General features: G+C 35.6%; 2 protein-coding genes across 3 annotated transcripts; both read left to right on the top strand.

Annotated features, from left to right (window-relative positions):
• Window positions 1–25,696: 25,696 nt before the first annotated feature.
• LOC120633878 (rho GTPase-activating protein 7) lies at window positions 25,697–110,771 on the top strand. The gene is made up of 20 exons (XM_039904258.1): window positions 25,697–26,300; window positions 33,222–33,293; window positions 66,251–66,399; window positions 88,672–88,785; window positions 90,732–90,874; window positions 100,132–100,747; window positions 100,858–101,003; window positions 102,112–102,252; window positions 102,672–102,781; window positions 103,657–103,824; window positions 104,220–104,332; window positions 104,449–104,701; window positions 104,847–104,950; window positions 105,039–105,166; window positions 105,922–106,081; window positions 106,549–106,643; window positions 107,646–107,783; window positions 108,344–108,484; window positions 109,225–109,401; window positions 109,661–110,771. Exons 1-20 carry the CDS (start codon window positions 26,264–26,266, stop codon window positions 109,773–109,775), a joined length of 3,120 nt encoding a protein of 1,039 aa, XP_039760192.1. The 5' UTR covers window positions 25,697–26,263; the 3' UTR covers window positions 109,776–110,771.
• A 6,163-nt stretch (window positions 110,772–116,934) lies between these two features.
• LOC120633685 (putative glutathione-specific gamma-glutamylcyclotransferase 2) lies at window positions 116,935–142,560 on the top strand. 2 transcript variants are annotated; one of them, XM_039903997.1, is made up of 3 exons: window positions 116,935–117,383; window positions 123,653–123,688; window positions 139,700–142,560. In XM_039903997.1, exons 1-3 carry the CDS (start codon window positions 117,162–117,164, stop codon window positions 140,249–140,251), a joined length of 810 nt encoding a protein of 269 aa, XP_039759931.1. In that variant the 5' UTR covers window positions 116,935–117,161; the 3' UTR covers window positions 140,252–142,560. The 2 variants fall into 2 exon arrangements, with proteins under 2 accessions (XP_039759931.1, XP_039759932.1); XM_039903998.1 differs by lacking the exon at window positions 123,653–123,688.
• Window positions 142,561–144,179: the final 1,619 nt, after the last annotated feature.

Genomic DNA, 144,179 nt, shown 5'->3' with positions numbered 1-144,179 from the left:
GGATCAATTGTGAATAGCAAAGTGAATAAAAATTCAAGTTTTTAAAAAAATATTTTAAATTGCAAAGTTTTTTGAAAATCTCTAAATATACTTGTTTATTTATTACTTTTGTAATAAATAAATTGTTGATAATTTTTCTGACCATTGCGACACTCTACAATATTCAATGACAAGGTTATATTGACATGTGCTGATCTAACCTTCAATTTTCTACTCTCAATTTTTCTATTTAACAAATAATTTTCATTTATAAAATGCGAAAGTCATATTAATGAATTTTAAATAGAATATAAAATGAAATATTGAATATTAAATGAAATCGCGGAGTCTCAGGAACATTTTACTCTTTCATTAATAAATAATAATAAAAGTTTTACTTCAATCGCGCGTAAAGGTTACACGCACACTTTTATAATACCAGGTTTCTTTATGATATCCATATTAATATAATCGAGTAAGAAAAATTATAAAAAGAACCGACTGCGCAATTGTATTAGGAGCTTTTTGTAACAGAGATCATTCGGGGAAATACTACCGCTATTGGTGGTGGTGGTGTGGTGTCCCCACACGCCTCTGAAAACATTATGGAGAACTCTCAGCAGTGGCGTGCACTTCATACATGCACAAAAGCACTGCATACCCAAATTATCTTATAAAACCCGTATTGGAGGGGACTTTTTCCATTTTATGCCATGTACCTGCTTTATGCATACCCTGATCACAAACCCTGTGCACGCCACTGACTCTCAGGCATGCAGGTTTCCTCACGATGTTTTCCTTCAACGTTGAAGCAAGTGATATTTTAATTGATTACAACGCACATAACTTAGAAAAGTTATAGGGTCGTGCTGGGATTAGAACTCGGCTCGCGTATGAGCCGGAGTCCTAACCACTGAACTATCACCGCAACTGTATACGTTTATTAAATTAAAAGCAAGTTTAACGAGCTGGCTAGTTTTCGCTTAGTTTCATACGCCGTCGTAGATTTTCTGCTACGTGTGCTCCGACCGCACGCGAAGTGAGTGTTTATCTTCCTGATAATATCATATTATTTTAATATGCATCTATAACAAGAGTGCTTTAGTCACTTACATGACAAGCCTACAAATTCTTGGTTTAATTTCCGGCTAAGTTCAGAATTTTAGAAAATAGGCTTTAAAATTGTGGTGGTCTGAAGATCACCATACTAGATATCGACACTACAACCTACATCGCGCTATCGAAGTTTTCACACATGAGACGTTCATTATAACTTTTATTGAATATAGTTTACTGTTAACTTTTTCAGACTATAGAATCGTTATCCAAATAAATATGGAAGTTCTTGAAACCTTAATGCTGATTATAATTGTCTAACGTAAATACATGATTCCGACAAATAAAAAAAATATAAATTAATAGCAACCGAAAAATTTATTGATAAAACCGAATCGTTTAGCTTCTTATTTTTGTCGCATTGTGATACGAAAATTAAGCCTTAAACATTGTTTATAGTGTCAACCGGTAATCAGAGACAGTACCTTTACTCTTTTTCAAGTGTTCCTAACCCATAGGGTAAAACAGGCACCTATTGGTAAAACTGCGCTGTCCGTCCGTCTGCCCGTGTGTCTGTCACCAGGCTGTATTTCATGAACCGTGGTAGTTAGATAGTTAAAATGTTCACTCAAACAAAATGATATATTTCTGTTGCCGCTATACTAAAAACAGAATAAAATAAATATCCAATAGGGGTTCATATAGATCATACATGATTTTTTTGCCTGTATTTTATACTAGCTGTTGCCCGCTACTCCGTCTGCGTTTGATTTTGTTTTTTGATTGTGGCATTCAATTTAGTTGTAGTTCTAAAAAAAAAATAAAGTAAATCGCTAAGACTTAAATAAGGAGTTCTGTCCTATATCTCCAACCACATTCAGATCAACACAAAGTTTAGGGAAAATTAAACACATTTAGGTTATAATTTGTCGGAGTTATGGCGTAAAATCGTCAAACACTTTCATCCCCTCTCCCAAAGGAACCGAGCTTAATGTCGGGATATGTATCCTATATTACTTCTAAAACTTCCAAGAATATGTGTTCAAAGTTTCATGAGGATCGGTTAAGAAGTTTTTGCGTGAAAGCGTAACAAACAAACTTACATTTACATTTATAATATTAAGTAGGGAAGTAGGGATAGGGATAGGGATAGGGATAATCGAACGGACTCGCACTTGGCGTAGCCTGGGCGATGGGCTAGTATAAGATAATTAAAACAACCTATCAATACCTTTTTACATCCATCCAGAACAATGCACTTTCTCTTCGTCGGTCGATAAATCACACAATTTTTTTCAAGGTGTCCGGTTCATTATCGCGGGTGCAGTAATAAGTGATAACTCGATTATCACAACTGTCCTCACGGGTTCCCACGGATGTCCATCATAGGAAACATGCTCTATCGATCTATCAGATCTCTCTGTATGCTTCTTTAAAATGATTTCTATAAAGTATTTTTTGAAGTGTGACTTCTTAAGGCGCGTTGAGCATTTTTTGGGGTAACAAAAATCGTGAAACTCGCGTTATCGTCACCGAACGCTTTCCATTAGCTATATATATACTGTTTGTAAAATAAGTACGCAAATTTAGTCTTCACTAACATCGACGATATATGTATTAATAGCAAACGGAGGGACCGAGTTCAAATAACTTTTAAGAGTTATGTGCGTTTTTATTTATGCAATTAAAAATCACTTGCTTTAACGGTGGTGCACGTCCCGCCTGAGAGTTCTCCATAAGGTCCTCGAAGGCGTTTGTAGTCTGCAATTCCGCGCTCGGCCAGCTTGGTTGACCTTTCATTTTGAGAGGAGATCCGTGCCCTGAAGTGTGTAGTGATGACGAAAGTCACTTTGGCCCTACCATCACCACTATCAAACTCAGCTTTATTGGTAGTGGTACCACAGAGGACGATGTCCGTCCTCAGTTATATTATGCGTTCCATATACTTCGAGTGCGTTCAAAAAATCGAAAGGGATCTCAAAATCAAATACAGAGACATTCACGAACATAAAATATCGGTAGAAAAAATCCACAAAGCAAAATACCGAGTCGTGAAAAAAAGGAAAACCAGTGGAAAGTCACCTTTCATCCTAACGTCATAATTTGTGCTTTATTAACAGGTTGGTAGAAGCTAAAATCGATCGTTAACGAATCAGTCTCAAAATACTCGAACTTTAGAATTTGCATAACTTGCGAACAATGTTCTTTGTCCAGGTTTTTAAATAAACAGAGATGAAAAAAACACAAGTGCCTTGCTCATGTCAACACCTTGCAGGTAGCTAACACTCTGCGGCGTGCATTTCATACATTTATATAAAATAATATAATAAAGAGGACCCAATAGGCTCCGGAACAATGGACCGATTTTAATTTAGAAGCCGATATAAAGGTGGAAAGTGGATGGTGCATAAAGTATAAAATAAACTTACATGAACATACATACTATATTTACGTACAAACTACAAAAATACAGGTATAAACGTATATACATTAGAATAGATACTCGTAGATATACCTTTTTTATTGAAGATCCTTAAAAATATTGCAATAATGGAACCTACCTAACTTAGCATCATTACTCTATCATAAATTTAACCAATTAGCTTCCACTGCTGGACATAGGTCTTTTGTAGGGAGCTCCACAATCCACGGTCCTGGGCCGGTTGCCTCCAGCGGCTCCCAGCGACTCGCCTGATATCGTATGTCCACCTCGTTTGGTTCCACCGCCATTCCCACCCCCCAATGACAATCGGTCCTCTGAGCTTTGTGCCCTGCCCATTGCCACTTCAGCTTTAGATTTAGCCTACTCCATATATGTATTTTAAACGCTTTTTTTATTCCAATTCTAATAAACTTTTAACAGCAATCTCACCGAGTCTTTAGCGATGATGCAGTCAATGGACGCAGGCTAACCTGTTCGGTTTTACGCGGCATCGTACCGAAACGTTACATCGCTTATATGCACGTTTTTGTCGGTAGTTAATAGCCAAAGCCTCCTACCATACCAAACCAGAGAAATTTCCCCCGCGGGTAAATTTACCCACCGAGGATTGCAATCAGAACCTCCCACTTATTAGACCACAGCACTTGCCACTGCGCCACATAAGATAAAATTTGGTATGGTACAATTTCAAAAAGGATGAAAAACACTGACATAGGCTAGCGTTTCGGCTTTGACTTCGTAGTAAATATTGCACCATGTTACATAAAAGCCTGATAAAAATTACAAAACCTTCATGATATTTTGATAAGAGCTTCCTAAACGAAGGGGAATTCGTAATGCAAACAGAACCAAGATTCGCCTAACACCGTCGTTTCGTAAGTGTGATTGCGTTAATATACAAACAAAAACGCAACATTTGCCCTCCGTATCAAAGCGGTACAAGTCATAAAAGCATGGAGGGTACGAATTTTCCAAATATCAACTAAGGAAATTTAGTTATAATAAAATGTTGAACTTTATTGTACCCTCACGATTACCTAGACATAAAAAGATTTTACAAATACTTTTAACTAAAACTAAGAATATATTCAATTATGCCATTATCGGTGCTTTCTTAATTATATTTTATGATAATAATAAATAACGACTACGACAATAAACACATCGCCGTCTAGTCCCAAAGTAAGCGTATTTTTATGAATAATATACATAAATACTTATATTATGCAGATAAACACCCAGACACTGTAAAACATTCTGTTATGAGAATTTAACCCACCGCCAAAACACGGTCGTAATATTAGTAGCGTACGTCGCAACCTAATAGATTAACTTAACTTTTCAGTCTAGTTTGCTGCATTTTTTGCTGGGTTCTGCCAGGTACCCTTGCTTATATAAAATCAGCTTATGGAAAACTCTTAGATATACTCTTAGAGTATGGAGATTTCTTCACGATGTCTTCCAAGAAATATTTTAATTGTTTAAAACGCACGTAACTTAGAAAAGTTAGAGGTGCATGCTGGGATTCGAACTCGGCCCCCCGATGGAGAAGTCGAAGTCGCACTGGGCTATCACCGCTTTTATTATTATAGGCCATTATTAGCTATTGATTTATATATTTATTTTTCATTTTACGACTATTATTACAGGAATTTTCCTAGCGTAGATTCTGATGCACCTATCAATATACATTACAACTATATTTTACTAACTTACATACTAAACTTTACCAATGTATCAAATGGACCAAAGAGAAACCTTTGGGAGTTCAGTCAGAGTACAACAAAACAGATCCGTTCTCTCAGCGATGTCGTTAAGGGTGCGAATCGCGCGCGTCAGCGGCGCCATGTTGAGCAAGTTGGTGCGTCCGCACTTCAACTTCCCCCTAATTATTTTGAACATATACAATACAAGTGTTAGTTCCCTGCTAACTTTAAGATCGTTATACCCTACCATACCCAGAACTAATAATGTTGGGTACATTAAGGGATAGTATGGGGATACCCCATAAAGCCTCACGTACAGGTACCTAACGAATTTATTTTGATGAATTATTTAAAAATAAAAACGCTAAGTCCTTTTCACTGGAACCACCAAGTAATAAAAATAAGTACGGGCGCAATGATGTCAGTTCATCTTGTGAACTGTTTGTTTAACGTTTTAATGATTGCCAAACAGCGTTTATACCATTTTATAAGCGCAAATCAGAAAAACTGAAGTGTACACACAATCTGTCTGCTTGTATTTGTGCTTCGAACTTGAGACGGAATAAGATGTTAGAATAACGAATTACGTTATCTAATCTCAAGTACATACTCAAGTATGGTTGTTTTATCGGATTTTTAGTTTTGTTACCTGCCAGTAGGAAAAGCATGTCAGTTGTCAGGCCAGGTTTTAGGAATTCACAAGTTACCTGTCAGCCAGTATTAGTTGGAATTTTCGACTTTCCTCTGTATGTTACAAACATTTGCTTTCTTATTTCGGGCACATAATGCGGCTGGGGAATGATAGCCTGGAAAAAATTATAGTTACGGGCAACACCGAAGGCAAAAGACCTAGAGGCCGGTCCTCAACAAGATGGGCAGACCAGTTGAAAAAATCAAATTCGGACCGCTTCTATCAAATTGCCAAAATGGCCTCCAAAAGAAGCCGATGGAGACAGTTCACCAACGCTAAGTTGAGATCTCACTAGGACCACGATCTTCAGTGATGAAGGAACGACCAGAGAGAGAGAGAGAGAGAGAGGTTAGTTGGAATGCATCCCACAATTTTACCGTGTGGACGGCAGATCAGAATGCAGTTGTCACCACCCCACATCCTTCCGCGGGTGTCGTACGAGGCGACTTAGTGAATATAATAATATCTCCAAAATTCAAAGTTCATTTATTTCAAGTAGGCCAAGTCTGTCTGTAGTATCGGTTTGGAAGGCAGATTTTACCGAGAAGAAGCCGGCAAGAAATTCAGCAGTTGCTCTGTGCTTTTGCTACTACTAACTACCATTTACTGCGATCACCATCACGTCTACCCAGGGTGGTGATAATGGGCAAACCCTCTAGTTAGGAGCGGCCTTTCGTCCAGCATTGGACTGGTATAGGCTATTGAGTATAAATGAATACTGATTGACAGATAACAAAATTATTAATGTATAAACCCACGACAAGTGTGGGTTTGCAATCATATTTTTTTACTAAACCAAATGAGTAGTATAAATCTAAAATAAAATCGCAAATAATATAAAAATAACAATGGTTGCAAGCCCTGGCTCGAACGATTTTGTTTAATTAATCGGTTAAAATATTTTTCTTTGTTTTATCGGTTTGTAATTGAAACATAATTGAGAAAACGAAACGTTTTTAACACGTTCAGTTAACCTTAGTTAAGCAGATTATGGCGCGATTTAAAACAAAAAAGGTTATACGACAATTCTATAGTAAACATGTTGCATGTACTATAATCTAGCAAAAAAATAATTGCATTATTAATCTTTCTAAAGAACAGGAGGTACTTCGTCGCTAGGTACTGAGGAAGATGTGCCACGAAGCCATTTCGTGGACCGTTTTAGCGTACGATCCCGCCTAGAAACCGATTAAGTTCATGGGTCTTATATAAGTATTATCATACCCCTAAAAGGTTAGGCATGACCTTCTCATGGCGGGCTCTCGCGTCGCCCCACTCCCCCGGTGACGCCGTAGCAACCCCTCAGGTGGTTCTCGGCAAGTGTCCATCCGAAAATGAAAAGAAAAGGTTAGCTACCATCGTTTAAAATTGCATCGTCACTTACCACTACGTGAGATTGTAGTCAAGAGTTAACTTGTAGTTATAAATAAATATATAATAAATAAATATACTACGACAATACACACATCGCTACCTAGCCCCAAAGTAAGCGTAGCTTGTGTTATGGGTACTAAGATGACTGATGAATATTTTTAGGAATTATATATAAATAAATACTTAGACAATACATATAAATACCCAGACACTGAAAAACACTTATGCACATCACACAAACATTTTCCAGTTGTGGGAATCGAACCCACGGCCTTGGACTCAGAAAGCAGGGTCGCTGCCCACTGCGCCAGTCGGCAGTTGTATCAAAATATCATAAATCCTTACATAATATCACTGTAAAAAGGTCCCCAAGGGTACTTTTTTACACATCGTTTCGCAGCAAAGACTTGCAGCAATTGACCAATCATATTAACAGGAGGTAACATGCTAAAACTATCACGTCACCTGTCAGTAATCTGATTGGTTCTTTGATTTAGCGACATGCCTAGCTTTAGTAATGATTTCAAATGTATTCTGATTTAATCATGTCTCATTTATTATCTATTTCAATAAAAAATTAGCACGTAATTATATCACACATCACTAAGCAACAGTATTATATTGGAGTTAGGTTTTCTGTTCATACAACTTTTTTCTAATCCACGAGCAGGTTTTAAGCGCGTATTTTACGATCCGGATCCGGATCATTGGTCCATACATTGTTGACGACCTCCCTGGCGCAACGTTGAGCGTTGTGAATTTAAGTAGGAGGTCCCGAGTTCGATACCGGCCATTTCGGAATTTATAATTTCTGAATTTTCTCCGGTGATCTGGTGGGAGGCTTTGGATGTGGCTAGTTACCATCCTAACGAAAAAGACGTGCCGCTAAGTGATTAAATATTACATAAATTTTGCATACCCATGGGAAAATGTATTTGTTTGTCTGCTAATACGCATCAACGTATGTTTACGTAGGTTTATGTAAACGTAGGTTTTTGCATGGATAAAGTACTGTTCTCGATAGTAATCAATGCTACTGTTATCATGAAATAGTACATTTTTAAGTGCCACGAAATCAAATCATTTGACTTATTAAACTACTAGCTGTTGCCCGCGACTTCGTCTGCGTTTGATTTTGTTTTTTGATGTGGCATTAAATTTAGTTGTAGATCTAAAAAATAATAATGTATTCAGTATCGCTAAGCCTTAAATGATTGGTTTGCTGCTGTCCGATGAGGAGTTCTGTCCTCTATCTCCAACCACAGTTTGGGCAAAATTAAACACATATTATAACCTCTAGGCTCTATAGTACAAAAATAATTATTTAAATCGGTTATAATTTGTCGGAGTTATGGTGTAAAATCGTCAAACACTCATCCCCTCTCCCAAAGGAACCGAGCTTAATATCGGGATAAAAAGTATCCTATATTACTTCTAACACTTCCAAGAATATGTGTACAATGTTTCATGAGGATTGGTTTAGTAGTTTTTGCGTGAAAGCGTAACAAACAAACTTACATTGACATTTATAATATTAGTAGGGATTGTAGGTATAGAGCAGGACGGAACCGGATCGTGTAGCCAACGCTTAAATGAACACTCGTAAATTATAAAAAAGTTGTTCGTACAGAAAATCTCACTTTTAAAATGGCGATAAATAATACATGTCACAATGCCTACCACTAATATCCCTTTACAAAAAGCATTTCGCAAGTACACCTGACAGGATACTTGATAAGTATAAGTGCGGAATATTAAACGAAGCTGTTGAAAAATTACAGTTGGGTTTATTTACTTATACATAATATTATAAATAATATACGAAAAATTGCGCGGACGGAATAGAATGAAATTAGACATCGATAAGGAGTGCGAAATGGTAATATCTTTATTAAAATTAAGCTTAATTCGCTACACTCCACGAACAGCAGGAGAATCTTCGGCAATATACCCTCTACGCACGTTTTGCTCCGAAACCGCATCCTCAGGAAATGTTGATTTTACAATGAATAAGTAATTGTTACATATGGATGACATGTATTGTCTTAACAGGTATCCAACCCTAATATATTTTTTTAATTCTACACAAAACATACATTAAATCAATAAAAGAAAACATGCAAACACTACCATGCATTCATTTAATATGTCAAAATAGTAACCATGTATTTGACGCATCTATAGTCTTTTTTAATAATTTTGGGATATAATTTTTTTTTAAACACAAATTTTAAGTGTAGTCTTTGAAAATCGAAAATTAATATTGTTCAAACGTACTGTTTTAATTAATTATATTCGAATTTCGAAATTTAAAATATTATTCTTTTAAAGCGAAACTTATGTGGATTAAGTCGGTGAGAGAAGGAATGAAATTCATCATCAAGATTATCATTACAGACCCGTGTCTGATGACGATGATGAATTAATGAGAAGGCCTCCCATACTGAGAACGCCGTAGTCCACCAAACTGGCCAAGTGCGGATTGGTAGACCACACCATTATTCTTTGAAACGTCAAGTCTGTCTGTGTGTAGTGACTCTACCACCGGTTCGGAAGGCAGATTCTACCGAGAAGAAGCCGGCAAGAAACTCAGCAGTTGCTATTTTCCAACTTCAACTATATCTATTCATTTATGAAAGTGATAGTTCATCTAAAATCGATATTCAAAAAGATCGAGTCCATGCAAATCGGCGTTGCATAATCGGCCGTGCGATTCTCATTGTAGTTATTATGTTGTGAGCGTAACAAATTAGCATCCACCTACGTGCACTTCCTACGAGGATGTGACTAAATCTGATGATTAATGGTTTCCCAACCTCCCGATATGCCGATAATAGGTGTCGATGTTGCGATATACTAACTCTTGTTGAAATATAATTTATTGTAATTGGTCCTTTGTTTATGTGTGATAGGTCGTTGAACTTTTGAGGCCTCAATACATTCATACGATGCCGCTATCATTAAATAAATAAATAAATAAATAAATAAATAAATAAATAAATATACTACGACAATACACACATCGCCATCTAGCCCCAAAGTAAGCATAGCTTGTGTTACGGGTACTAAGATGACTGATGAATAATTATATGTATAATATACATAAATACTTATAATATATAGATAAACACCCAGACACTGAAAAACATTCATGTTCATCACACAAACATTGTCCAGTTGTGGGAATCGAACACACGGCCTTGGCTCAGCAAGCAGGGTCGCTGCCCACTGCGCCAATCGGCCGTCACTTTATCATCATTGGCATCTTTGTCTTCATTATCAACCCAGTGCGGCAAAAGAGCAGTTTTTCAAGCCTCAATCCATCATCACGAATGAATGAATGAATACACTTTTATTCTTCTTTTTGGTTTATTGGTTCTGCGCGCTGAGCGATTGAACCATTGTCAATTGCTTATTCTGTGGTCAAGTGTTATTCTTATTTATACATTTCTTTTTTTAAACGAGGAAACTTTTTAAATTGAAAAAAAAAAATTAGTTTTTTTAAAAAAGGAAACGGATACACTTTTATTGTACACCAAAGAAAAAAAGTAGTTACAGAGATATAAATACATATCAAGACAGTACAATTTGGTGGCCTTATCGCTACATAGCGATTTCCAGCAAATCTTTGGCGCAAACTCCACTACCCCTCGTTTATGTTAATTATACAATAAATTCAGTCAGCCAATTGACATTAACTTTAACTCGCATAGCACTTTTCGTAAAGTTATCATCAGTAACTTAATCAGTCAGTCACCCCGAGTTTAATAGCATACTTTCTGTTACTTTAAATTTATATTTTAGTAACTTCTATTTATTAACCAAAGTTTATTTTTTTATAATTAGTCGCTTTAGTATGTGGATTAGTTAAACATAGTTGTAATTTTAATTTTAATTTTAATCATAACTTCTTTCATAATAATAATTTAGTTTTTTCCGTTTGTATCTGTTTCGGCTTTTGTTGTTGTTCTTTTTATTAGTTTTTTGTTGATTCTCTTTAAAAATTATTAGATCATAAGCGAACTTAGCATGTAGTGTTTACCTTTAAATGGTTTTGCATACTCCGTGTAATGAATATGTTTTTTTTTTATTTTTATGTCCTACGACAATACACACATCGCCATCTAGCCCCAAAGTAAGCGTAGCTTGTGTTATGGGTACTGAGATAGCTAATGAATATTTTTTTATGAATATAATACACATAAATAATTATAATACAGATAAACACCCAGACACAGAAAAACATTAATGTTCATCACACAAACATTCTCCAGTTGTGGGAATAAAACCCACGACCTTAGACTCGCTGCCCACTGCGCCACTCGGCCGTCGAATAAGTAATATTATTTTTGTGTAATTTTTTTATGTGAAATCGCTGGTAGACCCAATAAATAAATAACTCAACCCATTACCGACCCACTATAGTAGAGGTCACCTCCCATAACGAGAAGGTTAAGGCCGTAGTTGCATAGTCCACCACGCTGGCCCAGTGCGGACTCCACACACCTTTCCGAACATTATGGTGGCATGCATGATATTTGAATTGCCTAAAACACATATAACTTAGAAAAGTTAGAGGTGCATGCAATAATATGAAAAAAAAAAAAAAAAAAAAAGGGGGGGGGGGGGTTTGGACACCGTAGTCCACTCGCTGACCTAGTGCGGATTGGTAGACACACAGAGAATATTATGGAGAACTCTCAGGCATGCAAGTTTCCTGATATTTGAATTGCCTAAAACACACAAAACTCAGAAAAGTTAAAAGTGCGTGCTGGGATTCGAAATCCGGCCCCTCGAAAGTGTAGACAAACTCCTAATCAACAAGCTATCACCGCTTTGGCATATGCCATAACTAGCAATTACATTCCTTTAATGTGGTCTTAAAGGAAATCCAAATTTCGAGGCTTAAATTAAAACTTACCATAACGTAAATTAAATGAAAGGTTAGTAAGTTGTTTACGTAGCTATATAATGACCACCTACCAAGTGAAGAACGGGCGTAACCTCCGGACTAGTAATTATACAAAACGCCTTTAATGAAGAGCCTCGGTCATCGAGACAGTAACGATCTATTACAATAAGCAACATAGCCCTTGAGGGGGAGGTTATGTACGTAAGTTTCCCCTTATCAAAATTACAAGACCAATGGGTCTTTATTAGATCAGAGGAGGACAGGGCAGTTTCAACAATGTAGATAGTCGTAACATTTTTTTACTTTGAGTAGTATTTGGCACAGAATTAAGAATATTCAGAAACCATTTACACGGTTTATGTTGAAGCATCACAAACCACACCACTTTAGTAGCGTTTCTTGAACAGGCAGTTAGCCACTTCATTACATTCAGTAGTTATAAATAGTTTATCATAAAATGGTTTTTATGCAAAATTCCGCGGGTGTGAAGTGAGATGTACCCTATTTACTGTTTTGGACACAATGCACTGCATGCAATAATAGCTAAAAGAGAGTTTATTAATTGTTCTTAATTTTGTGGTATTTTAATACAAGACTTTAACTTTTGTATTAAAATACCTTTTTACCTACCTACTGCCTACTACTTTACCTACTATTAAAGTATAGTTTTGGTGTAAATTTCGTGCATTGTAGAAATCTATTTACTATATTTTCAAAAATAATTTATTTAATTATTAGTAGATATGAAAAGCTATAACTCTATATCTAATCCCAGTTATTCCTAAGAGGAAGGATTTAAACGGTTTCGAAGGGTAAATAAATATAGGATAATTTTTCAACGTTTCTGGTTACAAATGAACATAAAAGAACGTCAGGGTTAAACTTACTAATAATAAATACTAAAATCGTGTTAAAGTTTTTTATTCTACTACAGAAATTAATTCATTTCGTATTCAGAAAATGTATGTCTAAAAATTTTCGTAAGGAACTTTTGTTGTTTTTATTTCCACCCACAAATTATAATCATCAGCTGTATTTAAAACAGCTTAGTTACACTAAGTGAGCTTATAAAACAGACATGGTCGGCGTCATTTAGAAGCAAAGACTGTTAAGGACATTAAAGTTTGTTAAAGGGTGTATCAATCGCAGTGCCCCCCCCCCTGCAAGCTTCAGGACTATTTGTATCATACAAAAGCGAATGCCCATTCGTAGACGTGTTGCTTGACGACTGGAATTTATTCAACGGATGTGCGTAAACTAATAAAAACACTACAGGCGGTTGATGGGAAACCACTTATGGTTGACATAAATGTACAGAAAACCCTATTATATTGCTATGTTACGACTGAGAGCTCCTCTAATGATATTTACTGGTATAGCTTGGGACATCTTCAGAATATTGATGGTACGTCCTTACGTGTTGCTTAATGATAAAAAAAATATTTTTAAATCAACTTTTATATTTAAAATCTTCAAGGCTGGCATCGTACTCCGCCTATTTATTAAGACACTATAAATTATAATGCAGATAAGAATGTTGTCCGTTGTCACCACCCCCATCTTCCCGCGGGTGTCGTACGAGGCGACTAAGGGAGTATAGCAGAGAGCAGACAGCAGTGTCCTACATACTACTACCATCTACGCCAATCTACACCCTGTCTGCCCTGTGTGGTGATTATTGGCAAACCCCCTATTGGAAGAGGCCTTAACTCTGGCAGTCTGTCAGTGGCAGTATTATTATTAAAAAAAAAATTTTACATTGTTTCTTAGTTTTTTGACGTTATTCTTCTATCGAATCCACGGCCTTGGACTCGGAGAGTAGAGTCGCTACCCACTGCGCCGATCGGCCGATAAATGTTGCCACCCCGCCGGATGTTATCAAATGAGTAGATCCGTAGAAGATCTAGAGGTACCGACGTAGCTTAGCGTTTCGGAAAGCTGAAGTGGAAATGGGCGAGGCTCGGATAACCGATGGACGGTGGAGTTCCAAGGTGCTGGAATGGCGAGGTACAGGTAAACGCAGCGTTGGTGATAATGACATGCTGAAGAATTGTGGGCAAATTTAAGCAAAAAAAAAATTATATAATAATATATACATGTTAATATATATGTATAGTGTAAAAATCACAATAGTTACATGACGACTTGTAATAGTATTTAGTGTTATTTATATATTTATGTTATGCTAAAGTATATATTAGTATTATTTTTTAAGTATTTATTTTATTTATGTATATAGTTATTCGTACCATGTACTTTTTTTATAATTATGCACAGTCTGCAGTCTGTTATTTTCCTTATCCTAAGGTTGCCTGGCAGAGATCGCTATAAGGCCGCCTTTTGTAAACTGCTTCTGTCTGTATTTTTTTATTTTCCTCTTCTGTTATTTTTAACTTGTAGTGAGCAAATGAAGAGTATAAATAATATATCCATACTCGATAACGACTCCTCGTATGCGAGCGAGAAAATGTTGCATTATGTATTGAGCTCTCGAGCTACCACTAAATATTTCATCTTCTAAACATTGAAAGTTTAAGTGACACATAAAATAAGCCCGCCATCGCGCCAGTCACGGGGCGTCGTAAAAACGTCGTTGCTTCACATTTTATAGCGACACCCCATGTTGAGGGCAACGACATTAACAAGGTGGTATTTTTTGTCATTTGATGACAATGTAAGTATAATAATACTAGCGGATGCAGGCAACTTCGTCTGTGTAGAATTTCTGATGTCCCGCGCGATTAGGAAGTTTTCCCGCGGTGCCTATACCGTCTCAAGAAAGAAAACTACAAACTTAGCTAAAAAAAGCAGTTAATAAAAATCATTATGATTTTAATTAATTGTTTTAGCTTTTAGATATATCTCGAAAAGATGAATATGCGGTCGATATACCAGCGAATAGCGGTGAGCGATATAACCGGTCGATAGTGTTATACGCGTACGAAGCGCTACGCATCTACGTTTCTGATCCGCACCGCTAGGATCTGGAATGCCCTTCCAGCTTCCATTTTTCCCAGTGCCTACAATGTGAGTACCTTCAAATTAAGAGTGAATATGCATCTTCTAGGCAAGCGCACTCCACCTTAGGCTGCATCATCGCTTACTATCAGGTGTGATTGCAGTCAAGTCAGCACAAACATTTAAAAAAAAAATGCTTTTTCACGTGTGGAGATTGAATTTTTTAAATTAAATATACGCCCTTCATCGTCATCATCTTCATATCAACCCATCACCTACCCGCTACAGGGCATGGGTCTCCTCCCAGAACAAGAAGGATTTATATCACCATACTGTCCAAGTGTGGATTGGTGGACCACACACATCCTTGAGGATGAAATGAACTCTGGGAACTTGACGTTTCAAAAGTGCTAAAGTGCTAAAGTAGGCCTACTTGAAATAAATGAATTTGAATTTTAAAATTTTTTTTTTTGAATTTTCTTAGGCATGCAGTTTTCCCCACGATTTTTTATTTAATAATAAAAAAAAGTGTTATTTAATTGCTTATAATGCAGATAACTTAGACAAGTTAGATGTGCGTGTCGGGGTACGAACTTGGACCTCCGGAAGTGAAGCCGAAGTCCTAGCCACTAGGCTATCACATCAATCTTACTCTTATTATTATTTTCCTTATATTGTATTGTTTTTTTGGAGCGGATTATAAATTCATCCGGATTTCGACATAAATAACACAATGTTCAAAATTCCTAATATAGATAAACGCTATCTTAATGTGGCATAACCACATTTAGTTAATGTCACATTGGTTCATTGACAAGTACCGCTAGCGAGAGATAAATAAATGTTTATGTACACCAATTAGTTAAGATTTACTAAAAATAGTTGCTTAAGGGCCTATCCTTTGATTAAAGGCCTGGCCTTTTATTTGATTAAAAAAAAAAAATATGCCACCACCACACAGGTGGACTTACATCCAGAACTTCACAATTAATAATTGTAAAGTCAACATCTCCTAAGGATGCTCCGGTTTCGGAGCGAAACGTGCATAGAGGGTACATTGCCGAGGATCTGTTTGGTGTGGAGTATACGGATTGAAGTAATTATAAATTACACCATACAGATTCTCCTGCTGTTCGCGGAGTATAGCAAATTAAGCTTAATTTTCATAACCGTAATATACGCGGACGAAGAATGTGGGCAGCAGTTAGTTATAAATATGGATAGGTCCACGTCCGCTCCACGTTTACGTTATTATACACGTTAATTAATAACTCAATTCCCATACTCTCGGAAGCACATCTGGCGTTGAGAGTACACTACGCTGCAGTGTACGGACGCTTTCAGGAATATAGCTTTCAAGCTTTATTGTTCCTGAAACGACCGCAGACCGCAGCATTCGCGTTGAGATGATTTATTGCTCAGGGTGACCATGATACCTGTAATATTAGAAACAGTCCTTTAAAAAAAAATTATTGATAATTCTGCAAGCAAAACTCTAAATTAAACTAAATTAAAGCATTGATGTAATTTTCATAGTGAATCCGTGAAATTACAATTTTATTTAGATAAGAAATTGATGTAAAACTTGATTTGTGGTATCGTATGATTAACGTCACCCCTTGCGAACTACAAAATTATGAGAACATTAAATCGTATATCGTCATCCTCGGCCTATTCCACACATCGTTCCGGATCGTTAAATCGCTTAGCGCCACGTCTTCGTCGGTAGGTAACTAGCCACTACAAAGCCTCCCACCAGACCAGACCAGACCAGAGAAAATTGAAAAATTATAAATTCCCAAATTGTCTCTGCTGAAGATCGAACCCATTAAAATTATTGAACTGACTCTCATTTAGGAAAATAGTTTTTTGGCCCTCGTGTATTGGTACACTACTTATTTAATGTGCGATGTAACTTTTACTTGTCCTTTTGACAAGATGATATAACTGATTCTTTGTTTTCCCTAATGATTGTCATTTTCCACTTAGTGAAAGAACAAAATTTTAATTTGAAGGTGCAATGTTCTTTCATTTATGAGGATCGTTAAAAAGTTCGTTAAAAAGTCGTACGGCTTAGACCTTAGCAGTTTGTTTTATGATTATTTATAAGGCCATAAAGCAACGTCTTTAATAGTTTCTCATCGTTGCTGTAAAAGTCAATAGGGCCAATCTGTAAATAGAACTTAGAACTTTTTTAGCCTGCAATATAATGATTTACAGATAAAAAATAAAAAATGACTTGAATGAAATGGTATATATATATATATACCAACGTCTGTATGGGTCTAATATAACTGATAACTTCTAACAGCTACTCCTAACCAAAAATTGTTATACCTTGTAAAATGTAATTCTTTACTTCAAACTTTCATCCCCAGTTTTAAACCTTCGATGGTAATTTTTTCAAAAATCGCGAAGTAAATGTTTCTTATTTGTTTTACAAAATACTGAAACACCATATTAACTTGAAAAATAGCAAATTCTAATATACTCTCTAAGGAAGATTATATCAAAAACGTTTCTGTTACACATCTAGGCTATTCTTTCAAAATTTAAAACTTTTAGGTTTAGTGTGTTGTCCGTCAGTCAGTGAGTACAAAGCTAAAGCTAAATAGAAAATATAGTTATATATTGCTTTTTTGAACTGGATTGTGATTAATTTTTTTTTCTCTCATCAAGCTCAGGATTCAAAATTATAAACAATTATGAAGTTAACAAAATTAGGCGGGCCCTTAATACTTAAATTTCATTAGGTACTTATTTGTTTTCCTGATTTATGACGAGAATATTATGATATTGTTATCGTTTTGTAATAACAAACTGTTTATATTTTTTTGTTCGTAATGTTGCTAACAATAAATTGGGTGTCCTACTCCATTTTTAAGATGGTGTGGTCTAGAACGCAGATCAATGTAGTACGATAAATTGATATTATAGCGGGTGGGATTTTTTTTATTACAAGTCATCTCACCTGGTGACATGATAGCGGTTTCAGCATCATCATCACCTCAACCAATTGACGTCCACAGCTGGACATAGGTCTTTTGTAGGTTCCACAATACACGGTCCTGGGCCGCTTGCCTCCAGCGGCTCCCAGCTACTTGCCTGATGTCATCTGTCCACCGCGTTGGTGGCCGACCTACGCTGCGTTTACCGTGCGGGGTAGCCATTCCAACACCTTAAGACCCCAACGTCCATCGGTCCTCCGAGCTATAGCGATAGCGGTTTAACCAGTCACAAACGTGGTATTCATTTTAAACCTATAGGTACCCCTGATTATAAGATAGTAGCGTGTTGTGAATGTACGTAAGTAGTGAAATATATTATTACTTTCCAATACAATTTTCTCACCTGATTTTATAGGTAATTATTCCAACGTTAAACTGTTAATACCTACGTATTATGGCCTTATCGGTCTAAATTTTACGCGGGAGCATAAAAGCTTGTTTAATACTTATAATTACAATAAACAAAGAGGTTTACTCACAACTAAAGCGGCTATTGCGTACAGTAATCATCATCGTATAAAAATGTATTTAAATTCAAAAAATCTTCATTCATGTAGGCCTATCACAGGCACTTATGAAGCGTTCACACCCAAGCTTGTTATCATTTGAGTAAGCCTTAATATTATTTTAGGATTTTTCTACAAGCTTACCTTTTTCAAAAACATTTGACTTTTATATTTGCACGTCCTACTTTTTTCTGTAGCTGCCTGACAACCAAAAACGTCCCGTCTTTGGTTGCGGGGAAGAAGTATCTATGTAGCGACAAGACCGCCGAAGAATTGTATGAATTACGAGTACGTGTTTGTTTTTTTAATATTTTGTTCTTACGTCGACAACTGGGTACTTCCCGGACTTTGAAACTTCAAAAACATTTCTTAAATATAGTTCAACGGGTACATACCACGATAATATTTTTGGATTTGTCCTGGGATGAACATGGATATTTAAGAAATGTTAATTAACCACGAAAATCTTAGTTCCAAATCTTGAACTTCAAAAAGATTCTCAAAAACACTAATTGCTCTTTGCTTGATAGAACTTCACAACTGTTTTACAAAATAATTATTCTTCATTCAGTTCGTTTGGAACTTTCGGCTTGCTGACTTGATTAAAATCAATCAAAATGATTGTGACTGCAAATGTGTCGCGCAATTAACCCGTTTGTATGGTCGATAGGAAAACAGTAAAATTGATTGCTATCGGTTCTGCGTAAGTGATTCATACGCCCTTGGAACCCTGGTTTTGTTCATCCGCAAGTTTGCGCTCTTTCGTTAGAAACAGTATTGTTGAGTATTATTTTGTTTTTTACCTTTCATCAAAAAGGTGGAGGTTTTGATTAATTTCTTTAGGTATGTATCATTTTTTTAATTATTTAAGTGATGCTTTATTCTGTGAAAGATTATTTCAGGATAAAAATTTCTTTACCATTGGTTTATAAAGGTAGGTATTTGTAAACTGGTTGAATTTAAATGATTGAATTTATATGTATACCTATTAAAGGTATTTTAATTTCCATAAATGATAATTATCGTGATACAAAATAAAATTTATTAAAATAACAATAAAGACCTTAAGATTAATTAGCAACATTTTTTAACCTGAACTTATACATAATCGTAAATACTAAATATAGCTAACTAAAATACTAAGTAAGCGATTGAACTGTGGCGACTACTAATCTCGAACATGGCGGCCATATATTTTTTATCTGCTTAATTTATTATATCCCTTGCAAACCATAAAATAACCCAGTAAAATAAAAGTATACAGTGTGACAAAGTCCTTCAAATAGAACTATATCAAATTAACGCGTCCGACAATTGCCTTCAAAGTTACACCTGAATATTTTGTTCAACTTATTGGAACAAAGTTCCGCGTTTACAGATTACATATTAATCTATTTACGTGTAGTATCTATTACGTGTCCGCATTCAACGTGTTCCAAGTGATTCAGATAAAGATATAGTTGTATTTAAAGATATTCGGCCATGTAAGAGTACGTAATTTAACATACTCTACTCAATATTTTTTTTGTTATTTATGTCTGTGGTGATCGACCAGCAAAAGTGTCTTCGTTCATTCATTTATTTATGAAACTAATGGGAGTTCAGGTTATTGGGTTCGTTTACCGAGAAGCTGACTGGGGTGGAGATGAGCGGAGTTTGACATTGTTTTTTCTGTTTTTCATTTTACTTCATTCCACTCCACTCCACTTCACTCTCCTCTATTACAATCCGAACCACTCCGCTCTATTCTAAGCCAATCCATTCTATTTCACCTTACTCACTCCACTTCTCTCCATTCTAGTTCACTTCACTCAACTTCATTCAATTCTAATCCAACCCACTAATTTCCATCTCACACACTCCACTCCACTCCCCCTGCTCCTCTTCATTACACTCTGCTCCACTCCACTGCACTCCGCCCAAATTGCAGATGTCGTAACGGGTAATAGATACAACATGTTGAATGACAGCTCAGATAACGTCAGCTCCAAATATTTTCCTTAATTTTTAAACCCATTCGCAGCGGAAGGACGTCCGTGGCGTATAGAATCGTAATGGAGCGGGTATTTCTATTATCTACTTGCTACACTTTAATATTTTAATCACAGAATTAAGAACATACAGAAACCGTAACCACGACTAATATTGAAACATCAAAAACGACCTCCACTTTAGAACGGTTTCTCGAACAAACGGTTACTCATTTCATACCATTTAGCAGTTGACAGTAATTATTTTACCTGTAATGTTCTAAACCTTCACCATAAAGTGGGAAAATGGGAAAAAGTTTGTGAGCTAGGAACATTCTGCGGGTGTAAAGTGAGACGTGAGCGGGGCGTTTACACTGTTTTTGAACACAACACACTGCATACAATAATGGCTGAATGAGGATTATGCATGTTCTTAATACAACGATAATAATATAACAATTTAAACTTTTAATCGAAAGATTTTCTAAATTAGAAAATACGATAATAATAATAATAAATATACTACGTCAATACACACATCGCCATCTAGCCCCAAAGTAAGCGTAGCTTGTGTTATGGGTACTAAGATGACTGATGAATATTTTTATGAATTATATATACATAAATACTTAGAAAATACATATAAACACCCAGACACTGAAAAACACTTAATGCTCATCACACAAACATTTTCCAATGGTGGGAATCGAACCCACGGCCTTGGACTCAGAAAGCAGGGACGCTGCCCACTGCGCCAGTCGGCCGTCAGTCGATGTGTCTAAATTGTATTTTTAATTTCATGTGAACTTTGCATTCTTGGTTTTTAATTGCAATAATTTATAGTTCTATTCTTCTAAGTGTTTAAATATAAGCTAGAACTGAATGTACTAAAACTTATATGCACGACTAAATTTCGACTGCACCTTATACATTCATACATTGCCCAGTGCGAGGGTTTCACTATGTAAAGTGTTACCGTTACTTTATAAAATGGCTAAATGACTATAAATTCATATTTGCCAGATAAATTCATATTAAAATGATAAAGATTTTACAAATACCCTATAGTTATTAATAACTTAATAGATAGTTTTCAAGAAACAATTAAAATTATATTTGATTAATAACCAATGTTCATGACATTGAGTAAAGTAAAGGACGACATTTTTAAAATATAATAAATACTTACACTAATTATGTTAGCCAAATACGGCCCAGTGTCATTCCACGGCCAGGGTTACCCTCGTTATGGTAATGGTCGCTCGATGGTAGCACAAATCAGTCGATTGCGGTTTAAGGCAACTCGAGTCGAGCGGTTACCAAATTCAAAATTCAAAAACTAATTTATTCATGTAGAACTTATCACAGACACTTATGAAACGTTCATACATTTAACATGTTACACTGATGTTAGTGATGGTGATAACTGCATTCGTTAACTTAAAACGAAAGCTAGGAGGGTTACAAAGACGCCCTGGTCTAAGAAGGGCCCACAACTAACTTAGCCAGGTTTTTTTTCATTATTATTACTTTGAATTTTTTTTATTATTACTTTGAACAGACATCTCAAGGATTTCATCTGGTATTTTTTTATAAAAAGATATACGATTACCTTATTTATTTATTTATTTTAATTATGATATATTAATGAATTACTAATTTTATGCAGCCTAGTAAACTGCAGTAAGCGCAGTATCTTCAAATCAATAGGCGTCTTCAGAGCGCTACAACTTAGGCTGCATCATCACCAGGTGAGATTGCAGTCAAGGGCTGACTTGTAGTGAAAAAAAAAAGTATACCCAATATGGGCTACGATCACTGCAATATGTGCCCTATTACCATAAATATATTTATTTCTCAAAATCGTTAATCTTAACGCATATAAAGTATTTTGTGAAACTCCACACGGCCACAGGAAAAACCTGCGTGTTTAATACTTAATGCGTTTAACATACGGACTGAATTGCTATAAATATGTATGTCACTACGTGATAGGGTTGCCATATCTGCTTAAAGAAATAATTTAAAGTATTTAATTAATCGTTTCTTTTTCGGACGCGGAAGAAAAAAATCTTTCATACCTACTATCCTTCTTTTAGGAGCGATCCCGAACGGTAAGTATAAAAATCCAGAACAACATCTTGTCCTTGCAGATTTTTTTTTTTTTATTAACCGTGTTAATTTATCAAAACCGTATATTATTTCCAGTTACCATCATCATCTATCAACGCATTACCGACCCACTACAGAGCACGGGGGGTTTACTCCCACAATAAGAAGTGGTTAAGGCTGTAGTCCCCAACCCAACTCCTTTGAGAACAATATAGAACTCTCAGGCATGCAGATTCTGCAGTAGAGCAAATTACTTAATCTAAACGTATCCAAACTTGACATTAATACAACGCCGTGTATCTAGTCATATATTAAAACGCTGCATTTTTTATTTTTCTCAAGTCTTAATAATTTATTTTAATAATGAAAACAGGTGGCAACCCTAATCTGATACTAAAATGTACGAGATCATGGCATTAAGTGTCCAAATAAGGGCGGGATTTGTAGACAAGAGTGATTATACCAATTACTATACCAACATTGCCAACGCAACTTATTCAGTACGTAACTCATATACGCCATTACACGGTGTGCACTAGGTTTTACCTTTTAAGTTTTTTTATATAAATATTTGTGTGATGCCCATTGCAATTTATTGCTATGCGTTCACATACGATATTCTAGTCATCAACTTAATTTTCTCGAGACAAATGGTTTTCTGTGTCCGTCTTTGAGATACAAGGAATCACGACACGAAATTTCGCAAAGTTTGGCTTAGCTATGAAACCGTACATAAGTACCAAAGGCTTTTAATTGAAATCCCTCGGAAACTTAACTCTGGAACTTTTCCGGGACTAAAATTTAATAACAGCACAACACAGCGTATACAGTTTGGCTTAATATTAATTAATTAATAATAAATAAATATACTATGACAACACAAACATCGCCATCTAGCCCCAAAGTAAGCGACGCTTGTGTTATGGGTACTAAGATTACTGATGAATATTTTTATGAAAATTAAGCTTAATCCGCTGTCTTTCGCGACAAGCAGGAGAATCTGAATAGTGAATTTTATAATTTCTTCATCCTTATACTCCACACCAAACAGATCCTCGGCAATGTACCCTCTACGCACGTTTCGCTCCGACACCGGAGCATCCTCGGGAGATGTTGACTTTACAATGAATAATTGTTAAGATGAATATTTTTATGAATAATATACTTAAATACTTATTATATACACATAAACACCCAGACACTGAAAACCATTCATGTTCATCACACAAACATTTACCAGTTGTGGGATTCGAAGCCACGGCCATGGACTCAGAAAGCAGGGTCGCTGCCCATTGCCCCAATCGGCCATCAAATCCTTATGGTTACATAGCCAGATTGGTGCAGTGGTTGAGATAAAATGATGATGCCTTGTTGTTAGGACTTCAGCTTCACTTTTGGGGGGCCGAGTTCAAAGCCCGGCACACACGACTAACTTTTATAAGCTCTGACTACGAAGCAGTTAAATATCACTTGTTTTAACGGTGAAGGAAAACATCGTGATGAAACCGGAGTTTTTAAACACGAGTGAAGTCCACCAATCCACACTTGGCCAGCGTGGTAGACAACCCTTTTCATACATAACATGTAGTCTGCTGATTTAATATAAAATAGTTGGAAAATCCAAAAGTGCACGCCTCATAATCTCACTCGTTACAATAAAATGGAGATTATTTGTAAATAATAATTAAACTACATCTTATTATATCGTGAAAAGTAATAGGCTCAAAATAATGAAGCCTATAAAAAAAACCATATATATACGGGATACGGGAAACGCGAATACAGACACACGGACGTCCAAGACAGAACTTTTTTAAACAATTTTTTAATAATAAAAAGAGATTTAAAATATCATGAGTGTTAAAAATAGTGTTTTTTCTCAACATTCGTCTATTTATATTCACTCATAAAAGCAATAAAGAATAAAAAAGTGACATTTTAAGTAGGAGAATCACTGACAGTAATACCCACCTCACCGCTTCGCTTATGAGACGTGCAAAAGATCATTGGACTACATTTCGCTAGTATTTTCTTCTATAACAAAAGTGTGAGCCAAACATTCAGTGTTTTTTATCGTTATACATAAATCTTTGCTTGTAATACAAACGAATTAATGTGACATATTTTTCCTGAGCACAATCTGTCTACGACCAACGAACTGACAGATAACATGGTTTTATCTTGTTTGATATTACGTAACAGATAATTCGCTTTACATAACAACACCTAACGACGTCTGCGCTATGTAATTATTTACGGCTTAGGCAAAACTGCCGCATCAAACATGTCGCGAGGTTTCCTATTCTTAAAGCTTCTATAGACGTGCCAATTTTTCAGTGACTGTAATAATCCAACTTTGTAGTTATATTGATTTACTGGAGCAGACTGTCCGCATAGCCCGCAGACTAGCATTGGAGATTCGGTAGGGGTCCAGCTCTAAATAATTAGGCCCATGACCAGCAGGATACTAACTAATGACTAAGAATGATAGTTACTGATGACAGCTATCTACTATGATTGATCTTAATATCATTATTATGATCATCAATAGCCTAAAACCACACACAAACTTCCACACACACATAGATCATCCACTTTTCTCATCAAGCTACTTTCAACCACCAGCTTCAGATCGTAAGGGTGACGACGAAAATAAGTCCCTATTAAGTAAATGATAACTATTTAGATACTCTGATACTAAACCTTGCTGACTATATAATTTAACTGTGAAATTTAAAAGAAAAAACCGTGTCTTAAAATCGGATCCAACGTAGAATTAATAAGAAGGTACGTCACCTGATCTTAAGTTGCGAATTGGCACGTTTAAATGCTATAAAACTGCCCCATCAAACATAGCGCAGTTTTTCCTAACTCAAAGGCGCACGGCTATCGCTAGCAAAGTGACGTGGTCAGCGATTAAAGGACGTAAGTACCGACTAGTTATGATAAACACTGATAATCTCATTCTAGAGCAACGCCTCAAGTGCACGCGCGTTTGTTTCTTTCAACCGTGGAATTCCATTTGTAAATAAAAAACTTTTAACTTTTTTGTACCGCGAAGTTAGTGATATCGATTTTTAGTCTATAAATTTGTATAAGCGCGTTATTTTCTGCGTCTAAGTTGTCGTGCCCCCTTGTTCGAATATTCGAATGTCGTTCGAATTCTTTTTAGTGATGTGCATTATTGATTTTGGAGTGAACTAGTTCACACTGAAACGACGTGTGACAACGTGATATACCGTTATAACGTTATTCAAACTTGACGTTAATTTGTATGCACAAAATTGGAAAATGAACAGGTGTTCCGCTTGTGCGTTGAAATTTATAAGCTTTGATTACTAACTAGTATAGTGTAGGTATTTTAACCGGTTGTTGTGTAACTTTTTAGAGAAAATTTGTTCGTTAAAAACGTGTTAATTCTTCGAACTAACTTGTTAGTGATCGAGTTTTTTTTTTTGTTGTGATGAAAGTGTGATGAATCAGTGTTTATGGAGATGCGCTTGCGCGTGCCGATTCGTTGTTTAGTGTGTAGTGTAAAGTGCTAGGCAATGAGTGTTCCTAATCTGAGCCCGGACCAAATTACAGGTGATTTTTCTTATTTTATTTTCTTGTTGTTTTGTTTAAATTTGTTTGACCGAATCACTGCTTTCCGAAATTACATATGAACAGATTCCGAGATCTTTGCGCTTTCATTGGCCAATTTCAGAGATATACTTTAATTAGATAGGTAAGGATACTGTTGGATGGAGTTTTTTAAATATTTCAATAATTACAGGTGTTATAATTGTAAAGAAACCCTTCGCACGCTAAACACTTCTTTCGTACGCCCTTGTACCTAAAATAATTTTTGTTTACATTATTTTGAATATTTGTTTACTTAGTATAATATATCGTTAATAGAGTTAAATTAGATAACTAAATACTCTCAGCTAGGTACTAAAAACTACCAAATGTTCTCTACCATCTTTGCCTGTGACCTTGAGTCTCGCGTGAGTGGGAATAGTTACAGTAGTCAGTCTATTCACACTTTCCTAGAGAAAATTATTGAATGTAAGAAACATTAACCAACAAAATAATTGCCGGAAAATGTACACAAAATATTAATATATTTTGTGTACATTTTCCGGGATTAAAAGTATGTAAAAACTTAAGATACCTTACATAAAATTACAAAAAAAGAAAGAGGTGATATCAAAGTTGTGATAAAAGAGCTATGATATGATACCACGCGCATTAACCTCTAACAAAATTTACAAATTTCATATATTTTCATTAAGCTTAATATAAACACTTTTGAAACAGCTGTTATTAGTGATCATAGCGCTGGTTTAAAAGAGATACATGCTACCGAAAAGAAGTCGGCAAGAAGCTCGGCAGTTGCTCTTTTCCAACATCAACATTTTCAAAAAAAATTGCGTTCAGGCAAAATCATATAGAATCATAATCATACAGAAAAAAAACTTGTAAATCCTTAGTTACTGCGTGAAAGAGACACAAAAAAACACACTTTCGCATTCATCATATTAGTGGAAATTCAAATTAACTTTTGGACTCATTACGATTAGTACCTAATGACTGTTGTGACAACATCATTATGCTTAAAGTGAACGAAAGATTCGACTCTAAATACAACAGTCGATCAGCCTTTTTAACCAAACATTGGCTTTTTGAAGTAAAACTCCTTTAGTCGTATTAAGTGATTTTTGGAAGGGAAAAAACTTATAGTTTCTTGACGTGTTGGGCCACATATTTGAATATATGCGAAGTTATATATGCGAATGAACGCATATACACCTACGCAGATTCGTATTCAATATACTCGTATGCACTAATAAAATGTATATACGACACTATCATACAGTGAGCTTAGTTATATATTAATTAATTAATGGTATTTTATGCGTTTTACCATTTTTATTATATGGTGGCAGTACGTATGACAGCCTCTATTTTTTTAATCAGACATTAATGACTAGCTGTTGTTCGCAAATTGGTTCGCGTTTTATTTGATTTTTGAAACTCTAAAAAGTATACTATATCCATGACCGGGATGCGAGACATCTCTATGAAAGAAGAAAGAAAGAGAGAAAACATCTTCATTACTAAACATATTACAACATTATTAACGCTATGCATATAAGTATTAGCTGACACCCAGCGCCCCCGGTAATTAAACACATCTTCTTCTTCTGTCCCCTGGGCTTGTCTCCGTACTTGGTTGGTCTGGAACCTTCCGTTGTACGTAGTGCCACTGGTACGGCTCCCCGCTGGGTCACTCCAGCCAGCCGAGCTCACTGCAGCACGGCTAGCATGGGCAGGAGACAATAATATCCCCGGGGAAAGCATAAAAATTTATCTTCTCCCACAGCTGTATGAACTCTCAGGGCACTGGCGCACAAGTGGAAATATTATACACATAATATGTGTGTAATAATAAACGGGGTTAAACTTCTCCTATTCTCTGTTCCCGAGCTTTAGCAGGTGGACGTGGACACGTTAATTATAGCTCTTGTGAGGGGATATTCGGGGGGATATAATTTTTGTCTCCTGCTCGTGCTAGCCCTGCAGAAGCTCAGCAGGCCGCCTAGGTCGTCAAGTGTATGTATGTAATTAAACACATAACTCAATGCTCAAATAACTGAAACTCCAGGATAATGCTTGTGTAATGTGTGGCGCAACCTAGTAAAAGCTAGTAAATAACGGTTTAGCTGTAAAGTAACTAGCAAAGACTATATATTCTAAAGCCCCCAAATGCTTGTATTTTTCGAGATAAAAAATGTGCTATGACAATTTCTAGGATACAGTCCTGGAAATAGAAATCCTAATTATGCACTCCTTGCCAAATTTTATCGAAATATGTTTAGAGGTTGAGGCGTCAATAGGTAATAAACAAACAAACAGAGTTAGTCTTAGTGTCAGAATGCTAACTTGTAGTGGAATACATAAAAAAAGAGCTGATGCCCAGTATTTCATCTGACAAACGATAATAGGTTTCACAAAAATCTATCAAGTGGAACGTGAACAAATGTCTCAACAAGTACAAATTACGTCTCACGAACTAAAAGCTTCACTCCTCTTTTTATCGGGTTTTGAGATGGTGGCCCACGATTCATCTCAAGCTAGCAGACCAGTGGCAGATAGGGTCACCATAATGACCTTTACATTGCGGATTATTAGGGACGTTTAGACACATAAATCTGACCGACAGTTCTATGTAATTGTGATACTTAGAGAATTTGAGACCTTTGGAATCTGGTGCTATCAAAGAATGATGCGAATAAGTTGGGTCTAAAAATAAGGAACGATGTATTCTTACGTCGTATCTGTAAAAAAAAAGACCAAATTCTGAACATCAAACGCAGAAAAGGCCTTTATCTGGGGCACGTACTCAGTCTTAAACGGCACCGTCTCGTTCAGACCACCATGATTGTCAAAGTTGAGGGCAAAAAGCGTAGGTAGAAGAAACAAGTCGTGGGCATTTATCTGGGGCATGTACTCAGACTTAAATGGCACCGTCTCGTTCAGACTATCATGATTGGCAAAGTTGAGGGCAAGAAGCGTAGGTAGAAGAAACAAGTCGTGGGCATTTATCTGGGGCATGTACTCTGACTTAAACGGCACCGTCTCGTTCAGACCGTCATGATTGGCAAAGTTGAGGGCAAGAAGCCTCGGTAGAAGAAGGAAGTAGTGGCGTAGAAAAATTTGAGAATTTACGTAGAACAATTTCCGTTTGGCGAAAGACAGGAAATTATATGGCCAACCTTCAATAGTGGAGAGGCCCAAGATGAAGAACACCCTAAACATCCGAAAGGCCAAAGTGGTAATAAAGATAAATAGATGTGCATTTATCCATTTTGTAATATTAATCAGGCTGATCATCTTCATCATCATCATATCAACCCATTACCGGCCCAGTACAGGGCACGAGTCTTCTCCCACAATGAGAAGGGGCTAAGGCCGTAGTCCACCACGGTGGCCTAGTGCGGAATGGTGGAATGACGCTGCTAATGTTCTTTAAATCTAAATTTAGTTACACAAATTCAATACAGCGATATTTAAACCTATAAAATTTCATTCAAAATATAATTACGTGCTACAAAAACAGTAGGTATGGGAAATTAGTTTGAATAACAGAGATTTTAATATTAAAAATAAATTAAAAATAAAAGAGGTGATCCTAGAGCGGGCAGTTACCTTGGCCAACGAATTAGTTCGGCCGTCCAAAGGGGCAATGCTGCCAGCATCTTTGGAACTGTGCCTCTTTGCGTTGGTTTAGAAGACGTTTTAGATTTTATCTAGTTTAAATTGTTTATTTTAGGTTATATTTATAAATCAAATGTGAAAGACATAAAAAAAATAATAATAATTAAAGCTTATAAATATAGGTTAGTCCTTACCTGCAAACTCACCAGATGGTAAGCGATGATGAAGTCTAAAATAGTCGTGGGCTAACCCGTTAGAGGTATAGATTTAAACGACTAAACTATCTGCCGTTTTTAATAAGGTGCATACCGTTTTAAATTTTCACCCATTATTATATTAATAAATTAAAAAAAAAATGTCCCGAATGTAATATTTGTATGGTAAGCCTACTTAGCAAATTTTTCATATTCCCTAAAAATTACTGTAACACTTTAGCAATAAGAGCTACAATAGCGTGAATAGTACTCAGTTCTTCTACCGTATCACAGTTTCAAAAAAGAAGAACCTGTGGCGCCCTCAGTACACAGTTCCGGTGAAAAATTACCACACGCAGCAGCACTTAAAATGCAGACCTCTCGCGACCTTAACATTGGGTTACGTAATTAGTTATGTAAATTGGATACGGTATATGCTTTGATATTCCTTATTTTTGGTAAAGGTTTAAGTTAAAATATGTTTATTTACACTTATTTGGTTTTTTTCTTCATTATGTAGCTATATATTTATAAGTTAATTTGGAATTTCCGTTTACTTCCTATTACCGATACGAAAATACTAGTAAAAATAGAAAAACGTATTTTATAGTATTGTAAATATTATTTTCGGTTGGTGTATTTTGTGTGTTCAATTAATTCTTATACCACGAATTATAAATATATTTATTGATGAAAAATACATTTGTATCCCTTGTCGTATGACAACAGATTACGGAGGAAGAGAAATCTATCACATCTAAATGCTTCGTGCCTTTACTGTCAGCACCCTGTGGTTGAAAACCGACCTTATTATCACAAAAACATTTAAATATCCACTCCCATTCTTTAAATCCTTTAAAGCCTATAATTACCATAATATTATGTCCTTATAACTATAATATAATCCAAACGATGATGTAATGTGAATTTCATAATCACACTCCTTTCTTATATTTTTTTTTGCAAAATAATGTACCTAAATGTGAAACGTTCTTGAAAGTTTACTAAAATAAAGAAATTATATCACTTAAGAAATATAATTATAAAAGCGGTATGCTGTTACTAGCAGTAGGTAAGTCTTCACACTTCAAAGTGTACTTTCCTACTTATTATTTAGACATTAGTTGCCGTCAAACGCACAATAGAGCTGATTGGCCCTTTGCCCTGTATGAAACATTCGTAACCATTGTACCTAGACCCGCCACTAGTGACCTATACCTTTATAGTCGGAGAGTTAGTGGGAATTTACTGTGCGGGTGCTTAACAATAACTGATTTTTTTCAAAGTCGCGTCACCAGAGTGTTACGTCTACCTATTATCTCGTCTATCTTTGTAGGAAAAATACGAGGTAGAATAGTTTTCTCATGGCCCGCATGCTAGGTCTATACACGACTCTTTACGTGCGTCGTAAAAAAAGTGAATTAGCGTTCTGATACGATTTGTAAAAACCGAATTGGGGGGTATTAACATAACTGACTTACCCCTAAATAGTTAGTCCGCTACCATCTTAAATTGCATAATCACTAACCATCAGGTGAGATTGCAGTCAAGAGTGAATTCGTAGTGGAATAAAAAAAATTGGTTGTCTGTAAAGTCGGCTTACTGACGATAGTTGAACGTGACAACGTCGTAAGAAAATACTGATGGAGTGGTTGCATTTTTCAAAAGAAAATTTTAATTTTATTTGTTTGATAGATATTATCGTTGCTATAAACAATTGACACCACATTCACTTTTCACTGCACTTCATCCTTGCCGAAAACATGTAAATGTATTATTGTATGGAAGCTGTCCACGCGGACGCAACGCTCACTCAAGTAGGAGAGAGACAGATGTCGAACACGGAGGCCGACTGTGCCTCTTTGTCGCTCGTTCCACGCTTTCGCTTGCACTTCAAGCCTTGAATGGAACGCCTCAGAGCGAGGTAACGCCGCATACGTCATGTTTTTTCGTGCGTGCAGCCGGCTCCATCGAATTATAAGACGTTGTCACGTCAAAAAAATCAAGGTTTAATCTAATCATGTATATATATAAGAAGTTAATATAATCATCATCTCAATATACGAAGGTAGGAATTTTTATACCAGTACCACTAAGAAAGACTGAAAAGATTGCTTGGATATATTAGTTTGAATATATACCTATACAATAAATTTACAAAGACGCATTACAAAAAGTTATCTTATCATTTTCAGTAATCATAACTTTAATAACAATTGAAAAATACCACTGATAATAAAATGTTGATATTTTAATCTAAATAAAATCATTGCCGTACGTTCACGTTGAAATACAATACGTAACATCCAGCTTTTCAAGTAACTACCCAAAATTTACCACCAGCTCTTGAAGCTAAGCAAACCACAGTTTCCAAGGGCACCAGGGATCGACAAACGGTGGTTTAACTTATTAATATTTATAAGCGAGGTGAAATGTTTAAACCATTGTTTTGACGACTCAGTTTTTCTATATCACGTAACGTCACGCTGCGTGGAATTTAAATAACTTTTTCGGACGAGGGTTGGTTGTTTTTGACAAGGTTGTGTTAGCCCTGTCGAATTTAATGGTCATGCAAGAAAAAGATTTTCTGTAAACTCGTCCGTTACATTGTTTTGTATTTCCTCTTGAATTATTTTAATTTCATCTCACACGTCACAAATTTATTAGGATAAGATGAAATATTTATGTACCATAAAAGAAAATCAATCATTTGCATTTATGAACATAGCTAACCTTGATTTAAGTTTGAAACTAGGTGGGTGTTAAAGTCATCTTATTAGGTACATCTCTAACCTAATATAATATATAAATATGTATTAAAAAATATATATAAAATAAAATTAAAATACTCAAATAAAATGTTTGATTAAAACTCTTTAGTTTGGATGGATAGGAAAAACGGTAAACTGAAAAAGAACAAGAAAAAACACTAGTGCAAAAAATCCAACTTTCCGAACGATACACAGATACAAAAGGTACTGCTAGTACACAAAGATCAATAAAATAACAAGACAACAAGCTGTTGTGTGCACAGAGCATTAATCCCTGATAAAGCTCTCTCTGTTCTCTCTTATCTCTCTCTTCTTACTAGACATCTGTTTTGTTACAGAAATCGAAGCAGCAGAGGCCTGCAAATGGCTCCGGGCAGCTGGCTTCCCTCAATATGCGCAGATGTACGAAGGTGAGTCGACATTGATTTTTTATGTTTTTTATTGTAGTATCTTTTGAATGTACAATAAACCAACAGGAAAAGACGTCTTTCGTCTTTATTTGGCCTATCTCACCTAATGGTGAGTGATGAGGCAGCCTAAGATGGTACTGGAAGAGATCGCTATGTAGCGAAGGCCGACAAATTGTATACTTTTTGTTTAATTTTTATTTATAATTTTACTTTATGTTTATGTGGTGTACAATAAAAGTGTATTCATTCATTCATTCATTCATTCATTCAGTCATACTCTTAGCGGGCTAAACTGTCTGAAGTATCGCAGTTATTAGCCATATATATAATCGCGACATCGTACCGGAACTCTAAATAATATTGCATGGCACGTCTTTTTCGCAGGGTGGTACATTTAATATTATAATACATAATAATATACACGTGTGTGTGTGTGTGTATATATAATATATTATTGATTGGCGCAGTTTGCAGCGACCCTGCTTTCTGAGTCAAAGGCCGTGGGTTCGATTCCCACTACTGGAAAATGTTTGTGTGATGAGCATGAATGTTTTTCAGTGTCTGGGTGTTTATATGTATATTCTAAGTATTTATGTATATTATATATAAAAATATTCATCAGTCATCTTAGTACCCATAACACAAGTTACGCTTAAATTGGGGCTAAAGGGCGATGTGTGTATTGTCGTAGTATATTTATTTATTTATTTTATTTATTTCTGTGCCTGCGTTGTCAAAGTCCTTTAAGGAAGAGTTTAGTTAAATAGGATCCCGACCTGCCCCAAGCATCTATTAATCATACTTATCCATTGATGCGTCTCTTGTCCCAGATATACAGGGTGTTGTCATATTAATGTGTATCATCTAGTAAAGCAAAATGTGCAATAATTGCCTAGGTCAAGATACAGGAATCGATTCAAACAATTATAGAAAATTATATTTGCGATTATGGTTCATCGTCAGGTCAATATCGGAGGACCGAACCGTTACCAAGCATATTTTAGAGCATATTTGGGCAGTTTGTCATCGATTACAGCAGACTTCACCGGTATTAATTTTAGGTGTGTCCCTTTCTTAAAAGTTATTTATCCATCCCTCGGAAACAGTCCTTTTTTCCGAATGAAAATCCTGTCTCCTTTACTGTATCACTTATATCATACCGCGAAATTCCATCATGATGGTTACAATCTTATATATACCTAATATTACTTAGAAAGCAAGGAATTTTAATTACTGTTTGGAATTTTAATTTCGATCCAATGAAATTTTATTACGACATTGTTTACGACATAGTGTCTTCACCCAAGTCGACTGACTATCTTGCCTGATCGAAAGCAATGGCTTTGTCTAGGTTAGTATGCTTTGGCAGGCATACGTTTAATAGCCATATTCTAACCGCCACATAGAGGTTCTATGCTTTAAAGGTTCATAGCAGAAATTTGGGGACAAGTTCGATAAAGTTATTCGAAAAAAACTTTGATGAACTGTGAACACTCTGTATGTTGAAATAGTAACGAAGTTCAGCTGCAGAGATGAAGCCAAATCCTTCTCAATTGAACGCTATTCTTCGTTCCATCGTGTATTTTAATATGGATACGCCTTGTAAATAACTAGATGTTGCCCGTGACTTTGTCCGCGTTTTTATTGTTTTTCATTTTTTTTTATTGTCGAGATGCTGGGTTCTATCCACGATAAGGGCTATGTGGAAGATATAAATGTTTGACTATGTAATATTTATTCATCTAAATGATCTTTAGATAGAATTAAAACAATGTCCAGGATTATTTAGTCTTCTTCTCTCAAAATTCAAAATTCAAAATTCATTTATTTCAAGTAGGCACATGTCAATATAAACACTTTTGAAACGTCAAGTCTGTCTGTTTGTATTGACTCTAACACCGGTTAGGAAGGCAGATTGTACCGAGAAGAAGCCGGCAAGAAACTCAGCAGTTGCTCTTTTCCAACATCAACAATTTACATTTTCTATCTTGTGAGAGCTGAAAGCGGAGCCGGATGCTTCTTCTTCTGGATCATTAAGAAATTCATCAATTGTATAGTAACCTCGCTGTAATAAATGTGTTTTAACAAATTCCTTAAACTTATGCATTGGCAGGTCCAAAATCACCTTAGGAATCATATTATAAATATACGTATATGCGTATACTCAATCCCACAAACGACTTCTGTACCTTTCGCAGACGATATGCAGATGACACTAATTTATGATCATTTCTTGATTCTTTCTCTCATCTTTAGTTTAGTAGATCTTCTTGTGACTGACCTCATCCGAGGGGGAGTACAAGTGTCATGCTTATTCTGGCACAAAGCATTATTGCGTCCCGGTCTGAAAGGTGTGGTTTCCGATGTTATTATAAGCACATTAGGTTTTACATCTACAACTCAGGTTGGTAGACACAGGGCGGCAGAAATCCATGTTATGAAAATTAAGCCTTATTTGCTATACTCTGCGAAGAGCAGGAGAATCTGCGTGGTGTAATTTATAATTTCTTCAATACTTATACTCCACACCAAACAGATCTTCGGCGATGTACTCTACGAACGTTTCTCTCCGAAACCGTACCATCCTCAGGAGAAGTTGACTTTACAATGAATTTTTCATTTAAGAAATATTTACCACCACCATTTATTTATTTGTTTTCCGTCTGCTTTGTCCATCAATTATTACTATGAATAATCTATTATTAACACCGTTATCATCACATTAACACATTACCGGCCACACAAGGCACGGGTCTCCTCCCACAATAAAGAAGGGATTAACGCCCTAGTCCAACATGTAGGCCCAGTGCGGATTGGTGGACTCACGCCTGTGAGAACATTAAGATGATCTCTCAGGCATGCAGGTTTCCTACCGATGTTATCATTCACCGCTGCGCGCTTTGATTTGAACACCCCCCCTATAATAGCCCTTAATATTAGCTTTATGAGCTGAAATCAATCGATTAACATTGACCGTCCCAGAGAAACTCAGCCATGCCATCGTCACGTTCTTAGAAGATTATATGAGTAATACGAAATCCAAGAATGTTTAATTTATATGCATTTATGTCAAAGTGATTTATAATCCGTTCTAACATAGATGCCTGGCTAAGGAAAAATATATGATTTTCCTTATTTGAAAAACCTTTATTTAATTATCTTTTAAAAATTAACAGAATTTTAAATTAAATGAACGTTTTAAATTAAAACCTTGATCGACAAAGTGTCATGTCATAATATTTTTAATTTATTTGTTTTTATGCATTTTAGTATCTAGTTGTGCCGGCGAACTTCGTACCGCGGACAATTTTTTTTTATGAATGTTATATTTTAATACTTATTATACTATTCCGGTCTACGAGGAATCCGAAATATCAAAAATCAGAAAAATTGGTCTAGCCGTTCTTGGGTTATAAATAACACAACTTTCTTTATATACATAGATTGTATAAGAAATAATTCTTTTTCACAATTCCCACGGGAACCGTCTGTAATAATCCCTATTGAAGTTTTATGTAACAGCAATAGTTTTCTCAGCGCACGCCAATTAATAAATTTTATAGGTAAATTTTCGTTACTTTAGATAAATTATTGCAATTTTCTTTGCCCGAAAAAATTTGCTCTCTCTAATATTAGTATCTATAGATATTGATCTAACTCTTGATTGGTGGAATATGGTCCGACACAAATCTGCACCGACTTAACATCTTCTTAACATCATCCAACTAAGCGATGACGTGTTTTATCACCGTCAAGTCCTGACACGCCCGTTTAGCGATATGACGTCACACATTCATACATAATTTAATCTAGACATGGTGTAACTCGACAACTCTCTGTTTTATTTCCTAGTTTGTCATACATGTGACAAATATTTCCTTTTAACCATATTTATTTATAACTTTGTGTAAGTATATGGAAATCGCATAAAGTATCAAGAATAAGGCTTCTTTCTATACATAAAAGGCTTTTTTTGTCTGACTCATCTATCAACTTAGTGCTAGACGTATTTTTGCCGAGTTCCTTGGCGCGGTGGTAATCATTGTGATAAGTGAGAGGTTCCGGGTGCTATCCCCGGAGGAGACAATTTTGAAATTTTATAATTCCAGAACTTTCTCTAGCCTGGCCTGGTGCAAGTCTTCATCCATCATACATGGCTAGTTACCCCCTTATATACCTTGACGTGACGTTTTGAATAAGAAATTATTAAGGCAAATCATAACTAATCAGCCAGCTGTAATTTGTTACTTATTAATTGTATGTTTGTATTATTATAAACATTATTTCATAATTGTAATTAATATTATTGTAATTTCCAATATCTTAATTGTACCTAGTTGTAACGTCACTTAAAATTTAAATACTTCCCTGATAACTATTTGCATGCCAATTTGGCGTGGTACACTTGAGATCTCCATTTTTTTTCTGCAACACCTATTTACCTGCATCAGTAAATAAATAGTAATTAAAAAAGGAACTATTCTAGACTGCATCGTAACACCACCAGATCTTACGCGGTGTAGTTACATGTTGACTTTACAATGAAAAATTGCTTAGAAATTAAGCTATTACGTTATCTTTATATCATGGTGTTCAGCAAGGAAACTTTAAAAAAATGTATATAAAATATCTGGAATTTAATTTACACTCAGTCTCAATGTTATGCCTAACTTGGGAATCGAACCCATTTACTACTTCGTAATGCATAGTTTAACAAAAACTCTTCTGAAAAAATAAAGAAAAGTATTCTTAGTATAAAAACATTTTGTATGAAATATTATGTCCATACAATTCTAACGTCTGCCGATGACAATATCAACCAAATTATCCTTTGAGAAGAGGACACAATATGCGCACTCACTCCTGCCTATTTGAGATATATGAACCATACATTCCATATAGAATTGTTAAGTTTACTTGTCTTAATATCTGTAGCCCTAGTATTTATTTTATATATGTATACGTGATGCTGAAGTTATATTAAACTGTTAAAAAGTTTGGTTGTCCGGTTGTAACGCTCTTTTTAAATTGTGAACGTAACTAAGTGCACTTTCTGTTTTATTTTTCATTATTCCTAGATTCGATCCCTGACCGGGGCAATTTGGAAATTTATATTTTCTAAATTTTCTTTGTACTTGTCTGTTGGAAACCTTGGCCTTGGCTGTTTTTTTTTATTCTTTCTTAGACTGCATCGTCTCTTACTCAGGTGAGATTGCAGTCAAAAGCTAACTTGTAGCGGAATAAAATAAAACATCTTCAGATTTAATGGTATTCTGTTAAGATTAGATGCCACACTACCGCAAAGACTTGCCGCCAAGCGAATAAGCGTTCCAGTACGATGTTGCGTAGAAACCGATTATCTGTGTTTATTATGTGCTAAGTTAGAGATGTTGGAAAAGAGCAACTACTGAATTTCTTAAATTTTATTTAAGACTGCACCACAATTTATCATCAAGTGTGGTTGTAGTTAACTCAGTTAAGCGCTAATTTTTAATAACCTTAGGAAATAAAAGACCTTAGATATAAAACAAAAAAAAAAAAAAAAAACACCGACTTAAACATACGCCCAAGAACTAAAAAGCAAAAAATTGTTACTTTGGGTTACATTATTGTTGTTTTTTTAATAACAGCTCAACCGATTTCGATAAAATGGGACCACCTGGATAGTATGCTCTTAAAGCAAAAAAAAAAAAAGAATTTTTCAAATCGAGTAATCGCGTATGTAATGTATGCTACATAAAAAAAAAGATTGCGACGAATTCAAAATTTCCTCCTTTTTGAAGTCGGTTAATAAAAGAAGCTTGACAGAGGAACTTCAATAGGTAAAGATGACAGCCAAAACTCAGTATTCCAAAAAAAAATATGAGAAGCATGGCGCCATACTTTGGCGACATTCGTTTAAACTTTTTATCATCGCATCCGACTTACGTATTACTTTCAAAAAGTTGCATAAAGCTTTTACGGAGAAAACAAAAGGATCACTTGAAAACCTCAGTAAAAAATGCGATAATAATATTACAAAAGTCCTCAAAAGTTATACTATTTGAGTAGGAAATGATTTACGATAACGATAGAAATAGTTCTCAGTCTCACTTCATAACATTACATAGCTTAGAAATCATACAGTTGTGAATGGAACTATCGGATTGTTTCAAACGAAAAAAATCTGTCTATTAACACCGCACTGCTTTGGACAGGCCACCTTCAGTGGCCTGTCCAAACAGGTTCAGGTCAGGAAACATTTCTTACTTCCTTTTAATATTTAGAAGCGATTTTAATAATTATTTCACCATTATACTTCATTCATTATAAGATTTCAGCCTGAAATAATGTTATTTGTAATTCGAGCAGGTATTTGTAAAGAAACGTTTTCGATCTATTTTATCCACGTGCTTTACGTATGGACTTAAATAAATACTTCTTTATACAAAACACTGGTATTTAGTAAAAAATAGTCCGTGAAACCATATCCCTTCTAAATAATTTCACATTTTGTGCAGAAAAACATAGAAAAACTAATATTTGATTTTTTAATTGTTAGGAATGAACTACTAATGCTTGGAAAAAGTCTATTTATTATCTAGACAGTCATATTTATGTAGATAAACATTGCCCCTTACAGCATGTTATTAGGTCGTACAGTTTTAATTTAATACTTTAAAAACTAATTTAGTGCGCTGTTGGTGTAGTGATATAAACGGTTATCGGACTGGCCCTAAGATGCACAATGTATCATCTACATATTTGTGATTTGGGCCTTTCTTCAAGCCTCTTCTACCCACTCACTAACTCTATGGAGTTGTGAAGATGCTTTTGGCGTTGCATGCGGCAGTCACACTGTACGATACCTGAACTGCGAGAATTGTTATCATTGATAAGATAACCGCTTTAAGCCATTACTGATACTTACTCCAGTGAAAGGCTCGACTTACTTCCTTCATGACGCAGACTTTTTAGTCTATCCTGGAAAAAAACCTTAACATATAAAAATTCTTTAACAATGACGACTCCATTCGTTTTTTTAGTCTTGAAAGAAAGAAAAAGAAAATGAAGAAAGTATACTTTATCGCAACTGAAGTTGTGAGGATAATATTATGATTAATAAGTGGGTTATTGGTGTTACAATAATAGCTTTAATAGATATTTATATACGTAAAAATATACAAACATTCTTTTATTATAAGTAAACATATAATTCAAAAAGGATAAATAAGAGAAAAAGCTGCATTAAGCCGGCCTTAACGCTAAAAAGAGAGATATCTGCCAGGCAACCAAACTGAAGAGGACATAATAAGTGACAAGTGGGTCAAGTGTTACAAAATCACCTTTAATAGGTATATATATGCGTAAATATATACAAACATTCTTTCCAAATTTATAATTTCTGAATTTTCTCATGTCTGGTCGGGTAGGAGGCTTTGGCCATGGCTAGTTACCACCCGATTATGCCAAATTGTTCAGCCTGCTACCATCTTAGACTGCATAATCACTTACCTCCAGGTGAGATTGCAGTCTAGAGCTAATTTGTAGTAAAAAAAAAAGGTACTGTTCTTTAAATATAGAACTCATAGACTCACAAGCGCAATGAAATACTTGTAAACCCCATAGTTCACGGTTACAAGACAATTTAAGTGTTTGTTGCCACTGTCAAAAAAAAGGCGGTCGCCTTAAAATATTTTTGACAAGTGACGGAATTTACTATAGTAAAAAAATATCTACCTACTTAAGTTACAGTTGTAATTGATACTCGTAGTGTTCCGTAGATTAATATTATTATATGATTATTTTTTACTTAGATTCTATCGAATAATATAAAAGAAACATTTTAAAAGATAACTTTTTAAATGAAAACTAAAAAAATCCTTCAAGGCATTATTTTTAACTTTGTTAACAGTGCAAATTATTCACCTAAAAAATAAAAAACATAAGAAATTAAACAGTTTTATATAAAAACATAGCAATAGGTTTCTAAGTTTCTATTTATTTTATAATGAAATTATAAATAAAAAATTAAGATCTTTTAGGTGAACAATTTGCACTGTTTACAAATTTAAAAATAATGACTTGAACGTTTTTTTTAGTTTTTCATTTAAACATATTTTAAAATGTTTTTTTTATATTATGCGATAGAATTTTACAAATGAAATTAACTAAAGATAATGAAATTCCAAAAGAAATATTTCATTCCGTCATTAATTGTTCGAATGTATGTTAATACAATAATTATAAAGACACATTATACCGAATATTTCGATGTATGTTTCTTTAAACTAAGATTTAGTACATAGTGGCATCAAGTGTTTATCTTCCAGATTAAATCACTGCTACGTGTTTTTATGTAAGATACAAAAAACTTTTTCTACTGAGAGGCTTCGGTCATTGCTAGTTACCGCCCACTAGTTAGTTAGTTAAAGTCCATGAAGCTGTGCTGCTAATTTTTTTACATGCCCAGACAATGGTTTGCATTTACAACTACGGAACACCAAGTCCAATGTACGATTCCAAATTCCCATGTCAAAATTTATTTTTGTCATAAATTGGGTTTGTTAAAATTAAAATAACATTAGAATTAGAGTTAGCGACATAGTTTTATCTTATTTACCCCAAATCCTAATACGTTTGTAAATAAAAATAAATTAGGTAGGCCTATCATAAAATAGACAAAATATCATTTATGTCATTCCCTTACTAAAATATAATGCAAACAAAACATAAGCGATTAGCCTTATCATTCAGGTAAACGATCCTTTTAAATGACTAAATTCTTCAAACATACAAGAGAACATCAATTATAGACTCTATCTTAATGAATTTACTATTCAAAATTGATTAAATCGTTTTTGCATCGACGTGACATGTTCCAGGGAATCAAAATATTGCGGATTGAAAAAAAATACAATCAATTATATTCCTTATTTCAATTAACGTAAGAGTTTCGAAAATAACAGAGGCAGTTGTCGGTTTTAAAGTAAGAAGGCGGGGGTCGGAATTTTTGACAGCAGAACGAAAACAGATATGTCAAAAATATTTTTTATCTGTCCCTATTTGTCCAGCATTCAGGTATGTCAGTGTTGTGGTGTGTGTGGTTGGGTGTACACATGTTTTAGTGACTATTAGTGTGATTTGGTGTAAATTATATGCGTAGTTCTAAATTTGAATATGAAGTTGTGTTCAACAAAAGTTTGTGTTAGTGATAGTGAACTATTAAGTTATTAAGAAATATGTAAGTGATTTTTTATTATAAGTTAACTCCATATGTTTTTCTGTCTTATTTGAATTAATATTTAGTAAGGTCTCGTTCGTTATACAAATGTTGTTAATGGGATGCGAAATTTTACGTTGAGGTGCCGAATTTTACACTAAATTCACATTTTTTGGGAAGGGCGACCATAAAAAGTTATATCTATTACATTAATGCAGCGTTTTTTTTAAAAGATTGATGTTTAGAAATATTTAAAAAATCTTACTAGGTTTTATGCAATTCTCGAGCTGCTGAAATACAGATTAATATGTGGTTTACCCGATCTTTAAGAAAATTTAAAGTAAATTTTAGCCGTTTTTACCCAATGCCTGTACCAATTTCGATGAGAAGGTCGATGAAAAATTAACATAGGCATGGTAACATTGAAAGCAGTTATTTCAAAACAGTCCTATTATATCACGAGGTTGCTATTAAATAAACCATGTAATAGTAAAGTGAGATAATAAAAGCAAAAATAATACCCAGCCTTATTTTCCTGAGCATCTTGTTAGATAAGAACGTGTTTGAAACCCTCATAGCTAGCAAACAGGTAGTGGTTAAATGACCGAGTAAGATCAAATTCAAAAATGTTTTATTCGTTTAGACCTTATCACAGGCACTTATGAAGCGTTTATACATTTAACATGTTAACACTAATGTTAGTGATGGTGATAACTGCATTCGTTAACTTAAAACTAAAGCTAGGAGGGTTCCAAACGCGTCCTGGTCTAAGAAGAGCCCACAACAAACTTAACCAGGTTTTTTTGTTATCGCCATCTCACAGTCGAGTTAATGTTTATTAATGAAGTTAGAGAAATTCATACGAAACCTTTTTTATCATACATGTAATCCTTAATATTATAATAAGATTTTTCTATAAGCCTACGTTTTTTATTAACTAAAAGTAGTTATTGTGCTCCCACCTAACCAAAAAGATTTCAACGTTCAAGTTTACATTGCTCCCAAACCAAATATTCTTAAATTCATCGTTGTTAAATAGAGCAATACCGTCGAACACATCTTTGCAAAAATAATACAATAGTGAGAAACGTTAGCATGGTCTGTATTCCTCCAAACCAAAAATATTCCTACGTCAAGATCAACTCCTAGCACATCGTTTTAAAACAACAACGTGTCCAAGTTATGACCTCGTCTCAAAGCCCACAAGAAACCCAACTGGGTACGGTATCGTTTATTATATCAGCGGAGTGTGTTACCAGGGATTTGGATCAATCAGAATACAATAGCCGCTTTATATGCGGTTATATGCATGTGCAGTCTAACCTTGGCTGTGAAACGTGCGAGTTAAGTGGCTACAGATTACTCTAAGACGTAATGGCTTTTTACCTCTTGAAACTAGAGTAGGTAGTAGGTAATTTTTTTTTTCGATTTGTTTCAACCACATTATAAATAAATATTATGTTCTAATACACACATCGCCATCTAGCCCCAAAGTAAGTTAAAGCAAATGATATTTCACGCACATAACTTAGAAACGTTAGAGGTGCATACTGGGATTCGAACTCGGCCGCCCGAAAGAGAAGCCGATTTCCTATCCAATAGTCCATCATCGTTACGTGACCGTGATTGTCTAGTGGTAAAATAATCGTAAGTTACTAAATAAGAGGCCATCCATAAATTACGTCACACGAATTTCTTGATCTTTTGACCCCTCCCCCGTCCTTGTCACAGCTGGCTACATTTGTGAGACTTTCCCCCTCCCTAGTGTGACGTCACACATTTTGCAAATCATGTCAAACATTTCAAAAAATCAACAAAACAAAAAACGATTACCTTATTAAATAAAGAAAACTTAATCGTCTAAGATCTTACATAAATACAATCTTATGTTTATACGGATAGAGTTGCAAATCTTTTGAGTATTTCGTTAACAGCGCAAAGTTCGTCTTTTAACACAGATTTGTAAATGTGACGTCACGAAATTTAAAACCCCTCCCATCCCCTGTCACGCAATGTAACACTTCGTCAACCCCCTCCTTAACGTGTGACGTAATTTAAGGATGGTATCTTACCATACACAGTTTTGAACAATCGGTACATGCAATGTTAGAGTGAATAATTAACAAAAGCGAGTTCGAAATACTAGCTGTGTCATGGTTCATACACTGCAATACAAACTTGTTTAAATTTCCAATAACACTAAATTCCACTACGTTGAATTCATCGCACATTGCTGCAAGAGAAACGCATTGAAAAAAATCACTAGTATAAATAATGCGGTTACCAACTAGGAAAAAGCTTTTTTCATTACACTGCAAAAGAGCCAGACTGCAATCTAACCTGGTAGTAAGTTATGATGTAGTCCAAGATGGTAGAGCGTACTAACCTGTTATGGGGTATGGCAGTTATTTTAAGCTGATACCCATAATCAGTTTAGACGCGGCACCGTACCGCAACGCTATATCACTGGGCGGTATGCCGGTAGAATGGTTACTAGCCACATTCGTAGCCATCCACCCATTTTGTGCCATTAAAAGTAATCACACACTGCCGCACGAGCCGTAAGAAAATTAATAGACCGCTACAACGACGCGCGAGAACCAGCCAAATGTCATTCACTGATGTCATTCTTATTATCAACGCGGATTTTAAAGTCTTGTGGCAATGCGCGATCAACTAAAAGTAGGTTAAGTCGTTCAAATTTCAGTTTCTAATAAGATGTAAACCACGTGCAAGTAAGATTTCAGCCAAGGACAAACATAAAAAAGGTTAACTCCTTTTTTTATAACTACATGTTTGTCCTTGGCTTCCTTTTTTTAATAACTACATGTTGGTCCTTTAATGATTACTAAGGTAAACATTTAAAAATCGCTCGCGGATCTTGCGGCAGTGTGAGATGAATATTGCTGACTCTGAACCAGTAATTTAGTTAAAATTGTGCCTCGCAGACCTTACGGATGGTGTGGTGGTGTGTGGTAAATTTTACACACTCGGATCTAGTAATTTAGACACAATTTAGTTAATAAACGTTTGCGGTTTGTGGTATTATACCTAATATATTATCTAACTGGAGTTTAATGAGATTATATACCGTTATTACGTTATTACGAATAACGTTATTATGGCACTTGCGCTAATGACCGATCTGTGTCGGTGTATGTCCGAATTATTGTTGAGAAACCTTCCAGTGACCTTAGATCATGAGGTCTTTGGTTCGAATCCTGGGTCGGGCCAAATTATATAAGGTGTTGTGTATTTTCTTTTAAGGCGTTTTTGGTACCGGCCCGGAGTTCACAAGTTGACGGTGTAAGCCCCGTAAGGTGACGTAAATTGTCGGTCTTAGTTATTATCACTTAATTTTGGTAGAAGACGTTCAAGCCCACCAACCTGCATTGGTGCAGCGTAGCGGGTATATGCTCTAACACTGTCTCTCCTATGAGAGACAGTGTTGGAGTTAGGATGTTAATAGGCTGCGGATGATGATGATGAAGCCAGATTACTTTAACAGATAAATACAAATATTTAACAATACATTTTTTAACCCCTGCGCGGGAATCGATCCTAGGAACTCGTGATCCGTAATGTAATATGCAAACTTTACCAACGTCGCATCAAGTAAAAGGTATTGGATAGAAGCAGGCAGTATTTTGAGGAATTCCATGGTATATTATGAAAATTTAGCTTATTTTGCGCGAAAAGCAGGAGAATCTGTACGGTGTAACTTTTAATTTCTTAAATCCTTATACTCTACGTACGTTTCGCTCCGACACCAAATCGAAACGTACTTGCCGAAGATCTGTTTAGTGTGAAGTATAAGGATTGGTGGAATTATAAATTACACCCTACAGATTCTCCTGATTCTCGCGGAGTATAGCAAAATAAGCTAAATTTTCATAATATTAAAAAAAAAAAAAAATATACTACGGCAATACATACATCGCAATCTAGCCCCAAAGTAAGCGTAGCTTGTGTTATGGGTACTAAGTTGACTGATGAATATGTTTATAATACATATGAAATATGAATACTTATAATATACAGATATCAAGTAAACGGTGTTATTTTCAATTTTCGCTCCGTTAAGCGAAAACTTAAAGCCCTACCCTCTCACTTTCATCACAAAGGCTATGAATTATATTCGATGTAAACAAGCGACATCAATATAACTGGGGAAATAATAAAAACGTTAAAAAAAACTCTCTAAATTGGCCAGCTTTCGCCGTGTCGTTCTATGTGAATGATTACGAATTAAATTTTGAAATAATATTACAGTTTTTCGTCACAAAAAGCTTATAACTTCAATTTGTTTAGAGAAAAAAAAATAGAAGATATGCAATATATACCTCTTTGATTTCCAATAAAGCGTGAAGATTTGGGCAGAAGCGGTTTCATAAAATGGCAATAGCTCAGTTGTTGAAGTTTATAATAGAAATGTAGAAATTATAGTACTGCCACCAAGCAGAATAGCTGTTATCCATTCTGGGGGGGTGAGGTTGACGGTGTGATTTCAGGCACAAAGTCAAAGTCAAAGTCAAGGTCAAAGCCAAAACTATCTTTATTCTAGTAGGCCCATAGGTGGCACTTTTGATGCGTACATTTCATGAGAATTACACGGTGACGGTACATGAGGCTTAACACCTACGCTTCGTATGTTATGAAAATTAAGCTTAATTTGATATAGTCCACGAAAAGCAGGCGAATCTGTATGGTGTTATTTACATTTTCTTCAATCCTTATACTCCTCTCCAAACAGATCTTCGGCAATGTACCCTCTACGAACGTTTCGCTCCGAAACCGGAGCGTCCTTAGGAGATGTTGACCTTACAATGCTTACTTGTTAAAGTGAAAAATTCGCCAAATGTGTCTCCTTTTATACCTTTCTTCCTACCTTATCTATCGAAGCCCCTCCCACATTAGTGCCTATGAATATGTTCAAGAAAGGTTAAGTAATTAAATTTATTTGTTCGTTTAGAAATTCGAACCTCCCATTCTTATCCTGCGCCTCAAATTGATGGACTCAGGGCGGCATGTTGCAGGACGTGCTTCTTGCATGCAGTGGCGTGCACTTCATATATGCACAAAAGCACTGCATACCCTAAAATTTATATATTACTCGTACAGGAGGCGGATTTTCGCCGTTTTTGCAATTTTCCTGCTGTATGCTGTGCACGCCACTGCTTGCATGCCCTGTGAAGTGTTGCTCTCTTGGCAATGGTTTTCCACTTACCATCAGGTAGGTCGTCTGCATGGTTAATTTAAAAAAAAGTGTGAAAAAATTACACGACCTCCATAGAATTGTCATCCATATATCTCAGATAGGTTTCAGTTAGCAATTCAATCACAGTTTACAAATACTTCAGTCAATCAAACCGCCCGTACGTACCATTCTAAGCAAACCTAATACCTTGTCGTAACTGACACGTGACATGCGAAAATAATCCGTATTGCTGTCGAAATGTGAGCAGTAGTCGATTGCTACTATAACCTTTCAGATACCTGTCGCTATAGAGTTGCTAAACGCTAGATTTGCACTAATATAACTTCTTTATCATAGTAATAACTTGCTTTGAGTTCTTCATCCGCGCTAATCATGGTTTTTCACGAATCCCGTGGGAATTATCAGTTTTCCTGAGATTAAATGTAGTTTATGTCACTCTACATCCTTTCAACTAAATCCGTGCTAAAAATCAAGTTGATAGGTCGCTTAATTAGTGCGTCAAGGACAAACAAACAAACACTCCTTTGCATTTAGGTATAATACTGGTAAGGAAATAAGCTGAAATAAACTGACAGCGAAGATGGCCCACCTAAATGTAAAACCGTCGACTATAAAGACCAACACTTCGCAGCATGGGCTGGAGACAATTATATCCCCGGGAAAGGATAAAAATGTATCTATATAACTTTATAACTGGCGCACTAATAGACATTATATCCAAATAATATATGTGCAATAATAAACAGGCTGAATTTCTCCTATTCCATGTTCCCGTTCTTTAGCAAGTGGACAATAATTTATGTCTCCTGACCTTTCTAGCCCAGCAGTACTAGCCAACGGGCAAGAGATAAAAATTATATCCCCCCGATTATGCCCCCTTACAATGGATATAATTAACGTGTCCACTTGTTAAAGCACGGAAACATGGAATAGTAGAAGTTTACCCCCGTTTATTATTACACATATTATTTTTCGATATTATTTACACTTGTGCGTCAGTGCTCTGAGTTTTGATATAACTGTGGGAGCAGATCAATTTTTATTTTTTCCCCAGGGCCATAATTTTTTTTAATGCACGTGCCGTGCTGCTCGTCTAGCTAGAAGGAGTACAATAGTAAACGGGGATAAACTCCTCCTCCGGGGATAATGTCCTCGTTCTTTAGCAGGTTAACACATTCATTATATTGTCAGGGTATATAATCGGGGGATATAATTTATGTCTCCTGTCCGTGCTAGCCCTGCTGGGCGAGGATCACAAAGTGGCGCCATGTGCCATCACCCTGAGTAAGGTGTAATTACACCGGCTACCACACCCTTCAGACCAAACCGCCACACCCTGCAGGCAAAAATAAGCACTTCCCCAGACGAGCTCTGTCACAAAAAACTCTACTAGTACTACCTAATGACAAATTATATGACGAATGCTGTAATTCTAGCGATCCCTAGCTCTTCGTCTAGGTTGGTTGACAGAACGTCAATTAACTGTACACAAAGGGCGGTGGGCAGTCGTCCGTGGATTCGATTAACTGTTATAAATGAGTCCGGGTGAGTGAATACCCCCTCTCCGTCCAGTCAACCGTGAATATACACCGTAATAAACCCGGCGCAGGTTACCTCCGCGATTTTCTGAATATTACGGATGCTATTTTGACACAATACGATTTTAAATTAAATAAAAAAACGATAGTAGTGATGTCGGAAATGCCAAAAATTATCGATATATTTTTCAATACATCAAAAGAAGTACGTGCGGTAGTTCACCTACTATTCGTATATAAATAATATATATATTAAAAATGAAAAAAACTCCGCCTGCCACTAAAGTCTAGGTACTTTATTTTATATACTTAGTTAGATATTCATAGATACCCATATTGAGAGAGTTGTGAAAAAGACCGTATTTCACCATTATAAATTCAAGATGGCCGCCACGGCCATCTTGAATTTATAATTAACTAAAAAATAAAGACGGCCGATTGGCACAGTGGGCAGCGACCCTGCTTTCTGAGTCCAAGGTCGTGGGTTCGATTCCCACAACAACACAATATCTGTGTGATGAACATGAATGTTTTTCAGTGACTGGGTGATTATCTATATCGTTTTTTAAGTAGTTATGTATACACAAGCTACGCTTACTTTGGGGCTAGATGGCGATGTGTGTATTGTCGTACGAAATAAAAAAAAAACCATAGTACATGGTATTCAGCTAATTAAGCTCTTTCAGTTCGTTACCCCTATTGTGGGAGTTGTGAACAAATATGTAATCGGCCATTTTGTGGCGGCGTCCATCTTGGACCGATTTTATTTGACGGCAGCCCCGGGCCAACTCGGCAGTACACTATAGAATAGAATAGAAATAGAAAAAATCACCACAAAACATCCGTTACTTTGTTCCCAGAGGATTGTGTAAGTTTTGGTGTATTTTTTAAAATTGTAGCGACTAAGCCACACTATACGGTGACATTTGAAAACACCTTGACACCTTAAAAACATTTGGGTGTCCGATTAAGGGTTTGAAATAGCCCTTTGTGTTCTTAAAACACAGCAAAGTTGGAAACTTTTAAAAGCTTTTCTTGCAAAAGTTTATAATTTTGCTACGTGTAATTTTAATTAATGTTTTTAGAGGCCGGGGTTTTCGCTTACTTCTGCACTTTAGTGTGAGACTTTCGCTCGCAATTCGTCGTCGAGTATCGAAATACTAGAAGGACGAAGTAAAATTGATCTGTTTCTAAATGCCTAGTTATTTATTTGAGCAGCAAGGAGGTGGAAGTTTTAGCTTTTCTGGTGGAAGGTTTCTGCGTAGAAACTGATTGGAGGTATATATTTCAAATAAACAGCCATAACCCCAACAGGTTAGCCTACCACCATCTTAGATCGCATCATTGAACATCACGTATTTTATAAATTTTAAATGCCTATAAAAAAAATCGTTATCGACAGGATTTGAACCTGCGACTATCGGGCAATCGCGGCCTGAGTGTAGGTAAAAACACTAAAAAAATTATAAAACGTCACGTAAGATTGTCAAAGAAGAAAAAAAAACAGTAACTCCCGTCTATCATATAAAAGAGTGGCTTCAGCCTCTTACTTTTCAGAGTTCCATGAATTTCAAGCAACAAAATGTCACCTGCTTTAATGTTAAAGACATAATGATCTCAAAGGCATGTGAAGTTTTGACCAGAGTAATGGACGCCTGAACCATTTCAGAAGAGACACGTGCCCTGTCGGAAATAGGTTGATAATGATGCCGATACTTTAAAATACCTTTGTGAGTCAGCACGAAGCTACAGTAGTGTTTGCAGGTAAAAACAATATAAATAGTTTCCCTGATCGAGGCTACGGTGTCAGTCCCCAGCGAGATTCTCCAACTACGTAGGAGATATAACAGTGAACGAGTGAGTGTGCAAACACAGGTGTACTCTGTATTCCATCATTCTCATAGTCCGATGGGACGGCAGCTCCAAAACGACCGGAAAGAGATCAGACCGGCCGCTTAACGCGGTCTCTGAGGGACAGGCATCGGCGTACCCAGGAGAAGCTGCCCTCCCCGGCCATACCCCCCCTCCCCTGAAAATCTCGCAGAAAATGCATGAACTCTCTTTAAAGTGTCGCGGCCAAGATACAGACAGACGACGAAAATGAAGTTTTTGCTTCAGTATCGATTAGAGAGCCCTCAATTATTTTTTTCAAAAAACAGCCGCAGCCAAAAAAAATTCACTTACCTCCCCAAAACACCGGGCTGGTACTTTCTTGATAAAAAACCCTATATATTCATAGACCCAACCCGGGCAGTGAACCTCGGACCTCGTAATCTACAGTCGAACATGTCATCCAATAGATAACGAGGCAGTTAATAACAATATAATCTATATATATATAATGAAAATGGTCTTCGTTTGAGGCTCAATCACGCCTAAACCACTGATCGTATCGACATGAAACTACCACCATTCGATGCGAAATTTTTCCTAGATGGTTTATGGCTATCTATTTTTTGAATTCCAACATTCCTTCATTTTTTTATTGCTGTTTTACTTTTATGAACATTTATCCCGCTAATAAAAACAAAAGATAAGCATTTTCTCTTGATTCTTTTGTTTTCATGGATTTCAACAGAGTGTATTAAACGGATTATGGTTTTTTACATTCAGCTAAGAATCTACTCACGGTAGTGGAGAACGGCTGGACCAATTAAGCTTTTTTTTTATCTTCAGAATTGTCAGGAGAAAGTTTTGTATGTAAGAAAATTTTAAAAAAGCCCGATAAAAAGTTAAAAATTTCGATGATAATCGAAGAATTCCCATCTATATAGTCACTCACCACGAAATCTCGGGAACCATAAGACTTAGAAACGTGGTAGGAATATTACTTTTGCTATGTAGAGGTCAACTATGAATAGAGTTTAAGAATTTCATTCCCCAAAGGGGATTGCGGGGGCGTTAACAATGAACAATTCCCGTTTTTAAACTATAGCTTCTATAGACTTCAAATTTGGTAGGAATCTTCTGTAAGAGGTGTAGAAATAGGCTATGAACGAATTTTACGATAGCTCACCCCACAGGGGGTTGCGGGGGTGGGTATTAACAATTAATATTTTTAATTTTCCAGCTAAAGCTCCTACAAGCTCCAAATTTTGTTTTTCTATAAGTGATGTAAAAATGATTTATGAACAAATTTTACGATATCCCACCCCAAAGAAGATTGCGGGGGCGTTAACAATGAAAATTTTCAATTTCCAAGCGATAGCTCCTATAGACTCTAAATTTAGTGAGAGTGTTCTATATGTAATATAAAAATGATCTTCGAGCGGATTTTACAATGAATCACCTCCAATAAGGTTCGCGGGGGTGGGTGTTAACAATAAAAAATTTCAATTTCGAAATATAGCTCCTAAAAAAGCGAAATATGGTAGGAATCTTTTATTATTCACATAAAGAACATCTCAAAATGGATTTCAATAAAGTCTACTTCCGACAGGAATTGCGGGGATGGGTGTTAAAATCTAAAATTTTTATTTCTAACCTGTAACTTCTACAGACTCCAAATTTGGTGGGGATCTTCGTGTATGTAGGGATATTCGTGTATTTCCTTACAACAATCGTCTTTTTGGCAGCGGAGAAAAAGTCATTGAGAGGTTTCAAAAACTTAACTTTACATGTAGCTATCCAATCAACGGACTAAGAATTTTACGTTCATTTTACTTTTGCAGACTACATAACCGACGAATTCTTTTATCGCGGGATCGCGGAAATGTAACAGATTAAAATGAATGCATTTTCCAAGCACATGAGATGTAGAAAATAAATTTAGTTACTTATTCCAATAGAATTCATAAAAAACATGCACAATTAATTTTCTATAAAAAATTGATGTCACGGAGAAAATTTTAGTTAACAGAAAATTCGGCGCACTTGAACCTAGACAGATTTCAACTTCACATATGAGACTTGCAATGACTTTAACTTAAACTTTCAATGCTCATTTCAAATTTTTTTCTTCATGTCAATTATTATTAATTTTTGGAAGAAAGGCACGGAAATGTTATAATGATTGCACATTGAAAGTTACAATGAATATTAGTGAGAAAAATCACCTGGATGAAAGATACAGGCTAAATCGATGGAATTTGGAATTTGAGTAAGTCTAAACAATATCGATGCTTACAGTTCTATCCGCGGGGCCTATTTATGTTCGTACAAAAATAAAAAAAAGGAGAATAATAAAAATATGAAAAAAATAAATAAAAATGAAACATAAAATGTAATTTATTTCCTTTTTCAATTCGCCCAGCGAAGCGGGCGGGAAACGGCTTGTATAAAATATATAAAAATATAAAAGCAACAGCTTTTCAGCTGCATACCCGCGCTAAATTTGATTTCCGGGCTCAATTTATTTACTATATTGACTCGAAGGCTGCATAGAAGTCAATTAACAGTTTGCACGTGGTTTACAGACTTTATTGTTACAGTTTTTAATTTCAACTTGTTTTAGTGCCGGAAAATAGTATGCAGTAAACTTTTGTTTTAACACGTTTACGCTAGCGTACGTTGAGTTACAGCTGTCTCCATGATTTCCTCTTTACACTATTTTATATTTATATACATATATTTTTATTAATTATGTAAAATAAACTATGTAAAACTAAATAAAACCTATTCCCGTCTTCGAAATCACCGCAGCGAGGCACAGTTCCTAAGATGCTGGCAGAATTGCCCCTTTGGATGGCCAAACTAATTCTCCGGCCAAGGTAACTGGTCGCTGTAGGATCACCGGTAGACTCGATAACCCTATTTGGTAATTCTTTAAAAAGAGCTCGTGCCGCCGGTCCCAACGGTCCCAAAGTCTACTCCAAAAAGCAGAAAATTGGAACTGCTATCTAGGTTCTCACCTCTTGCCCTGCTCGGCACGGGTAGCAGCCGCACCCACCATTGCCGAGGTAGCCTGGATGTGTGATGCAGCTAGGGTATCGACACAAGTTGCAAGTGACCTGCCCAGTCTGCAAGGAATGAGCGTCATACCATCAGGAATTAATTATGTCATAATAATATATACTTTTTATTTGTGTAGTCTGGTTTATGTATTAGTATGTAGATATTCGTATGTATGTACTAAATAGTGTACCCCACCTATTTGTTTTCTTTTTAGTTTTCCTAATCCTAAGGTTGCCTGGCAGAGATCGCTACTAAGCGATAAGGCCGCCTTTTGTATCCTGCTTCATTCTTCATGTGTTTGTTCTTTTTTTTGTCTCGTTTTTCTGAGTGGTGTACAAATAAAGAGTATAAATAAATATACCCTTTTTTATGTAGTTTATATTTTCTTTGTAATTACTTCCTAAAATTGTTGGCTACACCCTCACTCATTTTTCTCGCACGTACGGCTGGTAGAAAATGCTTTAGCGTTAAGTCCGCCTTTTGTGAACCGTTTTTTTAATTGTGCAATTAAATGAATAATTAAATAAAATATGATAAAATAGGTGAATATAAATAATGCTAAAACTTATTAGTAGTTGTTTAGTAGAGCTTTTTGTGACAGAGCTCGTCCGGGGAATTGCTACTGTCAATTTTCTAATTCTGCCGCCAAGGAGCCTGAAGGGCATGGTTGGCCGCACATGAGGCTTGACACCTAAGCTTCAGGTTGCTGGACACAGTTCGGCACGTCATTGGATGCCATTGTAGTTAAAAGCACATTGGGCTTGACATCTACATCTCAGGTTAATGGGCCCAGGGCGGCACTTTGTAGAATGCCGGTGTGATTACAGCTACATTAGGCTTGACACCTAAGCTTCAGGTTGCTGGACACAGTTCGGCACGTCATAGGATGCCATTGTAGTTAAAAGCACATGAGGCTTGACACCTACGCCTCAGGTCGATGGACACAGGGCGGCACTTTGTAGAATGCCGGTGTGATTACAGCTACATTAGGCTTGACACCTAAGCTTCAGGTTGCTGGACACAGTTTGGCACGTCATAGGATGCCATTGTAGTTAAAAGCACATGAGGCTTGACACCTACGCCTCAGGTCGATGGACACAGGGCGGCACTTTGTAGAATGCCGGTGTGATTACAGGTACATGAGGCTTGACACCTAAGCTTCAAGTTAATGGACACAGGTCGGCACGTTATAAGATGCCAATGTAGTGTAGGGCACATGAGGCTGGGCACCTACTCCTCAGGTTGATAAACACAAGACGGCACTTTGTAGGACTTGTTCCATGCCCAGCGAATAAAAAGTAACCTTCGACACCGGCCGGTCCATTGTTTACATTTGTTTACTTGAATCCCGAAACATAATACATTAGAAAGGTTTTCCTGCAAACTAAATTGGAATTGTCGCATACAATAGAAATGTACTTAACGTAGGTTTGTGAGATAATAAAGATGAAATTGTTGTTCGGGGCTTTCAGGTTTCTGTGGATGACAGATGTTAGGGACAGCCTTACTTAAAGTTATTCTTGATATCGTTGGTTTGTGTTTGTGTTTGTTGTCAACAACTAACGTCCCTGAATACAGTTTATAAAACGACGGGTTGTTATAAATTTGACGTGTATTTGTGTGTACGTATGCTGTGGCATCGTATTTCTCGAACGGATGAACCGATTTTGATTTAGTTTTTTTGGTTTGAAAGGTGAATTAGTTGGGAGTGTCGGGGTCATGTTTGATGAAAATCTGTCCAAGATGACCGCCGCCGTAAAATGGCGGCGATCTTAAATTTTGTTTTTTTTTTTGTTTGAAAGGCAAATATGTCGGGAGTGTTTTTATTTATGTTTGATGAAAATCTGTCTGAGATGGCCACCACAAAATGGTTTTTTTCACAAAAATTGTTTTACAATGCCCACAATATGAGTATCAAATTAAAGGGCTTGACTTGTATAATATATAATTAACACCACGAAATGGCAATTATATCGTTTTATTTTACACCTATCATATGAGTAACCAATTAAAGAGCTTCACTAGTATAATAATGTACAATATTTTAAAAGTCGGTCGTTTTCTAAATTTTAAATTTGTATAAGTATTTATCAGCCGATTGGCGCAGTGTGCAGCGACCCGGCTTTCTGAGTCCAAGGCTGTGTGTTCGTTTCCCACAACTGGAAAATGTTTGTGTGATAAACATGAATGTTTTTCATTATCTGGTTGTTTATGTGTAAATTATAAGTATTTTTGTATATTAGTCGCTTGTGTTATAGTTCCCATAACACAAGCGACGCTTACTTTGGATATATAATTATAATTATATTATATTATATGTATATAAATATGAATATGGGTGCGGCTGCTACCAGATGCAGGTCAGTAGGCGTAAATATGAAAACCTGGATTGCAGTTTCATTTTTGTGCCTTTTGAAGTAGAGACTATGGGACCCTGGGGTCTGGAACTCGAGCTCTTTTTAAAGATTTATCAAAAGCGGGCATTAACCTTGGCCAAATAATTAGTTTGGCCATCCAAAGCAGCAGTGCTGCCAGCATCTTAGGAACTGTGCCTCGCTGCGGTGGTTTCGAAGACTTTTTAGATTTTATTTAGTTTAACATAGGTTATATTTGTTTCTTTATTAAATATTCTTAGTTGTTTTGTTTTACAAAAAAAACAATTGAAATTAAAATTTATTTAGTTTAGTTGTTATTTTTTTTTATAAAAAAAACAACAACAAATATAAATAAATGTAAATAAATATACTACGACAATACACACATCGCCATCTAACCCCAAAGTAAGTGCAGCTTGACTTATGGGTGCTGAGATAGCTGATGAATATTTTTTTATGAATATAATACTTATAATATACAGATAAACACCCAGACACTGAAAAACATTCATGTTCATCACACAAACATTTTCCAGTTGTGGGAATCGAACCCACGGCTTTGGACTCAGAAAGCAGGGTCGCTGCCCACTGCGCCACTCAGCAGTCAGTTACAACCACCAATTCTATCTCGTAACAAAATGATTTTAAGCTATTCATTGAGCTGGTCTAATCTTATTTCAAAAGTCGGGACTAGAAGGAAAGGTTAAGTAATACGATCATACGAAGCCTCACCTAAGTAACAAAACACTGAGAGCATTTTCGCGTTGTTACGTGCTAGCTAATTTCCGACTTTAAGCTTTGTTCCACGTACACACATGTTTGCTGTATACAGTCATAGCCTTTATTCACTCTGTCTTATGAACTATAATAGTATGGGAGGAATTGTGAAAATCATTATACGCACCGGCAATGGATGTTTAATACAACTTGTATAGAGCAGTGTAACCATACCGTCAAAACCATATGGAATAGAAAAACTTTATTGCAACACAACACAATAGGAAAAACACAAGAAAAGCAATAATAGTTCTTAGTGCTAGGGTGCAAGGGATTAATGAAATTATAAATTACACCATACAGGCTCTCCTGCTTTTCGCGGAGTATAACAAATTATGCTTAATTTCCATATTATATCATGGATTTGATATATATATGTATATGTTCTAGTTATATATTATATTTATGTATTTTTGTAATGTTTATTTCTGATGCAATAATCACCAACTACCTCTTTTCTATGTTTTTTCCTTTTGCTTCTTTGGCCGCAATAAGGCCACCAAATGGCCCTATGCATATTATCTGTGTAACTACTTTTTTCTTTGGTGTACAATAAAAGTGTATTAATTTAATAATTAATTATAAATATAAGTTTATTTCATTTAACAGTTTCAGAAACATTAAAAATAATACAAAAAAGGCGAACATAAGGTAATGTCTATCATGATTCGGTAAGACTCTATAGTTACATAATAACTACAAAAATACCCTTATAAATGTATGTGTAATAGAATAGATATTTATGATACATATTTATGCTATTATAAACTTACATAATACTCAATTACATAGATATAGAGGTTTAATATCACTGCGTGTCGTGTATTGGCATTTTTTGTTAATTTATTACTAGATGTGTCCTGCAACTTTGCCCGCGCAAATTACAGGATGCAGTACACAGCTACATTTATTATTTATTAGTAGTACCCAGCCACGCTTCGCTGTGGCACATTTTTATGGAATGGTTGAGAAATGAGAAACAAAACAAAGAATACATTACATATTATGTCAGCGAGTGTTTTCTCGCTTTCGGCAGATGGCGCGGTCACTGGTACATCGATCGTTAAAAAAACTGTAGTTTCGCGGTCGTGGATATAAATATACTACGACAATACACACATCGCCATCAAGCCCCAAAGTAAGCGTAGCTTGTGTTATGGGTACTACGATGACTGATGAATATTTTTATGAATAATATACATAAAGACTTATAATATATAGATAGACACCCAGACACTGAAAAACATTCATGTTCATCACACAAACATTCTCCAGTCGTGGGAATCGAACCCACGGCCTTTGACTCAGAAAGCAGGGTCGCTGCAAACTGCGCCAATGGGCCGTCTGAATGTGTGTATGTGACTGATGCAAAAAATAGATAAAAACAATCCTTGATGCGGATTATATATCAAGCTAAAATTTCAGCTCGATCGGTGCAGAACTCTTAAGTTTTTGAAGCGTACACAAACCAACATAACAATTTTATATACGAGTATATATAGATTTACGTAATACAATCTTCCGTAATAAAACAAACGCCAGCCTAAGTAGTAAACAAACGGTTTCATGCTGCGAATATCCAGAAAACCTCTTTGTGCCTATAGTATGTATAGTACAATTTCAGTGGACGTTAGTATACCGAACGCTGTCAAGCTAGGGTTGGCACCAAATAAAATAATAAAGATTGACTTATTTCCTTGAAGAGAAGCCTATTCGTAAAGTAAAATAAATCAAACAAGCTTATCTTAAACAAGCCTGTTTGTTTGTTAAATTATAAATTGTTAAAATTGAAAAAAAACGGTCAAGAAGTCCGACCGTTTTTTTTCTTCTCTATAGAATTTGCCTTTCGAACCGTTGGTAGAGTCGCTACAAATAGATAGGGTTGATAAACTTTTAGTAAATTTAATTTTAATCAATTTAAGTAGAAAATGGTGCTGTTGAAATTGTTCTTTTGTACTTCGGTTTTTGTTTTTACACTTTTCTCTTACATTTACTTCCTTAGTATTATCAAATACTTATAACTGATGGGCTACCCAACCTACTAACTGTTTCGGATAGTTTTATAAAAATTTACTCAGGTTTTATTACTAAAGACGGATTTAGGATAATAAATCGTGCTTAAAATTGCTCATAAATGGACACCTGAGGTCCTAGTATGGGATTTCTACCTATTCGATCGCGTTAAAGTTAACACGATTTGTATGGAAAAAAGAGTAACACGATTTGTTGTTACAACAAGGCCTAGGCACCTAAGTGTTATGTTTACAATTTGATAGAAAATCAAGGAACAGTAACAGCAAAGAAGCTACATCTCCGAACTCAGCCAAAGTAGGCAAGAACGTGAGTTTTTGCACTTTATCGTGGAGATTGGACATGGTTTTGTACTTTGTTGCTCTGTTTATCAAAGATTTTAAATTTGTCGATAATTCGAGAAAGTTTTATAGTTGGTATTTTACAATGCCGTTAAAATTCTAAGTGGTTTTATCTCCGACCAGTACCGCAGTTTGGGAATTAATTATTTCTAAATTCTACCGAATCGAAGGACCTTGGGTGACCCCGCACCGGTAAAGGAAGCGTTGGCCAACCCGTAACGGGAAGAAGATAGGGGGTTCCTATGGGATTTTTATGAAGCGGAAACACTCCAGAAAGTCTTCCCGGCCAACATTTTTAGGCTGATACTGGCCGCGATTATTGCGTAGTTCATTTCTTGACGTTTCGAGTTTTTTCTTTATTCTGAACTTAGACTTGTTTATGCTGCCTTACTAACTCCTTGCAATATAAACTTACCGACATGGTATACACATGACACATCTAGTTACCGACATAGCTTAGCGACTCGCGAAGTTGAAGTGGCAATGGCAAGGGCACATAGCTTGGAGAACCGATGGACATTGGGGTCTTAAGGTGCTGGAATTGCGAACCCGCACCGGTAAACGTAGCGTAGGGTCGGCCCCCAAAGCGGTAGACAGATGACATCAGGCGAGTCGCTGTTAGCCGCTGGAGGCAAGCGGCCCAGGTTTGTGGATTGTGGAACTCCCCACAAAAGATCTATGTCCAGCTGTGGACGTCCATTGGTTGAAATGATGATGATGATGAATATAAACTATTTTATTTAATACAGAATTGAGTTGACATCCCTAATTCTACGGTAGCAACCTCAAATGTACACTGTTAGTTCACAAAGCCAAATGTGGTAATTTGACTTCGGCTAAGTGATCCTATCCACTAGAACTGTGTTAGGTAGCAATGATTAGGTTCGAAACATAGACTAGACCAGTAAAACCTGGTGTTGAGCTTCTCGACTTCTATTAGGCCGTTCGGGACTTTTCGGACAAGCTCGATTGGAGAGAACAAAATCAAGCGAACGACAACAAACGAGGTAATATAAATCTAAAGTTATTGTCTTTTGGCTTTCATATACTGTACATTATTCTACTAGTCAAGCCATTACATGTGATACATATTGAGAGATTTGTAGAAAAAAAGTAATTCACAATTTTGGATTTGAAATTTGCATTAGTATAACGTATTTTATTAGTCAAGACTATCATTTGATACCCATATTAAGTTGGGAAAAATATGTATTCCGCCATTTTGTGACCCCGGCCATCTTGGACCGAGTTTCATTAAACATAGCTAATAACACTACCAACTAATTCACCTTTCAAACAAAAAAAAACAAAATCTGTCCATCCGTCCGGGAAATACGATTCAACAGACAGACATCCGGTCAACGGGCGAACATAGGCTGGGGCAGGAAAACAAACGTAGAAATCCGCAATCAACGCAGGTAATATTTAGTTATTATTATAAAATATATTAGGTATACACTGTCGTGATAAGAAATGGACGTCGTAATATTTCTTGAATATATAAAGTACATACCACGATAATATTTTTGGATTTGTACCCGTTAAACTCTTGATTGTTGAAATCTTGATTAACCACGAAAATATTAGTTTAAAATCTTTACGTTCTAACGTAAGTCAGAAATAAAAAGTGTAAATAGGTGTTGACCTATATACGCTTTACTCGCTGCCGTCAGCACATTGTCGTCGCGTCTCCGGTTTTAACAGGATACGGGGGTGTGCAACGGAAACCGTCGCGACTAACTTAAATGGAAATGTCTTTCTTTGTATCATTCTAGTTTCATATCTCTATATTTATAAAGTAGACTAAACGGCGACAGCCTAGTGGTAAGAGGGGCTTCGGGTCTTCTTCAGGGGTACCGAGTTCTATTTGACCGACGATTGGCGCAGTGGGCAGAGACCCTGCTTTCTGAGTCAAAGGCCATGGGTTCGATTCCCACAACTAAAAAATTTTAGTGTCATGATTTCATGAACTAGAATGTTTTTCAGTGTCTGGGTGTTTATATTTAGTATTTTAGTGAATAATATACATAAAATATTATTCACTAAAATATTCATCAGTCAACTTAGTACCCATAACACAAACTACGCTTACTTTGGGGTTAGATTGCGATTTTATTTATTTATTTTAATTATTTATTTATGCTACCCCCGGGACGCAAGTGTAACTTTTCAGAGTTACGTGCGCATTTAAAGCAAAAGGTATTTAATTGCTCAAAAGAAACAAACTCTAAAAGTAAGAGGTGCATGCCAAAATCATGAACTACAGCTCAGTAGCTTAGAAGTTACTTATTTTATTAATATAAATTAAAAATATAAAAAAAAGACAATTTGTCGAGCCTTTCATTTATACCCATATTGAGGGAGTTTTAAATAAAAACCCACCATTTTGTGGCGGCGGCCATATTTGACCGATTTTCAAACATAGCTAAGACCACTCGCGACTAATTCACCGTTCAAACAAAAAAACAACAAAAATTGGTTTCGGAAAATACATTGCCACAGACAGACTCAACACACACACAGAGTCGATAACACCCTTGTCGTTTATGCGTCGGTGGTTACAAAGCAATACCAAGTTTACTTTCTCAGCGCTTATCACGTGCACATATTATTCCGTGTAGTAAGTCTTGGAAACAATATTCAATGCGAATTTAATAGTACGATATTCTCACGTTGTTAACAAAAAGAAGTAATTATAATCCGCGCAATTAAAGCATAGATTTATAAAATGCTGCCGATATCGTTATCCCATTCGCACAATATCGCAATCATATCTCTGTATAAACCCGTACATTGTAAAAAATACAAACTACATGACCGACTGCCTTTTATAAATCTATTCTTTAAAAGCGCGGGCCTAACAACGTAAGTTAGTAAGAACAAAGTGTAAATGGGTCAGCTCGGAGGTCTCTGCACAATACGTGTCACTTCTCCGTCGGTCCGTCGTAGACAGGATACGGTGACGTGGAAGACTGTCCCGATTACCTACCCTGAACGGATATGTCTTTGTGGCTCGCTAGACATCTATATGCCTAGATGATATATCTGGAATGGATGTAATCTGGAATGCCCTTCCAGTTTCCATTTCCCCAGTATCTACAATATGAGTACCTTCAAGTGAAAAGACATCTTCTAAGCACGACCTCTCTGGCGCGGCGTGTGAGTTTAAGTAGGAGGTTTCGATTCCAATTTGGGAATTTATAATTTCTGAATTATCTTGTCTGGTGGGAGGCTTTGGCCGTGGCTAGTTACCACCGTACCGATAAAGACGTGTCGCTAAGCGATTTAGTGTTCCGTTGCGCGTAGAAACCTATCAGGGGTATGATTACCATACTACCAACAAGTTAGTCCGCTACTATCTTAGACTGCATCATCACTTATCACCAAGAGATATTGCAGTCAAGGGCTGACTTGTAGTGGAATAAAAAAAAGGAAAAATTATTCAGTTTCGATGGTAACTGAAACAAATTGTGTAATGAATTCTATCTCATTCTCTCGCAGACAATCTTATATATTTATGTGTTTGTTTCTATATCGTGACGCATTTTGGTTTTGTCGAGTTTGAAACTCGATTGTAAAGAAGTGTAAAAAAAACCTGACTAAAAATAAGAATATAACACATACCTAGTAACTTGAAGTGGAAAAAAAAATTATGTTAACATTACTAAATGAAATCCTTCAGCGACAACACACCACTGAACGTACCCCTGTACGGGTTAAATTTAGCTCGCGAGCACTGGACTGTGAGAGCATGCCTGAGCGAACTTGCTTTCATCCTATACTCCCAAATCACGTAAATATGCCTGACGGTTCTCCCTATAGACTATTGTTTATTTATAGACACCGTTTATTAGGAGAGTTCATCATAAGCCTATAGCCATCCGCTGTTGGTAAAGGTTTCTCCCATCGAGAGGATTTTCTCTTAGTCACTAAGCTGCGAAAAAGCATTATTGATCGCAGTAGGTACATGGTTGTAGCAAAAAGGAGGCAGGTTTTGCAGGTTGTTCTCCGGTGGCAGACCTCCAAACCGGTGGTAGAGTAACTACTAACAAACCGACTTGTTGTTTCAAAAGTGCTTAAAAGGTAGGCCTATTTAAAATAAATCAATTAATATTTTTAATATCTCGATGATACCTTAGTAGCAAATATGTATTTGTCTCGATGATAAATATTGATGTCCCTACTAATATTATAAATGTCAATATAAGTTTTTCTTTCACGCAAAAACTACTTAGCCAATCCTCATGAAACTTTGTACACATATTCTTGGAAGTGTTAGAAGTAATATAGGATACTTTTTATCCCGACATTAAGCTCGGTTCCTTTGGGAGAGGGGATGAAAGTCTTTGACGATTTTACACCATAACTCCGACCAATTATAACCGATTTAAATAATTATTTTAAACTACACTTACAACTAAATTGAATGCCACATCAAAAAACAAAATCAAGCGCAGAGAAGGTCGCGGGCAACAGCTAGTATTGAATATTATTTCGTCTATTTACTTAAAAAGGAAAGTAGGAAGGGAGTGAAAATAGAATGAAATAGAAAATAAGGACCTTTTTAGCAGCAACAATATAATTTCAGGGGGAAATGTCGCAATACCTTCATTGAATTTTACCACAACGCCGTTTTATATGATTTGTTCGTAGTACGATAAAATGCTTCTCTTTACCAAGCCATATAATATAGTGTTATTTGCTCTTTCTCCAAACACCAGCGATATATTGAAAAACGTACTCAAATTTTCCTCTCAACTTATAAATATTATTTGGTTCAGTGGATAATCTTACCGTTTAAAGATCAAACGAGCATGCTGCATAGCGATATGACCCTTATTGCTATAACCCTTATGCCGGTAAAGTAACACGGTTGCTAGAGAAAGCTCACATAAACGACATGTCGCTCGACAAAAAGTCAGTTAGTAAGGAAATTAATTGGATACTTTATCTCCGGGAGCATTTGTTATCAAGACTTCGATTGCGAGTTTTCGTCATGGAGGGTCATAAAAACGGAATGAAGAAAACTAACAATAACTGGTATGTCAACCTTACAAAGTAGGACAATTATAAGAACACTTTATAAAAGCCTAATCCCTAACCAGTTTCTACACGACAACGTCGTACCGAAACGCTAAATAAATCGATGGCACGTCTTTGTCGGTAGAGTAGTAACTAGCCACGGCCTGACCAGACCAGAGAGAATTTAATAATTCAATTCCCAAATCCCGGGAATTCCCACTTATAAGAGAAAAACGCCACCACCATCATCACTGCGCCAGGGAAATAACAGGGCAGGTAAGAATGAATGAATGAGTGAATGAATATACTTTTATTGTACACCAAAGAAAAAAGTAAGAATGAAAATAAAAGCTTGTAAAAAGTCGCTAACGTGTGATCTCGCTTAATCTCATATCGCGTTTAGTCGTGTACAGAGATTCAATATAACGCTCGTGTGACTTTAATAATTTTTCGCAAATAAGCCTGAACGTAGTATACAAAGCTTTATGGCGCTTGGTTTTTCTGCGGAAAAGGTTTGACACGACTGAGTCGTTCATTCGATTCTAAATATAAACTGGATTATTCAGAAACGTACGGTTGAATGAACAACTACGGCCTACGTCGACACTAATCCAACGTTTTTTTTTTTAAATAGCATAATAAAGTTGATATAAAGACTGCTGCAAGACATCTTAAATTTGCTGCGTAATTTTTTTATTTATTTATAATGAGTTAAACGCTTGGCTGCGTTATAAAACCTAGAGTCCGTTTTCGTCTGAGACACGTGCAAGTTTTTGTACTAGAACACGTTTAAAAACGTCAACCAACGTTGGTGCTATCCTTGGTAATATACTGGTTGACATCTGGGCCTCCCTTTTGGGTCTTATTCTATCCCCTAAAGTTTTTCAGTGTCTGGGTGTTTCATCATCAACCCATTACCAGCTCACTACAGGGCACGGGTCTCCTCCCACAATTAGAAGGGGTTAAGGCCGTAGTCCACCACGCTGTCCCAGTGCGGATTGGTGGACTCCACACTCCTTTGAGAACATCATGTAGATCTCTCAGGCGGTTTCCTCACGTGGTTTTCCTTCACTGTTGAAGCAAGTGTAATTTTAATTACTTAAAACGCACATAACTTAGAAAAGTTAAAGGTTTGTGCTGGGATTCGAACTCGGCCCCTCGAAAATGAAGTCGAACTCCTACCCAATGCGCTATCACGGCTTGCTATCTGGGCGTTTATCTGTATATAAATATTCATGTATTTTATTCATAAAAATATTCATCAGTCATCTTAGAAACCACAACAGAAGCTACGCTTACATTGAGGCTAGACGGCGATATGTGTATTGTCGTATAAAAACAAAAAAGAAAAAAATACACTTAAATATAACTTGCTTTGACCTCACCTGCGAGCTCCCGTAATAATGTTCTCGAAGGCGTGTAGAGTTTTCCAATCAGCGCTGCGTGTTGGGGCAAACATAAATTTGCCGATCAACTTTGAGCGAACAGTTTTAGAGCCAGCGTTGGAGCCGACATATGGAATTGGGGCTACAAATACAAACACAAGTTTTTTTGTTTCAGACTTGCAGTTCCCAATCGACGTGTCTGGGGTCCAAAACGACCATCCGTTCCTCGACGCAGACTCGCTGCAGTCGCTCTTCAGACGCCTCACAGCACTGAACCGTTGCGCGAACATGAAGTTGGAGCACCACCATCATCAAAAGAGATCCGTAAGTACTAAAACATTAAACAGCTAGCTAAACAGTTCACAACCACATACAAAAAATACTGTGATTTTTGTACGTAGGGGAGAGGTGGCATGAAAGGGCCAGGTTTTGAGAGAGCCAAATCCCCCTTTGGACCCCCAGCAATCGGTTGGGGTGGTTAGTAGATGTCCGGGAGGTATACAACGGGTTCCCGGGCGTCTAACAAAGCCAACAAGAGGGACATGCTGTGGTGGTTTTTAGCTTGTTTTATTACTCCTTTAGCAGGGGTAGTCCCACAAAAACTCCGTCCTGCCCAAGGGCTGGAGGTTGCAATAAAGCTTTTCCACCACGACAAAAAAAAGGTTTTGAGAGAGCCACTTACATTATGTAAAACTTTTTTTTGGTAGTTTATGAATATTTTTAAAAGGCAACACTGATTTCCTATCGCCCACAATTCAAATTCAAATTCAAAATTTATTTATTCATGTAGGCCTATCACAGGCACTTATGAAGCGTTCATACATATTTGTTTACATAATTGTAACGGGATGGTGATAACTTCGTTCGCCAACTTAAATCTAAAGCTACGAGGGTCCCAAACGGGCCCTGGTCTAAGAAGAGCCCACAACAAACTTAGCCGGGTAAATTAATTTTTTTGTTATCACCAATCATTTGACAGACCGTCAAAAACAACGGATAGCCTCTTTATCGAAAAAGGTCACCAGCTATATATCATCATGCTAACACCAATAGAAGCATAGCACCAATGAAGAATGTTTTGAAATCGGGGTTTTTGTTCTTTTGCGAGCTTACGCTGCCTGCGCTGCGTAAACGGTTAAAGTTTCGATAAAATCATGTATAATAATATTGTTCCCCTTTAAAAGTTCTAAAAAATAGAAGAAATTTATATCTACAAGAATCTATCACCAATTCCATAATCCAAGCAATTTAAGTTAGAAACGCAGCAAAGGACAGACAAACTTCATTCCGAGATAATCCTAGTTTCTAAACGGAGTCGCAGAATAAAATCCAATCTAAAAAATAATTGAAAAACTTCGTTTTGTAGACTCGTTCGAAGTTCGTACTATTATATTATCGAACCATTGACATTTCGATAGAAGTTGAAGATATTTGCGTCAACTCAAGAACCTACTCGTTGTTATGAAGTCACTAAAATAAAGCATCCCTACTCCCTACTAATATTATAAATGTCAATGTAAGTTTGTTTGTTACGCTTTCACGCAAAAACTACTGAACCGATCCTCATAAAACTTAGTACACATATTCTTGGAAGTGTTAGAAGTAATAAAGAATACTTTTTATCCCGACATTAAGCTCGATTCCTTTGGGAGAGGGGATGAAAGTGTTTGACGATTTTACATCATAACTCCGACAAATTATAATCGATTTAAATAATTATTTTTGTACTATAGAGGTTAAAATATGTGTTTGATTTTGCCCAAACTTGGTGTAGATCTGAATTTAGTTGGAGATAGAGGACAGAACTCCTCAGCGGACAGCAGCAAACCCCTCATTTAAGGCTTAGCGATACTGAATACTTTAATTTTTTTTAGAACTACAACTAAATTGAATGCCACCTCAAAAAACAAAATCAAACGCAGACGACAGCTAGTATTACATAAATTTAATAGACTTTGTTAATAAACGTTGCATTAATAGTAGAAGAACTTTTTGTGACAGAACTCGAACGTGGAAGTTAGCGCCATGCTTTTTTCTGCCGCTAAGCAGCTTTGTTGCAATGCTTGCTATGTTCCGATCTGAAGAGCGTTGTTGACGGTGTATTCGTAAGGCACAACTGAGCCTTAACACCTACGCCTCAGGTTTATGACACAGGATGGCATGTCGCATGTTGACTATAAGCTAACTGTTTCAGAACTTTTTATAGAGGACTAGCGTACCCAGCCCGCTTCGCCGGGCTAGATTTTGCTTTATATTATTTAAACAATAAACTTACATCATTAAATTTTTATTTTAAGTCTCATAATATATTAAATCATTTATTTCTCTCCGTATTCATTCTCTTATATTCTCTTCTCGAGCGGGTGAAGATCATTATCTACACCCATGTACACCCAACAATAGAATGTCATCATAGCAAATAAAAGCTGTATTTGACAGTTTGACAGTTCAAAATAAGGAGTGCTCCGATCGTCACCAAACTTTACAGAATTACTCCCCAGGTCAATCCGGAGATTCCCTGAAAGTTTTATTGAAATCTGTCCAGCCGTTTCGGAGCCTATACGGAACATACCCACACACTTTCTCTTTTATATATATAGATATATAGATAGATAGAAGATTGAAAGCATGGGAGTAGAATTCTTTTTACTAGACACTCGTAATACAACCAGGTAACAACGTAAAAACGACGTAAACTTTCAATTTCATTGCGATTTGCATAATGCGCGCTTACTTTTATTTACTTGAGCTTTTTATTGCCTTGACTACGCTTTGAATGGTCTGTCAAAGGCAAAGTGGACAGCTTTCTTCGTGTTTTATGTTTACTTCTTGCCTATTTATATTTATGAACTGTTTGCTCGAGCAATGAGTGTAAACATTGTATTTGATTAGAAGTTTTCCTATTAAGTTGAACGAGTTAGTGCATTAAGTTATTGTGGAAAGGGAGAAAGTGGAAATAATCAACTTTGCCACTTAGTTACCACCTTCTTTCTATCACGATGATCTCCAAGATGTTTCGCGTGTCCCTTAACATTTAAAAGATCATTTCATCGTCATTATCATATCTTAAATCTTTAAAAGAGCAATTCTTGTATATATTAAATTAGAATCTCGGAATCGGCTCCAACAATTTCCATGAAATTTAGTATACGGGGGGTTTCGGGGGCGATAAATCGATCTAGCTAGGACTCATTTTTAGAAAATGTCATTTAATTCGTATTTTCCAGTAACAATCGATTTAGGCAGACGAAGTTGCACGGGTCGGCTAGTATATATTATCTTATATCTTTAAACGAGCAATTCCTGTATATATATAATTGGAATCTCGGAATCGGCTCCAACGATTTTGGGTTTCGGGGGCGATAAATCGATCTAGCTAGGATTCGTTTTTAGAAAATGTTATTTTATTCGTGTTTTCCGGTAATAACCGATTTTGTGCAGACGAAGTTGCACGGGTCAGCTAGTATATATTATCTTATATCTTTAAACGAGCAATTCCTGTATATATATAATTGGAATCTCGGAATCGGCTCCAACGATTTTGGGTTTCGGGGGCGATAAATCGATCTAGCTAGGATTCGTTTTTAGAAAATGTTATTTTATTCGTGTTTTCCGGTAATAACCGATTTTGTGCAGACGAAGTTGCACGGGTCAGCTATTCAACTCATTATAGGTCCACTACAATGCACGGGTCTCTACCCACAATAAGAAGGGGTTAACCTTTCCAATCTGCTCTTTGTTATGAGGGCAATAAAACAGCATATTACATAAACTTAATGGGCTTTAATTATAAACGTTGCAGTACTAGAAGTAGAGCTTATTGTGACAGAGTCCGTCCCTGGAAGTACTGCCGCCATGCTTATTTGTGCCGCTAAGCAGCATTGTTACAATGCTGTGTCCCGGTCTGAAGGGCATGGTCGCCGGTGTAATTGCAGGCACTTGAGGCTTAACACCTACACCTTTACGAGTTTATTGCGAACATGCGAAGTGTTTTTCTGTTTATAAATTCAAAAAAATTCAAAATTCAAAAATTCAAAATTCAAAATTCGAAATTCATTTAATTCAAGTAGGCCTAATATAAGCACTTTTGAAACGTCAAGTCTGTCTGTGTGTAGTGAATCTACCACCGGTTCGGAAGGCAGATTGTACCGAGAAGGAGCCAGCAAGAAACTCAGCAGTTGCTATTTTCTAATATCGACAATTTATAAGCGATGGTTTTCCACTAACCATTAATTGGGACCTCTGCTTCGTCCGTCAATTATAATTAAAAAAAAATACTTTTCACAATTCAAGATACATTTCGGAGAGTGTGCTCAGGAGCTATTCGATTTTGTTAAACCATCCCCTTTCCACCATCGAACTGCGAGGTACAGAAAGAATCTGCAGCGTTACTTTGTTGAAATATCATCAACTCGTACGAAGCGTTTTGGTTCTTCCTTTCTGATCCGCACAGCAAAGGCCTGGAATGCCCACCCATCTTCTGTCTTCCCCGATACCTATAACTTGGGTACCTTCAAATCAAGAGTGAATAGGCATCTTCTAGGCAAGCGCGCTCGATCTTAGGCTGCACCATTACTTACCATCACGTGTGATTGCAGTCAATAACTTGTCTATATACTTTAAAAAAAAAAGGAAAAAAAAAACAATCCTATGTAAAACTTCATTAAATGGAAATTTGATATGAGTTAACTTCGAACATAGTTCGCTGTAATAACAAACTTTGCGCGCCACGAAGGTTGAGTATCGCCTAATTTAACCTCCCGTTATGACCTATTTGGTGGTATCTAACACTGTTAACTGCAATCTTCCTTTAGATTGAGTTGTAACGAAGTTAATGTACTAAAAATCAACGCAGCGCCAGAATTCGAGCTAAGAGGATTTCCCTAGTAATTTTGTGACAGACCTCGTCTGGGGAAATATTGTCATGCCTATTTCTGTCGTCAAGCAGCATTTCTGTGTTCCAGCCTGAACGGCATTGTTGCCTTGTTGCATTCTGTGTTCCAGTCGGAAAAGGATTGTTGCCTTGTTGCATTTCTGTGTTCCAGTCTGAATGGCATTGTTGCCTGTGTTATTACAGGCACATGATGTTTAAAGCCGAAACCTCAGGTTGAGATACACAAGACTGAACATAGTAGTGTGGGTTTCTTGCATGCCCTGCGAATTTCATCACTATGAAGACTTAATTTATGTTCTGGGTACTAACTAACTAACTGACTAATACTAAAAAATGTTGATACTAATCTTATTTTCGTATGTATTAATAAATGTAAGTGCATAAAGCCGCTACAATTAATGTGATAGAAAAGTGACTTTTTGAAGTTATACTTCTTTTGGCGCGTTAGGGGAAAATGATGAGAGTAAATTTTTACACATCATCATCGTCATCACTTCAACCGATTGAAGTCCACTGCTGGACATAGGTCTTTTGTAGAGAGTTCCAAAATCCACGATCCTGGGCCGCTTGTTTCCAGCGGCTCCCAGCGTTGGGGGCCGACCAACACTGCGTATACCATTCCAATAAGTTAGTATAGTTTTACGTCGTTTCAGAGTTTAATTAGTTATGCTGTAATTAGAGATGCATAATAAAAGTTTGTAAGATAAGAAAATAGGATACTTTTTAACCGACATATTAATATAAAGACACGAACTAATGGTGAGTACAACATTTTCTGCTGGCAACAGCTATTGTAATTTTTTCTTTATCTGCAGTAATTCCAAACAGCTCTAATGCATTTTCCCATCAACATTGCTTTACACAATATTGATTGTTACAAAGGTCGACCTCTGGAAGCTAGACATTGTTCTGATATGAGCGGGTGAGATAAAATTCTCTGAATTAAAGTTATTATGATATTGTAGGATACCAGTACAAATAATTGTTCAATATCGCAAGAATAGTAGAACATGTGTTGCTTATTGTACCTATTGTTTATAAATTATGTTGAAAAAGAGCTACGGTGCAGTTTCTTGCCGGCTTCTTATCGGCACCTTATTTATTATCATAGAAATTAGGTAGACAGACGTGTTAGAGTTATTTATATCGAAATATCTAAAATCATCAATAGTCTCTAATATATGTATAATCTATACCTACTAATATTTTCAGAGAAAAGATTTTTTGGTTGTTTTTTTGTACCCAAAAGGTTCCGAAAGTATAGGACCGATTTTAACCATTTTGTCGCCATAAGAAAGCTACACTTTCACGAAGAAAAAAAGGTTACGATTTATTTTCAATAAAATAGGAGATCTTTAAGAAAATTGCTATAATGCAACCCAAAATAGAAATATTTCGTCTCTAAAATTCATATCTTGGTGTGTGCTGAAAAAACTACTGATGTTACGTAAAAAGTTTGGACTGCATTTTTAAAGTAGGTACTCTATTGAGGACTGCAAGTGAATTTATCTAATTTAGCAATTTTTGTGTTGTAAAATTTTATATATTCCAATTGTACATTTAATTTAAAAATTACCGCGATATTAAGAAAATTAAGTACTAAACCTAAACAAAACAGGTATTTTAAAGATACTTTTTAATAAAAAGAACTTAAAAATATCTGTACTAAAACTATACCTTAATTGAATGCCATACATATCCCAAATAAACTGTTCTCACGGGATGCTCACAAGCGGTGATAGCGCATTGGGCAGAATCGACTTACCTTTCGGGTGGCCGAGTTCGAATCCCAGCACGCACCTGTAACTTTTCTAAGTTATGTGCGTTCATGGTAATTAAAATATCACTTGCTTCGACGGTGAAGGAAAACATCGTGAGGAAACCTGCATGCCTGAGAGTTCTACACAATGTTCTCAAAGGTGTGTGGAGTCCACCAATCAACACTAGGCCAGCTTGGACCTTAACCCCTTCTCTTGTGGGAGGAGACCCGTGCTCTGTAGTGGGCCGGTAATGGGTTGATGTGATGACGGGATGCTTTAAAAAATAACAAACGCAGACGAAGTCGCGGGCAACAGCTAGTACTTTATATTTTCCTAAAAGAGTTAATGTGAAACGTTTATTTTGGCGCAGAACCTTAGCTACCCTTCTCGGTATTTTAGCAGCTTATTTAAATTATTTTTTTTTAATTCACCTTTTTTATAAAAAAACACCATCGATACAAGAATTCAATATCATCAGATAACCCAACCTTATTATTATCCATTTTGTTTACGAATCGATAATTCATTCTGATATAAGAATTTTTTATGCAATCGATTTTTGTCGGTCAACCACCTTGCTTTTTGAATAACATTAATATTTTAAGATCATCTCAAAGTTCGCGAGATCACTGTAGCCTTAGTAATATAAAATGGCTCGCTTGCAATTGAGGAGTCGCTTTCGAGTATGGAAATAATTTAACATCGGAGTAAAATGGGTCCTATTAGCATATTTGCTAAAGTTCAAATTTGACTACAATTCTTTAGATCGAGCTTTTGGCGGAACGTTTGTAAAACCGAAAGCAGAGCTGCAAGATTTGCGACTCTGAGACGAGTGCCATTAGGTTTATTGTACTTTGACGATACAGAGTTGTAATGGTCGAAAAAGACTTTCGATTGGGAACTAGCAAATTTTGTACTAAGGTTTGTAGCTCCGAAACAATATAATGTTGATTCTTAAACGTTTTCAGATTAAGTAGGTACATAGTCGAATTTTCGTTTTAAATTCAATTTTTTTTTTCTGAGTCACAGTTTTCATAGTCGTTGTTTCGAATTATCATTTTTTTTTGCAATAGCAGTTATTGATAATCCTTAATAATATTTTAAATATGACGGTGTGTTGTTTTGTTATTTAGTTATTTAGCAATAGTGAAGTGGCGGGTGGATGGTTAAACGTGTCTTATAAAATTTTAGCCACCTACCCGCTATTATTAAGTATATTATCTTAAAACAGCATAAATATTGTTTAACGATTCATAATATAGAATAAAACGTATAGATTTATAGTAAGTACTTGGGCACGAGGAATGGCAACTCACTGTGATACAGTTCTAACTAGTACAAGAGTTGGCGTAACTGGAACCTGGTCTTACAAACATTTTGTACATTCCTATTTATTTTCAATTACTAACCTCATTTATTATGTAAGCAGGTATTAATTTTTGGTTTAAAGGTCGCTGGTACTTATAAAACTGTGAAACATGATGAAGGCACCAGCAACCAAATCTTATGTTTTAGGAAGTATTGTTTCTTTATAAATCTTAAACGCAATGTTTTTTTATATACTTAATCTAGAACTCTGCGTACAAACTATTTTTGTCCTAAATAAAGTTTATTATTATTATTATTATTTTGTCCTTCCTTTACGCCCTACAAATCAACTTGACTTTTGGCATAGTGTTAGTTACAACGACGGAGGGTAATATATTACTATTTCATCCCAGGAATTCCCAGAGTTCCCACGGGATTGGTCCCCCGTAATATACGCGGACAACAGCTAGTCATTAAAATATCACTTGCTTCAACGGTTAAGGAAAACATCGTGAGGAAACCTACCTGAGAGTTGTCTAACGTTCTCAAAGGCGTGTGAAGTCCACCAATCCGCAATGGACCAGGGTGGTGGACTAGGGCCCATGCCCTGTTGTGGGCCGGGGAGTTGATGTGATGAACATGGCTCAAGAGTTAACTTACTATACCTATATTAAAAAAAGTGTTGCCAGTGATGAATAATAGCTCTGAAATATGTAAAGTCAACATCTATCCAACAGCAGCAGTTTTTTAATGAAATAAAAATATCATTCTTTAGGGTAAACTGAAAGTAGCGCCTACATAAAGCAATAGATAGGGTATATGACATAAAATACAAATTGAAAAGGGTGCGAAGGGTCCCGTGAGCCAGCTTACAGAATTACCGGAGGCTATTTGCTGGAGCGATCATGGGATAATGTGTTTTACGTATGCGAGTAGTATGTTAAAAATAATTGCCGTTGTATACCTCGGTGGTCGAACAGATAGCATGTCGTTTATGATTCATGAGGTCCTGGTATCGAGCTAAAAATGTTGTTTTCTCTAAAGAAAATCTAAGAACTTTTAGAAAACCGACGTTTGTTTACCAGTCAGATCGGGTTTGGCCTTTGGTGCCGTTTATTTTCTTCATCCAGCGATGAAGAAAATAAACGGCACCAAAGGCGTTAAGTCTATAAACTCGCAGTGGAGAGTCGTGGTAATTTCTAAATCTCCCTACGCTGTGAGAGAGTAAGCCGTTGGACAGTTGTGGGTCTGAATGAATTGTTGGTGTTTACCACTACCATGTACACTTATATTTATGTAAGGTACGAATCAAAAGCGCCATAGATACATAATAAAGAAACATTAGACTTTGACTTTGAATGATAATTAATTAAAGTAATTTTTCTACCACGGGATTTGTGAAAAAAAAACCCAAAAAAACGCGGAAGAAGAATGTAGGTTTTATTTCATTCTAACCAAAATGAACTAGCTGTTGACCACGACTAGCAATTTTCTACATTTAATTTGGTACCGATTTAAAAATATTTTAGAAAATATTTATTTCCTTTTTTGTTACGTAATAATTTAAGTTGTGTAACAAAGCCGTTTTTTTAGTCAAAAAACCTCGATGACCAACCGTAATTTATGCACTTTTATTGTTAAAAACAATTTGCTCATCTTATATACTAGTTCGAGTATATAAAGCCGAAGAGTTTTGTTTCTTTGTTTCTTTACTTGTCCTATTTGAAAAATCTTTTAGTGTTGGATAGCCCATTTACCAAAGAAGGCTCTAGGCTATATATCATCACGCTTAGACAAATAGAAGCATAGCAATTAAGAATGATTCAAAATCGCTTTTTCCTTTTGAGAGCTTCCGCTGCGAGCGCCGCGTAAACGGTTAAAGTTTCGATAAAATTATGTAGGAGAAAGTTATTGCTCTTTAAAAGTTCTAAAACAGTCCGCAACAGCATGTCTATCGTTTAAAGTTGACTTATACGCGCATGAAATCGCGAGGGACCGTTAGTATTTAATATTACTCATATATTTTCCTTCCCCCGCCTCTGTTTTGCGTTGTGTTTTGAACACCGCTCTCCTCTCTCATAACGGGTCACGTAGTGTGATAACGTTTCCCCGTGCCGTAAATATTTTAATTATGTATTAAAATCTACTTTTATATATTATGTATATTTTATACTTATATTACGTATTTTTATTTAAATTATCTATGTATTAGTATCTATACATTTTAGTATTTATGTATATATTACAACACTCTGGGCACTATCCCGTTCTCTTGCTACGTAAGAGATTGCTTGCAGCAATAAGGCCGCCTTTGCATGTCTACATTGTTTACTGTTTCATTAATGTTTCTTTTCCTATATGTATGTTTACGTGCAATAAAGTGTATCTTCTTCTTCTTCTATTTTAAAACAACTGTATGGACATTTTCGGCTTATTCAGATAATATGCATATGTCGTAAGGTAGGACGATAAAACTTAAATATCAAATATTGCACCGGAAATTACTAAACTACTATGCAGACTGAAATGTTAAATATGTGATTAAGATAACCACCTTACTAGGTTTAGTATCATTTTGGTTAAAAGCGGACATGACATATTTATAAATATTGCTAAGAATCAATCATTCAACCATTCTTGCCAGAAATAATCCAGTGTTTTTCTAAGTATATATTATTTCTTAAATGTGTATTTTTGTAGGTAAAAAATCTCTAAAAATTGAAGCCCGATTCGTTATTCTTAAGATTTTTTTTTCAAACAAGATTTAAAACTTACACATTGAAACTTTCATACAACTAGTTTAGCAATAGCTGTCAATAGATTGATAGCGTGTTGCTCAGAAATGTTTTATTTTTTATTTTCAAAATACATAAAATATTGACTGGAGTACCTAAGGCCACTTTGGCGTAGTCTGAGTCGCCGCAATGTAATCGTAGGTCAACTGAATGTTATAGCATAAACTTTAACATTCAGTTATTATGATATATTGAATATTTATATCTAACAAGCCATATATATATATATATATATATATATATATATTATATTGATGATGATGACGTATCCTTCAACGGCGACACCTTGGCTTTATCGTCTCGAGTGTGCACGGATATGACTAGCGTAGCCAAATTTAGTTTTAAAGATTCGATTGCACGACCCGCAGACCCGCTCTGATATATTCTATTATCATATGTTTGTTATTATCTTGTTGTAAAATTAAATTAAAATTAGCTACATGCCAGGCTCAACCTTAAATTTGCACAGTTAAACTGTGCAGGTAAAACGAAACGTGCATTTTGCTTATTCGTGTGTAAATTCATTAAATTTTGCCACGGTCCAATTTACCTGCGCAGTTTAACGGTACAGTGTGTATATTTAACAGCGCTTATGGTTGACTAAACATTCCTATTACCTCTCGATGTGATAAGCGAGAAAATTATGTTAGGATTAGGGCGCGGGTATCACAGTAGTTCAGTGGTTGTTTTAGCCAGACGTGTTTATGTTTGCTTGTTTTTTTAAACGTTATTTATTGATGTTGGCCTATAGCAGGTAATACTGACGCGTTCGTACACATTTTCATTATTAAATATTCGTTAACTTAAAATTCAAGCTTCGAAGGTTCTGAACGTTAAGACCAGCAATTCTCTGCTTCTCTTTGTCTGCGGTTGATGTCGCTTATGTTCATGGTGAGAAGTGTATCAATGCTGCATTTTTCGTCATTTAGGACCCAAACGTATGTCGGGCTTTTGAGCTATGTGTCCCACTTTGTTGCCACTTCAGCTTTGCAGCTAGCTGAGTTATGTCGGTAACTTTGGTCTCTCCTCATTTTACATAGCGCTCTCCATCACCCACTTAGTTTAGTTCATATTGGGTCTATAGTTTTGGAACCGGTGCTGAGTGAACTTAAAAGGTCGCGAGTCGAATTACCGGTCGTGTTGCTCCAAAAAATTTTTGCAAATGCAGAATACACACGTAGATACATACGTGTTTACACCTCGCAACACTTTTTCAATGTAATTCGAAACGGTTCCACGTTTGCATTGATGCAGAAGCTTATACTTAAACGATACTTTACTATTGTATCGTTGCAAACACAACGTACGTCCAAAAGTAGTGATGCAGACAAAATTAACAAATCACGCTTATGAGTCGCTACAAAAAGTCGCCTTGGGGTACCTTCCACAGTTTGGTGATGGACTTATTTCTCCCACCAGAAGTATTGTCGCAATTCTGTGTTCCGGTTCACGTTGGTGCATACAGGGCGGCACGTTGCAGGACGTATTTCTTGCATGCCCTGCGAAGTATTGGCGTGTTTATAGACGATAATTTTTCCTTCCTCAGTTTGGTGATGAGTCGTGGTTACCCTACTCTCTAAACGTTACAAAGTCGAGTAATCTTGACGTAATCTAGTATTAGCTTAATAGCGTAATTGGTTCAATTACAATCAAAGGCCGCGCGCAATTATTTCAACGGTTGAACTCGTATCAAAGGGCACGGGTAAATATTTTAACCGCTAAAATTGTCGAGTGTTAAATTCGGAAATTATCACTGGATCAAAATAAAGATAATCTCATATAATTGTAACTTTTCGTAGCTGACGTTAATATTATTATATCGGTTTAGTTTAATCAACTGGATGTATTTTAACGATCCGGCCTTTCCAATTGTTATTGTAATTAAATATTTTTTTGACACCGCCACGGCATACGGGAACCCTTTATTTACTTCCCAGACGTCTAACAATCACCCCAACCGAAAGAGGAGGGGATAAAGATAGATTGACCCCCTTAAGACAGTTGGGAGACTTGGATTGTTACGGGTATAACTAGTGCCCTGAAACCGATGAAGTTGAATTGTATTTTCTGCTTTGTAAACCACGAAATGTAAACGTTCTTTCAATCGTTCATTGCTGCAATCATGTTTCATTCGTTCTTGCTTTCGGACATTCATTCAAGTGACTAATTCGTTCATTATTAGTAAGAAGCCGGCAGCACTGATAATAAGTACAAACTGCTGCTATAACCACTTCGCAACTATCTGATACAATAATAGCGAAAGCTCATAACATAACATCAATCATTTCGCGCTACATTTTAATCCAATTTGTAACATAAACGCTAAATCTGTTTAAACCGACCGCCTGTCATAACCTTGTTATCGGGTGACCGGCAATAAATCTCTGAGCGGGTGAATTAATCGTGTTGCACTCACTTCTGCGCTTGCTATCGACAATTGAGCCTGCCCGACAATTTGTTTGAATGACTGTCCATTATGCAATACAGATAGGAGTTTTTCAAGGATTATATTACGATTCAATGTAGATGAGTGGTTGTATTATGTAGCTATAATGTATATTTTATAAAATTTAAAATGCATATTCGGAATCGACAGGATTTGAGCACTCTCACAGGACTCACAGGACTCTCTAGCAATCGCGGCCTGAGCGCTTTCTCCAATTAAGCTAAGGCTCTCCTACCGTCGATGCCGAAATTAGTATATGCCTATTTCATTAGTCTTAAGCAACTGTAGCGTCATCTAGAAGGAAACGTTGCAGTATCGATCTACTTTTTCAAAGGTCCATTTTACAATGAAAACCGTCCATATTACGGTTCCTAATTTTTTATATGCATTTTAAATTTATAAAATTGATAATTCCTCCAAGTGTAGGTAAAACACTAATAAAAATTATAATGTATATGTTGAGTCTAAGTAAGTTCATCATCGACAACCCGTTCTGGCACGCAACAGATAGCGGGTCTCCTCTCAGAGTGAGACGGGTTTAGGCCTTAGTCCACGCTAACCAAGCGGAGATTGGTACTCAGACTCACCCTCTTTTGGGCATAATTTGAACCCTGAGGGAAACAGGTGTCCTCACGATTTTGGTACAGCAAGAAATATTTATAGGTTTAAATTAAAAACGCACATAATTCCGAAAAGATGGTGGTGCCTAGGTGAAGGTGAATTAAATGTTGAATAAAAAGATTTTAAACACTCCAGTAAAAACTATTGCCTATATAAACTAAAAAGTAATAGAGTAGAAGGGGAAGTACTTCTATCATACTGATTTCTCCCCCCAGAAGTATTGTCGCAATTCTGTGTTCCGGTTCACGTTGGTGAATACAGGGCGGCACGGTGCAGGACGTTTTTCTTGCATGCCCTGCGAAGTATTGGCGTGTTTATAGACGATAATTTTTCACTCTCCATTGTGCACTATCTTGGTCCGTCAATGATTACTATAAGGATTTCCATCACACATCCTTATCGTGCGGCTTGATTCCCGACCCCCATGTTTCAACGAGTCGTTTGACTTCGGTCGGTTTTTTTTTTAACAGTAATAAGTGACGTACCAAGTACATGGTCCATGGTTAGTGGAAAACCATCGCTTATAAACAGATTAACACTTCACTCATAAGAAGGCTCAGAATGCGGCACTGACCGGGCGATGGAAAGAGCAATGTTGGGAGTATCTCTACGTGATCAAATCAGAAATGAGGAGATCCGTAGAAGAACCAGAGTTACCGACATAGCTCAGCTGAAGTGGAAATGGGCGGGGCACATAGCTCGGAGAACCGATGGATGTTGGGGTTCCAAGGTGTTTGAATAGCGACCCCGACAGGTAAACGCAGTGTTGGTCGGCCCCCAACAAGGTGGACAGACGACATCAAACAAGTTGCTGGGAGCCGCTGGAAGCAAGCGGCCCAGGACCGTGGATTTTGGAACGTACAAGCGTAGCTTGTGTTATGGGTGCTAAGGTGACTGATGAATATTTTTATTAATAACTAGCTGACCCGCGCAACTTCTTCTGCACTGAATCGGTTATTAGAGGTTTTAATATCTTAATAAAACCTAGAAACTCCTAAAATCTCCGACAATATTTATCAGATCTTCATTAAAATTAGACAATAGAGGCTTGTTAGTAAACTTTCAAGTAAAAAAAGAAGTAAAATTGATAAAAACTTTCATCCCGTTTCCTGGAGGAAACTTATTGTTTATCGGATAAAAGGTATCCTATATGTTGACCCGGAATACCAGCTACCACTATACCAAATTTTATTTAAATCCGTTCAGTAGTTCTCACGTAATGCCCGGACAGACTGACAAAAATTAAATAAAAATCAGTTTTGGAATCCCCCGATCAAAATTTTCCAAAGATATTAATTGTACAGAAATCTTCTAGTTTTATTACAAGTATTGATATAAAAATTCTTACAATATACAAATAAACGTCCAGACATTAAAAACATTAATGTTCATGTTTTTCCAGTTGTGGGAATCGAACCCCCCAATTTCATTCCAAACCAGGGTCACAGCCCACTGCGCAAATCGGCCGTTCTAAAAATAATTTAACACAGTAAAAATATTAACCTAAATAGAACTTTTACAGTCCTTTGTTAAAACATTCGTAAAAGCTTTTCCAATTAATTCTTACAACATCCTATTTCATTAGATTGGTTTTTTGGCAGTTAGTATAGTACGCTTATTAACGATTTAAAAACTATAATAATAATGATTTGTTTACTTTTAACGTGTCAAAGTGTAACTTGTACTATACGTATTTTTAGCACTTCAATTATTGCTTTCGATTGATTTCTATTGAAATCGACGATACGCCAAAGGCTGTCATCTCCTCGTTAGCTGCGATTGAATGGAGAATGAATTAAACGTATTGGATTCACTCGCGGCGCTACCACAATTTGTTAGCATGACACGATACAATGCTGCCGATGAATGATCTGAGAATGATTGTGAACTAAAGCGCTAAGAATGGAGTTTATTGAATGGAAGAACTAAAAGAAACCTGTCTTTGTTATTATAACATACCAGCACCAAATATAAGACATAAATACATTAACATAATTTGAAATGAGACATTCAGTATACTGAGAAATTCATGTATAGGTACTTACCTAATGTACATAGGTACCTAAATATAACTTTGACGGCCGATTGGCGCAGTTGGCAGAGACTCTGCTTTCAGACTTCAAGGCCGTGGATTCGATTCCCACAACTGGAAAATGTTGGTGTGAAGAACATGAATGTTTTTCAGTGTCTGGGTGTTTATTTGTATATTATAAGTATTTATGAATGAATGAATGAATACACTTTTATTGTACACCACATAAACATAACAAATTAACAGTAAAAAATTAACAAAAGGTATACAATTTGGCGGCCTTATCGCTACATAGCGATCTCATCCAGGCAACCAAAGGCGTTAAAAACAGCTCAAGAAGAGAGGTAGGTGGTGCATTTAACTGTACTGTGTTGCAAATAAACATGCATAAACCTATATATACAAATATAATATGTACATATAACAAACTTACAATAAAATATATAGATAGTGATAATAATTAATATATACCTAAATAATTAATATCAATAATAAATATATATATAATTTATGTATATTATTCATAGAAATATTCATTAGTCATCTTAGTACACATAACACAAGCTACGCTGACTTTGGGGCTAGATGGCAATGAGTCTATTGTCTTAGTTTATTTATTTATTCATATTTACGACTAGGACAAAAGTTTAAAAAAAACAGTTAGCAAGTAGTACACGTTTTTGAAGTCATTCGGCCATATTAAGAATCCCCGGAAAAGATAAACGCCTGACTTCAAAATACGTTACGCTGATTTTTTGTCACTAGAATATACATTCTAAACCGTTGCCTGATAGGGTCACCATGAACAGACCGACTTCACTTTACAAACAGCCTCTAATGTAGACTTCCTTGGAATAATAATTTATAATTGCATCTACACGTTTATGTTTAGCTTAATGTATAAGGATAATTTATGTTGCCGTCCATGGCGTTCATTGTATTTATATGTATTTGAATTTAATAATTGAAATCAAATACATACAAACGGAAAACCAGTTGCGGGAAAACAGATGACTGTTTTCCCGCAACTGGTTTTCCGTTTGTATGTATTTGATTGATGAGGCTAAATACTCGCTTCTTTTCTGTTCTCTGATTTATGTTTTGAATATTTATTATACTTTATTCATTATGTCATCAATATCACGTCAACCGATTTACGTCCACTACTGGACATAGGTCTTTTATTGAGTATACGCTTTTATAATATGATTCCTAACGTAATTTTGGACCTACCAATGCATAAGTTTAAAGAATATGTTAAAACACATTTATTACAGCGAGGTTACTATACAATTGATGAATTTCTTAATGACAAGGTTGCTTGGAAGCATCCGGCTCTGCTTTCATATCTCACAAGATAGAAAAAATGAATGTTAAAATGAAAATTGTTTGTTGGAAAAGAGCAACTGCTGAGTTTCTTGCCGGCTTCTTCTCGGTAGAATCTGCCTTCCGAAACGGCGGTAGAGTCACTACACACAGAAAGACTTGACGTTACAAAAGTGCTTATATTAAGCCTACTTGAAATAAATTAATTTTATATTTATTGAGAGTACCAAAATCCGAGGTTCTGGGCCACTTGCTCCCAGCGGCTCGTTTGATGACATCTGAGAAAAAGGTACTTACTTTAGCTTCACAGTATATTTATAATAATACCAGCTGATACCTGCGACTTCGTTCCCGTGGAATAAGGTTTTTATTCCCGTGTGCTCGTTAACAATTTTTAATCACACCACGAGAACTATTAGACATCATGCTCTTTCTAGGTATAGAAAGAGCATGCCCGTTTCCATAGCATAGGTGTCACGCATACCGAATTTTAAAGCTGTCTGCCTACGGCTTGGCTCGCAAATACTTTTAAATTTTCCCTCCGGAACTACTCAAAGAATCGGGATAAAATATAACCTATGTTCTTTTCCATGTCAAAGGCTACATGCATGCCAAATTTCATCTAAATCCGTTCAGCTGCTTTTGCGTTATTGAGTAACAAACATCCACACACATACATACTATACTGTATACACACATATGTACATAACACACATACATACGTACATATATAATATTACTAGGATAGTATTTGTAGAACAATATATAGTATATTGTATTTCTAAAAAGAATTACAAAAAATCGCTTAGTATAGCAAACGTTAAACTTAAAAGTATAACATATTGTGAGCGTACATAATAGAAGGTACATATAAATTATATAAAATCATATAAATTATATTATATTACCTATTAGATTAACTAAATGCAGCTAAAAAGAAAATTTTTGTATAAGCGGGTAGTTACACAAATAATACCGAGCAAAAATATAAGACTAAAACAAAGATCGTTTAGTGGAAACCACTTATAGTGACATATTATTTATCATGTATAATTTTAGTTATTTCTTGAAAATAAACGTGGCTTCTAATATTAAATCAGAGATTTAATATAATAAATAAAACGTGGATATAAAAAACCGACTTGAAATAATCACAAATAAGTGTCAATCTACATATCGTCTGCGAAAGGTACAGAAGTTATTTGTGGGATTCAGTATACGAATTTATAATATGATTCCTTCTTATAATGTATAAAATAGGACGTTTCCTAGTTTAGCGTCCTTAACAACAATGTCATAATGAGCTATGTAAAACTTATTTAAGCGACTGTACCGAGTGCGCAAATGACTCTGCGCAATCTTGAAATACTTCGAAAATGGACGTAATTGCAAAATTAGTATTTTTATTATAATACCTGTTCTGGAAGTTCAATGGCTGGTTAAGGAGACTGATGACCTTATCTTGATAAAATACGATAAACGTGTGATGGGCTGATTGGTGAAGAAATTTATATATTGGACCAACATATAGGACCTACCAACTTTTATATTTATATCAAAGCCCCCGTATTTTTATGTATTTTTATTTTTATGTACAATTTATCTGTGGTGGTTTTTTATGTGGTGTACAATAAAAGTGTATAAATTCATTCATTTATTCACTCGTTCTTTTATACATTTGTTCTCTATTTCAACGGTAAAAGAATTGAATGGAATCCGACCCACGCACGCGTGCCAAGGGCTTTTTTATCAGGATAGTCGCAGATCGAATGCCGGAAGATGGCATAGAATAGAAAAACTCTTTCATTTCGATTTTCTTTTGGGTAGGCAGTGCGTTTGTTCTTGTATGAAGTGCACGCCATTGATCACTTCCCCTTTAATTGCATGTTACTTGCACTATTAGTTCTTTCAGATTTACGTCCTAAATTCAACGAATCTCTATAATCTGCTAAACTACCTTTTGGTATCTCTGATCTCCGTCACGGAATTAAAATATCTCTTATTGCTCTGTGAGCTTCAATGGCCAACTATTTCAAACCTTCATGTAAACATTTTCCATGGCAAATTACCGACCCGAAGACCTACTGCAGTTTCACCTGACGTATTATTCTTTTAATTCCCTATCACAAATTACTGCAAATAATCGTGATATGTGTGGTATTAGTAGCAGCAACACGTAAAAATCGATAGTAGAAGCAACGTTGACCCAAGTCGGCAAAAGGATTTTATACTCTTCTTTTTAAGTTTGAAAGAGAACTTAGCATCTGCCAGTATCAGCTCTTAGCTTCCTATCACTAACAGAGAATATTTACCGTTAAAGACTGAGAGAGTAGAGAGAGTATAACTGTATAGAGAGTTCCGTTGTGCTTCATCCGCGTTTATTACGGTTTTTTACAAATCTGGTGGGAATTTCTTGTTCTTCTGGAGAAAAAGAATAGTATAGATCTGGTATTGCGAATAGTACTTTCTTCTATTCGCAATACCAGATCATTTCTACCGCGCATTTGCATATTGTGAAACGATCCCCCATCTGATGTGTTTCCTCCCAAATACAATCTAGGGTTATTCAAGGGGCGGATAAACAAACTCCTTATAAGCCGTCAACGCTTCGGTGGCGAACTGGTGGTAGAGTCACTACAGACTGACTTGACGTTTCAAAAGTGCTTGTAAACTTGGCCTACTTAAAAATAATGAATTTTGAATTTTGATGTTAATGAGCGGCGATGATCACTTAGCATCCGGTGACCCCCTTGCTCGTTTGCCCGCTTTTAATATAAAAAAAGCCTATTTTACTCTTCATCTTTTCAAATTAATCGATGCCAAAAATCAAGTTAATTGGTTGCTGAGTGAGGGCGTTAAGCAAGGACAAAAAAACAAACACACACTTTCGAATACTATAAGTATGGATTTGATCTCTTGAAATTACTCCATAACTCTCACCAGCGCCCACTCAGTGATTTTAAACTTTACTGATAACGAAAAGTTACCCAATAAATATTCTCTCATTATACGAATCTCTTGATCGGTTCCGACAACAACAATAGATCGAGTTGAGTCGTGTTAATCCCAAATGAAGTAATATCAGCGAACTGGTACAAAGGACTAATCGGATTTGTGGTAACGAGCCTACGACAGTCAACATTCTATGTTTATTTAATAGAACTATATTATACGGTAGTATGACAGCAACGATGATTCAAAATTCGAAAAAAATCAAAATTAAGTGTGCGTCTGTCTGTGGCATAGTATTTCCCGAACGGATGAACCGATTTCGCTTAGGTTTTTTTTGTTTTATGGAAATCGATACAAAATGGCCGCCGCCTCAAAACTGCGGATTAAGGGAAGGCTGGGGAAACACAAACGCTGGGTAATCGCGAATCAAACTGTTTCACTGTGTTAGCAACAGGTAACGTGATTTCATTCACCGCCATCTTAGAAATCACGCCATCACTCGTGCCAAGCGACAGTGCGAGCGATATGGGTGCACACAGGAAAAACTAAAACGAATTCAAATACAGTCAAACCTGGGTAAGTGAGAACTGGATAAGTGAGAAAACTCTATAAGTGAGAGTAATTGCCAGGACCCGTCATTTTAAGCTCCCAAAACCTCTATTAGCGAGAAACAGAAACCTTTGTAAGAGAGAGTCGTTTTTCCCTTACGGACCTCTGTAAGTGAGACTGCTACTTACGTACCTCTATAAGCGACAGTCGAGCAAGCAATATTCGACAAAATTTATGAGTTAGAGAAAAACATTCAAAATACAAAAACAGAAACCCAAACGAAATTCACGGATTTTTTAAATGTAAATAAGTTCTAAATAAAATAAAATTACATAGTGCATGAATATATGTCTTGTTATTGCTGCGTACCTCTATACGAGAGAAACGCTACCCATGTACCTGCATTAGCGAGAAACTCGGGTTAGTGAGAAACCTCTATAAGCGAGAATGAGATTGTGCTCCCTTGAACTCTCGCTTATCCAGGTTTGACTGTATTTACTTACTTTCAGTGTAATTGTAACTGTATTATAAAGTAATAGAAGTCCATAGTCTAGTCCTACATATTTTATACAGTTCCGTCAATGTTGGTATCAAATGGAATTAGAATAATGTACACACACACAATTATACTTTGGTACTGCTTATATTCAAATCCACAACAATTTTTTTTTTAATATTATATTCCTAAGCTATTATGAATACATTGCGACGTCATGAAGGTATTTAACGTACGAATGCCTCGAAAGCTATTCAAATAGAATTTCCTTACAATTCAACGTCCGCTGCGAAGATATGCGTATGCTTGGCATTCTTTTCCATTTCCACTTAAGCGGAAAATCTCAAGCGGAAGTACCTAAATGATTATAACTTTTCTTTTTTTTTGCATTTTAAAGCAAACTTTCGAACGTAATTCGATAGATGAATGCAGTTGACTACGAAAATATAAAACACTATTAAAAATTTAAAAGAAAAAAACATCCACCCTCCGCTCGCGGGGCTTTTGAATGCCCAAGCGATGCCCGGCGGTCAGGGCTCCAGAGTGAGGAACCTCCTCACAATACGCGCCGTTTCAAGGATTACTCCCTTCTGTAGCCGACCCTTGATCCAACAACCAAGCGAAAGCTTCTTAAGATGTTGGTCGAAGCTTTTCGAAGACCAATGACTGAAACGACGATCGGAACAATAACGGTCGACTCAACATTCCACATGGCGGTCATCTCGTGACCAAGGTCCAAGTATTTAGATACTTTTTCCTTTTCAGCTTTCACCAGACTATCGTCATGTGGAATAGTAAATTATTTCATTATTATTAAAGTCTTTATTTGTATACCACAACATTAACATATACAAAATATAATAATAAAGAAAGAAGTAGAATACAAAAGGCGGCCTTATCGCTTGATAGCGATCTCTGCCAGGCAACCTGCCACAGATTCGGTGGATCGTCGTGCTAAGAGACTCATTTGCAACGACCTTGTAGTCAGTAGACTACAAAGCCTTGAACACCGGCGCAAGGTTGTTTGTCTGGCTGTTTTCTACAAGATACATTTCGGAGAGTGTGCTCAAGACCTATTCGATTTGGTCAAACCATCTCCTTTCTACTACTGCGAGGTACCGAAAGAATCTGCACCGTTACGTGGTTGAAATACCATCAACACGTACGAAGCGTTTTACTTCTTCCTTTCTGATCCGCACCGCAAAGGCCTGGAATGCCCTCCCGTCTTCCCCGATACCTATAATCTGGGTACCTTCAAATCAAAAGCTTGCCTAGAAGATGCCTATTCAAATTATATGAATAGGCATCTTCTAGGCAAGCGCGCTTCATCTTAGGCTGCATCATCACTTACCATCAGGTGTCATTGCAGTCAAGCACTTGTCTATATATTTAAAAAAAAAAATTTCGTTTGTTGCAGAACGACTCCGACGACGAGCAATGCGCTTTAAGTGACAAATGGCAGTACGAGAGGAAATCAAGAAGATGGTCGCGAGTCGTCGAGATAACTCCACAGGCTCAAAGAAGACTACAAGTAAGCCTTTCATAACATTCAAATATTATGGTTTGTTCATGTAGACCTATAACAGCCAGGCTGATACTTTGCGCAAAAAATAAGCCAGCCCTTTTGCCACTAGGTGAAGCAATCAACTGCGGTAACAATGAATAATTGTGAAGGTTATTGTAAAGTCAACATCTCCTGAGGATCAGGAGATGTTGACTTTACAATAATTCGGAGCGGTTGATTTCGGAGCGAAATGTGCGTAAAGGGGAAAATTCCCGAAGATCTGTTTGGTGTGGAGTATAAGGATTGAAGAAATTACAATATTATTAATTTATATTCGCGGATTATAGCAAATTAAGCTTAATTTTCATATCTACTAAAGTGGAGTGGCTTGAAAGTTATACTATAATAAAACTTGAAAGTTATAATAAAACTGTAACTGGAAGATTTCTGTACATTTAATATTTTATGAAAGTTTTGACCGGGGGATGCTTTATAATCGATACTGAGTCCAAAACAGATTTTTATTTAATTTTTGTCTGTCTGTCTGTCTGTCGGTCCGGGCATCACGTGAAAACTACTGAATGGAATTAAATAAAATTTGATATAGTGGTAGCTGATATTCCGGGTCAACATATAGGCTACTTTTTATCCCGATAAACAATAAGCTTCTCCCGGGAAATGAGATGCAAAATTTTTTATCAATTTAACTTTATCGCTCCGTTAAATTTGAACCGATTTTAATAATTCTTTTTTTATTTGAAAGTGTATACTATCAAGCATGTATTGTGAAATTTTAATGAAGATCTGGTAAATATAGTCGGAGATAAAGGACATAATTCATCATAGATAACAGCGAGTCGCTCTGGGTAAACGATCGAATGCATGCGTACCATCCTACATATATTATAAATGCGAAAGTTTGTGAGTATGAATATATGAGTGGATGGGTGTATGTATGGATGGATGGACATGGATAAAGTAATCATTATTACCTACAAAAAAGTCCGGGAGGCTAAATGTCTAACTGTTAAGACACAATAACCGATTTTTGTTATAATTTGTCAATCAAAACACGGGTACAATCTTAAGACGGTGACGTTCCTATCAGATCCTTATCAAAATAAATAGTTTTATAGTTAAAATTGATTATGTACCTGCAAATTCCTCTTTAAATTATTCAAATTGGACCTATCGTTTAGACGTTACGACGGGTATAGAAATGCTAAAAGATATTAAATCCGATAATAACCGATTTGATGCAGACGAAGTTGCGCGGGTCAGCTAGTCTTATAATAATATTTTTGCCCGTAAATACCTAGTACTGCACGACAACAAAGTTATTTCCATATAATTTCACCTAAAAGGAATTACAAATGGTAATATAGCAAGCCTTTCTATGCATTATTCAGTATGGATCATAATGCGGCTAATCCGGTCAAATAATTCCAATGAATACATTACTTTTTACTGTTTTAATTTACTACACCGTGGAAAACTCGTTAAATTGCTTCTTTCTTTGCCCCATAACTGCCTCGTTAGTATAGAGTTATGGATGAGGATGATTTTTGTTGATTTGGGTATTATATATTGAAGCGGTGGTAGGCAGTGGGTAGCTCGACTATAATCCAATACTTTCGGGGGGCTGAGTTCGAATCCCAGCACGCACCTCAAACTTTTCTACATTATGTGCGTTTTAAGTAATTAGAAATATAGCTTGCTTCGCCGGTAAAGGAAAACATCGTGAGGAAACCTACATGCCTGAGAGTTCTACATAATGCTCTCAAAGGTATGGGGATTCCACCAATCCGCACTAGGCCAGCGTGGTGGACTACGTCCTTTGGGGTTCTTTTATCAGTCATATTAGTAAAGATAGGCTACATTTATTTTGGGGCTATATGGCAATGTATGTATTGGTGTATTACGTTTATTTGTTCATTTATATATGATGATGATGAAACAAACTTTAATTCCAGGTGATAGCAGCTCGTGCATTAGCGGAGAGGGAAGCTCGTGAGGCGCGGGGGGAGGTGGAAGATGATGAAGACGAGACCCTCCCCACCATAAGAGTGGGGCTGGTGGATGCTGATGGCCACTATACGGATGTTGAGCCTGATATGTAAGTTCATACAATTACTTTTTCCTAATAACATATTGTGTAGCGTTCAATTTTTATTTATTACTAGCGTACCCAGCCCGCTTCGCCGGGCTAGATTTTGCTTTATTTTATTTAAACAATAAACTTACATCCTTAAATTTTTAATTTAAGTCTCATAATATATTAAATCATTTATTTCTCTCCGTATTCTTTATCTTCTATTCTCTTCTCGAGCGGGTGAAGATCATTATCAACACCCGTGTACACCCAACAATAGAATATCATCATAGTAAATAAAAGCTGTATTTGACAGTTCAAAAATAGGAGTGCTACGATCGTCACCAAACTTTACAGGATTACTCGCCAGGTCAATCCGGAGATTCCCTGAAAGTTTCATTGAAATCGGTTAAGCCGTTTCGGAGCCTATACGGAACATACCCACACACTTTCTCTTTTATACATATAGATAGCAGATTTGCTATATTTAAGTTATAAGTAATAATAATTACAAACTAAAATTAATATTTACAATAAATATAAGCCTATAATTGCGCTTTGCCGCTTTGAATTGCCAGACATAGCCGTTGACAAAACAAAAACAATTTTTGGGACACGATGTTACTAAAATGTTTCGTGTCCGAAGACCATGGGCCCAGAGTCTCAAACGCAAGCACCGCAAAAACGTAATCATTAAAAATAGCGGAGCATTTACGGCGTGTAGCGTTTGTATACATATTATGCAATGTTTTGTGTCCCTTATTCGTACAATTAATAACTAATGACAGACAGAATACAAGGGAATATAATGGAACATGTGCATTTACCAGAACCGAGCATACAGACCTACAATATGGAGTAACTTATATAATCTAATACTTATTCTATATACTTCTAATAGAACTCTAACGGGTCAAATTCCGTGCATTGAAGATATTTTTTGACGGCCTATTGAATATTTTAACAAAGGACTGTAAAAATTCTATTTAGGTCAATATTTTTACTGTGTTAAATTATTTTTTGAACGGCCGATTGGCGCAGTGGGCAGCGACCCTGCTTTCTGAGCCAAGGCTGTGGGTTCGATTCCCACAACTGGAAAATATTTGTGTGATGAACATGAATGTTTTTCAGTGGCTGGGTGTTTATATCTTTATATATATTTCTTGTGTGCGTGTGTATGTCACTGAACTCCTCCTAAACGACTGGACCGATTTGAATGAATATTTCGGTATGCGTTTGAGTGGCACCCTGGATGGTTTAGATTAACAAATCAGCCCGTCAGATGGCGCTGGGGTCCGCTAGTGTATATTATAAGTATTTATGTATCCTATTCATAAAAATATTCAGCAGTCATCTTAGTATCCAAAGCACAAGCTACGCTTACTTTGGGGCTAGATGGCGATGTGTGTTATGTCGTAATATATTTATTATTAATATTATTATTTTAATTTTTTTTTGGAGGCTACGGAATCGAACCCACGGCCTTGGACTCAGAAAGCAGGATCGCTGCAAACTGCGCCAATCTGTCGGACCGATAAAAAGGTTCTGACTCAGCCGAATGTTGTGGATACTTATGTACCAACAACGCTAGTATTAAGTATTATGCCTAGTATTATGCCAGTACCGAAGTAACTGCTGTTAAAACTTACATAACATTAGGAAGAAAACAAAAATAAAGAAAATTTAAGTTTGTTACAGAAAAGAAGAGAAAAAGTAAAGTTAGTAAATTCATATTTCTGGTCATAGTTCAGAGTGGTCGTGGACATCACGGTGGGACATTTTTTGTGGCATTTGTTAATGGCCTCACGATCATTCGCCACTTCTCCCTATTTGCAGATAGTCTGGTACACTCATGCATGGGACCTCCCACTGAAGATTTGATCTAGTCGGTCCATCGCATGGGTGACCTACCGCGCGCTCTAGTACCCTCTACCTTGTCCTGCACAACAAGGCGTTCTATGAAGTTGTTGTTGTCTCTCCGGGAGACGTGCAGTGGCGTTCACTTCATACATGCACAAAAGCATTGGCTACCTTAAAATTTATGTGTAACTGGTATAAGAGGAGGATTCTTGTTGTTTTTTGCAATTTTCCTGCTGCCACTGGTAAGAAACCCAATGCACGCTACTGGAGACGTGTCCGAAGAATTTCAATATGCGGCTGTGCACTAATGTTGAAATACGATGCTTGATGTCTAGTTCTGGAATAATGGAAATATTGGTGCGAAATTCGATTCGAAAGTCGATATCAAATATTTTTTTTACGTAGGCCCATAGTTGGCAAAATACCGTATTTAATGTAATTTTTTTTTTTAAATTTAAAACAAAAAAAATACTAAAATAAAAATTTTACTGCTTTAATAGTAGGTACATATAGAGTTATGTTAACTACCTCAAGTTCATTAATCTCTTTACCCTTCCTTTTGTAATTTCACTTTCGGGTCAAGGAATATTGACAAAGAAAGAAAGAAATCGAAATGTCATTCATTTAATTTACCACGAAAACCAATACGTGTGTTTTCAATCAACAATTCAACAAGCAATAAATAACCTCCATTCACAATAGCCGCTAATCATTGGTAACATTATCCTTTCATATATTGGCGCGAATTGTTGGCACAAATTAACATTGGTCCAAACATTGGCTTGGTCATTTTAATCTCCTTTCTACTCTAGCTCGCAGCACGGCTAGCATGAGCAGAAGCCATTTTTCTGCCCGGGGAAAGAATAAAAATTTACCTTCTCCCACAGCTTTATCAACTCTCAGAGCACTGGCGCACAAGTGGAAATAATATCCAAATAATATGTGCAATAATAAACGGGGATAAACTTCTCCTATTCCCTGTTCTCGTGATTTAGCAAGTGGGCACGTTAATTATATCCCTTGTATACTTTTTGTCTCAAATAGAAGTCAATTACTTTATCGCCGTATTCTATACGACTAGCTGGCCTGTGCAACTTCGTGTGCACCAAATCGGTTACTACCGGTTTTAATATCTTAAATAACCACTGACACGTATAATATTTTCTATGTAGCAACCTTGAGTGCATGTAAGGTTTTTTTATTTTCATATGTACGTTACTCTGAAAGACTCTCAAGAGTTCCTCAAGTGGGATAATTGGCCCTTGATTGCAACCGATTGAAATACAAAGCCTTCTCTTTTTTAAATGCCGCCAGTTTAGATAGACCCTGCACACATCTCTAGATACCTTAGCTAAAACAAGAGGCTACCCTGAACTTACTTTGTCTTTAGCTTTTCGATAACTTTAAGTTAATATTGTACTGGACTGTTCTCGTTAGTTAAAAATATTTTTTCACGTACCTGGATTTGATTGCCGGGTTGCTGGAAAAAGTTAAAGGTTTTGTCCTCTTCTGTTTGGAAAGTTTTCGTATGTTGCCTGATGTTGGGAAATTGGTGTCTGATTAACAAAGAAAACGTTAAACCATCGAGTTTTCAATCACTAATACCAATTCTAAAAATGAATTGGCCCAGGGCGGCACTTCGTACTTACTTAAGCCATCTTTACATAGTATAAAACAAAGTCACTCGCGCCGTCTGTACGCGTAGATCTTTTTAACTACGCAACAGATATTAATGCAGTTTTTAGCAATAGATAGAGTGATTTAAGCGGAAAGTTAATTTGCAGTAAACATGCGTATTACAATAGAGAAAGAAGAAAATCAAAGGTGGTGTGTTACTAACATATTTTTGATTGAATTAATTTACTACGTAATTGTTTTATTAATAAGTTACTCCTAAATGCCCCACATAAGTATCTTTATTGCACCCGTGCGCTGGGGCGGGCACTACAGGGCACGGGTCTCCTCCGACAATGAGAACGTGTTTAGGCCGTACTCCACCACGCCGGCCCAGTGCGGATTGGTGGACTCCACACAAAATTGAGAACACACTACATAAGTAGAACATTCAGGCATGCAGGTTTCCTCAAGAAGGTTTCCTTCACCGTTGAATCAAGTAATATTTTAATTGCTTAAAACGGACATAACTTTCGAATAAACAAAAGGTTCCCGTGGGATTTCTTCATACCAAAATAAACGCGGGCGAAATGTCTGGGCAGTAAGTAGCTAAAATAACATTCCTTATACTTCCTCAAAGCAGGGGTCTGTAAAAGTTGGTCACCTGTCAAGCTTGAATCAGTAAGTAATGGGCGTTCGTCTTTAGTTCTTTACCGTCGCTACCAGCAATGTATAATAGTCTAAGAGCTGATATCCCAATGGGTTGTAGAGTTAATATAGATTATTTAAGTAAAAGCGCCAATAGCCAATGGTTAGGACTTCGGCTTCACTTTCGGGGAGCCGAGTTCGAATACCCGCACGCACTTCTAACTTTTCTAAGTTGTGCGCATATAACGCAATAAAAATATCACTTGCTTCAGCGGTGAAGGAAAACATCGTGAGAAAACTTACAAACCTGAGAGTTCTCCATAGTGTTCTCAAAAGTGTGTGGAGTCCACCAATCCGCACTCGGCCAGCGTAGCGGACTACGGCCTAAACCTTCTCTCATTGTGGTACGTGACCCGTGCCCGGCCGTACCTAGCCCTGTACCATGACTGCGTTCTTTGACTTTGAGACTTTTCATGTTCTACTGACTGTAAAGTAAGAAGCCATTTGATTTTAAACAAATTACTGAGTAGCTTAAAACAAGAGCTGATTTTGTTCAATAGACGATTATTTTTACCTATGGAATTAATTTTACATTTTAACAGTTACTGACCGACTGCCAAATTTGATTGAAATGACAGTCCTTATTCAATTGTTAACCTGCTCTTAGTCTATTGGTATTATAATTATTGTACTAGAAGAATGGACGCCTGTCAAATATAATGGACCCCACTAGTTTGCCAGTTTCCTTTTCAATATCAGGTTGTGACGAATCATTATTTCCGTAGATCTAGCATAGCCTACACGAAAAGAAATTTTTAGTAAGTCTCAAATATTTTTTATCGCACGTTATGTTTTGTACAGCAAAGTCTTGCGATAAGGACAACAAAATCTTTAAAATTACTACGTTTTTAATTGACTAGCTTATTTCGTTCACATTTATAATATATTTTTAGGGAACGTGATAGCATCTTTTTTTTATTACTCTTCTAATAATGATAACAACCTAGCGAGCTAACCTGGTGGGGGTATGGCAGTGCCCTTATTCGGTTAAAGATAAATTTCTCGGTGGCACGCTTTTGTCGTTAGAGTCACTACGGCCGAAGCCTCACATCAAACCAAACCAGAGAAAACTTATAAAATATAAATTCCGAAAATGTTCCGGCCCGTGAATCCAACCCGGGACCTACCACTTATAAGAACACCGTGCAGACCACTGAGCTAGGGAGGTCGTCATATTAGCATTTTATGGCGAGCCATTGGAAGAGTATTTATTTCACAGTAACATTGTCACACTGTGTTATGTTAGCGATAGAAGTCATTTTTGTGTCGATGCCGGTCGATATAATCCGCGAGATACTGCTCTCGCGCTCGTTACGCTAGGTCTGCTAGTCGAAAGTGTGACCTATGTATGATATTGATGTGTCATACCATATAATTCGAAAATGATAGGTTAATTATTGTTAGGATGTTACTACAATGGTTTTATATACTGACCTTTAAATACTTCTTTGTGAAGTTTACAATGGACTTTTGAGCAAGTAATTGTTATTATTTTATAATAAATCAAGCAAGTACTACCTGTTATACGGATATTCACTTTCTATTCTCTTTTTTAGAGTAATAATTGATGGACGTACAGCACGGCTAGTATGGACAGGAGACAATTATCTCCCGGGAGAAAGGATATAAATGTATCTTCTCCCACAGCTTTACCAACTCTGAGAGCACAGGCGCACAAGTGGAAATAATATCCAAATAATATAATGTGTATTAATAAACAGGGGTAAACTTCTCCTGTTCCATGTACCAGTGATTTAGCCGATGGGCACGTTAATTATATCCCTTTTCAGGGGATATAATTTTTAACTCCCGCCCGTGCCAGCCCGTCAACAAAGATAGCCAACCAAGTGGAAAACGATCGCATATAAACAGAGCGACATTTCGCAGAAGGAATACTGCGTATAAAGTGCCACCCAATGTCAATCAAACTTAAATATTAAGCTTCATATTCCTGGAAGCGAATTGGGTAGGAGCTCGAATTCACTTCCGGGGGGGACGAGTTCGAATCCCAGCACGCACCTCTAACTTTTCTAAGTTGTGTGCGTTTCAAGTAATCAAAATATCACTTGCTTTAACGGTGAAGGAAAACATCGTGAGGAAACCTGCATGCCTGAGAGTTCTACATAATGTTCTCAAAGGTGTGTGGAGTCCACCAATCTGCACTAGACTAGCGTGGTGGACTACGGCTTAACCCCTTCTTCTTATGGAGTCGCGTGCCCTGTAGTGACACAATAATGGATTGATATGATGATGATGATGCTTTAGATACCTAAATTCAAAGATATCATCGATAAAAGTTAAAGCTACAATCAATAATCCGTTTAAGAATTTTGTTAATCGGAAATCTTTTCACTTACGACACGACAGAACTAATCGGTAGCTATAAACAATGGGTATCTTGACGTACGTCAATCTGTTGGTAATTACGCCCTAGGGGTATTTGTTCTACTTACAATTTGGGCTCTGGCCCTTCACCTATCACGTTTCTATTTCGGGTTGCCAAACCGTAAATAATGATAGGTTATGTTTGTTGCTTGCTTGGTTTTATTGTTAGCGTTTGCCACTTTTTTTACAAAGTATTTTTTTTTACCATGCAGAGTATCTGACGCATTGGTGAGAGCAGGTGGTCTTATAAGTGGGAGGTCCGGGTTTGATCCCCGGGCAAAGGCAGTTTGAGAATTTATATTTTATGAATTTTTTCTCCAGTCTGGCCTGGTGGGAGACTCGGGCCTTGGAACACCCCACCGAAAAACATGTGCCGTTAAGCGATTTAGTGTTTGATACGATGCCGCGTAGAAAATGTTTGGGAGACGGTTTAATGACGCGGTGGTAGCTCGACTTAACTTTCGGGGGGCCTTAAGAAATGTTTCGATGCATGATTGAGACAAATTTTAATATGTACAATGTACATCACCATATTCTCGAATAACTTTCCAAAAAATATTCTGTAGCCTTAACCACTGAAGGATTTTGAAGTGAAAATTCTTTAGAATCGTTGTGATTTCAAACTCGATGAAACGAAAAAATAAGTCTATATAGACACAAACACATAAATGCATAGGACAGAGTGAGATAGTAAACATTATAACTTTTTGCATCTATTCTATTTACCGTGGGAATTAAATAATAAACCTTACATTTATTTTCATAGTTCTTATACTCTACATCCACCTCAATCTCTCGTAGGCTACTTATCAGAAGTTAAACTTCTGCCGTGTGTGAAAAAATAGCTTAATAATAAAAAAAATAATATGGTTTACTCAATAAGTTAATACTTTACCCGCATATACCTGCTGATACTGAAATTGAAATATGATATAACAGTCAAATCGCTATTAATATGGCTACCGCTTTACCCATCGTATCCATCTTAAACCCAAATAGAGGCTCACATTCATTTAAAATTGGGATGCACTAATGTAAGAGAAACTGCGTTGGCTTCAAGACATTAAAAATGCTTTGGTAAAATAAAAGATTTAAAATAAAAAAAAAACATTGTAATTGAAATGAATGCAAATGAAATTAAAACAAGTAGATACCAAAATAATAGAATTCCAATTACTTTTCTATTCGTTCATTTAAATACTAAAAGTAAAAGGAACCTAAGAAAGTTTTTGTATCTCCTAATTAAATTTTTTAACAATTTTAATTTGATTTAACAAACTCGAAAATTCGCGTCTACTGCTACTGTAAATAAATACGAATTACGAATTGAATGAAAGCAAACCAAAATTAAACAACAAAGTAACAAAATAGACAACATTTCGGTTGTAATTAAATTCCGCTAAACTTTGCGTTTGAAAATGGCTTTCCAAGAACGTTAATAGAATAATTATTGTAAACAAGTTATGTGTTAAACTCAAAACTTACTTAACTGTGCTACACTCTCAGGAGTTTCACATAACTTTGGAAAGATATCAAAGTAACCTATAATTATGCTCTAGTTTGAAACAATATTGTCCTTGCCTGGAAGCTATTTAATACTTGCTCTCTCACTTCTGGTTTCAAAGCCATTAATTATTTTGCGTAATCTTTTACCAAAACTGGTCTTCATATTTGCTTTCTACCTAAGTTCTTAACTATTCATTTATTTCTATTTTCGATGGTGTGAAATAAAAGTGTTTTTGTTCGTGCATTTATCCATCTGTAAAATCTGCCGTCTTTCCTTTAAGTGTTGATCGAGTTTTATGTTTCAAACTGAATATTATCAGTAAGTATTTAAGTAAGTTAGTTTCTATTGGACTAAACTGACTTCAATTAAAAGTTTTTTTAGTTGTATATTTCAGCAGTAGCGGATTTGCGTCCAGTTTATATAAGTAAAATTACGCCTACAATATTTTTATTCTACAACCCATCACGTTTTATCGCACACCATTTGGTCGACTCCTACGGATTGTAAAATTTCAAACTCAAAAAAAGATTTTCTAGAGACAAGCACGCTCCGACAAATTAAAAAAACTAGCTTTATTATGACTATATAAGTTTGTGCAGTATTTATGCATTATGTGTAGTCTTATAAGTTTTGAATGGTAGTAATATAACACGAAAAGTAATTGGAAATTAATGTGTAACAACTTATATCATTGATAGCTGATACTTGCTGCCAATGCATCCGTAACTATGCCGTTTTATTCAATTTACATAATTTTAACACTCGATCAAAACATTATTCAACACACCTACGTAACTCGGTAATTTGTCATAGGTAAACCAGTAGAATGGGTTCGCCTTTCTATGTCCGAAATTAATCTAATCGTTGCGCGTCGTCGTAACAAATTGCCTTTTCATTAATCCATTTAATCCATTTAGATCGGTATGTAAATTGTTACTAATTGCCGTGTTTTTGATATCGTCTCTGTTATTCCTATTAACATATGTGATAAAAGCCTTATATCGGTGGGGAATAGATAAAACGATTTCAACGTTACCGTCATTTTAATTAATGGCTTCGAAATTCTGATGTTGGATCAAGTTTTTAACGGCAAATAAACTATTGATTTGTGAATGATGAAATGTGTTTTGTTGGTTGTTAAAAAAGGTGATTGATATAAGTTATCGAATTCGAAGCAATTGTGACCCGTTTTGCTTGTTTTTTTCAGATTAACAGTACCAGGTCAACAAACTCACATTCAGTTACCAAGTGATAAAGAAGATGAAGAGGAAACGGGTACAAGGTTTCGAAGGACTGGCTCTGAAAGACTACGTGACGGAGCGAAAGCTTTATTGCGAAGAGTTGAATCTCTTAAAACGAGAAGAAGGAAACGGCAGAACAGAACAGAAGTCATAGTATCGTCACCACACTTTCTAGATGTTCAACAGGATAAATATCCTGACTTGAACTATATTGATATGACTCCAACTTCACCTACAGCCTTTCCTTTTCCAGATTTTCATAGCTCTCCTCTTCATACTCCAGCTATCCGAACCCAACCTCCTTCTCCTATGACAATCATGCCACCTTCACCTATAGCACCTTTAGAACAAGCATTTCCAATACTACACCCGCCTTTTGGAGATGATAGTTCTAGTTATGCTTCTGACAACAGTATGGGATCAAGCAATAAAAGTTCTAAGTCAAAATTGGGTAGAGCAAAAAGGATTTTTCATCGAGGTCTGAAAAGTGACGATTCAAGTGCACTTAGCGATTCTGAGTGCCAGCCAGCTAGTTGGAGACATAATTATTATAAAGAACATAATACACATCATAATACTGAGGTATGTGTACTTTTGTATGTGTGCTTTTCATTCCTATAAAAGCCACGTTCGTGAACTTAATGAATTCTTTGTTACACTCGGATAATATTTTGTGCCTTTTTTACTTTTAGGTGTATGTTGAACCACCAGCATCACAGTTAGAACTCAAACCAGATCCTGAAGTTCTGCGTGAAGTGCAAAAGTCTCCGGCTCATACCCCCCACAGACGGCAAGCTATAAGAACCAGCTCTTTGAATCTAGGAAAGGAGGGACAGAAGTGAGTGACTTATTTCTAAATTTTATTACTATACAGGTCTGCTAGTCGTAACTCTAGTTGAGCTGTAAAAGTGAAATGCAAATAGCCCATAAAACAATAATAACTTCACGTAAATATGTACCTACCGATCGGCTGTTATTTTTTACAAATACTCGTAATTGTACTATAGAGCAGGTTTTTTCGTGATCGTATCAGTTTTATGAAGGGCCAAAATTTTGGATATAGATTCTAGGACCACGTGTATAGACGTAAAACTAAGACAAGGTACTCCTAGTATCTTCAGGTCTATTTTCTCTGAACTCCTATTACAATGAGACAAAAAACCATTATCTGTATAGACAGTGAAGTAACCTTAAATGGAAATCATTACGAATGCAAGGACGGTTATGTAAACTAATAAATCAATGGCAACGTACATGGTAGCACGTCCACAAGCGTCAATAACTGCGCCATTTTGTAAGCGATTACCGCAGACTAATAACCTTAGTCAGGGCCATTACTTAATGTGCTTTTGAAACATCACAATGGACACAACGAGAGTAAACTATTGAAAATGCCAATATGTCGGAGTATTAGAGTAATGCATGGTTTGTTTTCTATGACACATCTCTGATACCTATTTTAGAAAAACCTTACTTTTAAATGAAAACATTTATCCCACGATTTCAAGGAATCTATTCGTTAGTTAGTATTTTCTAATAGATACTTAATTAAATGTTAAAGTAAATAGTTATTGGAGCATAACATAGTCTCACCTTTCTCGGGTCACTTCTTTGGTTTTATCAACTGCACTACGGCGATAGCGCCAGTAATGGCGCCAGTTATATCAATGCATTCGGTCTCCCTAGCACCGGGAGCACTCAGAGCTTGACCAGCACTCAGAGCTTGAACAGCTTGATCTACGTTGTTTCTTCAAAACTACAGTTTTCGGTGGTTGAAATAACCCTGTAGATAAATAACTTCCTTAAAATTTTAAAACCTTATGGAACCTTAAATGCAAATTTTATGAGCGGCGTACCCAAATGCTCATAATATGCTCACAGTTTATACTTTAAATAATAATATCCCTAAAGGAATATTTTAATCTAATTAAAAGAAATATTTTCAGATTTCGGGACAGAAGCCTTAAAAGAGATAAATCGGCATCACGAAGCTCAGAACTCGATAGTAGTCCAAACTCCGCTGGGTCTAGATCACATGATGGAGATCATGATGATGACGATGACAGCCTTGATATCAAGACTAAGAAGTAAGTTATAATAATGTCCACATCTATAGCTCTGAAAACATGATGGTGTTTTATATTGGCGTACTAAAAAAAACTTTTATCGGCAATAAAATCGGGTTAGATCTCTAAGGCCAAATTATTTGCACGAGTAAAATATTTTCTTACTAGAAGTAAGTATCTTCATCAAAAACAATAAGCCAAACAAAATTTATCATGATCTATATGATCATGATAAATTTTGTTTGGCTTTTTTCCTAATAATTATTACTTTGTTGACACGAAGACATAACATGGCGGTATTTATCTAATTGGATGTTCGTTTTTATACATCCACCTTTATTATGAGCTTTTATTAATGTTATTGTTCCATTAAGCTTTATAATTAATTATGTTCACAAACACTTTGTCAAATATTTTATAAATTCTTCTTGCTATTTCAGAAACAACATTCAAAGATGGTACTCTTTTAGAACAAATGCTCTAAATGGTGGTCCAAAAGCAAACAACACGTTACAGCCTGCACCAAATCAGAAGAATCCGGACACCTACCGTAAGTTTGATTTAACTTTACCGAAGTTTCAAATTTTAAAAAAAGATGTGCTAAAAAGTGGTGCTAGTTTCGTTTAGATAAGTTCGCGCTGGTTCAGTAACGTTCATACCACGGTAACTGGATGGGTGTATTTTTAATTCTCCATTCGGCCTTTATGCAAGATTATGTTAAGTCTTAGATTCTTTATCTAAGAACAAGAATACTTTGCCTTAGCTAAGTCTTATTGGAGTGTCATGGACCATAGTGGACTCACTTATAAATCTCTCTAACCACTATATCAAAATTTGCACAGATTAAAAAATACGGCATGATCTGAGCTTATAAAATAAAATAAAATCGACAAGTTTTTGTGAAGATAATATTATCGTTTTATCATCAAAGTTTTTGGATGATTCAAACAAAATCTGCTGAACAATGGTTCAACTTGAACTTACAACATAAGTTATGCAGATAATTAGAGAATAACGGGACAGACTTTTGGTTGTAATTAAATTTAAAGCTTTTGTTCCCTTTTGACTGTTTAACTGATTTAAGAACAGGTTCCTTCTTCTAATAAAATCATAAGTACAAAACAATAAAGCGAACAGTTAGACGGCTTATATTTTTTGGTAAATATAAGTGTTAGTTTGTTCTTATTATTATGTGTTTACTAATTTAAATTATATTTAACCTTAGTTCCAAATCAAAATTACATAAACTATTCTGCTAAGTGTGAGTGATTTACTGCAGTCCATTGAGGAGATATTCCCAATATTTCCGTAGATCTTTAACAAGTCCTTATAAAACATACGGAATTGTTTCTTATTTTTCGTTAATATAAGCATTCAACGGTTCAATTATTTTGGCCAGTCTCTTAATCCTAATTTTAATTTCAGTTTCCCGTCCGATGTCCTCATTATCATGTGGTCAACTTCATATCCTGCGAAAATTGGCGCTTCTAAGACTTACAGCATGTATGGAACGTTATTGTCCTTCACATAAATCAGGATGGAATTGGGAACTACCAAAACTTATAAGGAAGATAAAAACTCCAGATTATAAAGGTATGTTAATTATTAGCCTGGTGGTTAGGCCTTTGACTTCACTTTTGGAGGGCGAGTTCAAATTCCAGCATGCACCTCTAACTTTTCTTAGTTATGTGCGTTTTAGAAAACATCGTGAGAAAACCTGTATGCCTGAGAGTACTCCGATCTGAAGCCCACTTATCAACACTGGGCCAGTGTGGTGGACTATGGCCTTTCCTTCCGATTATGGGAGGAGAGTCGTTCCCTTTAGTGGTCCGGTAATGGGTTGTTGAGATGATTAATAATCAGTTTATTTTTGCTTTGTCTTCGTTTTACTATTTTTTTATTCCAGTTACCCGAGGGTATAATTAAACATACGTTGCTTTTTGCTACCTGTTTTATTATGACAATAATTTGTAATGATCTCTTTTCAGATAAAACTGTTTTTGGCGTTCCCTTAACTGTATCACTACAAAGGACTGGTCATTCCTTACCAAAACCTATACAGTATGCTCTGAATTGGCTAAAAAATAATGCATTAGATCAGGTAAGCATATAATGATATCTTATCTTAGATTTAGTGCTATAAACTTTGCCATTATTAAGCATATTTACTATATTTTAAACGATTACTTAACTATAAATACTAATATTATTTTGCAGATGGGTATATTTAGAAAAGCAGGTGTGAAATCAAGGATTGCAAAACTCCGGACGATGGTCGAATCTGCCGGTGCTACAAATGCGGCTTTTGCTATAGAAAACATGAACACCATAGATCCAAATCAGTCTAGTCTAAGCTTCGATGGTTCGCAAGCGCACGACGTTGCGGACATGGTGAAACAGTATTTTAGAGAGCTGCCAGATTCATTGCTGACGAATAAATTGACTGAAACATTCATTGCGATTTTTCAACGTAAGTTTGACATGCATTAAATTTAACATGAATTGTAAGTCAAGGGACGCTAATAGGGCCAAATTTATTACTGATTTTCATTAATAAGATTACCTATATAGTGGCCAAAATAATTTGAAACTTACTTTTGGTTATATTTCTATAGATGTACCTGAACCACTGAGGCCAGATGCGGTGCAATGTGCTCTGCTTCTATTACCAGAAGAACATTTAGAAGCACTGCAATCTCTTCTTATATTTCTGGCTGAGGTATGATTCTATCCCTTATATCTTTAATATTCGTTTACGTACCTTAATTAGTAATATGATGATCTTATTTATTATGCAAATGTTTTAGGTCGGTGAACATTCGGCTGTAAATCAGATGACTGCCTCAAATTTAGCAGTTTGCTTTGCACCAACACTTTTAAGGCTTCACCACGCGCCTCCTCACACTGGCAGTACTAAAGAAGGCAACTCAAATAGGTAAAAAATTTAATAAACTAACTTCTTAAACTTGCCAGAATATTCTACAAATCTAAGCTATAAAATATTCTTAAATTCAAACCTTTTCCATTATATTTTGGATATTAGCTGATAACGAGTATTCTTCGCAAGCAACTATATATTAATCGAATTTATTTTACAATGTTCTGTATAAAATTCAAAATCAAAAATGTGTTAAGTAACGTATTGTATGTTTATTTGTAGTGAATCTACCACCGGTTCGGAAGACAGATTCTACCGAGAAGAAGCCGGAAAGAAACTAAACAGTTGATCTTTTCCAACATCATTTTACAATTTAACAATCATTATTCTATCTTGTGTGAAATGAAAGTAGAGCGGCTTGCTTCCAAGCGACCTTGTCATTAAGAAACCAATAGGATAGTAACCGCAGTATATTAAATGTGTGAAGCTACTGTAAGGATACCTATTTCTTAAAAATTTTCACGAAGAGATAAATATTACCACTTTCTCGTACGACCACAAAGTCTCGGTTTCTTCTTTACAGTGTAAGAGAGTTGTGGCTAAATTGTCAGTCAGGTCGTTATAGCCGGATCTAATTTCATTTGTTCTCAAATTTTTATATAATAAATGTTATTAGAGTAGAATTTTGATAAGCACACATTTTTACTAATATAAGTATTTAAAAACTTACATAAAAGTTTCCAGAAGTCCACGATATATCGTTCTGACCATGGTGAGCTTATTATTCATTGTATTCTAAATCTTTATTTCAGAACAATAATAGAAAGCATAGCAGACCAGCGCCAAATCAGTGAATCGCGAGCAGCACACGCGTGTTTACTGCTGCTCATACAACAGCATCGACAACTGTTTCTAGCGCCTGCTGATATGCTGGCAAGATGCAAATTCAACTACTTTGAGGAGAGCGTGCCGGTATGTTTAAATCGCAAAATTAATCTTAATTCAGTTACCTAACACTCTTGGTTGAAATTCAAACTAACTACATAATCATTATCTAATAGAAAAGGTTCAGTGAGACATATTTTTTGGGGGACAGCGTTATTATATCTTCGTACAGCAGAAAAATTACCTTCAGTTTCCAGTTTATCATGATCACAAGCTTTATAATTATTAATTATGTCGTAAGTTTTTCTATGCTCAATCATATTCTGAGCCTGTGTTACTATTTTATTAATGTCTGTCTCCTTTCCTTGCCATATCCATTTTAGTTCCAGGTCATCTTATATCATCACGTTGATCAAATCGATTGCTAATCATGATGAATTTTCAATTTCGTGGTATTATGGCACTTGGATCCAGTGCAACAACAAACATCCTGCAGATGGCTTTGTTGATTTTAATTTATATGTACTGATGTTCGATTCTGCATATATTTTCAGGTATCCCTTGAAGAGTTGGGTGCGGATTTCAACCAAGACTGGAAAGGCTTCCAGCAAGCCTGTATCAAAGCATTGCTAAAAGAAGCCAAAGAAAAGTACGTATTTACTATTATATCACTTAATTTCAAATAACTCCTTCTAATATTGCACCCACTAATTGAAAAATGTAAATGAATAAGAGGTTTCTTCGAATTTTCCTTCATTTATTTATTTCTGATAGCGTTTAACTTTTTCATGCCTTTTTAGAGTCAGTGGCCGTTCAGGAAAGAGGTAAGACTTAGGTGTTAGCGCAGCATCTCATGGTGTTCTCATCTTTATTTTAGATGTATCTGTTCTTTATTGTTTCCATTCTATAAGCACTGATATCTTTTGTTTAACTTTTTGAGCACACTGAGTTAATATTAGAATAGTTTTTGTGAAACTTGTGTTTAAGATACCTAATGGTCTACTTGCCTTCGGTAAGGTCTGTCCTGAGAGAGTTTGCGTTTCATTAAGTGTTTTGAAATATGGAGGCAAAGTTAACTTTAAAGAACAGATTATAATTGACTTGATGAATTTTCACTTCATCATCATTAGTAGCCGTATCGGTACCACCTAGATGTTTATTAGTGAATCTATGTTTAGCATAGAATATTTATCATTATATAAAAATTTAAAGGCATAAATAAAATTGGTGTAAAACAGAAATCTTTTCTTTTCTTTTTATTCTCTGAAGCAATAACATAACGAATGAAAACATTTAGATTATGATATGATTTGATAAGTAAGAAGTTGGATTTGCCTATAGAAGAATTAAAAGAAAAGATAAAGTAAATAGACAATAAATGTAGCATGAAAAAACTATAAATCTAACGAATCATACACTACTAGAACACTACCCTACAAGTAAAACCGTGAACAAAACTCAACGTGACGGCATTGACAATACACCTTTTTATATTTTATAAATACGGGATTTTTTCTCTGTTATGTCTGAAAGTTACTATAAAACACTACAGAAATCTTACTTTTGTTTACACGCGTTCTTTAAAAACACAAAACACGAACTAAATTCTTCTTCACTAAAATTATTCTCATAAAAGCTTTGAAACTTCCAGAACACGAGGTTGGATGTCAGTGTCAGGAGCTGCTCCTCACGTGGAACTGTGCTGCAAGAAAGTAGGGGATGGCCATCCGTTGAGACTCTGGCGTGCCACAACTGATGTTGAAGCGCCGCCGCAGGAGGTTATGCAAAGGTAATCTTAATTATTCATAGCTGAATAACGAGTATCCATGGATGGTTATTCGTCAAAACTTTTTTGGTTGAATAAATAGCATAGATCCAAATAGAATAACAATTATGCTTGATAGCTTCACTAGTTTCATAAAAGTACCAACCAAAAGGGCTCAGTACTTTAAATAATTTCCACGTCATTTAACGACGTCTGCTTTAGGAACCCATCTATGTGTAGTTATATTTAACTGTATTTTATTCGGTTTAATTTAACCAGAAAGGGAGCCCAAAATCTCCCATTTTTTTTCTCCCAAAACAAATTTACACGTCGCGCGCAAACGCGTCCTTAAACGTGATAAATATTATCAATGTTTAAAGGTCTGTTCGATCTGTGGTGTATAAGCTGGACACGCTTAAACTAGCGTTATTTTTAATAGCCTGTCCTTAAACTTCTCCTCGTTTTTACAACCAAGTTACCCTTCTCCACTTCTTGTTGAAACTCTTAAAAAATTCTTTGTGCATTCTAGAATAGCTTTCAAATTTTAAAGTCAGAAATAATTAAAAATAAAACTTTCATCCCAGGATACTCCGCGAGCGGCATATATGGGACGATTCCCTGGTGAAGTGGCGTGTGGCCGAGAAGTTGGGGCCCAATGCTGAAGTGTTCCAGTACATCACGGCTTCTAGCTTCAATTTGGCACCGAGGGATTATTGCATTTTACGGTAAACATACGCAGAAGTCCTAATTTTTATTATTCTCCGATATGACAGAGAAGTTTTAAACTTTTTATTGATAAAACTTATAACTTAACTAATTACTGTATAAGTCTGCCTGATCTTTTGCGCAAATATTGAGCCAGCCCTTTTGTCACCACATGAGGCAATCAAATGTAGTGTAGTGCTTCGCAATTTTTTTTTTTGCACTTGGTTCCGGGGTCTAAAACCGCCAAGTAATAATATATCTGAAAGAAGAGAAGGACGTGATATTTAATAGTGTATCCTTGTCTACCTTGTCTTGTTCATTCTTTATCACTTCTTTTAGTACTAACCATGAAACTAAATAAATAAAATGAATTTAATATGTTTACTGTTTTTTAATTAGGCCTTTCGTTAAAATATTCCAGTTTAAATAAGATTTCCTATAATGTAGACTGGAATCATAATCCTTTAATGAAGAAACAAATCCAAAACACGTAGTATCCAAAATATATAGTATTTTTGTCGAGAGATTTATAATGCCTAAATCTCGTAATCGTTTTTCACACCACCGCAGTTTTTAAGATGTATATTGGCCAGCACTGACGTAAGCCATGTGACTTCATCTGTAATTCTTTTGTTTTGTTGGTTGGCAAGAGTGCGAGACTAGGTGAGATGAAACCCTATCATAAAAATTTCAGCCTTACCGTCCACCATGTGTATCATCCTTGCGTGGTTAAGTTTTACTTAGAGAGTATTTTTTTTAGGTCGTGGCAGCAAGGCGGTGGTGGAGGGGGTTGGTGTGCAGTTGCAGAAACGTCAGTAGCTCACGGAGCTCCACCAACTGAGGGTGGCCGAGGAGTAGTTCTCGCGTCTCGATACCTAGCTCAACCAGCTGGGAAAGGTCGCAGTCGACTCGTGCATTTAGCTAGAGTTGATACTATGTAAGTATCTTCTTCCTTCGGCGATGCTAGAAATTATAAGTAACCTAACTTTTGATGATCTGTCTTATATACTATTATTTCCTTGTTGATCGAACTTGGCTAATTCCTACATTTGGTGACTCATTATGCGTTGCTCATAAACCAATTCAAGCACTCTATTTAAATATATTTGGCCACTCAATTTGCTAGATGATCGTCTTCTTTAACGCGAAAAACTTTCATTTAGTTATAATTAACAATATTTTTTGTGTTATTTTAGGGGTCGAACTCCCGAATGGTACAACAAATGCTACGGCCACATCTGTGCTTTGTACTTAGCAAGAATCCGTGCCTCCTTCAAACACAATACAGAAGGACCCGAGTCGAATGTATGATCCAAACATTCCGCTTAGGCCCACTCCATATTGGACTGGACTTAAGCCTGAAAGGACTTTGTGAATACCTAAATAATGCCTTACTTAAGGCGTTTTATTCAATTGTGGATATTGTCTGTCTGTGTTATTGTAACTGAATGTCCAATTGTGATTTATTGATGCGCATTTATTAGCACGCGCCGTTCAGCACGAACTTTTAGCGTGATTTGAATCTCCTGTACAAAACTGAAATGAGATCATTTCCTAGCTACTTGGTGCATACTGATAATGACATTGAAATTTATAAGTTGCATTACGGCTGTTGTGAAGTGAAAGCGAAGTCGAATTTTGTGTTGCTTTTAGGTACTGCGCGTGCTTTGATGTGCGTTCAGGGCCCTGATTTCATGTCAAATAAATCGTAATTATTCGTGAATAATTTTGTCACGCTATTTACGCGCGATTTTACTGACAAGGGCTCTGATTAAAAACTCTGATATTAACGTGATGCAATATGTAAATGTTAAGCATAATCTTTTTGATCAAATAATAAATATTTATTAGTATATAGAAGTTTTACCTACCTCCGACATTCGTGTTATATTCTAAACCTTATAAGAATTGTATTACATGGGTAAACTACCAATACCAACAGCTCAACTAGGCAGGTATTTATAACAAATACAGGTCTGTTAATAAGTTTGTAAGGAATGGTTTATTACATTATTATGTGAGAAAAAAATTACTTGCATTTTACTTTGTAAGCTATTGCTTACCACAGACTAAATAAACCTACTGGAAAGAATGTGTATTTCCAGAAATTGAAATAGTCTATGGTCCTTAAACATGTAATACAACTCTTTTGCCCACAAGGGACCTACCAAAAAGCCTGACTGCATTATGCATATTATATTTTAGTTCTTTTTAGGTTAGATAAAATATATTTTCTACAAAATTCGTGATTACAAATTCCCCCCATGGTGCATTATTATGTAAATATATATAATATTATTAAAATTTAAGACATCACAATTTATAATAATAATAATTATCGTATTAATTGTAATGTAATCTCACACTATAAACCAAGTAGGTATTTTTTTTACAGTAAAGATTAAAATGTTTAGAGATACGCATCAAAAAGTATGCCACTGATACCTTGTTTTGAGTCCATCGTTAGGATAAACTTAATCCACTATATACTACAGCCACGATTTTACTGGGTGTTATAACTCACTTAATGGTGGACGACTGGACACTTTTCGACAATTGGAAATCACTCTTCCAACAATTTTAATCTTTAAATAAAAACCTGAATAAATAATTACTCCTGACATGTGGTGCTGTAGCCCTCTAACGGATAAACCGACAAACTTTGGCAGAAACAGACTAATACAAACAATCAGAAGCTAAGGGTTTATATAAATGAATATCTTTACATTAAGATTCGTAGGTTCATAATCGCGAAAATTCTGTCGTTGGTATGGAAAATTATCTACTTCGTTTTATAACGCAAGTGCCTTGGACGGAATGTTGCTACAACTTTATGAAAAATTTGGCGGTATTGGCGTAAACAATATTTATAGACACCCATATAAAAATACTTAGTAGATATCCCAAGAAACGGTATTTTGTCTTATCAGTGTATAACTTTAAACTCAAAATTTTAATACGACAAGAAGGTATGCTATAACGTCGCAAAAAAAAAACGTGGCCGATGTCGTTCGATCTCTTTAGCACGATATATGGGCATCGGGCACATAAAGAGATAACACAATATCTGCTGCTCTTTATAAATCTTTTGCGGGATACAATATTTTGGTCGGTTTATCCAGAGGAGCTATGATGCCACTAGCATTAGAAAAAATTTAATACATTATCTCCGTGTTTTTTGTGTCAGGAAACAATCAATGTTTTACCAAGCCCTATGTAAAGTTATCATTACATATCCCTAGTCATACCTATATTATATTGTAAAATTCAGTATAATAGTTATTTATGCAACTGTTGTATAATAAGGGTGCACTAAAACACGAGTAGGTATGTGATAATAATATGTCATGAGTGTTTTAATACCAAGAATCAACAGTTGCATACAATACATTATCTATTCCCACAATATAAAAGATTCTGAAACAGTTAGCTTACTTCTAACATTAAAACAATCAGTTCTAATATCATCCATTACTGAACAAATAAAATAAGCATTAATGAAAGAATAATATATGTTATTATTATTGTACATAATAATTATCATTGTGTATAGTACAATTATTGAAATTCACTTGAATAAGTTCTTTAAAGTTGGAGTCTGCCAAATATTTATTCCCACTTCATTATTTACGTTTTCTGTGGATTATATTTGACACGTGGGAAGCTTTTTGCAGCGCTTAAAATATCTGGCGGTGTGGCAAAACTTGGATTGCTCATTTTTTTTTAAACAAAATAACAAAAATATCAAGGAAATATGGCGGGGATTAAAATAATCTATTTTTTTTTTACCGACGAGGCTCTCTCTCTCAATAAAGCGCGCGTGAATGGCAATATCCTTTTTTTGAAAATAAAACAGATGCGGGGTCATCGAGCAGTAAGAATGTGGCTGTCTGTTAGTATTTTACCCTTTGCACATACTCGAAAAAGTTTATGTAGAGCATTATAATGAATTTCAGTACATTTTATGATCCGTTTAGATGTTATAATTTTTAACTGTTCCAGAATCTTTTAGATAAATATAAAATTATAACACATTGTCAGTACCTGCCCTGTGTTCAGGAAAATCACATAGTATTACAATTTTCCACAGTAAATAATAATAATTATTATTATCTGTAAGAAAACTCGCCCTCTATAGCCATAGACAAGGAGGCGTAAAAGGGTTTTTATAAAGTCATTTTCAAACAATAATACTGCTTTAAGCGATGGGAGTATGTCCCAGGTTTGCTATAAGCGGGGCGGGATATAATACTTCGAGATCTGTTATCGCATACAAAACTATAATGTTACCAAACTATTTCTTCTGTTTTGCCGAATATGAGCAACTATGACGAAAAATTTGTCAAGCTCTGTTGGACTTATAAAGCGCTAGAATCTTCAGTACACCACAATATTTTTATTTTCATTTTGTAGCCGAAAAAGTTTTATTTAGTTCAGTAAAAATATCTTTGCAAGTGAAAAATATATTAAAAATAAATTTGGAGTGATTTCGCTATTCGTAAAATATTATTATTTACTCTATGGTCTATGGCTATTTCATAAGATGGCGACCTACTTTATTATTGATATTATAAAATGTAGTAATTCTATTGAAAAATTTTGGTGTTTGTAAATGTTATAAATTATATTTTATTGTAAAAAGTCTGATTGTAAATAATTAGATTTATAAAATTGTAAGATCTACACAATTTAGATGTTATATTACTCGTAAGGGTATGAAGTGTTTCTTATTTGGCTAGGTATATGAAGTTATTTTTTCAAACAATAAACAAGTAAATGAAATTTTATTTTAATAGCGCTCATGTAAGTCGGTATTCATGTTTTAATACTAAGCCACAGTTTAATAAAGTACCTACTATATAAAAAAAGTTTAAAGTCTAATATCCAGCTATAGTAAGGAACACTCGTACAAGAAAGTAGAATTATTTCCAATTAATAAGGATAAAATAATATGGAGCCAAATATCACAAATTATTTGTAAATATTAAACTATTTTATTAAATAAATGATAATGATATTTTAAATAAATAGTAATCTCAGAATAACGTAATTTATGTGTTGTTAGTTACCTGTGAAATCACAATTAAATGATAATTAATAATATCATTATTATAATTGTACGTGTGCTATGGTACCGATATGGATAAATGCAAAATGTATTTATTTTTTCTAACACTATGATAATCTTCTCCACTGAGTCTTAATATTTGAATCATTGATAATATGTAATTAGTATATATAAGCTCACTGATTTGAATTGCCAAACTTTCCACTACCATCTTAGAGAACATGATCACTTACCGTAACTTGAAATTACAAGAGCTAATTTGTAGTGGAATAAAAATAAAATTACTTAAACGCCTGAATTATCTCATTAATTTTTATGAAATTTTATTAATGGACGTTCATTTTATACGGTACTAGCTGAATTGCCATTGGAAACTTCGGATACTACGAAAGCTGAACTTTTATTTAAATAAACAGGCCTTTAGGTATAAATTGATGTTATTAACCGTCAAATTGCATACGCAATATGTACCTACCCCAAAAACATATGTCAACAGCACCCATCTGCATATTTAGTATTTCAAAATTCGAATGTTCCTAGAGCCAAGTGTACTCCTAGCAGATTCCGATTTGAGAACACAATCGAAAAACCCACTATTTCTGAGAAGTAATAAATAATCCATACAATATAATCTATATCTGTATTATATCCATAATAAATAACCAAACGTTCATTCGCTTTTAGAAATAGTGAGTGATCCATGTCCACCGATCATCAGTAAGCTAAGAATTTAAAAGTACAGCGCTACCCCAATCGATTTTTTTTAATAATAATTTATCATACCATAAATTACGAAAAATATTGACTACCCCTGTTCTGCAAAATGAAAGTAGATGGATCACTATCGTTCTTTCTACCTAAATTAAATAATTATTATATATCAAACATTAAATTCTTAAATTCCATGTCATACCTACCATTCAATTATTGCAAATCAATGGTTACAAAATAGAATGCGATTTTAAATAATCAAAACTGACAATTTTAATGATACTAAGTTATGGTTACTTTGAACTTATTTTTTTAAATACGCATCTATATTGTTCATTTTTTATCGACTAAACTAAAATTTTGTGATGTCATAGTTTTTACTTCTCAGTGGATTCACCTTAAACTTGCAGCCGCACCAAAGTTGCATTGGTGACTCACTTTTTTCTTAACGTGAATGCCTTTATGGTTTTTTTTAATTGACATTATTTATTATCATGCAAAACTTGATTTTTTGTCGCTTACATTGAGATTTAAAATAAAAAAGTAAGTTTACAAAGAGCACTTTATTGGTATCTTAGATACATTTTATTATTCATTACAAAACTATGTATGTTAATATAATATATTCAGAAATAATAAAATAGTCTAGTCAGTTTTATTAATAAATGAGGTAAAAGCAAACCAGGAAAATAAGAAACCTCGCCATATTGCAGATACAATTGTAACCTTTTTTTTCTTAGGAGCACTTCTGTCAAATGTATTGCCATGTAAATGTAGCACTCCCCAGACAGGTTTTTCTATTTTCCTGGTCAGGGTTTGCAATCATAATTTTGAAGTAAGCATGATAAAAAGTAATTGTTAATTTAAATAAATGTATACGTATACGAAATGTTTGATAAATACAGTATTTTCCATATCAAATTATTAATTAAAAATATTTATATATATTCCAAATGAAATATTCATACATAAACTGCTTGTGTTATGCTTGTTGTAGAATGTGCGAATGAGAAAAGATATAATATATTTACTCGTTAGATAAAGGATGCACATCTTAGGTATCTTTTCAAATGAAAGCGCCCCTATCTTTCAGACGGAATAACCGTTGTTACTATAACTTACCATTGCTTCTTGACAGGTGATATTTTAAGATAACGTTCCAATGCACGCAATATTCTAATCCAACATGCTGGTCTACGTAAAATATACATTGTTCAAAGTTTAATACTCCATATATGTTATTATTATTGTGTAAAATACCTATTCTAAGTATAATAAACTAATGCATTGTGATTTATTCTTTATGAATTATATGGACCATTATAAGTGATGACACTTATTATAGAGTTTTATTTTACCTTTGCTAGTAGCCATTTTTGGAGAGATATAGTAAAGAGCCTAAAGTAAAAAAAAAAACTATCGTACTGAAAGAATTCTACGCCAATATGTGCTCATGTTACTCTGCACGAACGTGGGTCAGGGAAATCGTGGGGACGTGGGAAAAAGAAAGTACTGTTGGGCGATTTTATCCTTTTATCCACAGCAATCTTATCTTAAAAAAGCCCCAAATTAATATTGTAGAGCCGTTTTTGATCTTAATAATAAAGTATTCACGTAAATCTTCAACCATTTATAAATGTGGAAGTTATCGTTGCAATTTTACTATTAAATTAGCACCCGTTTCTTATCCACGTTTCTTATTCGTACCGCTAGGATGTGGAACGCCTTCTCAGCTTATGTGTTTCCCGCCGCGTGTAACTTGATTAGGTACCTTCAAGGTAACAGTGAATAGGCATTAATTCGTAGATAATCGTGCTCTAACCTAGACCTCATCATTGCTTTCTAACAAGCACGATTGTCGTCTAGTGCTGGCCTATCGTTAGTAAAAATTATACGCTCAAAGTTCTCTCCAGAAACTTGCAAAATGCGTGGATAGATAGCGTTACGATTACAAAAAAAAAATATTTTTACAGTCCGAGGTTGTAATTGTTGCTTGTTTCACAGTATTTGCAAAGGTAGGCACGAAGTTTAATGCTGAAAATTATTATTATATATATATATATATATAATAATAATTTTCAGCATTCATCTATATAGATGTCAGACTAAAATTCGTATTTTTCCTACTCTTACCTTTAAATAGTGCTTTGGCGTTGGGGATAAAACCAAAAACTCAAAGATTTAACCGCGTACCATTACAGAAAGGAAGAAAGAAAAATCGTCTTTATTGTCACTCTTTTTTTTAAAATAATACATTTTACCATAAAATTATTTAAAATAAAAATGTGTCACAAAGGAGTGCATCACTGGTTTTTAGCCAGCCCCTTTATCTTCTCTACGTACGTAGAAAGTATGTATTCTTATCAGACTTTCTACAAACGAACTAACTAATGAAAGAAATACACAAAATGTATAACTGAAGTTAATCTCTTTAATTCTTATTGGAGACTTCGTACGCAACTTTTGGTTAAAACGATAAAAGTTGACTCTTAATTTGATTTTTATACATACCAAACATTGTGCTAAATATAACTCTGTACGTACGGTAATAATCTGTGGGCTTAATGCCATACCCCGCGTCGTGCAGTCTTGACAGTTGAATGACGGCGAATGCATGAATGAACAAAATGATAATACGAGCGAGGGAAAACTAAAAACGTCAGACGTCAGTTGACCAGTTGACATTCATACGGCGCTATGGGAGGTTATATATCGAGTTGATTCCGATTTGTGGTGTTTAGTTAATATTAGACCACACGTATTATAATTACCCACAATGAAACACAAGTAGAATAAACAACGTGACTTAATATCTGTGATAAATCTATCCTCACGGCATTCTTCGCTTGTACTCCCCAATAGCGTTTTACAAGGTGAATTTTAATTAACTAAAGAAATTCGGAAGTTCCTTTTTTAAAATGGAAAGAAAAGAAGGTAACTTTAATGCAGAGGTTAAAATTACTTCCGCTACAGAAGAACAAACTGAGATGACACGAAAAGAACCTTTCTGGGTTTTCGGGTATGGATCTCTTTGCTGGAACCCAGGATTCGAATTTCAGCAGTCAGTTACTGGATACGTGAAAGGATTTTCTAGAAGATTCTGGCAAGGGAATACTACCCATAGAGGCACCGAATCAAAGGTACTTATTGAAATTATTACCTATTTTTTTACGCACCACTATAGTTACTTTTAGCGCATTTATCTACATAGTCTATGCTACAATAACATTGCTATCAGTTTAATAATACTTGGTGAGAAAAGCAATATAAATAATGTTATTTAAAAGTATAATATGAACAATTTATTTGTAAGTAAGTAGCATAAATAAGCATTGTTATTTTCATGAACTGTCTGATGCAATATTGGCATTACCTTTCACCTTGCGGGGCTTTTGACGATACGTCAGTTATTATTAAACTTTAGCCAATTTACTTTAAAAGTTGCTTTAAACTATCATTATGTATGATGCCATATTACCAGTATGTTAGTTACACCTAATTTCTTATTCATCATTATCATCAACATCGCGTCACACACACACACAGGCGTCCTGTTAGAGGAGAGAGTTACAGAGCATAAACCCACCATCCCGCTCCTACGCAATGCTCGAGCAATCATTTATTAAATCTTACATCAAATTTTATTTTATTAAATACAGAAGCCTTGTAGAGTATAGTTGACACATTATTATCATGGAAATACTTATCACCATACAGAATTGTGTTCAGTACATGAGGTACACAGAAATCTGGCATCATAATGCCAACTCTGTTGTATAGAAAACTCTTAAACTAAACTAAATTGATAAGTAAATCCAGGACAAGTCTAAAAAGTGGCGCTTTCCTTTTTTTCCTGGGCATACAATTACAAAATGTAGACCAGTCACGTTATCTTGAAATTTTATATTAAATAATAATATTCATCATCATTATAAAAATCAACCCATCACCAGACCACTACAGAGTATCCTATATATATATCCTAGATATATCCTATATATCCTATCCCACAATGACAAGGGGAAAGGCCATGGTCCAAAAACAAATTATCGATCTACTTATATAGATATTTATTCATAATAAGGTAAGAAAAATTATCTGAAAAGCTAGAATAAATAACAAAACATAAACAATACCTGTACCTTATTTTATTTAAATGAATGGTGAATTCAAATAAAAAAACATTTTATTATTTATTTCTGTACAAATCATACATACAAAAAAATTGTATGTACTCCTGCGTGCAATTTCCATGCAAGATTTCATCACAATTAGTAGATATATCTGTGTGCATGAACACACAGGTGCTATTTTAACTCCAAAACAGTTCCATTATCATTTCTGGGATAGCGAGTTCTGTTCTGGTCTGGTTTGGTTCTATGCCACACAGAAACCAACTACAAGTATGGGTTTAATATAATTGCATAATAAGTTATTTAAGCCTTAACTTTTTAATCGTTATAATATAATGTTAATCCCTTTTACAAATCATAAGTATACACTGCGGACACAGTTAATGGCTTTAATTACATTTATTTGTCACAGCATTCATCAGTTACCCTTAACACCAATACATTTATTTTTTCCCACACATTTATTTCGACGGCCCATTGGCGCAGTTTGCAGCGACCCTGCTTTCTGAGTCAAAGGCCGTGGGTTCGATTCCCACGACTGGAAAATGTTTGTGTGATGAACATGAATATTTTTCAGTGTCTGGGTGTTTATCTGTATATTATAAGTATTTTATGTATATTATTCATAAAAAATATTCATCAGGCATCGTAGTACCCATAACACAAGCTACGCTTACTTTGGGGCTTGATGGCGATGTGTGTATTGTCGTAGTATATTTATTTATTTATTTATTGCATACAATTACTAGTAGAGCTTTTTTGATGTAACAGCTCTTCCGTGGAGCTGTATTATTGCTGTATTCCGGTCTGAAGGGCGTGGTTGCCGTCGTCATATAGACACATGAAGCTAACATCAAAGGCTCAGGCTGACGGACACAGAGTGGCACTTTTTAGGACGTGTTCCTTGCATGCCCTGCGAAGTTATGCTCTGTTAATAAGCGATAGTTTTCTGCTTATCTTCAGCTGGGCCATATGCTCGGGTTCCTCAATTATTTTGTACTATACAAAAAAACACTATTGCCATTAACGTATGCTAGATCGCAGCGACCAAGCGGATGTCGCAGCTGTCGCACGAATGTTTTCACGTCATCTAAACGCAGCCTAACATTTCAATTGGTATATTACGTTAATACTTTAAACAAATCATAAGTGTAGACACAGTTAATGGCTTAAATTACATTTGTCACAGTCACCCTTATCGTGCATACATTTATTGCATACAATTGTTCTTCTGGGGAAGTACTATCGCCATTCCTATTTCTGCCGCCAAGTAGAATTGCGATGTAATTTCAGGCCTCTTAACACCTACTCCTCAGCTTGATAAACAAAGTGTAGCGCTTTTGGGGACATGATTCTTTCATGACATTTGCTTGCTCACTCAATTATTAATATTTAATAAATAATCTGTCGTTATACCTACACACATCTTCGTACTAAAGTCAGGCATTAATGCTGTCCTTTTCAAAATGGGCCTTGTAGTAAAGGATAGCACTCTTTAGGACGTTAGGTCAATTTAGTTTGTCATTGTGGCATTAGGTTAAATTTTGACGATTCGTGTACAACAAATGTGTAGAGTTTTATAAATTTAAAAAGCATATAAAATTTTTCGGAACCGACAGGATTTGAACCTGCGACTCTTAATTGGAGAAAGCGCTCAGGCCGCGATTGCCAGAGAGTAGGTTCAAATCCGGTCGGTTCCGAAAATTTTAAAATGCTTTTTAAATTTATAAAATTGATAATTCCTCCAAGTGAAGGTAAAAACACTAATCAAAATTACAAAAATTATAAATGTGTACAGTAATAAATTTACAGTTATAAAAGTTGTGCTGTCCTATCACGCTGTCGGAAAATCAGTTGCTTGTATTTTATTTAAAATTTTCGTCAAAATCGTGTTGTTAAATGTTTTGCTATGTGTAAATCAAAGCGAAAAATGTAACTAGCACAGTGGCTGCGTAAATCAAAAATACATCTGACAGGAGGTTTGCGCCCGACTAGAATTCAAAATCCAACGATTGTATCCCCTGGAAAAGGAAAACACTATGTTAAGACAGATAGTGGTTTTATTTACAAAGGAATTGAACATCAAAGAAAATTTTATAACTATCTATTGCCCGCCTTTATTGTCTGTCTTTATTGCGATTTATTAGAAATCCCGCGGGAACCGGGGGACCATAAGGTGCCTATGTTACTCTCTGTCCTTTCAACTAACTCTACGCCAAATATCAAGTCTATTAGTTGCAAACTTCGGGCGTGAAAGAGGGATAAACAAACACACTTGTAAACCTACTAGATGTACGTAACGTAAAGGAAAATATTAGTGGTCTGGATTTTACTTGTACAAATTTACCACAATTATTTTGTCTCTTTAGAAGGGTTTAAGGCCGTAGTCCACCTCTCTGGCCCAGCGGATTGGTGGACTCCAGAGTTCTCCATAGTATTCTCAAAGATGACCTTTGAGAATACTATCCCATCATAAGACCAGAGAAAATTCAGCAATTCTATAATCCTTAATTGCCTCGCCAAGAATCAAACTCGGGACCTTTTATTTATAGATCTCAGCGCTCACCACGGCGTCACGGAGATCGTTCAAATTCAAATTCAAAAATTCTTGATTCATGTAGGCCTTTCACAGGCACTTATGGAGTGTGCATACATATATGTTTACATAATTGTAAAGGGATGGTGATAACTTCGTTCGCCAACTTAAACCCAAAGCTTACGTTACGTACGTTGCAATTTGAAGTTATGTTGAGTATGTTAAGAGCAAACAGATTATTAGAAAAGGATAGTTAGAAAAGGAGAGCCTATCTACACTGACTCTGAGTCGGATTACATAACACACTATTGTTTATTTATATCGTAACGCGTCTCTTTGACCATGACATTTTAACGCCGCACGGCTAAAAGTATTTGTGCCTGTATGTGAATCAATAGGTAATAGGTAAATATAAACAAATAAATAAATAAATATACTACGACAATACACACACCGCCATCTAGCCCCAAAGTAAGCGTAGCTTGTGTTATGGGTACTAAGATGACTGATGAATATTTATTCAATGAATAATATACATAAATACTGATAAAATACATATAAACACCCAGACACTGAAAAACATTCCTGTTCATCACACAAACATCTTCCAGTTGTGGGAATCGAACCCACGGCCTTTGACTCAGAAAGCAGGGTCGCTGCCCACTGCGCCAATCGGCCGTCAATCAATAAAAATACGCATCCGATCTTTAAAACTACATACCTACTCAATTATTTATTTTTTCTTACTTATATTAGAATGAAAACAATCTTTTAATATTAATAAACATTTGTTAAAAATAATAAAAACACACCTTTTTTCCCCCCTACAAGTTAGCCCTTGACTGCAATCTTACCTGGTGATAAATGATTATGCAGTGTAATATGGTAGCGGGTTAACCTGTTAGCGAGTATCGTAGTTATTACCCCTAATCGGTTTCTACGCAACATCGCACCGGAACACTAAATCGCTTAGCGGTACGTCTTTGTTGGTAGGGTAACTAGCCACGGCCAAAGCCTCCCTCCACGCCAGACCACAGAAAATTAAGAAATATATATTCCCAAATTGCCTCTTCCGGGAATCGAACCCGGGACCATCTATTAAAAACTCACTCACTGCGTTCACCGCTTCGCCAGGGAGGTCATCAAACACCTACATACGAGTAAAGAGTCAAAAACCTCATTTCATTGCGCTTGTTTGTTTATTTCATCGCGGTTGTTTTCTTTATTTTGAAAACATACTTTTACACTAACAAGTAATGAAAAGATTCAAAGAAGTTATTAAAATAAATAACATTATTCAGGACTAGCTGTTGTTTCGCCCGCGTCCTTCGTCCTTTTTTACAAACCCCGTGGGATCCGATTGTTTACCTGGGATAACAAGTAGCCTATATACTCACAGATTTGTCGCATGCAGTTAGGGCGTGAAACAAACAAATAACAAAAACTCTTTTGCATTTATGATATACGTAAGAATATAACACAATCCCACATATAACTTTCGCAGTATATGTGTGAACATATAAGAACATCCAGAAATCTCATTCAGCCATTTAGCATGCAGTGCATTGTGTCCAAAAACAATGAAAACTCCCCGCGCACGTATCATTTCACACCCGCGTTGCTTTGTTGCTAGCTTACAATTTTTCCCATTTTCCCCATTTTATGGTAAAAAAACATTAGAGGTAAAATAATTACGGTCAATTGCTAAATAGGATGAAGTGACTAACCACCTGGTTGAGAAACACTACTAAAAAATCTACTTATATTGTATGTTGAAATCTACTTATATATATTATGTATATTTTATATTAAGTATATTTATGTATCTTTACATTTTGGTATTTATGTATTAACACTCTTGGCACTTTCCCGTTCTGTTGGACTTAAAGAGTCCTATCTACAAAAGTTGCCTGTAAGAGATTGCTTGCAGCAATAAGGGCCGCACGTATAACATATGTAGACATTTGCATGTCTACATTGTGTACTGTATACTCCTTACTGTTTCTTTTCCTGTATGTTATACGTGCAAAAAAGTGTTTCTTCTTCTTCTAAAATTTGGTTTTTGATGCTTCAGTATTAGTCCTGTACACGGTTTTTGTATGTTCTTTGTTTGTGTAAAAGAGACGTGAAATTAAGTACTATATTAGGGTTTGTAAGTCACATTACTTGCCAATTTCCAGTATTGTTTAAATTTTAATAAAAAACTGTTGGTGTAACCTACAGTTTTCGAATGACGTCGCTGACAGCTTATTGACGATTGGCGGCCATAGGTAGCGGTGACGGCACGTGTAAAGATCTCTCCTTCATAGTGATATATGTTTAGGGACATATGACACTTCCGATTAGATATTTTAGTCTGGGTTGGATCCGCACGTAGGGTTTTTTTGTTAGTTTGTGATTGGGGTCTGAGTGAATCTGTGCACGGACTGTGTTCTGCGTACTTCTTGGTATTTGCCTTTTAAAACGCTCGACCGCAAACTCACTATGAGTTATGATGCAGTCTGAGATGGTATGTCTGCTAACTTATTAGGGGCATGGCAGTTGCACGACCGCGTATAAACCGATATGGTTGGTCGTATGGGTTTAATAATAAATAAACAAGGCAGCCAGCTACCATCATAGACTGCATCATCACGTACGGGTCAAGGGTTAATGTGATCTAAGTGCACTTATGAATTAAGTTTAACTGTTAAACAAAAAATAAAGAAATGTAACACAGAAATGTTTATTTTGTTCACAGCCTGGACGTGTCGCAACACTAATAGAAGATAAAGAGGTAAGAGTAACTATATTGAAATTCCTACTTTATTATTTTTGTTGACGTAATTCCAAGTGTTATTTCATGTCCAGCTATTAAGCTTGAGTCTTTGCATCATGAACTCTGCCTGTGCGTTGCGATATGGAAGAAAAACTGATGTGAATAAAAAATCTGCGATAGCTCTTTAATGATCATCCACAGTGGATCCGGGATCTTCTAAAATTGTGTGTGTTTGTGAATTTTATTTAACGGAAAATGGTTCCCCGACCTCATTCTATTGCTCGTGCCTCCTCAAGATGCCGTCTTTGCCTACGTAATCTTTATCATCATATAAACCACTCGACGTAACACGTACACTGCTGGCCTGTCTGCTATAGGGAGTTCCAAATATTACGGTCTTTTGCCGCTTGGGTCCAGCGACACATTGTGACTTGCTTGATGTCATCTGTCCACCTCATGGGGTACCAACGCTGCGTTTACCGGTACGAGGATTCTAGCACCTTGGGACCCCAACGTAAATCGGTTTACCGTCCACTGCCACTTTAGCTTTTCGTCGTCTATTTGAGCTATGTCGTTAACTCTGGTTCTTCTTCTTATAATGTTAATTATAGCTAGAAATAGGCGATAATGTGTAAATATAAAAGTAGTAAAAAGGTACAAAGTATGTCTGACCTTTTATTTATATGTCTGCTGAGTCTATTTAAAAAAAAACTGGAGTCAGCAGACATTTCTATGTTACGTCTGTTATTTACTTTGCTCATCATGTTCTTATCCTAGATCAGACTAACGAGATTATCTAACTTTCAAGGTTGCCTCGGTTGTCCACGTGAGTTATTTATGGCTCTGAGAGACGTCTCTATAGACGGTTACAAAATGACATCTTACAGTGAAAATTGTCGTACAAAAAAGGTGTGTAGGTCAATCCTTGCACAATCCTTTGATATATTTTTTAACCCTTATAACTAAATTATAAAATCCATGATTTAGCTTTGCTTCATGGTACCGGGATTTGCTTATAATCTACGAATATTTCCATTAATTTATTGCCAAATGACCATATAGTTATTCCTTGATTATTACAATTAAGTTTTTTTTTTAATTTTTATTATTGAAAGGTACTTGCTAATTATTCGCATGTACTATCCCAGGTTTAAGAAGGTCTTGCTTTCATTCCATAGAATCGGAAGTGGCCTGTTGTCTTTCCGCATGATGTAAAACAGTTTTTATTTTAGCAATTAGATGTTTATCGTTCCGTTGTTTGCTTTACCAATTAAATGATATGCCGCAAGTAACTTCTGATTGTTTTTGTTTACTTTAGGAAGCAAACAAACTTCGTTGACCTTGCTCTCGTCTTGGCATGCCTTCCGCTAATGATTCAACTAAACTCGACTGTCTCACTCTTTTTTCTACTAGACAACGGTGTTATAGTATCGTCAAAGAGTGTTTATAAGCTAACATCGTCATAGGCTTTATTCCTAGACAAACTTGCGTCGTGTTCGCTAAACGTATGTGCTCAAAATAGTCTTGAGAATGTTTCAGTAACACTGCGAAACCAACCTCTGTTATTTACAGAAACGAAATTTCTGTTCGAGCTGCGAAAATTTCACAACTTTTCAGTCTATTAAAAGACCACTATTAATTTCCAAAAAATACTTGTACTTTTATGCGAACTTACAAAAAATTAGTTAGATTCTGACTAATTTCCATTTCCCATAAACATTAAGAAATTGGTTCCACTTAAAATATTAACGTAAAATTTCGTCATAACGTCTATCTGGTCGTTGCGAAATCATTTGTCACTAATTTCTGTGCTTCGATTAGTTTTTGAGTGGGCTGTGACCTCGATCCTAATCTTTTGTCTTCCGGTTGAGGGTCATCATTGATACTGGCCCTTATCGGGAGAAGAGGATAGCTTGTTGACTTTTAAGATTTGAATTATACGCGATATCTGATCCATTTTATATAAAAATCGAAATTTTTACATTTCGATTTCTTGGCAAGGAGTATCAGATTTTATACTAGTCTGTCCTTGATATAATTTTGATTGAAATGATATAAATGATAATATTGAGAAGACCATATGTCTTGTATTTAGCGAAATTCTAGCAATGCTCAATTAGATTTTTAAAATGAAAACCCAACCTACGTCTTTTATTTGGCCGATTTAGATAAAGAGGTGATGAAAACTATTAATTATGAATCACATGCTACTACAGCACGTGCTTTAAACCACAATTACAAAGTAACATTGAAGCAATGTCTTGATAAATGTAGGTTACTATAGTGAGTATTAAGTTACAACTAAACATAAAGCAATCACGATCAAGTATATATATATATTAGTAGCGGGGCTAACCTGCTAGGAGTATGACATAAACCTCCTACTAGACTAGTATATAATAGAAAAATCAATTCATAGTTTCCCATGGTAGCTGGAGAAAGAATCCAGAACCCACATACACCAAAACCAAAACACCCCAACTGTTATGTTTTGTTATGTTTTAAAATAAATTACGTTTTCAATAGACCACCGGTTGATATCTTGGAGATGTCTCTTAAAGAGTTCAAAGTTTGTTTTAAACGTAAGCTTATAGAAGTCATATTATAGTAAAAAGGACTACGTTAACGATAAAGGAGAAGTAAATTGCTCTGACCTGGTTGATTCTTAAATAGTTTTAAATAACAATGAGAGATGGTGATTTGAAAAAAAACAACCGGCTAACTTTTATGTGGGCTTCCTCGTAGACCAGGGCGCGATTGAAATCCTCGTTGATTTAGTTTCAGAGTTTAGTTTAGTGTAGGTATCGCCATCATCTCACTTCTATATACATAGTTTAAAAAAACGCATCAATATGCGTATATAATAATATCTATGTGCCTATTTAAATAAACAATTATATGAGTCCCGGTCGACATTAGTTAATCACACAGCATATCTTAAATCCGGAGCACGATGCCATTTAGCCTAAACTTTAAATTTAATAATGGCAGAGATCCAGATAATTTCGCATATTTTCGTAGTCTTAATTAGATTAAGGAAAACGTATAGGCTATTGTTTTTCCTTAAGATATATCTGGATATAAATGCGTGTATTTTACATATGCAATGGTATCGGAATAATTACTAAAGTTAGATTGGGATTCATTTAAATGGATGACAAATTAATTTTAAAAACTACGGGTTTTAGTACAACTTCATTACCAAAAGTATAAAACACATCAATTCATATATCACATATCGTGACTCTAATTTAATAGCTAAGTTCATTAGACGCAGTTTCAGAATTATATTATTACCGACGCGCATATTATCAGCACGTGTCGCCACAATGCCTTTGCAATAGTGCAGTGTCGCAGTATTTCGCTGCTTATCCTCTACCTACCAATGGAATACAAAAGGATTCAATGCTGCAAGTGTAATCCCATGCTAGACTTTTTTAAAGAAAGGATAGGTAAGAAAATAATTAAATAAATATATAAATAAATATACTACGATAATACACACATCGCCATCTATCCCCAAAGTAAGCTTAGCTTGTGTTATGGAAACTAAGATGACTGACGAATATTTTTATGAGTAATATAAATAAGTACTTAGAATATACATATAAACACCCAGACACTGAAAAATATTCACGCTCATCACACAAACATTTTCCAGTAGTGGGAATCGAACCCACGGCCTTGGACTCAGAATGCAGGGTCGCTGCAAACTGCGCCAATCGGCCTTCAAAAAAGCCGTCAAGCTTATTACAGAAATAAGCTTAGTACAAATGCAGAATCGTTCCATCGCATCATTCAGGTTCAAAGTTTTTTAATCCATTTTATTCAAGGATGTAAAGGACCCCGTAAGTTATTAACAGCCATCATCACCATCATCAATATTTCATGCAATATTGTATGAAATAACATATTATACAGTATGAAATATTAACTGTCTGAGTCATTAGCATACTATATTATAGTAATTTTAATAATACGTGACGTCTAAATCGACGGTACTTGTCAAAGTTGACTTCGCAATCACAACCTTTCGTACGCAGTAAAGATTTCTGAGCTCAGGAATACGTCATAGGAATAACGTGCAACTCTGGGTTTTGATGAGTTGGTTATTTGATTTAATAAATATATTATCTCATAATTGTTAATTGGCGTTGCCAATAAATTAATCAATTGGATATATTTTTCTTGATTTTTAAAAAGCTATTGCATTCGGCATTTTGTTTATTTTATACTTTTATAAACATACCAGGCTTAAATGACTTGTATAACACAACACTTAAAATAGCATTTATTTATTCTTTAAAATAATTTTTTTATAAATATAACCTAAAATAAACTATTTAGAAGTAAATAAAATCTAAAACGTCTTCGAAACCACCACAGCGAGGTACAGTTCCTAAGATGCTGGCAGCATTGCCCCTTTGGATGGCCAAACTAATCCACAACACTTGTAAATGTGTCATGTGTAAGATCATCTAACTGGTTGTCTTTGTTTATATAAATAAAATGACACATGGTTTACAGATAAGTCATGCTACTGTGTGTTTATTATATTCTTTTTCGTTATTGTTTTTTGTTTATATTTTATTATTGTTACAATGACTTTCGGCGATTACCTATCTCGTTTCCAACGCACGTGTATGCTGTTTAAACTGTTTATTATTATTGTATTTAATTCTTATGTTACAACAAATTGGGAAAAGACATCCATATTTATTTTATTTATATTATTTATTTATTTATTTATTTATTTTTAGTCGGTTTATATTTATAGTTAGGTATACTGTGTTTATATTTCGTTAATCTATGCCAAGTTAGACAAGGTCTACATTTGTATTAATTAATTCGGTGCATCCCCACCGTCCTTTGATATTTATTCTGATTTAGCAAAATAAAGATATGCTTATAATTCAGACGCGCCTAGCAACAAAAAAAGATTTCCGGGAAGAAAGGGAGGGAGGCCTATGCCCGCATCCGGGATGAAGTAAATTGAATTGTAAAAGGAAATATGAGAAAAAATTAATCAAGAAAAAAAATTGAAAAAAAGTTTTGGGCTATCTCTTGTCATTAATGTGTTTCTTACTTTATACTTACTATCGTCTTATAAGCTGTCCTCTTACATGTATATCTTCAAAGATCAGCACTTATTTACATATATCACTTTAGGTTATCTTTTATTTGCGAAACATCCAACTGATAGACAGTTATAGGTATTTAATTTTGTCTGTTTGCTTCAATATTTTGTTTTAGTATCTCCGAGTTTCATAAGATTAGTCGTGCTATTGTTTTTGTTATTCGTATGATTAAGTCTATCAAACTACATATGGGCGTCATTTTCGTCACCTACATTTACAGAGCATCAACCTTTATTGCACTTTATAACATCGCTCAGAACTTTATACTTGGTATTTTAAGTTGCACTTATATTAAACCACTTTTTATCCCGAAAAATGCACAGTTCCGGTTGGTAGATACGCTTACGCTTGATTATGCATTTTTCCGGGAGTTAAATTAGTCTACGTCACGCTCCGACCCATATATGCCAAAAATCACAACAATCTGTTGCCCTGTTGCTGCGTTATTGAAGGACTAACAAACAAACAGTTGGGTACTTGAGTGGACGCAGTATCATGAGCTACTTTTGGTCCCGCAAAAACATCTAATTCCCATAACGCTGGAAACTAGGATATTTAAAAAAAACATCAAAAGATCGTCCTTTTTTCACGTCCTAACAAAGTAACAAAAGGACTTTATTTTTGCCACAGAAATGGTTGAAAGGACGCAGAATAACGGAGACACAAGCGTCCTGAAATAGTACAGTTTTGTATTCATGATCGGTGTCCTGTTCCTCCTGAAAATTATTTTCAAATTACCGAACGAGCGAAACCGCGGGTTAAAGCTAGTAAATTAATAAAATAACATGAAAAAATGAAATGCAAATAATTATAGTTTTTGTTTTAATGGAAATTAAATGCGTTATAATAATAATTTAATATTGACATTCTTTTCGTAATGGGAAAAAAATTTCTACATTCCTTTCCCTCCTAAAAAAAATATAATCGAAGTAACTTTAGTCAAATTGTTAGTAAAAAACATCGAATTGAGTAGGTACATTCATTACAATTCTAATGTATTTAAACTAATCGAATTCTACAACAGAAATGATTTTACCATGACCTTTTTGCATTGGCAGAAAGTTTGATATCATATTCTGTACGTTCTCACACGGGAACATGTGGACACCATTTCCAATTCGCAAATTGGCGGATGCAATTGATTTCATTCGCGTTGATGACTGGCGGTGACAAGAGATAACCAGTCACCTTCATTATGCACTCCGTTATATCATAACCTACGTCTCAACGTCGATCAACTTCAGGTATGTTTAAGTATCAACTAAACAGTTAATTTAGTTAGTAAAATTTAAAAAACACCTGACCTTATATATAGTGTACATTATTCTACTAGTCGAGCCATTTAATACTCTAATTGGGGAGTTGGAAAAAAAATTTTGTGTTGCCGGTTATCATGCATGCTCGAACGCGTGAAGCCGAAGTCCTTACCACTACATTACATATACTAATATAATAAAGAGGAAATAATGTTTTGTTTGTGTGTACCCAATACGGTCCGAAAGTACTGGACCGATTTTAGCCATTCGCCAAAATAAAGCTATCACAAAGTACCTAACATCTATCTATATATATAAAAAAGTGTGTAGGTATATTCCGTATAGACTCCGAAACGGCTGGACCGATTTCAATGAAACTTTCTTTAATCTTTATCTTTTTTCATTATTTAATAAAAATGAATAACTACATGATAAAAGGACACATTATTACCTAAATTACTAAATTTTACTAAGTCGTCGGTGGAAACAGAAGTTTGTTGCATTAGTATCGCAGTTTTATTTCTTATTTAAATAAATATTTGATCAGGTAGGGTATTTAAATAGCAGTAAAATAAGTAAACAAGAAAATCCATTTATGCAGCACATGCATGCCCACCCAGGCCATGCATGTGTTTTCTCATCGCTCTGTAAATGGAAGGTATGCCGAATAGCCTACTTACTGACATAGATTATAAAGGTCTTTTTTAAGTGATGCAATTTTAAAATATTTTGATTTTATATTATTTTGTATAAATAAATGTTATGTCTTTAAATAAAGATTATTATTATTATAATTAAATACTTTTTGAGTCATTCTAATTAGGCATTAAATTTCAAAGTTAACGCGAGTTAAAACAATTTAAATACTACACCCGAACAAACACTTAATTGCAAAAGATATTTTTTAAAAACTACAGCTGAGTTTAGAAATAAAAAACTTAATAATATCTTTGGAACACCTTAATTGAATGCCACATATCTCCCGATTACACTGTTCCTGCGGGATGCTTCAAAAACAAATACAAACACGGACGAAGTCGCGGGCAACAGTTAGTCTTCAATGAATGTAAACAAAATGAATAAAATAATATCAAATTGATAAACATAATCAATAGATTTATCAAGTTTCTTTCCTTTCGAAACTGGTTGGCTGTCAGTGAGATTATTTGCGATGACGATGATTTGATACCGATTAGGTTATAATTTAAGAACCTTGTTATGTCTATACAACTCTGGTTATCATTAGGAAGACACTGATAAAGAAATCATAAGTTTTATCAATACCTTTCATGTAAGAACCGGTATAGTGAAATTCAATTAAACTATTTGAAGACCGTTACCGTATGGTTTTAAAGAAGACGATTGCTAATTTGGTTTTTTAAGTACTATAATGTACTCTCTGTATTTTTAAATTATTTTACCAGCTATTGCCCGCGTTCTTCGTCCATGTTTTTTACGGTTTTTTACAATTACTGTTTGAACCGTTTTTGTCCTGGCCTAAAAAGTACCCAATATTACTCTCCGTCCTTTCAACGAATTCTCCGCCAAAATTCAAGTTTGGTTTCTTGAAGGAAGGACAAAAAAACAAACACTTTTATATATTTATAATATTAGTAAGGACTAGCAAGTTACAAGCGAGTCGCGACTCTGTCAAGGCAAATAACACCTTGCGAGCTTACAGTTTCTTCGCAATTGGCTTGGGATACATGGACAGCTATTTCCGAATAAATAGACTGATTTAATAACATTTTTAAAATATATATATAATTAGTAAAGTTGCTTATCCTTACATAATATAAATTAAAGTGCCCCTCCGCGTGTCTGTCTGTCTGGCCGCGAAAATCTCAAAAACTACCGAACGGATTTTCATACGGTTTTTACTAATGGACAGAGTGATTCATGAGGAAGGTTTTAGTGAATTTTTCATGTTTTAATGTGTGTTTTAATGTAAATTGGCTGAAATATAACGATGAAAGAGGTCTGTAAAAATCATACCGACAGGGATTTGCTGGCGTGCGCTGAGAAAACTATTGATGATAAATAAAAGTTATTTACTATATAATTAAAGTACATTAATAACCAAAAACAAATACCGGGAAAATGGACGGTTCCCGCGGGATTTATGAAATAACTGAATTAGCGTGGACGAAGTCACTGGCAGAAGCTAGTAAATAAATGAACTCATACTAATCGGCTTAATCGCTTTGCAGCAAGTCTTTGTCGTAAGGGTTACCACCCTCACTCACCGGACCAGACCGGAGAAAATTCAGAAGTAATGAATGTCCAATCTACGTAGACACGTTAATGATGGCCCCCTGTCAGGGGATATAATCGGGTGATATAATTTTTGTCTCCAGACTGTGCTAGCTCGGCTGATAATATAAATTTGGATGCGCAGTAGATACATACCTGCTTCATGCTTGTATGCTATAGGTCAGTAAATTCTAAATTATTTTCTACCAAGGTCAAAGATATTGACTTTATGTTGAGATCATCACCTGTTTCTGGACTGGCCACTTGCAATAAAAATAAATAAAAATAAATTATCGGTGTTCGAAAATGGAACTCGCAGGGTAAATGTTATTTTTTAATTTGCGAGATTGTCGTTTGTTTTATGACACGTCCTTTGAATAACGTAGGTCACTTTTACAATAAATTAAAGTCATCTTTGAAAATAATACTTCGGTCATCTACGTATTAAAGCCTAGCCTAAAGCCATATTCACACACAAATCCACTACAGGGCATGGGACTCCTCCCATAATTAAAAGGGGTTAACCGCTGGCCCCGTGCGGATTGGTGGACTCCACACACCTTTGAGAGCATTATCGCGAACTCTCAGGCATGCAGATTTCGAATTACTTTAAACGCACATAACTTACAAAAGTAAGAGGCTGGGATTCGAACTCGGCCTCTCGAAAGTGAAGTTAAAGTCCCACCCACGAGGCTATCACCGCTATTTTCGCGGGGTTAGGTATTATCAAACATAATAATAAAAATTAGCATATAATCTGATGCGCAGTAGCGATAGGTTAATAAACTTGATAAAGGTCAAGGGTAGGTACGAATTTTGTACACAAACCATTATTAAATATTGTTATCTCGTTCTGCAATTAATTTATTGGCCCTCTGCATAAAGTCATAATCGATCATCATCATAGTCACCACTTCAACCGATTGACGTCCACTGCTGGACATAGGAGTTTCAAAGCTTACGGTCCTGAGCTGTTTGTTTCCGTCGTCTGTCTACCTCATTGGGGACCAACCAACGCTGCGTTTACCAGTGCGAGGTCCCCTTGGGACCGCAAATAATCAAATAATCTATACTTAGATTCTAATTATGAACCTAAATAAAAATATAAAACGTATCTAAGAACTTGATTTGAAGTTGATATTTCATACCTGTGTGACGCAGAAAATGCTTTTTAGGAAACTTTTGACTTACTAATTGATGCCCGCGACCTAGTTCGCCGAAGGGCCTGCAATGTCGACCCTGCAGCGTTTTAGACCCTTCACTAGATGAGAGACTTCAGTAAAAGAATCTGGAAATCAATACAAACGACTACGCATTCAGCAGTGGACGTCCATTACATGATATGATGACACTAGGTTTCTTGTTATACTTCAAGCTATTTTGGTAGTAATTAAAATCTGTAATATCATTTAGTAAAATGACATTTTGTGCATTCAAGATATCCACCTAGAGAGATAAGCGATTGTCGTGGACATCTTAACTAACAAAAGCGATATTGACATTGCGACAAGGATTTCGGTCAAATTGGGTAATGAGTTAAGACCTCATTCAAGGCACTGATTCACGCAACTGAACAAAGAGAAGTACAAAACAATTGCCCATGAAGGATATTTATATCGCGCCTCGAAAGGAGGTCGTCCTGACCTATTTTAAGGTCATTCGGATGATAAAGTTTTGCTGCAGTAAATTGACAGCTATGGCCATACTTTATATATTTATAGGAGAATAAATATATTTAGGAGAATAAAGCAGATGCCGCTCCCCCCGATGTCGTCGAGCCCTGGGGCTCTTCTCATGGCTAGCTTTCGCGCTCGCCCTATTCCCCCGGTGACGCCGTAGCAACCCCTCAGGTGGTTAGCGACAAGTGACCTTCCGAAAAATGTAAATGTAAAGCAAATGCCAATGTTTCGCGAATCAAGTGATATATTGGGAAAAGAACACTAGATTGCATTCCATTATTTATCCTTACAATTAAGTTTAAACTGTGTATTTTGATATTTATACACGTACACATGAAATATATGTGATAACTGAACTCTTGTGGATTCTCGTTGAAGTAGGCCCGATAAGTTTCTGCTCCCTTAATGTGATCTTACTTAAGAGCTTATTTACGCGAGCCAGCACAAAGCAAAGGTCGGTTGCTTTGGTCAGCAACCAAAAAACGACTTAAACGTTATTCCTCATGCAGAACCAACCGAGAGAGTATCTGTCGGTTGCCATTGCCTGCAGGCAGACATTGCCTACGTGAAGTCAATTTCCATCGATTATGCCGATCGAAATACTAGTGATGGCCATTGCTTCTCGTTTCATTCCGAACAGAAACAATCCTTATTTTTTTTTATGGTAACCCAAATCATGGATGTGTTTCGCCATTTCCAACACTTTCTTGTCTAAATTTCCAACGTATGTACTCTATCACTTTCTCTCGCTAAATGTCATTACCAGTCTCAAGGCTCACCAATATGGTTCTTACAGTAGTCACGTCGCGTCTGACTCGGTCATCTTACTGACCAAAATCTAGTGAAATTACGAAATACTAAACGTTATTTTTATAGAGAAGGTTATTTCGTTCGTTGACTGAGTCTAGTAAGATGTCAGAATGTTTGACCAGTTATCAGTTTAACCTTTTTCTTTAAAGTGCAACCTTATCGGTTATCTATAAAGCGCAAAGAAGCAAGCACGCGAAAGAGGACCTGATTGAACTGAACGAAGCAAGGGTGAGTTCGGTGGGCGTAGAAAGTCGCTGCAATCTGTAGCCAAGTGAGAAAGGAATAGTTGAAATAACGAAGGGACGACGGAGCTATCTTTCTGGCGTAGTACATGTTAAAGTCTACTACAGATATACTATGGCTAAACTAACCCGACAGCGTGAACGAACGCAAAGATTTTTGCAATCATATCTCATCAGATGACAAAAAAATCATCAAACAAACACATTTTTGCTAATTCGCATTACAATAAACTAGTATTTGCACTAATTGACTATTGAATTATGATAGCTCAGGCGATGATTACGAAATTAATTATAAACACTATGACCACGTGCGATGTACATGTACCGATAAACAGAGTGACCTGTGACCGAAATGATAAAACACACAACATAAATTCATCGAAGCAAATTCCTCGAAGTTAGTGACTTTCTACAAAGGCCAATTGCAATATTAGGTAACCGTACTGTCCATACCAGATGATCACGATCTTTTAATACCATAAAAGTAGTATTTAAGTTTCACGCGATTGTATAAGTTAAGTTTACTTATACGATCGCGTAAAACCACACACTCGGCATTCAGTACTTCTAAATTAAATGTCTGATAAGAATGAATTCAAAAGTCGGTGTTTTACTTATAAATAATACTGCTACCGTTGATGATAAAACTATTTATTTGAATAAGAATTAATACTCTGATGCAAATGTATCCCACTTTTGTTTCTATCAGCGATTTAATACAATTTTAGATCACAAAAGAGGTTATTGTGAGTTAACTTAGATAGATTTATGTCCTCGCGGACTTTTTTGTAGGTAATAAATGGTTTTTTAATCATTTAGCAAATAGTTTTTTATGTATCACTAATAAAAAACTACTTTGGGTTACATTATTGCAAATTTCTTAAGGATCAAACTCCTCAACTCTATATATAATATATATGTATAAGATTATGACATATTTAAATTAATTCGTGTATATTTGTCCTCAAAATCACTTGGTGGTAGGATGATGATGTCCATCCTAATTATTATTCATTTTGTTAACCCGTTCCCGGACCAATACCAAGGCACGAGTCTCCGCTTAGAATGAGAATGACTTATACCGCAGTTGACAAATCCATATTGTCTTAATAATAGTAGTGATTGTGACAGGAGGTCCACTTTTATTTGCTACCATAATTCTTTTAATAATTTTCTAGAACTTGCTCTAAATAATGTTACATATTTGATTAGAAAACAGCAGGCTGATAATTTGCAAATAAATTTTATCATTGAGGCTGATTGGTTACTGGAAGCGATTAATCAACAATATATTTCTATTAGATATTAAATGTTTTCGTTTATTATGTAGCGTTAATCTTGTTTGTTAGTGTTAAGGTCAAAGGCGTAATGCGGTCAACCGGGCACGTCAACGTTATTATTGTCAATCATATTCTTCTCATGACAAAGAAATATACTTGAATAATAAAACCTTAAAATGATAGTGAACTGCGAAAACTAAAATAATCCGGTCACGTAGTTCAAAGTTATAAGAGTTTTAATTTTACTGATCCGATATGGATGGTTATATGCCAGAAATTAGTTTGCATGATAATTAACGTAAAAAAGTTACAGCTTTAGTATATCACCACAATTTAATACCAAATTTTGTACCTAAAAAATTATCACACACGCCACATATGTAAAGATGAAACATTAAAAAAGATAAAGATAACTTATGGATAAATATCAACTTAAAAGTAAGACTTTTTTTAAGCAAGTGATTAATTAATTTAATGTATTAAATTAAAGTGAAACATTTGAACCCTTACATAAGCATAAAGATACCGTTTAAAGTAGTAAATCCAAAATCGTATGGCGTTATAATTGTAAGTATTACTTGCAATTTCACGCATAGTGTCAAGTTCAAACCTTATCGAACTGAAACGTGGGTGCAATTAAAATTTGCTGGTGACTATCATTTCTATTTCGAAACTATCTTCATTCGACTACGTACAACTATGCCCTGGTTTTATTACATTTTGTAGTTTATCGGCCCGTCTGTGTCCTAAATAAGTCAGTTAAGCTTCCGTACATGCCGCGAAGATAACTTTCTACGCGTACTTATGGTCATTTTATTCACTAACACAACTTCTATTTCTGATATTATTGTTCTAAATCGTCTTTGCGTTCTGCTGGCGTTCTTTACCGTTACCGTTTGGATTTATCTCTGACTTATTTGTGACCTTGTGGAAAGCTAACGCGGTTGTGAATTCGATCTGAAAAATTAACATCCTGTTGGCCTTTTACAACCACTCTGTTTATCTTCTTTTTTGGCCTCGGGACTTCTGTGGAAATCCAGTTTTTACTTAATGTATATCGTAGATTGATAAATAAACATTACCTTGTTCAATAAATTAAACAGCCGTTTTTGATTCATTCTTATACGTACTTTGTCTACCAAACTAGATCTGCAAGCACTTCTTTCTGATTTGTTTCTTAATTCAAGCCAGGAAACTTTTTTCCTGCGTGACTTTCAATACTACAAGGATCAGATATAATTTATCTGAACTAGATATCATGTCTCATATTTTATAAAGAAGCATTTGTATTCATTTAAAAGTTATTTTAATTGGTTTACAATAACACTGTTATGGCCACCTACGCGTATCTTCAATGTCATTATCTCCCGCGTACAAGCAACAAGACTTGGCTAACGCATGTACCTATAAACGGATTATTGTAGTCGATGCACGTGTGACAGCTTAGCACAGTCAATGGGCACTAATACGATCAAAGGCTGTTAATGATTATGAGGGTATGCAATATAAATTATTGTAATTGTAATGTGTATATTTTATTAAAACCACAGATCTGTAGGTAGGGCTCTTACACTATACTGGATATACGGATGACTCTGACATTCTACCCAAGCAAAAAACTGGCCAATTGCAATTTTCAAAAATAAACATTTTTACCATGATATAGCTTTTGAACAATGTGTTTTTGCACGTTGTACGAAATTATGCAAGGCCAGATATTATTACAATGAATATAAATGTGATCCTCCCAAAGGATATCTTAATATTTCGTTGACGAAATTTTGCAAAGTAGGTTTATTGTTTTTATTGCTACTTAAGAACCCTTAATATTTTAAAAAATTTCAATAAAAAATTACCTTACTGAAGAAATTATCTGTGACACTTGATTCCAAAAAAACAGATTCCACATAGATTATGTTATAATTTCTCTAATATTAATATTTTGTAATAAATTTGAATGTGAAAATCATTATTCATTGCAAAATCGATTCGGCTGACCTTAGCAAACTACTGGCGTTCTTTTACTGATAGCAGTTATGAAATTAGATACTTAATTCAAAATTCATGGTTCAGTGTCTTATAATGTCAATTCAATTCAATTCTTGTTTATGGGTCTTATAATGTCACTGCCGTGAACAATTGAATTGCGTACGAAATTGTGACATTGCTTTTTAATTTGATTTCGATAATCATAATATGATAATGTTTAATCTTGAACCATGAGTCTTTGTTTCACTCAGAAAATGATATTATTTCTTTACCTTCCAGTCTTCTATTTCGTCTAATTATTCTTTGGGGCCGACACACAAAGTGTTTAACTTGAAAACACTGGGTGTTTTGGTCTCGGCGATCGACGAAGGTCTGACGTCAACCGTCCTTGGAAATGTTATTGTTGGTAGGAATAACCGCCACCTTTCTATTCAAAGGTCCCTTTGATTCGCAGTCAGTCAGTTTCCTTGATATCTCCGCATGATATCTTTCCGGACCCTGTCGTAGAATTTCCTCTTTGCAACAAACTCGTTGTAAAAATTCAAAAAAAAATCGAAATTCAAAATTCATTTATTTAAAGTAGGCCTAATACAAGCACTTTTGAAACGTCAAGTCTGTCCGTGTGTAGTGACTCTACCACTGGTACGGAAGGCAGATTCTACCGAGAAGAAGCCGGCAAGAAACTCAGCAGTTGCCCTTTTCCAAAAGGTTGTACTACTTTACTGGGTACTTTGTACTTTTTTAGGTCGAAGGTCTCCGTCTTATCAGCTATTATAATTTGTGAACAATCAATTATTATTTTATATACCTTACGGTGATTATTTAAAACCATACTGTCATGAGTGTACATTAGGTGGGTAGACTGTCACACCCAAGCCATTTTTAGAAAGTCCAGATGACGATGAATCTGTGTAGACGTTACTAAGTTTGCTAGAGTTTTTTTTGTTTGTGTTTTGAAACTATTTATTTCTTGTATGAGCTGTAAAATAGTTATGATATCACAAAATTCAGCTTTTTCCTCTTAGTAGCTCAAACCGGACAAAGCACTACATACAAATTTTTGCATAGAAAACTAATGTGCATAAAAAAAATAGTAATTCAGCTTAAATGCAGTACGATCTGGTTAGAAAACCTATTTTTATATTATTGTAAATATTGCAATCAAATATGACGATCGCGCCATATTTGCTGCATGTACTTTTGCCATTCATCATCATAATATCAACCCATTACCCTACATTTATAATATTGGTTAAAAATTACTGGACAGAATACTTTTAGGAACAAACAAAAACGAATTGTAAATCTATTCAGATATGAGGATTATTTTTAGTTTTGTTAAAAATTTTAGTAAAGGATTTTTTTTCTTTTTTTTACAGGGAATAACATGGGGAAAGGCCTTTTTAATCGCAGCCGAAGACAACGCCGCGCTACCATACCTGTCAACAAGGGAATGCCAACTAGGAGGATACCGGATTTACACAGTCAACTTCCATCCCAAACCTTTATTCCTACCTTCCTCTAGTCGCAGTTCCACTGACATTAATCACAATTCGATAGACAAGAAGGATGCTCTACTTTACATAGCTGTCCCAGAAAATAGACATTGGCTGGGTTCGGCACCTTTACCGGAAATAGCAACACAGATTTTAGAATGCCGTGGTTCATCCGGTTCGAACGTTGAATACCTCTTACGGTTAGCTGATTTCATGCGGGATGAAATTCCCGAAGCCTTGGACGAGCATTTATTCTCCTTAGAAAGACTGGTCAAGAAATTCGCGGCTGATATGAAGATATGCCTGAAAACTCTTATGAGTGATGTTGAAAATGAGAAAGCTGAGGAAAGTAAGCCGGAAGCCAAAGCAGTGGTGCCTTCCTTCCAATTCGCTTCACGGATTCCTGACAAGAAATTGCGTTGTGTTAATATGTGATTTCCGATCGTAGCTTGAAATAGTGCATCAATAGTTATACGAGGAATTTGATGACTGAAAGTAGTCTTATTGAATTGACTTTTATCAGAGCAGCTAATCCCTCTATTTGGCGCAAATGCTATATCACGCATTATATTTCGCTAAGATGAAACAGATTGGAAATCTATAAACAGTAATGCTCTAACCTTCCAAGGCATATTAGCTTACAAGATCAAACTGACTTGGTGATATGTGATATCATCCGTGACAATTATCTTTTCGCGTTGGTCTCACTGACTTCTGACTGTGCTTTAATGAGTTAAGATATTCCTCGTGACCTAACGTGACCATGGTTGACTGACCGTAGGAATACGAAAAGATACGACCTAATGAAGTTAGAATACGCTGTGTAGAAGATGGAAAGTACTGACCTCAGGATTAATATAAGGTATATTTTAGACTAGGTTAACATCGTTTAATGCATGCGTTTTGACGACACTGGGGGACACGTCTTTGCTGGCGAAGACGTTGATAGTAGCATCCCCTGAAACTGTGACAGAGCTACGCTAACATTCGGACAGTATTTCCTCGAATATAAGGTGAACCCCAAACGAAATTTTTGACTCTTATTTTGTTTGTACATTCAATTTGTAAGAATTTTGTAAGTTTAACAAAGATTTTACTAAATTTTTTATAAAAATTATCAAAAGAAATAATTTTAGATTGATTAGATATGTTAACTCACTTTATCACAAGAGACGCTAGTGCCGCACACGACGTTACGCGTTTGTAGGTACAGAAAGTGCAAATGACGTCAGCAGTAAGTAAAAACAGGAAGACCTCGTCGCTTCCAATATAGTCGAATTGTTGAATGTCAAAAATTAGTTGCGTTAGCCTTTTAACCTTCTTGAATAAAGAGGTTATCTAATTAGTAAAGAGTTTTTCGAATCGGACTTAAAGTTCCTGAGATTATCGTGTTCTTAACATATGAACGCACTGTATAATAAGTATATAGATTATTAATATATTTTATTTTTAATAATATTATATATCAAACAAATGCTTAGCGTTAATACCCCATCTATTGTTCACAATTGATTTCAAAATAGTCAGGAATGTTTTGATTTCGTATCGACACGGTTTGATAACAGCAACGTGGCTTTGAATAAACCTTTGTTATTTAATTGATTATGTTCACGATATAAATTGACGTTGTATAACCAACAATTCATAAAAGTGCATATAGCCGGATTCTGCATGGTTTAGCTTGAATCATTTGTAATTATGACTAAAACAGATTTCACCGGTGAAGCCATAAGTTAGCTGTAATTTTTGGATAGTTTATTTTTTATTCCACTACAGGTTAGACCTTGACTGCAATCTCATCTGGAGTAAGTTTGAGATGATAGCGGACTAACCATTTAAGGAGCATGGTAGTCATACTCCCTAATCGGTTTCTATACGACATCATACCGGAACACTAAATCGCATAGCGGCACGTCTTTGTCGGTAGGGTGGCACTAGCCACGGTCAAAGCCTCCCGCCAGACCAGACCAGAGAAATAAAAAAATCCCAAAATGCCTCTGCTAGGAATCGAACCTTTGGGACCTTCTACTTACTTAAATTCAAAGCGCACACTGTTGCGCCAGAGAGGTCGTCAAAATTTATCGTTAATAAACAATTACTCTCGTAGTTCGGCCCATGTGCACTAAGCCTCAATGATTGTATCTAAGAACTTTACTGACTATAGAAAAGCGTAATAACGTGGTCGTATATAAATAAAAATTATGATTTTTGGCCTACTCGTGCAAAGTCGTGTTTAGTCGCTAGTTTATAGATTTAAATTATTATCCCAGCAGCATGCGTAACCCCAGATTAGATAGCTTAATTACAATTTGATTTATTCAGTTCTTACTTGATCTGTGATAAATTTATAAGTATCCAAGTCTTTGACGGAATCTAGTGGCAAATTATTGCTCATAATATGATCATCAATAGCCATTAGTCCACTGATGGACTAATGGCCTAATGGCCGCTGGGCTGACGCGTAAGTGTAGGAACAGGAAAGCACTACTTCAATTTAATAGTGCTATCTTTATCTAAAGCAAAGTGTACCAAAATGATAGCAATAGAAATTCAATCTCCCATCTGACGATTTTCTAATAGATTGTTTATTAATTTCGAAAGTAAATCGACAGGTCTTAAAAATATCCATATAAAAAAGGAATAATTTATTTTTTTAATTTATTTGTTCCTCCTTCCCCGTTCTGCCACAGAGTAGCGAGACACCGTGAGCGGTGGCATCCTTATGTGGTTGATATTCCATCAACACGCACGAAACGTTTTTTATACACGTTTCTGATCCGTGCCGCTAAGATGTGGAACGCCTTCCCGGCGATGTTTCCTGCCACGTATAATTTGAGTACCTTCAAGGCTAGAGTGAATAGGCTTTTTCTAGGCAAGCGTGCTCCAACCTAGACCTCATCATTGCTTTCTAACGGGCATGATTGTCGTCAAACGCTGGCCTATCGTTAATTAATAAAAAATAAAATAAAAAGACCAGTTAACTTGATTTGGGAATTTTGCGTAAAGACAAATTAGAGCAGCCAATGCAAAAGATTCAATGTCGACTGAAATAAATAGATTTACATAGTTACCACTTGTATTTTTTTTTTTTTTTTTATGACGACAAATCTGAAAAATTTAATAACAAACTTGTCTCACGTGACGACATAGCGGAATTGACAAAGTATTATGTTACGAAACTAGAGTTAAGGTAGTTTAAGTTGAATGTGATTTAAAATGTAATAATATGTTTTATTTTTTTATTAATACAACGTCAAAATAATGTATATTAAATTAAGAGCTGCTGAATTTTAAGTGTTTGAAAATAAATTATGTTATTGCGAAATCAGACAGACATCAGTCTATTTAGAACAAATAATGGCACATAAAGCCTATAAATAAAGGCATTCGCTCATATATAGTTTGACGCCCGATTGGCGCAGTGGGCAGCGACTCTGCTTTCTGAATCAAAGGCCGTGGGTTCGATTCCCACAGCTGGAAATTGTGTGATGAACATTCAGACATTTCAGTGTCTGGATGTTTATATTATAACTATTTATGTTTATTATCATAAACTTATTCGTCAGACGTCTTAGTACCGATAACACAAACTACGCTTTAGGGCTAGATATTATATCGACTCAAAGCCGTTTTAACATTTAACTCCCAACTTATGATTAACTGGTACAAGATTTGCTCGTTCGCAATATTGGAGTCGTTTTCCAGTATGAATAGATTTGAAAATTGTTAAAACTCAAATTTGTCTACAATAATTCTGCGTAACAGAAATCAGAATTTGCGACTCTAAAGTGGGAGACATTCGATACATTTTATTTTGACGATACAGTTACAGAGTTTTATATACGATATGTGAGCGATCAAATCTCGTACTAGGGCTACAGACATCGACTAGTCGGCTACAATTCGTCGATGAGTCAACTAGTCTACCTATTTATTGTCTCTGCTATCCATCGTGGAAAGTTGCCATTAAAAATAACCTGTTTGTACTTTACTTTCGGCAACCTAAGTTTCCAACTGAGTTCATTTCAACTCTGTTAGCAGATACAATTATGTAATGAGTAATAATGGTTCGGGAATTATTTGTTCGCAACTTTTCAGTTTTATTTACCCTCACGATTAAAAATACAAAAAGAGATTCTGAGCCAAGCTACCTTTAACTAAAACTAATAACAGATTTAATTGGATACTTTATAACGATTTTAATATATGATATAAATATATAAAACTGGTTTAGAAATTATTTCTTTATTCAATGAATAACATATTGTTTACCTATAAGTAAATTACCTATTGTATCGTCAATGTACATACCTGTTTGTATAGAAGGTATGCTTAGATTTTTTATCGAATTTTGTATAATTAG

Source organism: Pararge aegeria, chromosome 22, assembly GCF_905163445.1.
Source record: "Pararge aegeria chromosome 22, ilParAegt1.1, whole genome shotgun sequence".
NCBI classification, from domain to species: domain Eukaryota; kingdom Metazoa; phylum Arthropoda; class Insecta; order Lepidoptera; family Nymphalidae; genus Pararge; species Pararge aegeria.
This window is presented reverse-complemented; position numbering and strand designations above follow the sequence as displayed.

Coding starts and splice junctions, on each gene's coding strand:
- LOC120633878 (XM_039904258.1), top strand. CDS start 26,264: ATGAGTGTTCCTAATCTGAGCCCGGACCAAATTACAG. Junction 101,004..102,111: donor CTAGGAAAGGAGGGACAGAA/GTGAGTGACTTA, acceptor AAATATTTTCAG/ATTTCGGGACAGAAGCCTTA. Junction 102,253..102,671: donor CTTGATATCAAGACTAAGAA/GTAAGTTATAAT, acceptor TTGCTATTTCAG/AAACAACATTCAAAGATGGT.
- LOC120633685 (XM_039903997.1), top strand. CDS start 117,162: ATGGAAAGAAAAGAAGGTAACTTTAATGCAGAGGTTAAAATTACTTCC. Junction 117,384..123,652: donor ATAGAGGCACCGAATCAAAG/GTACTTATTGAA, acceptor TTTTGTTCACAG/CCTGGACGTGTCGCAACACT. Junction 123,689..139,699: donor CACTAATAGAAGATAAAGAG/GTAAGAGTAACT, acceptor TTTTTTTTACAG/GGAATAACATGGGGAAAGGC.